Here is a 144,179-nt window from a genome sequence, read left to right as displayed (position 1 = left end):
TAGAGGCCTAAACGCCCCTAGCAATAAATGCTTATTAAAGCATAATCTAACATTTTTTAATACAGAGATTCTATTAATCCAAGAAACAAAACTAAGTAAAGAAGAAGGCATCAGACTAGGGCAAAAACTAGGAATATGGAAATCAGAATTTAGACCATCGCAAGGAGCCTCGGGAGGACTGGGCATTATTTGGAATAACCAAAAAGTTAATGTGGAAAACACCATTTCTTACTCAAATTGGATGGGTAGTAGAGTTTTTAGAAATAATACAAACCTACAAATGATAGTAATCAATGTCTATGGACCTATAAAAATAGTAGAAAAATTAATAGTCTGGAGTACGATAACCAACTACATCAAAACATTATAGGAAGAGAACATCATTATTGGAGGCGACTTTAATGCAATTTTAAAGAAAGATGAAAAATATGGTGGAGTCAGAATGGTGTCTAGAGCTACAGAAAATTTCAAAGAATGGACAGAAAAGAATTCTCTCATTTACATTCCAACATCTAATGGAATATACACTTGGAATAATAAGAGAAAAGACTTTAACTATATTGTAGAAAGATTGGGCAGATTTTTCTTCAAAGGAGAATTAAATAAGCTAAACAAAGAAATCAAGGCAGGAATATTACCTATGGTAGGATCTAGTCATTTTTTGGTAAAAATTAAAATCAAAGAACAAATTAAACCAAGCAAAAACCCATTCAAATGTGAAAAGATGTGGTTTATGGACAATTTTTTTATGAATAATATAAAAAACTAGTGGCAAGAAGAACAATTTCAAGAATCTAAAATGTTTTGCTTCGTGTCCAAACTTAAGAGCATAAAGGAAAAGATTCTAAAATGCAATAATACACAATTCAAAAATATTTTCAAAGAAAAGATAGATATAAAAGATAGATATAGAAGAGAAATTGGAAAAATTAAATAAAGAAGTTGTTAAAAATGGAATGAATAATGAAACCTACCAACTTGAAAAAGAATACCTAATAAAACAAGAAAAAATATTGACCAAAGAAGAAATATTCTAGAAGCAAAATTCTAGAGAAAAATGGCTGGTAGAAGGAGACCGTAACACGAAATACTTTCATAATAGTGCATTACATCATAGGAACCATAATAACATATCAAAAATCAAAGACAAGCAAGGAGAATCTACTGATAATCTAGATAGCATAGCAGCTATCTTCGTAGAACACTTCAAAGATATCCTCAATAATTATGAAGCATCCAATAGAACCAAGCAAGAAGAAATGCTGAAATCTATTCCCAAGCTCATCACACCTGACGATAACGAAATTCTTAACAAACCATTTACACTACAAGAAATCAAAACAACCTTCTTTAATATCAATCCAAATAAAATCTCTTGGACCTGACAGATTTCAAGCATTATTCTTTCAACAATGTTGGGAGATAATAGGATAAGATTTATGGAAAGCACCGGAAGCAACTAGGAATGGAGGGAAACTTCTAGCAGAAATTAACAACCTTTTTAACTCTCATACCCAAGAAAAACAAAAGCATAGAACCAAGAGACTTTAGACCAATAGCTCTCTGTAACACTACTTACAAGGTATTCTCCAAAACCTTAGCTAATCATCTTAAAAACCTTCTCCCTAAGCTAACATCAAAAGAAAAAACATGCTTTGTATCAAGGAGATCTATCCTAGATGGCATCTCAATCATCCAAGAAACAATCCATTCAGCAATCAAAAATAATGAAGCATGCATGCTACTAAAATTAGATATCCAAAAAGCTTACAATAAAGTGGATTTGAGATTCTTATGTAGATCTCTTGAAGCTTTTAGGTTTTCAAAACTATGGATAAACATCATCTTTCAATGTATTTCTACCCTGAAAATTTCAATCCTCATCAACGGGACACCAAAAGGATTCTTCAATATTTCAAGGGGGATTAGACAAGGTGACCCTATCTCCCCTTTTTTGTTTATCATTATGGTTGAATCCTTTGGTAGAGCAATCAAATCAAAACAACTTCAAAATAAAATCATAGGAGTAAAAGTCACCAAAAATGTAGAAAATACCACCAACCATCAATTTGTTGATGGTACAATTCTCGTTGGAGTAAGCACTAAAATAGAAAAGGAGCACTTCAAAAATATCCTCAGCAATTACTCAAAAGCTTCAGGCCAAAAAATCAATGCAAAAAAATAAAATAAAAAATTCTTAAATACTACAGGGGAAAAAGAAGATTATATATGCAATAGATTTGGATTCAAAAAGGGTATATTCCCCTTCAAATACCTGAGAATACACCTAGAAAAAGGAAATCTAAGTAACCAAGGTTGGAAACAAATGCTAGAAAAGATAGACAAACAAACTGAAGCTTGGAAGGGAAAATGGCTAACCAAGGCAAGAAAAGCGACAAAAATCAAAGTTATGTTATCAGCCTTACCTACTTATCATCTTTCCTATTTGCAACTCCCAAAGAATATGAATCAAAAAATTGAAAAGAAGTTTAAAGATTTCTTTTGGAATGGTTTAGAAGACAAAAAAAAAGTGACATTAATCATATGGGAAAAAAAATGTAGACCTAAAGAAGTAGGAGGTCTAGGAATCAAAAACCTAGAATGGCAGAATGAAGCCCTAGGAGCCAAACAAGTTTGGAGAATGTATCAAGAAAGAGACAACAAATGGGCAAGAATTCTTTACAAAAAATATTTAGAAACAGAGGAAAGCACCTCAATATTTAGAACTAGGAATCCCCCCAAAGGCTCAACAGCCTGGAACTTCCTCGTGAAGTGTCGCCCCCTCATAACCAAATACGTAACATGGGATGTTGGGAAAGGAGATAAAGTGATATTTTGGGAAGACTCCTAGAATGGACATCCTCCCCTTGAAAAATCAGGTTTGAATCATAACATCATTAGTCATGTAAAGAACAAATGGGGATGCAAAGTTAAAGATTACATCACAGTAATCCAAACCCCTACAGAAACTTTCTAGGAATGGAAATCCTTAACAGATTGCGGCTTGAATCAGATTGATCAAGAGTTCCTAGAAAAACTTTTGAAAGATAGGCCGATCAAAGTTAAAAATAAGGAAGATAAGCTAATCTGGGCAGCATCCAAAGACGAAACTTATAAAGTCAAAGAAGGATATAAACAAATAACTAACTCACAAAAATGGGAAGCATTAAACATCCCAATGAACCTGTGTTGGGACCTAGCAGGTCTTCCCAAAGCTGGTATCTTTCTATGGGCAGCCATCCAAGAAAGAATCCTCACAGCACACAGAATTAGAAAGATGGGATTAGAAGGACCATCAAGATGTATTCTATGCAAAGAAGAATTAAAAAAATTTGAGCACCTCCTTTATCAATGCAAGTTTGTGAAGGAATGTTAGACCTATCTCAAATCAAAGCTTAACTAGATAGCCCCCCTACCAGAAAGATGGCAAAACCACATAACTGGATGGCCAAAATACACAAACAAGAATGTATATGGAAAACTGTGGAATATCACCCCAGCAATCTTAGTATGGGAAATATGGAAAGAAAGAAACAAATGCATCTTTCAAGACAACAAACTTAATTCACTAACACTCTGCAACAAAATTGAAGCAAGTATAGTGGAAGTTATGAATAGTGACTTCAGAAAAAAGATGATAGAAGAAGGCTCATTTACTGAATGGGATGCTGAAATTTTTTTAAAATGGAATCTTCTAATAAATCCACCCCTAATATACAAGAAGAAGAATAAAATGGCTAGGAAAGAATGTAAATGGGAATCGCCCTCGAAAGGTTGGAAGAAACTAAACTTCAACAGGGCCTCTAGAGGTAATCCTAGCAAAGCAAGAATAGGATGTATAGTTAGGGAAGAAACAAGCAAATGGATTGTGAAAAGAGCAAAGCCATTGGGAGTGACATCAAATAACATGGTGGAACTGGAAGCAGTAGAAGAAGGTCTAAAGATATGCATAAAGCTAAGAATTAAAAAAAAAAAAAATTGAAAGAGATTCACAGATAGTCCTAAACACTCTTAGAAAAGGAAAAACCCCAAATTAATTATGAATTCTTGATTGGAAGCTACCTTAAAATTATTGGAAGGATTCGAAGAAATAATATTCTCCCATATTTTTAGAGAAGGTAATAATGAAGTAGATCAACTAGTGAATGCAGGTGCAGATGGAGAACGCGTCTTAACTTTTAATCATAGTTAGATCACAAAGTATCAATCATTAAATACTAGGTTTCATGATTTCCCAAATCAACACATATTTTAGCACTTGCATCTATGATTACATAAATTTGGCTTCTTGAAGTTAAATCACCAAAGTGACACTTCAATGATGACCTAGAGGGGAAATCATCATAAGATGATCTTAGGTATGGCATACTTATACGAAGTTCTAGATTCTTCACTATGGGGGTATATTATACCATTCTTGAAACTAGCCTCCTCGTTTCTACTCTCCCCTTTTAGCAATTAGGCCAGTATAGCCTCTACATCATGGATACTAACATATGCCTAGATAATGCCTTTGAAAGTGAAACAATGGCATTTTGTGGTTCGGTCAAGCCAGAAAGATGGAACCGACTGTTTCAACCAATTGACGACATGAGCAGAGTGGTTGTTAGTAGGTTCCTGGGAGAAGGGGTATTCAACTATGAACATTCGTGGTGAACAAATAGTGATATATTAGGGCTTTGGATAGGATGTTTAGCGAGGGCAGGAGTAGCCAAATGGGACATTGTTAGATTAAGCCTCAATATATTCGACCCAAGTTAGCTAATAGGATTGGAGGAAGTTGTTTTCAATATTGATGACAAGCTTAAAATCCCCTTGCCATAGGCCTATATGGAATATGAATTAGGTAGTCCTGAACTCATGAGAAGCCCAAAATGCCTTTTCTTAGTGATTCGAGACAACATTATCTTTTACAGAGAATGGCCAAAAATGGAGGCAATTGTACAATTTCTATTGCGGTAGAGAGCAATCATTGAGGACCCAACAAGAGATTGGCTTCTGAACTACCTTCAAGTTTTTGACAATTACATCCACCCGAAGGCGAATTTTGCCAACTTGGACGCTATTGAATTCTGCCTTCCCAACTATGACAAGTCACGTAGGGCGAGGAACACTTATGAATTTCCTTCGGGTTCAAGGGAAAAAAATTTGTAAGTAGCCACGAAGATAATTATGGCCTTCAACAAATGGAGCGAGGCAAATTAATTAAGCCAGTGGGTGTTTTGACGTCTCTGCTATGGTTCACTTTTCCCTCTTTCGATAATATAGCTTCGAACATGATATTATTGTAGTTTATCTAAGTTTTTGAGAATTGCCTAATGTTAGTGTCAACGTATAATGTATTAATCTTAGATATGACATGGCTACATTTTATCTCGGCAACTCATACATTGTATAAAATCGAAAAAAATGTCAAGTTGTGTTGTAACTATGCAGCTAGGATAGCTTTTTGGGGTTTTTTGGATTGTAAGCTTGTATTACAATACTTAAGACTATATTAATATGAAAACCATATTTAGCATATATTGTCTCAAAACTGTTTAGATTTGGCTTGAATTTCGGCCAAAAAATCTTCAATAGGGATAAAGTTTATCATTTTTTGAATTGAAACATGTTTAACTTTGCCCAAGTTTAAAGGCAATAATTCGGCACGGGCGAACAAGATTTTATGACAAATAAAGATTTCAAGAATTAAAATTAGAAAATGGGTACATTAATCAAGTTATCATTAATACATTTGTTTAATACTTCCCAATGCATACAAGTTAGCACTTACACTTAAATTAAACTGTAAATTTAATTAATCCAGTAAGATGTATATAAACTCCCTATTCATAAGAAACCTAGGAAAGCGTGGATATCCAGGCACTCATTTTTATATTACAAATACAAATTAGACCAATCTAGTTCCTTTGTGATTTAACCCTACTTTGGTTGTAATAATACAGTCTTTGATCACATTTTAATTCAGAATTAATGATTAACATTGTATGGTGGTTAGTTTGTGGTGTTTCCTATGTACGTAGGGATTATACTCAAATTAGGCAACAATCCTTAGAGTGCAAGAGAAACGTTAACATGAAAATCCATCAAGTATTAATACAAGTATAATTTTCGATGCTCATTTGATTGTATTATTATGGGGGTATACCCCTTTGATTCATGTATAATAAAGGACTGCAGTCCTGGGCTAGACTAGAGGTTTTCTTTCTCCGTTCTTTCCTTCCAGTGCCTATTAGAACGGAGACTTTTGTAAAACTTATTAATTTTTAATATAATTTAAGGCTTCGGTCATTTACCGATCAAAGAAATAATAATACTTGATATATTTATTTATTTCATATACTGATTACTATTTAGTATTGTATAGTATAGTAAAATAATGTTAGTCTTAGTAGTTGACATATACATTTAATAGTAATATTATTTCAATATGTATATGATATGATAATATTTATATTATTGTGATATATAATAATTTATATTTTCATCTTAGTATAATTGATCATTTTAATATTATACACATTATAACTAATAGTTGTTTACTATTAAATCATATTTTAAGGTAGAGATATCACAATGAAACAATACAAGGCTATGTTATGCTATAAATTTTATGTCAAAAAGTTGAATAATAGAAAGGAAACTTGTGATCCTGCAATCTTTTAGGTGACTAATATTTCATCTAGAAATAACTTACATCCTCGAGAGTCATAAAATTGATACTATGAAATTTTGGATGATATACTTGAGTGATTTTAATTCCTTCAAATTAGTTCTCTTTGTCATCAAATGGTACTGACTACGACTTAGTCAAAATGATCCTAATAGAACTATTATTTAACATGACAATGGATTTCCAATGTTTAATACAAGGTTGTTTAAGCCAATTGGGGATGGGCCCTATGTTCTTCCAAGCCAATGTGAGTAGGTATTTTACTTAGAGGTTTCACATAAATTGGGTCGGTCATTTGTTGTTAGACATGATCCAAAAGGAAGGCTAACAAATTATAATGCAATAGAAGAAGAAGATACCAAGGAAGAAGAAGAAGTAGAAGATGTTGTAGATGATGATCACGATCGAGAGTTAGTCAATGATGTTCCTAATGCAAATTTTCTTGAAGAAGAATATGAAGAAGATGATGATGATGATAATGTTATTGTTGTTGATGATGATGACGATGAAGATGACGGTGGTGGTGGTGATGATGTCAATGACAATGAAGATCATTATGATGAGATGGATGGAGAAAAAGATCAATGACATGAATGAAATATATAATTATGTGATCAATGCTTATGCTATTTAATATTGATTTCTTGGTAGAAATATACACTTATGTGATCGATGCTTAATCCAATTAATTCATGATGTACCTTTTAATGTTTTTGATTCATATGTGATGCTTATGGTGGATGTGATATATTCAAACTTATTGTTGGTGTTGATTTCTTGTTTATGCTTTATGATGCCACCCTCAATGGAAATAGGTAATGAACTATAGATATCTCCAACCCAACTTCTATTGAGAGTCCTTTACAGATAACATAAATTAAGGGTAATGAATAAACACTATATATATACATATATATATATATATATATATATATATATATATATATATGTATATATACATATATATATATGTATACATATATATATATATATATATATGTATACATATATATATGTATATATACATATATATATGTATACATATACATATGTATATATATACATATGTATATATGTATATATGTATATATATGTATATATGTATATATATGTATATATGTATATATGTACATATATATATGTATGTATATATGTATATGTATATATATACATATGTATATGTATACATATATATATTTATATATATAAATATATATATGTATACATATACATATGTATATATATACATATACATATATACATACATATATATATGTACATATATACATATATATATATATATACATATATACATATATACATATGTATATATGTATATATGTACATATATATATATGTACATATATATGTATATATGTATATATTTATATATGTGTATATATACATATGTATATATACACATATATAAATATATACATATATATACATATATATATATATATACATATGTATATATATATATATATATATATGTATATAGGTAATGATTTCAAACTTATTGTTGGTGTTGATTTCTTGTTTATGCTTTATGATGCCACCCTCAATGGAAATAGGTAATGAACTATAGATATCTCCAACCCAACTTCTATTGAGAGTCCTTTACAGATAACATAAATTAAGGGTAATGAATAAACACTATATATATATATATATATATATATATATATATATATATATATATATATATATATATATATATATATATATATATATATATATATATATATATATATATATATATATATATATATATATATATATATATATATATATATATATATATATATGTATGTATATGTATATATATATGTATGTATATGTATATGTATATATCTATGTATATATATATATATATGTATGTATATGTATATATATATATATATGTATGTATATGTATATATATATATATGTATGTATATGTATATATATATATATATATATGTATGTATATGTATATATATATATATATGTATGTATATGTATATATATATATATGTATGTATATGTATATATATATATATGTATATGTATATATATATATATATATATATGTATATATATATATATATGTGTGTGTGTGTGTGTGTGTGTGTGTGTGTGTGTATATATGTGTATGTATATGTATATATATATGTGTGTATATATATATATATATATATCATGACTTTGTATTGTTTATGTTGTCTACTATGTAATTTTGAGTATATGTATCATGAATGGTTTAGCTAGTTCGTAAGATAATATAATTACATATGTAGGAATGGAAACCTCTTTCACGAGCATCTGACAGTGTCATGGATCGTAAGGTATAACTCAATACACCCTATAGAGATTAAAGTCTTTTACCATTTGTAAAATATCTCTCTCATTTCTAGTTATCTCTCTCATTTCATTAGTGTAGGTACTAGCAAATAGGTATATATCATATGTGTCTTTCTCGAGCGAGGAAATATAGGAATGGAAGAAGAAAGTGAGACATTTAGTAGGTCTAAATTAGAGAGATTCATTAGAGGTCAAAGGATCTTTAAGAAATTCAATAAATGCATGAAATATTTCCTTTCTCAAGGGGGGTCATATTACTATGACAATGAGAGAAAGTGTGACTCCAAGGTGCCCTTTAGGTACCAACATCTACATAAACAATGGGTCCCCAAGGAACTACCTCGAATAAACATTGATTTTTGTGTTAGAGAGGGGATATATCACATAGCACCATTATCATTACATGGTTTGGGTCTATTTTCCATGGATGGCATAAAGGTCTCTTACAAAAATGTTCTTGAATTGATGGAGTGTGCTAGACCTTGTTACGATTATAGTAGTTGGATGCAAATTGTTTGATGTAAAAAATTATGTGTAGGTATGCACTCTCAAAAATTATATACAGTAGAAAAATAATAAGCAAAATAAAAGAGTAGCTATATACATTGATGGAAGACCAAAAGAAACAAAGAGTATTATAGGTTTTATAAATTGTATGTGACCTACATCAAGTATTAAGAAACCCAATTGCATATTTAAGGTGCACAAGGGAAATCACGTATTTATATGTGCAATAAAATCAATAGATGTAGGAACGAGCTTCTGGTTTAGGTGAGGTGCTAGGTTCACCTTCATAGATCTAGAGAAAAATTCTATATTGTTCAGGTTCTTTCTTGCATTCTTCTTCATTTTTCTCTACAAATTCATCAACTCTAACATTTTCAGTTTCCATAATCTTGTTAGTGTTAGAATTCAAACACTTATAAGTTTTGATCTTAGTGGAATAACCAAGGAATATACCTTCATCACTTTTTGCATCAAGTTTACTTTTTCTTGTATCTTTCAATATGTAACACTTGCTTCCAAAAACTTTAAAATAATTAACATTTGGTGAATATCCATACCAAATTTCAAAAGGTGTTTTTTGGAATGACCCAAAATCTAGGCTCCTAATCTAATATGCCAGCTTCAGGACTTTTGTAAAGACTAGCTAAGTATCTATGCTATTAATAATCATTTGTTCTATTTTCACTATAAAAATAAATACATTTGGAAAGATTTTTTTTTCAGCTTCATATTGGTTTTATAAAGGGCATAGCGTTAAATTTCTAAAATGGCAACCTAACTTCAATGAAAATATGGTTAAGAAACAAAAGCACCTAGTTGTTGGAATTCTTTAGAATAACTGAGAGGGAGATTGAATAAGTTATCCAAGGTCTACTAAGCATTAAAAAAAATTATTTATAATATGTATAACTAATATTTTTTAATGCTTAGTAGACCCATATCCATAAAACCTTAACATGCATGCATCAATTAGATCATACAATCTCTTAACTTTGTAGATTATTATCCTAGGTCAAAATAACTTTGCATAAATGTAAACATGAAATACCATAAGAACATCCACATAGTTTGACACAAGGATTTTACATGGAAACCCAATTTGGAAAAAACCACCAGTAACATGACACTAAATTTCACTCTTCTGAAGTGATGCCCTATGAAAAGCCAACCCTGTTAAAGGTTGCAATACACACTATTAAGTGTGACCTGGTTAGAGGATTTAATCACCCTGTTAGGAGTGAGCCTTGCTAGAGGACTTTAGAACATTCTGTTAGAATGTCACCTTGTTAGAGGATTTACAAATGACTATTAGTCAACCTTAGTCCAAAGTATTTATCCACACTAGTATAGTTGTTAGAAAGCAACAACAAGATTTGATCTGATAAAAACTTACAACTCACTTGTAGATTATAGACTCTGTTTCAATCCTCCATTTTGCTTGCATTCATACTCTTTAGCTCTGATAGCTTGTTCAGCCTTCAAGCATTCATCCCCTTTAGCCTTCTTGATTTGTATGCCAACTTTAGTCTCTTCTATTTGGCCACTACATGAAGCAATACCCTAAACTTTGTGTCTTCCTTCGGTTCTCACACATGACAACCATTGTTTCTAGCTAGCTATCTCTATAAATAGATAATTTATATATTTTGTCGCTTAACCATAATCGTCCATTTTAGGGTTAGGTAGGATTAAAAGAATCTACCCACTTTTCTATTTGGTTCCTCTATAAACTTCCTCTACAATCTTCCTTATACTCACCTCAAAAATGGTTTACCTTGAATTCTATGCCACTAGCTCATCGTAGTTATCTTCCACACACTCCACATAATTGAAGAAAACAAATTAGTCGGCTCAGATTTGTAAATAAATTCTTTGATCAAACTCTTTTTACTATCATTCAACATCAACATGTTTTCACTCGACACTCATAGTGTTCAGTCACTCGACCAACACTAGTTCACTCAGCAAACACTAAAGTTTATTGCTGCTTGACACCAACTAAACTTTACTTGGCATATACTAACATTCACTCAGCTTGTACCATTTTCCTCCTTTGCTTGGCACCTATTGATTTTCACTTGGCTTCTACTATTTTTTGCTTGGCTTGCACTAACTGCTCAGCAAGGCTTAGCAGACACTTTTCTTACTTGATCTTCTTCTAGTCTTTGCTTGAGTAATCTTTCATTCCATACTTAATTATATAAACAATACACTATAGTATCAAAGTCTTACTTGGTCTTAGTGCTCCTTTTATACACCAAATAACTCAACCTTTCTGTAGGTGCTCTTGTTATCTTCTCTTTTCAAATCCTCTTCATCAATAAGCTAAATGATATCATTTAGACCAAAAATCAATTGTCTCACCAACAAGTAACAGGTTTGACATCATTAACAAAATGATGATTGTTCCATTACAGAGTGCATACTTCAAACAATCTCTTTTCAACACTATTTGGGTGGTATGTAAAACTCTTCTACTAAAGCTAAACCACATTCAAAGTTTAAAACACTTAGAAGATGATCTAGGTGAACTTATACGAATTGAATTTGATTACAACAAATCAAATGATATTAAATTTCTATTAAATAGGGATATAAGACAAAGAGAATGTAAAAACCCAAAAAAATTATAACAAATAGATCATTATACAATTTATAATTTATTAAATATGAAGGAAAAATCAAAGAAATCGTAAAAACAAACCCTCTCAAAATCATAAATATGCATTATTTGAAGAGGACTTCAGATCTCAAGGAAAACCTCTATATGATATATCTAAGTAATAAGAACAAAACTTTGATAGCATGGATTACAATAGGGAAAACAACAGATCAAGGCAGAGGAAAGACAAAGAAGAAGAGTTAGAAGAAGGGGAGATTAAAGAAGAAGTACAAGAGAATAGAACAACAAAGTCATATCTTCAAAAAAACAGAGGCTAAGAAAATACCTGAATAAATTTATTAGAAGAGGAAAATATAATAATATTTGAGCAAAACATCTCCAACATGCTACAATGTGAACAATGCTTAAAGGAAGACTAGTACATAGAGGAGGTTTGTTGGAAATGATTGAAAAAGATCATGAGGGAGATTGTTGGAAATGATCATATATAAAAAGTAATGGAACTCGTAAAGAATGTTCTCAATCATTGTTTTGTCATTGATGTCAAACCTGCTACTTGCAGGAATGACAATTGCTTTAGTGATCCAAACACTGTCAAATGGTTGATTGACAAGGAGGAGGCAATCAATAAGATGTAACCAGAACACCTAGAGAAAGGTTGAAGTTATGATGTTGTAATGAAGTACAAGGATTAGCTAAGCCATTAATGAAAAAGTGTATTGATGACATACTCTAAGACACAAGAAAATGGGCACACTGAAACATATCAAAGATGTAAGGTTTTAGCTAAATCATTTGTAAAGCCAAACTAAGTTCATTAGAGAGAGAGAGAGTCGAGCAAGCTAATAAGTGCTAAGCAGAAACAAGTGCCGAGCATAAATAAGTGTCGAGCAAATACAAGTGCCGAGCAGAAACAAGTGATGAGCAAATACAAGTGCCGAGAAGAAACAAGTGTCAAGCAAATACAAGTGCCGAGCAGAAACAAGTACCGAGCAAATACAAGTGCCGAGTAACACAGAGATGTCGAGCATCAGTAAACCAATAGTGCCGAGTTGCCACATTATTTCAAAAATCAAAGATTCATCAAATCTAAGCCGACAAGGTTGTTATCTTGAATTCTATGAATTAAATAGAAGATAAGAGTGATGAGCTGGTGGCACAGAACACCATGTAGAATGTTTTTGGAGAATACAACTGGACTCTAGATGAAGTTTCTAGAAAAGAGCAAGATATGGGGTAGATACATTGTATCCTACCTAATCCATTTGAAACCCTAAAGTTGGAGAGGGAGAATTGAGCGGCAAAGGCAATCCAGATTTCTATTTAAGGAATAACAAGGTCACGAAGCAAAGAGAGAGGAGAGGTCAAGCATGAAAGTATAAAGTGCTGAAGGAGGTGCTAAGGAGTAAGAAAGCACAGTTACTCTGCTTCAACAAATGACCACAGATATGATTGCATTGGTATGATGAGTAAGAAGACTCAAGGAGATGAAGCTTGAGATGACAAGTTGTCAGAGCTAAAGTGATTAAAGCCAAGCAAAGGATTGAGCTGAAGTGTGATCTGAAATATGCAAGATATGTTGTAAGTTGTATCAGATCAAAAATCCATTATTGTTACTTTCTAGAAATTGTAACAGTTAGTTTAAATCCTATGGACTTAGGTTGGTTTAATAGCCATGTTGTAAATCCTTTAATAGGGTGACATTCCAAGTGAATGTTCTAAAGTCCTTTAATCAAGCCCATTCCTAACAGTATGGTGAAATCCTCTAACAAGGTCACATTTAACAGTGTGTTGTAAGCCTTTAATAGGGTAGGACTTTAACAGGGCATCACTTTAGAAGAGTGAATATCAAGTAGCATGTTACTGGTGGTTTTTCCCAAATTGGATTTCCACGTAAATCATTGTGTCATGTGTTGATCTTGCATGTTTTATCTCTGCATGTTGATTTACTGTAATTTGCTAAGGATGATTGATTTAAGATTGGATGGATGAAAAGTTTATGGATTCACTATAATTTGTGAAAAAGTATTATTAGGGCATTTAGACCTTGAATAACTGATTCACCCCCCCCACCCGCCCCTCTTAGTTATTCTAAAGAATTCTAACAAGGTCAACAAGAATATGAATAGTTATAAAAAGTTGGCCCATAACCTTCTATTGACTCAGAATGACATCATAGATCAGATGATTTTGTGGGAACAAGTACATAACAATCACCGTAATAACATTAATCATACCATGACAATAGAAAAAAGAGAGGAGTAGATAAATAGAAAGGAAAGTGAGAAAAGGAGAGGACGTATAGAACAAGAAACCTCTTTGAGGAATAAGGACTATGAGAGGATAATAAGGACTTGGGACACTATGAAGTCACCTAAGAATAAACTATGGGTAATAGAGAAACACATAGAAATAGAGGGCCATTATGCCTTAAATGAATCAAGCAAAGAAGAAAATAAGGATCGAGAAGATAATGACACAAGCATGGAACAAATAGTTATAGAAATGGAGGATTTTGTACATAATTTAAGGAAGGGGTAAACTGTCACATTAAGGAAACAACATGAAGTAATAGAGGATAATATCCAAACAAAAAGACAACAAAGAGATCTAGAGACTCAGCTAAAAAATAAAAGCTAAAAGAAAAATAGTAATGGAACATTTATAGAAGAAGAATTTGAATGTAAATACTAAATCAAGCAAAGGTAGAACAAGAAGGACTAGAACTTAAGGACTACCAAATCAATAATGTAACAATAGAAACAACAAAGAGAGAAGAAAGGAAAAATATGTGATAACCCAATCCCTCCTGCTACCTGGAATAGTGAGGGGACATCACAATCAGAAAAAGATCTAAGGAAATCAAAAGCAAATCATACAAATTCTGGCAAACTCCACTAAATAGGAATGATCTATTTGAGAAGAACAATAATTTGGAGATTAACAAAGACAGGGATAACATAGAAATTAGTAAAGGAGACTGCATACCAATTGAAGTAGAAACATTCATGAATAAATTGATGGTAGTAAGCTTAGAGGATACTAAGGAATCACAAAGAAATGAAAGTATTGGAATAGATAAGGGTCAACCATGGGAGGATTTCAAAATAATTGATGTATTGGAACACCGTATGGAGAACAAAAAGACAACTAGGAAGGAAAATCAAGAGGAAGAAGCAAAGGTTGTTGAAAATGAAAAATTAGACATATGTGAACGAATCCTACAAGAACTCGGGGAAGAAGAAGGAAAAAATAGAGGACACAACAACAATTAATATCAATAACACAAACAAGAATATCGATAAATTAGGATTGGCAATCAACCAAGAAGGAATAGAGGCACCAAGATGTGGAAAACAAAAGAAGAGAAGAGGTTGAAAGTCAGTTGCAAAATTTAGATCTACAATAGGAAAGACAAAAAATGAGAAGAAAAAAATCATGATGTTCTTAAATTTGGGAAGGGGAAGTTCCTTCCCACTGAACAATGAAGATTATGGCATTTAATGTTAGGGGAGTCAATGCCCCTAACAAGAAGTTCTTGCTCAAGCTCAACTTAACGTTGATTGAATTAGAAATAATATTATTACAAGAGACTGAATTAAATAGAGAAGAAAGAGATAAATTAAACAAGAAACTTGGATTCTAGAAATTAGAATTAGTAGAATCTAATGGGGCCTTAGGAGGTATAGGAATAATTTGGGATCCCTGTAAGATAGACTTTAGCAAGATAGTATAAAATAATAGTTGGATGGGAGGTAAAATCAAAAGTTTTAGAAGCAACATTTAGATTACACTCCTTAATGTATATACACCAACTCCTACTGTAATGTCCCCTCTTTAGTTCGACATGGCATTGATCATGGATTTGCCTATTCCAGACTCTCGTAGGCAAATGGTGTGGAAAGAGAGTCAATTCTGCGGATCAGATAGTCATATCTTGCTCTTGAAGAAGTGTTAAGAGGTTATATTTTATCATTATGTGATATTGGGGCCCACATGTTATAATTTTAATTTGAGTTGCACTTTTTATTTTATAAAATTACTTTATTATAAAAAGTGCATTATAATGAGAAATTATAAAGGATGTTTCTAGAAGTTATAGCAACTTCTTAGAAAAGTGAATAAATAGAGGGCTGGGCCTCTCATTTGGACATGCTTGGATTGGAGAACTCTTCTACTTCTTCATTGTGAAGACATTTGTGGACTTCGGATCTGCAAATTATTCGATCTTTGGGAACGAATCACTCCCTTGGATTGGCGACTTTGAGGGTGTGAAATATCACCTAAATTGTTGCATAATTGGAGTTGGTATTCAACCATCTCATTGGAGCTTATTGAGAATTCGTTGTTAGGATTTGTTTTTGGTTGGAATAATGATTTCAGATTTGCCCTATCATTGGAAAAGCATTTGACAAGAGTTTGAAGACAGAATAAGTGCATTTTCAGAATTGGCAAAGCAGGGTTCGGAACCACATAATTGCTCATATCTCCTCAACCCCTTGGAGTTATTTTTTATGGTTTTACAGGGTTACTACCTAACCCTAGGCGCCCATTTTCCTTGCATTTGGGGGTCCCAAAACCCTAATATTATTTTATTTCAGCAGTCGTACAAGTACGGCCTGGTACGGCCCTGCTAGTTTGGGCAGCAGCAGCAAATTAAGGATAGTTTGGGGGTGCGATTGGGGGTCTTCATCAACGATCTGCAGCAAAACGTGGTGTTCTTCCATAGTTCTTCAAACCAGGTTCTTGCATTCTGAAATATATGTCAATTTTTGGGTAAATTTGCTGTCATACAGTCATTGTAATAATCAGTCCAGAATTGGTAATAAAACAATTTCAGAATTTATTGCATTGTAATTGAAATATCGTTCAAAGGCTTTATATATATTGTAATTCTGCGATTCTATTCTGAAAGTATCAAATCTGAAATAGCCATATTCAGAATATTGTTACTGTTATTATTCATTACATGCCAAGTGTTTGACAAAATTCCTAAGTTCAGTTTGAGGGTTTCAGTGGCCTTTATAGAGAGGGTCATTACAGTGGTATCAGAGCTATAAGTCTTGCCATCCTGTGGAGGTCTTATAGGGAATTTGGAATAGCTGGATAGGAGGGAAAGTGTTTGACGAAATGTCAAAACACTAAAATCAGAGCATGCGACAAAGGCCTTATAATTTCCGCAATACCAAAGCAAGACAAGATAGGAATTCTGACCTGCAGAGTGAACAGTCTAGCTCATCTATCCAGGTGGACATAGAATCCAGTCATAGAGACACAGGGGAGGTATTTTTTGATCAAGACTACGACTACAATATGGATAGAGGCGGGAATGCCGGTCCAGATCCACAAGAGGAAAGATTTTTACAGTTATTAGACACCCTGGCACAGGGACAGCGATTAGCCGAACAAAGAGCACAAGAACAGAATCAGAGAATGGAGCTTATGATGCAGATGATGGCTCGACAAATGGGGTTGAACGCTAACATAGGAAATAATCAGAATGGTCACAATCAGAATGGGAATAATCAGGATGAGAGACATAATGGAGGCAAACAAATTGGGAACAATTTCGGTCATGCCCCCCAGCAAGCTCGGACAGTAAGTTCGAGGCCTATGATTCCTACGTTCCTTCCTAGAGCTCCAAAGTAGCCGGTACCAGAACCCCAGATCACTGACATACAGGATCAGCTGAGGAGAGATTGGGAAGCAGGAGGACCAGATTTTACAGCTGCAATCACCTTTAGAGAGTATATGGATGTGCGGATGAAGCATATGCCCCGTGGACAAGACAGGACTCAGAACTATGAGCTACGAAAGAAAGTAGGAAAACTACAGTTACCATATTATGATGGCTTGGGGAAGTCTACAGCAAGAGCTTGGGTTCAAAAGCTTGACACATACTTTCAATTGAATCCTATGTCTGAGGAAGAAGCTATTAAGTATGCAGCAATTCACCTGGATGGGTTAGCACACGAATGGTGGCATCATGGTATGATCACTATGGGTCATGCACACATTACCTCATATGTGGAGTTTACGGAGAGACTGATTGAACGTTTTGATAAGAAAGATCCAGAACTCCATTTCAAGGAATTAGCCTAGCTTAAACAGTGGGGCTCATTGGAAACATACATTTCAGAGTTTCAGAAACTTGCAGTGTTAGTAACAGATGTATCTGAACGAAGGCTATTGGTTTTATTTATGGATGGGTTAGTTGATCCGTTGAGAGGGTGGATTAAAGCTCTCAACCCTCCCACTTTGCAGGAAGCCATTAAGAAAGCTCGTGACATGGATTCCTCTTCAGCTTCTAAAAATAAATTTCAGGCAAAGAGTTTCCCTTTAGGAAAAGATAAGGACAGGAAACCCTTTCATAGAGAGGCACAGCTACCTAAGGAAGAAAGTAAGAGGCTGGACAAGGAGACACTTAATGACTTGTGTAGGAAGAAGCCATGCTTCTATTGCAAAGGCCCCTATGAGTACGACCATGACTGTCCTATGAGGCCAAAAGGGAAGGCCAACCGGGCAATGTGGGCTTATTACGAAGGCTCAGATTCAGATGGTTCAGAACATCATGATGAGGATCCTGATGAAGCAGAGGGAGAGCAGGAGATAGACAGTGCAGGGCAAAGACAGGAAACAGAGCTACATTTACAGGAAGCACGACTGTCTAGTATCCAGAGAGAGGGATCTTTCAGACTTCGGGGAGTCTTAGCTGGACAGAAGGTTATTACATTGTTGGACACAGGTGCCACGCATAATTTCATTGATGCATGATTTGTAGAGAAGCGTGGACTCATTACTGAGGAGTTCGAAGGACTAAGAGTCAAGGTAGCTGATGGATACACTCTTCGTTGTGACAGGATGGTACGAGACTTACCTTTGCGCTTGAACAACTATGAGTTTAAGGCAGATTATCATGTGGTCAACATGGGTGACATGGACATAGTACTTGGGATGCAGTGGCTACATTCATTGAAGGTGGTTACCCTGAGATTAGAGGATATGGAGATACAATTCAAAATAAATGGTAGGATTCATGTGCTAAAGGCTATCCGTAATGGAGACATCAGGACTATCTCATTTAGGTGGCTGGAGAGATTAACCAGGCATAATGATATAGAGTGGGCAGCAGTTTGTACTTTGATACCTACACAAGAGGAGCAACATAAGGTGGAATTTCATCCTGATATTCAGAAGTTGAGGATTAAGTACGAAAAGGTATTCAGTGAGATTCCACCAGGCAGGCCACCGGACAGAGGTATTGAGCATATTATTGAACTGGAGGAAGGTGCTAAACCTATCATGATCACACCATATCGACATCCAAAGTGACTCAAGGATGAGATCGAAAGGACCATTGAGGAGTTGCTAGCTATGGGGCACATCCGACCTAGTAAGTCACCTTTTGCATCTTCTGTTGTTTTGGTAAAAAAGAAGGATGGAACGCTTCAGATGTGTATTGATTACAGGGCATTAAATAAGAGAACCATTAAGAACAGGTATCCTATTCCTCGCATTGATGAGTTGATAGATGAATTGCATGGGGCCTGTTATTTCACGAAAATTGATTTGAGATCAGGATATCACCAGATCAGAGTCCGTGAACAGGATATTGAGAAAACTGCTTTCAGATGTCATTGTGGGCACTTTGAGTTTGTAGTCATGCCTTTCGGCCTGACCAATGCACCTGCCACTTTCTAGTCCACTATGAACAGAGTTTTCCACCATCAATTGAGGAAATTCGTGCTGGTGTTTTTTGATGACATTTTGATCTATAGCCGATCATGGCAGGAGCATCTAGAGCATTTGGAGACGGTGTTGAGCATTCTACAGAAGGAGTCCTTGTATGCAAGGGAGTCCAAATGTGACTTAGGGATGACCGAGCTGTTATATTTAGGACACATCATTAGTGCAGAGGGAGTGCAAATGGATCCTGAAAAGATTCGCGCTATTGTCGATTGGCCTCCACCAGAGAACCTTACACAGTTAAGGGGGTTCCTTGGTTTATGTGGTTTTTATCGCGGGTTTGTCAGTGGCTACTCACGACATGCAGCTCCCATGACAGATTTACTAAAAAAAGGGGAATTTGTGTGGACTCAGAAGGCACAGGACTATTTTATGAGATTTAAGGAGATAATGACTACGTGCCCAGTTCTAGCATTACCTGATTTCACGAAGCCATTTGAGCTTCAATGTGATGCATCTGGAGAGGGAGTAGGTGCTGTGCTTATGCAGAATAAGCACCCCATAGCTTATGAGAGCAGGAAGCTCAGAGGCCCTGAGCGTTCATTCAGTATATATGATAAGGAGATGTTGGCCATCATGCATGCTTTGGCCAAATTCAGACAATATCTAGTGGGTAGCAAGTTTTGTATTAAAACTGATCATAACAGTCTGAGGCATTTCTTGGGACAGCAGGACCTGAATGATCGCCAACAAAAGTGGGTAAGTAAGTTGCAGGCATATGATTTTGACATCTCATATGTCAAGGGAACTCAGAATGTTGTTGCAAATGCTCTATCTCGAAGGCCACACCTCACTCTTATGGTTCAGATATCAGAGGATTGGCGACACTTGATTATAGCAGAGTATGCCAGGGATACATGGACCTCCGATATAGTAGAGGGAACAGTGATTGATACCAGATACACACTTGTGGATGATTTGATCATTTACAAGAACAGGATTTACCTAGTCCCAGGATCGAAGGTTAAGCAACTGATTATGAGAGCACTTCACGACTCACCGACAGCAGGCCATCCCAAGTACTTCAAGACTTACAAGTCAGTTCGAGAGCGGTTCACTTGGAAAGGGCTGAAAGCTGATGTTTTGCAGTATGTTCGAGAGTGTCTTGTTTGCCAGCAAAACAAACAAGAACACAGCTATCCGGCAGGGCTCCTACAGCCACTTCCGATTCCCGACAGGAAGTGGGAATGCATCTCCATGGACTTTATCACAGGTTTGCCCAAGGTACAAGGACGAGATTGTATTTATGTGGTGGTAGATAGATTAACGAAATATGCTCATTTCTTTCCTATTACCACTACACATTCAGCAGCTCAGGTGGTAGAGGTTTTCTTTCGGGAGGTTTTCAGATTGCACGGCTTGCCTCAGAACATTGTGAGTGATAGGGATAGCCGTTTCATGAGTCACTTTTGGCAGGAGGTATTCCGGTTATGTGGCACGGAGCTTACACCCAGCACTAGCTATCACCCACAAACCGATGGTCAGACAGAAATTGTGAACAAATGGGTGGAAGGGTATTTAAGGAATTATGTGGCAGCTCAGCAGCGAGCTTGGGTCAGATGGATATATCTCTGCGAGTATTGTTACAATACTACATATCATATGACTATACAGATGACGCCCTTCATGGCACTTTACGGTTATGAAGCACCTAGTTTCTTGGATTTGTTGTTGAGCGAAAGCCGGGTACCCAGTGCAGGTGAATTATTACAGGAGAGTAAGGATATAGTTGCTACCCTCAAAGACAATATTGCAAGAGCTTAGAACCAGCAGAAGCAGTATGCAGACCAGAAGAGAACTGAGCGTAGTTTTGAGGTAGATGATATGGTTTACCTCATGTTGCAGCCATACAGGCAATCTACTCTTAAGAAGAGTGGGGCAGAGAAACTTAAGCCACGCTATTATGGACCATTCAGGATTATCAGGCGAGTTGGTGAAGTGGCTTATGAGTTGGAGCTTCCCGCAGACAGCAGAGTGCACAATGTGTTTCATGTGTCACGCCTCAAGAAGGCGTTGGGTCAGAATGTGGTGCCTTCTACAGTATTACCTCCTTTAGACGATGAGGGAAAATTGATTTTAGTACCAGAATCCATCCTGGAGAGCAGAGAAAAGCAACTTCGTAGAAGGGTGATAAGAGAATACTTGGTTAAGTGGAAAGATTTACCTGTTGAGGATGCTACTTGGGAGGGGGAGGCTATTTTGCAGCACCCGGCGTTGAGATTGCTTGAGGCCAAGCAATTTCAGGAGGGGCGGACTGTAATGTCCCCTCTTTAGTTCGACATGGCATTGATCATGGATTTGCCTATTCCAGACTCTCGTAGGCAAATGGTGTGGAAAGAGAGTCAATTCTGCGGATCAGATAGTCATATCTTGCTCTTGAAGAAGTGTTAAGAGGTTATATTTTATCATTATGTGATATTGGGGCCCACATGTTATAATTTTAATTTGAGTTGCACTTTTTATTTTATAAAATTACTTTATTATAAAAAGTGCATTATAATGAGAAATTATAAAGGATGTTTCTAGAAGTTCTAGCAACTTCTTAGAAAAGTGAATAAATAGAGGGTTGGGCCTCTCATTTGGACATGCTTGGATTGGAGAACTCTTCTACTTCTTCATTGTGAAGACATTTGTGGACTTCGAATCTGCAAATTATTCGATCTTTGGGAACGAATCACTCCCTTGGATTGGCGACTTTGAGGGTGTGAAATATCACCTGAATTGTTGCATAATTGGAGTTGGTATTCAACCATCTCATTGGAGCTTATTGAGAATTCGTTGTTAGGATTTGTTTTTGGTTGGAATAAGGATTTCAGATTTGCCCTATCATTGGAAAAGCATTTGACAAGAGTTTGAAGACAGAATAAGTGCATTTTCAGAATTGGCAAAGCAGGGTTCGGAACCACATAATTGCTCATATCTCCTCAACCCCTTGGAGTTATTTTTTATGGTTTTACAGGGTTACTACCTAACCCTAGGCGCCCATTTTCCTTGCATTTGGGGGTCCCAAAACCCTAATATTATTTTATTTCAGCAACCGTACAAGTACGACCTGGTACGGCCCTGCTAGTTTGGGCAGCAGCAGCAAATTAAGGACAGTTTGGGGGTGCGGTTGGGGGTCTTCATCAACGATCTGCAGCAAAACGTGGTGTTCTTCCATAGTTCTTCAAACCAGGTTCTTGCATTCTGAAATATATGTCAATTTTTGGGTAAATTTGCTGTCATACAGTCATTGTAATAATCAGTCCAGAATTGGTAATAAAACAATTTCAGAATTTATTGCATTGTAATTGAAATATCGTTCAAAGGCTTTATATATATTGTAATTCTGCGATTCTATTCTGAAAGTATCAAATCTGAAATAGCCATATTCAGAATATTGTTACTGTTATTATTCATTACATGCCAAGTGTTTGACAAAATTCCTAAGTTCAGTTTGAGGGTTTCAGTGGCCTTTATAGAGAGGGTCATTACACCTACAACTGGAAAAAATAATTATGGGATCAACTAAGTTCTTTTGAAGAAAATAATCAAATAGATATACTATGTATTGGAGGAAATTTCAATGCCATCTTTAGCTTGGAAGAGAACTATTGAGGAACTCAAACAAAATCATAGGTCATGTTAGATTCCACAGGATGGATTGAAAGTAATAGTCTGATGGATATCCCAACAAGCAACAATATTTATACCAAGAATAACAGAAGATTAGGGTTCTACCACATAACGAAAAGACTAGATAGGTTTATGGTTAAAGGTGATCTAAGAAACTTCAACTATGCATATCAAACAACAATCCCAACAAGTGTCTATTCAGATCACTATCCAGTCATCATAAAATTTAAGGAATTGCAAAAACCTACAAGAAACCCATATAAATATGAAAATTGTGGTTTCTAGATGAAAGCTTCATGATTAACATCAATCAATGGTGGTGACAGGATAACTTTGAAGGATCTAAGATGTTTTTCTTTATATCCATACTAAAATTGCTTAAATAAAAAAATATTAGATTGGAACAAAACCCATTTTAATATCATATTTTAAGAAAAGATAGAAACAAAGGAAGAACTAAAAAAACTAAATAATGAAGTAATTAAAAATGGGATGAACAATGAAAAATACGTCAAAGAAAAAATATTACTCATTAAACAAGAAAATCTTTTAGTAAAAGAGGAATTATTTTGGAAACACAAATCACGAGAAACATGGTTGCCAGAAGGGGATCCAAAATTCTTCCACAACAATATTGTAAATAATAGAAATATAAAAATAATAACAAAAATTAAGAACAATGAAAGAAATACAATAAAAGACCCATCTCAAGTAGATGAGGTGTTTGTAAACTATTACACAGATATCCTAAATAACTTTGATAGCTCCAATCTCATAGCCCAAAACATAATGAAATGATCAATACCTAAACTCATCATAGATAAAGACAACAAAAAATTAAATAAACCCTTCTCATTAGAAGAAATAAAAGAAGCCTTGTTTGGGCCAAATCCAGATAAATCACCTGATCCTAAAGGTTTCCAAGCCTTATTTTTTCAAAAGTGTGAGGGAATAATAGGTCATTACCTATGGAAAAATATTGAAGCAACTAGAAACTCGAGATCACTCCTCACTGAGAGCAATAACACCTTCTTAGCCTTAATTCCTAAGAAACCAAATCATGAGATACCAAGGGATTTTTGACCAATCGCACTATGCAATACCATATATAAAGTATTATCCAAAGCTTTAGCTAATAGACTTAAAAATTTGTAATCAAAGCTAATATCAAAAGAAAAAATAGGATTTGTGTCAGGAAGATCCATCTTGGAAGAAATCATTATCATATAATAAATTATTCATTCTACCCAAAGCAATAAAGAAGCTTGCCCATTGATGAAACTAGACATATAAAGGCAATTGATAAGGTAGATTAGAGATTTTTGTGTAAAACCTTAGAAGCATTTGGATTCTTGAAATGGTGGATAAACTTAATATTCAACTGCATTACTACTCCCAAAATCTCCCTTCTTATCAATGGTACCCTAGAAGGATTCTTTAGTATATCAAGAGGAATCAGACAAGGAGACTCGATATCATTGTTTTTATTTATAATCATGGCAGAAGCATTTGGTAGAGCTAAAAGAAATGCACAAACAAATAAGCAAATAAAAGGAGTAATATTAGCAGATTGAATTCCAAACATAACACACCAACAATTCATAAATGACACAATGCTTCCTGGAGAAAGCATAATAGAAGAAGCACAAAACTTTTAAAAAATAATACAAACCTATATAGATGCATCAGGGTAAATGGTTAATGCTGAAACATTAGAAATATTTTTTATTGAACACTCACTCGAACATGGAAAGAAGGATATGCAATATAATGGGGTACAAAAAAGGGATGTTTCCATGCAAATACTTAAGTATTTGGTTAGAAAAAATGTCAAAAACAATAAAATATGGAACCCCATTATAAACAAGATGGAAAAACACATAGAGAGTTGGAAAGGGAAATGACTATCAAAGGTTGGTTGGGCAACAAAAATCAAATCAATGTTATCGTCATACCCATATATCAAATGTCTTGTCTACCTTTACTTAAAAGAGTGAAAAAAGAAATTAGGCAACACATCAGGAAATTTTTTCTGGAAGGAAATAGAGGATAAGAAAAAATTAGCCATGATCAAATGGGAAAACATTTGTAGACCTAAAGAATCGGGTGGACTATGAATCAAAAATGTCAGCTAGCAAAATGAATCTCTAGGAACAAAACTAGTATGGGGAATGTACCATGAAAAATAAAATAATTGGGCAAAGATTCTCTATCAAAAATGTCTTAGTAGTTCATACCCACTATCACTTTTTAGATCCGAAAACCTGCCAAAAGGCTCACAAACATGGAACTTTATGATGCAATGTCGACCCCTCATAAATAATAACCTAACTTGGGAATAGGACAAGGAAGGAAAGCTTTATTTTGGGAAGATTTATGGGATGAGCTACCTCCACCAGAAAGTAGCAACCTCCCTATAAATATAAAAAACACACTAATAAACTAATGGGGGAAACATGTAAGTGATTACAAGCAAATGATTAATGAAGATGGTAGAGAAAAATGGAAATGGGGAGACATTTAAGAAACTAACTTAAATAGACAAGAAAAATAGGCATATGAAAATTTCCTAAGTCAAAGTCAACTCAATCACAAAGAGAGCATGGACAACATTATACGGGGAGCTTCCAAAAATGGGAAATACAATGTCAAAGGAGGATACAAATTAATCACCAATTTAAAAAGATGGGAGAGAGTAGATATCCCTCTTAAACTATGTTGGGATCTAGTATGTATCCCCGAGGTAGACATATTCCTATGGGCAACAATACAAAAATGCATACTAATAGTAGACAGATTCACTAAAATGGGCTTTGAAGGGCCTTAAAGATACCCCCAATGTAAAAATGAATCATAAAAAATATAACACTTTCTATAATTAATGATCCTTTACTAATAAAAGTTGGTATTAGCTATGTCAAAAACTTAACTGGAGCACAATAAAATATGAAAACCTTTGGAACCAATTGAATAGCTGGCCAAAATAAGGGACCACTAAGGTATATAGTGACTTATGAAAAATAGCTCCATCTATTTTATTATGGGAGATATGGAAGGAAAGAAATAGAAGAATATTTAATAATGAGGAATTAGTGACATCCTCATTTTTAACAAAGTGGAAGCCAACATAATAGAAGTGCTTAACAACCACCTAAGGAACTCATCTAAGGAAGAGGGATCATTTATGGACTAGGATGCTGACATGAAGAAGAACTGGATCAATGTCATCAACCCGCCATGACTTACTCAAAAGGAAACAAACAAACAAGAGAAAATTGTAGAAGGAAACCACCCTCAATGGGATGGGTAAAATAGAATTTTGGTAGAGTGTCAAGAGGTAACCCATGCAAGGCAGGACTGGGGTGAATTATCTACTTAGATAAAGGACAATGGCTATCTAAACAAGACAAGTTGCTAGGAATACTCTCGGACAACATAACAAAACTAGAAGGACTAATGGAAGGTCTTAACATATGCCTAGAGTTAGGTAGTAATAAAGTAATAATTGAAGGAGATTCACAACTAATCTTATATGCACTCAGAAAGAGAAGTACCCCTAATTGGAGAATTAATTCCAAACTTGAATATGCACTAATATTTATAAACAAATTTGAAGAAGTTAGATTTCAACATATATTTTATGAGGAGAATAAAAAGGAGAATATGTTAGAAAAATTGGGAGCAGACGGAGAAGATTTCTATAATATGGAAGGTCAAAGTATCCCAAACTTAAACACTAGGTTATTAGAGTAGATCTTATCTCCTTCAACACTCATATATTTAGATAACCATTCTTATTATCCTTAGGATTAACATACCCTATATGTTATACCTCATACTTAAGGGCCTAGAATTTCCTCTCCAAGAGTTTTTAATTTCCATCCTCTGTCTAGGTGCAAGTCTTCCTTCATCCTCTTTCACCCCTCTCCTTGGTAGCAATAAATCTCTGACAAACCTCAAGTGAGAATTTAAAATATAAACCATTTCTAATCACATACAATTTTTAAAAAGCCTAAAATAAGTAAAGCAAAACCAAGCAAGATCTTACTTATGTGAGGAAACCCAATATCTTAGTAATAAATAAGCCTTTCATAAGCCTTAGTACTATCAGGAAGATCCCAAGTATACCAATCCAATAGAGGACTACACTCTAAGGGTCCATTATCCCAATCGAACCATCCCCTATTTTCTTCCTCTCTTAGAATAATTTTTTCCTATTGGATTTTTAGGCTTAAGGCTACTTAAGAATTTCTTCTACTTAACTAATACACCAATCAATATTTATAGGTAAGTTTCTAGTTTTTCAAGATTCTTTTTAAGGATGAACTTAGTAATTTATGAGCTTAAAGATATTTATAATATCTCAAACATAGACACGATGGGCAATAGAATAGATTCATCAAATGCATAATACAATAGTGGTAACTTTCCTAAGCGAGATCAAAATCCAAAAGAAACTCATAAGCTAATCGGTATAAGGAATGACAACAAACAATCTTTCCAGTAATCTTGTGAAGAGGCAATAGGCTTCTAGAACTCTCCTAGAACTCTACAAGTAACAATTGAACTACCTAGTTCATTCCATACGATTTATGTTTTTACCTAGTCCTTAGAACCCAAATCCATCATCAACCTAGCCACTACGGAGTCTGTTGTTGTTCTCTACCATTCCTATGAAGATAGAACAATGGCTTTTCAAGGAAGTATCAAGCCAGAGAGATGGAAAAGAATGTTAAAACCAATACATGATATGTCTAGGCTAGTTATTATAAGGGCCTTAGGTGAGAAATCATTTGACTATGAATTTAGTTGGAGAACTAGCATCAAGGTTATTAGCTCCCTCATAGCTTGCATGACTATGGCTAATATAGGTCATTGATATATCATTCGACTCTGCAATAACTTGTTCAATGAAACCTAGTTAGAAGGGTTGGACCATGTGGTGTTAAATATCACTAGAGACTTGCAAATACCATACCCAAAATACTATATGATGAATCCTCCTGGGAGCTTGTTGGAAGCTAGAATTAATAGGCAACCAATGTTACAAATTAGAAACCTTTTCCATTTTAATATTGTATGGTCCAAGATAAGAGTGGGCATTCAGGTTTTGCTTTGATGGAGGGGTACAATATAGGATCAAAACCAAAACTAGTTCTTCAGATATTTACAATTTTTTGGTTATAATCCTTCTCCAATGATTGATTATATTGATCTAGGAAAACTGGAGTTCGTGCTTCCAAATCTCAATAAATCGAGCAAACTAAGGGGAGCAATAGTGCATATGCCAGGGCAAATGAAAGTTGACAAAAATGAAGCTGAGGAATACATGTTAGTGTTTACATAGGGATAACTCTGAAAGATCAAAGGTGTTAAGTAAAATTTTTGAATTGTAAGGCTAAAAATGCAAATAATATGTATACTTCACATCTATATATTCAGGTCTCTACAATATAGAATAGATGTCCAAACATAAAAATTTAGGAAGGAATCCTTTTTGGATTTTGTTCAACAAAAAGAGAGAACGTAATAAATTATACTCCACTCTTGGAATAGGTTTGAAATAGTAATGGTGGAAGTTGTATAGGAAGTGTCTATTATAGTCTTTTTTATCCTAACCAAGAAAACAATATTGTATAGTTTATTACTATAATGAAATGGAAGAAATTTATATCGATTGGTTATGGTGCTATAGCAAAAAGTGTATTGTTTAGAAATGGCTATTTGGTATAAATTGCAAATAAGTAAGCAGATAATGTTAACTAAAATAGGAGATTCTACTAAATAGTACCAAAAATAACAAGTGTGTTAAGATTATGCAAATATGCTATTGGACATGATCAACACCCATAGTGGTATCAACTACAATAAATATTTTTATTCAAATTAGATCATGATTGATTCAAAATCTATATTGAATTAATTAATTAATGATATATGAGAATTGAAAGGAGTAAAATTTGATGTCGTTATCAAATAGAAACATCGTAAAAATAAAAAAGATAAATGACTTCCCCTTCTTCTATAGAGAGATGAGAATGAAATCGATAATGTAACTCTTAATTCATAGAGGAGGACAATTTAGAAGTATTTATTAACCCGTGAAAAGTAAATCTTAAACCCCAAAAGATTAAAAATGGCTAAGCAAATAAAGGAGTGAATCATTGATAAGCATAATCAAATAAAAAATAAAATGGATATCTTCACTGAAAATGGACTAGCAAGAGCCCAAAATCATAATAACAGTAGCCAAACTAAATAAGGGGAAGGATATGATTAAAATTAATAGTTATAATTAATAATAGAAGTAAAAATAAAAAATAAACAAGCAAATTTGACAACTCTAGAAACTTAAAGTACCACTCTTAACACATATCGAGATATGTCATTAAAGTGAGGTATAACATATGCAATGCATGCATTTCAAATGCACATTAAATGGCATGCATCACTTGAACTAACGAAATTCAAATAAAACTTGCTCAAACGCTTGGAATTTCCTGACCATTCAAATCACATTTTGTCTCTTCACCTTCCCTTCAAACTTGAGATTCAGGATCGAGATCTCCATATAAATTAACCTATCATTAATCATCAGCCAAGGTTCATAGAAATGGATTCAATGATAAAATTGAGGGGTCCAACACATCAATTAGCTTTTGATAAACCAATATCAGAAATACACCTATCAATTGTCCTACAGAACACACATTCCTCGTAAAGAGAGAAGTTTTTAAGATACTAGGGAAATATTTTGTAAATAACATAGACCAACACATACTAATCAATTATATCCCAACCATGTTTGAAGCCATGTCATGCTTAGTGGAACACAACAAAGCAAATATTTCAGCACTATGTAAGTGGTTATTCAAATAGGAATATCTTGGGAACTTAGATAAGGTGATAGCCAATATTTAGAATGATATGTATATATGTAGACCTTACCATTACAATATTTTAGTGGACCAAAGATAACTCATTGCATTCAATCTTTGATACCAATTGCCTCATTCAGTGGCTCCTGGTGGTAAACAAAAAATTTATATTCCTATAGACTCAACTAATATCAACAACTGGATGAATGCTTGCCTAGAAGAAGAAAAATATGGGAGTCTAGGATAGTAATTCGCTATTGGATTCCAACTTTCTAGAGCTACCTGTATCAAGGAGTTAAGAGGAACAAGAAGAAAGTGAATCACTTTCTCCTTTAAATTTTCCCATTGATTAAATCTATAAAAATTATAGTATTGCTATGTATTCCTATATTGCCTTGGTGCAAGAATGATGTGAGGAAAAGAAGGAAATGAAAATATATATTTACCTCATTCTAAATTTGGATAAAATATCTCTTTGGTAAAGAGTTGTGTATAGTTGATTACAACTCATCATAAGAAGCATTAATTTAAGATAGTTAATATGGGACTATAAAACTAAAAATCAAAACAAAAATGATATACTGAGGATATTTAATGAGAGCTTAAACCCGTTAAAGAGAAGGGACAGGTCTGGGATGTAACATTATGATCTAATATTCAAACTCATACATAATCTCTTAGAATACATAATAAGAGCTTCTAACAAAAATGATAGTAATAATAAAGTTAATAATTAGTAAATTGTAAGGAGGAAATAGACAAAAGAGAATTCCAATCTATATACAATCTTAGGACAATAAGATGCATTTACATATATGGTGGAATAAACCAAAAACCAAACTACATATAAAAAATCAAGATAGATTTTTAATTTATGACAAAAAAATTCCAATAAAAAGTATAATAAAAAAGTCACAATTAATCCCAAAGACAAATAACGATTTAAATAAATAAACATCTCAAGAAGATTCCTAAGATAACAAACTTTTAAGCCTTTATGAGTCACAATAGCTGTTGAGCATTACAGATTTGGAAAGATAATATTGATTAAGGACTAACTACTAACATTGAGATGCAAGTGTTTTGAAGATGTAGAATGCAAGTACCAAAGAGTAACAGACCAACAGACAAAGGTTTTATTTTTTTAAAAGAAGTTAAATCAAAAGAAAGAAGCAAACAAAAAGCGATAAAAAATACAAGTCTATAATGTCCATATTTTGATATAATCAATAAAGTATGTAAATGAAGGAATAACTTCCAAGAAATAAATATAAAATATATACTGAAAGAATAAAATATAAAATAATATAAAGGCTTTTAAGTTGTTTACCGATTAAAAATATATATCAAAATTGAGATAAACCATAACAAGATACTTAATTCTCCAGAATTAAAAATAAAATAGATTTGTATTAAATAAAATAAGATATGTTCTAATTGGAAATTTTTTAAAAATTTGATAGTAAAATAATTTGTTTTAATCTATTTGTTAATAATTAAAATAATCAATAAAAATACCAAAATTAAAATAAATAATAATAAGATAAAACTTTAGAATGATAAATAAAATAATTTTGTATTAAAACGATAGATTTTTATTAATGGAAAAAATATATATGGTCATACAAGGAACAATAGGAACTAAGAAATCATATCTTATCAACTACATAAGAAACACACTACAAAGACAAGGATATAAAGAAGTAAACCCACTCCTTGTTCTTCCTCCAACAAGAATAGTTGTACTTGATTTAAAAGCCTCAATAATACATGCAACCCTAGAGATTCCAATCAAATACATGCAATCTCTCTAAGTAAAACCATTAACATCTCTCCAAGAAGAGATGAAAAAAAGAGAGAAGTTCTCATCGATGAGATGAGCTTCATTGGGCCAAAGATGCTTCTCAAAATTGATAGCAAACCCCATGAATCAATACCCCAAAACTAATATATTTGCTTCAAGGGCATTAGTATCATACTCGTAGGCAACATCACACAACTACCACCTATAATTGACAAACAAATCTACACATATCATATGACTGTAAAAAATCTGTGGCACAAATTTAATATAGTTGTAACATTGCAAAAAATATACAAACAAGAAGGTGGTAATCAAATGCAAGTACAATTTTGAGAAACCGTACAAAATATGTGCAATAAAGAACCAAAATAACTAGATTTGGAATTCTTAATGATAAGCAAAAAACAAGAACCTAACGAAAATTGAACAAAAATATTTTGCCCAATCCATTTATTTATTCCCAACAGATGAACTTGTGACAATGCACACTAGAAAAAGGTTACAATAACTAAATGTACCTGTTGCACTTAGCCTTGCAATAAACACACAATGTAAATTAGGTAATATTGATAATGCTAAGAAATTACCCCAAGAAGTATTACTAAGTATACTGCAACAAGTAATGCTAATGACAAACATATGAATTCAAGCTAGCCTTGTAAATGGGTCACTTGGAGAAGTCAAAGATATTGTCTACTACGTAATATCAAAATTACCTGAATTAACAACATAACTATAATGGTCCACTATGGGATGAAAAACACCTTTAAACAATATCGATACAACTTATAACATGATAGAATCTTAGGAAAATTCTTTTATTAATGACATGGGCTATTACTATACACAAATCACAAGGCTTGACAGTCAAGAAGGCAATGATTGATATTGGTAAAGTTGAATGCCAGGGCCTCACCTTTATTGTAGTATTTCACATAAAAACCATACAAGGTCCACTGATACAACCACCATTCTTTTTTGATTGCTATACCAAAATGAAAAGGAATTCACACAACATTATAAGAAAAAAGAAGAGGCTCATCTACAAATTCTCTCAAAATAGAAAGGAAACTTATGACCAACAATTTCTACATTATCCACACTAGTAAAATAATAATCAATACTTAATTAATATCTATTACGAGCACTACACTTTGACAAATACTATATTTTACTATATATAGATCTACTCTCAAACAAAAAGAATTGGGGATGATGAAGATTTAAATAGCTCCTCCACCATAAAAAAGTTTGTTTTCTTTATATGTTATTCTTTGCTTAATGCTTCTATAAAATGAACAACTCAATTTTCAATTCCAAATTCAATGTGGGAAATAATTTACAAAATTTATTGTCTTTAGAAATAAATACTTACTAACTTGTTACATTGATTTTCACTACAATAAAAAATGGAAATGGCTTACATTTCAAAGGGAATATAACAAAGTTAAAGAACTTTGATTTCTAACAATTGTATGTCTTCTAGAATGGTCACTATAATGTCTCTCACACATTCTACAGGTGATTGGATCATAAAAAATATGGGTAATGTCAAATGACAAGGAACCACTGTATCATTCATCTATGAAGAATCATAAACTTCAGAGAGAACCATCATACTATTTTCAATGAGAATTCAAACTAGTAATTAGCCAAAACAACACATCTACAGAGAAACAATTTCTCCTACAGTTACCATACAAAAAAAGGTAAGTCATTTATGCAAAAGTCATATTGAGAAGATTATATTGTATAGTTTTTTATTACCTAATATTGACTACTATAAATAAAATGCTAAGTACAAGTTCTTCCATATTAGTTAACCACACACTCTCGTTTAGCCAAAATATTCATTTTACAAGAAAAGAAACATTATTGAGGTGCCTAACGAAATTAAGGCAATAACAAACAACACAAAAAGGCATGCCTAAGAATAATGAGATACCAAATGAAATGATCTCGTGTTTAAAACAATCTACTCGAACCAAATACAACATATTGAGGGAGACAAAGGTAACATACAAATGGTTGCCTAGGAAAGGAAAAACATTGTCATAGTATTCATATTGACAAGCTTGAATATTTTTGGCATCTTTATTGCCTAATAGTTATTACTGCTAATCAACTACTAATTTTAATCTCCTATAGATCAAATAAAAAATTGGGAAATACTAGAGATCCACTCTCTACCTACAAAAAAGAGAGGTTTGTATCCATTACACATAAATGTCTACTACAAAATTTTAAAAATAAAAATTATAATGGAATTTGTTTGTTTCCAATCTATGTGCAGTTCGACACAACTACAAAAAAGGAAACAACAAAAATTGAAAGAATTGAGCTCTCCCACATTTCAACATCAATTGGCATGGTCGTACAAGCTCAAAAATTGATGGATTTGAGCAATACAAATCCACAAAGCCCAAAGAATACTTGCATGTAAAAACCTGTCACATAGAAGAAAAAGACAAGAAGAGACAAGGGTTTGCTCTGAAAATATGCAAATTTTATTCTCAGAAATGAAAAAGATGACAGATAATTACAAAAGATCTATCCTTATAGAGGGAGATCAAAACCTGAAAAAGGGTAACCTAAAAGGTAAAAGTCATTTAACAATTACTAATTAATTAATAAATGTGAATGCATAAGTGCATAAATTGAAATCTTAAGAAGGGAGAAAAGGTAATTTAATAAATTAAATTAAATTAACCTTTTTCTCTAACACCCCCATTAAGACGAGCAACAATGCAAAAAGAGCAAGGAAATTGCAATGCAATGTGGAAAGGAAACTTGGGTCCCAACAACAAGGTTTGACGAGATGCCCAATCACAATCAAATCTCTTTGAAACAGAGAAATAGAGAAAACTTAGTGGGAAAAACCCTACTCCAAAAAGAGATAGAAAAGGATGGACAAATGAAACATCTCAAGAGAATCTCTCAAGACCATAAGTACAATGAAAGACTCCATGATAGAAGCTTGCGACTCCATAGCTCCCCTAGAACGGTAGAACTCCTATGTTGATGAACATACCAATGTGGCTCCAATATGAAGGAAACAAAGGCAGTGGACAAGAATGATATAAACCATGTATGTAAGGTGTGGCTAGAAGTCCTAAGTGATGCTAAAAGGGAAAAGTATGAGAATCCTGAAATGCAATCTCCAATGGCGGTGGGATAACAGGTGTGTTGAATCTGTTATCTGAGAGGAGATGTGTATTCTTTGATATATCCTCAATAACTACAGTAGTTGGCTCGATGACTAGAGCTGTAATAGTAGGAAATGTTGAATGGTAATCTTGTGTAAGAGATGGAATCTAAACAGGAGGTGGAGGTGTTGAAGTCAGAACACCGGTCTTAGGAACAACACATAAGTTCAAGCGACTTGACTTCATCTCAGTAGACTCTCATGAAAAAAGAGAGCAAGTCTCCAATAGTGGAGATGGTGGACCAAAATGTGAGAAGGAATATAGGTGAGAAGTATGATCAATAGTCCTTGTAGCAATAATATTGTCTATCTCACTATCTTTGATGTGTGGTGAATCTCGTGCAAACTCAACTGTCTATAATCAGATAAATAGGAAGAAGGTTAGAGGAAAAAGATGGAACACAAAGTACATCATGAAATATATCATCATCAATATCAATAGAACCTTTCCCGCATACAATCATAACAATGTCATTCCCCATCAAAATGTGTGGAGTAGGAGAAGCCTCAAAAGAAGAGAACAAATCTTGAAAAGATGCCATATGGTGTGAAGGACCTAAATCCAGTAACCATCTAGAAGAACGAGGAATAGTAGTTGCACATAGTGCATGAACCTTTCCTAAATTTTTACCATCTGACTAAAATGATGATGTTGACGAAGATCTGTGCAAAGTAGAAGGAATATCAATGTTGCTCTTATGAAGGAGAGTTGTCAAAGCTAAAACCTATTTAGCATAACCATCTAACTTCTTCTCATAGCAACGTGACTCATTATGATTAGGCTTATTACAATAAGTATACTTTGATCTTTTTGGCTTTGATTTACCCCCATAAGGAGGAGGTGGCCTTGATGAGCTATGAGTGCTAGAATCAATTTGAGACTCCGTAGAATGAGATTTACGTGTCTTCTCCTTCGTCCCTAAAGATGGTGCTCCTTCGTCCCTAGAGATGGTTGAGCTACCAATGAATAAGTTTGCAAGCCTATGAGAGAATCTAATTGAGAGAACTTAGCTTTCTCTTGAGTCAAATGATCGCAACAAATCTCAAAGGATAACATGGTAACTCTATTACCCAAAGCATCTTTGGTGGAATAGAAGGTAGAAGAAAAAATCTAAAAGTTTCCATGAAGCTTAGAAAGAATTAGGTAGATGCACTTAGTATTTTTCTTGGTCTTCCCACAACCTTGTAATAAAGATCTCTATTGATTGAACTTCATCAAGAAGTTCTCAATGGAAGGAAAATAATTTAGTACAAGAGACGTAAGTTTTGCCTCAATCTGAAGTGCCATGAACTCATTCACTATACCAAACAAACCTTCAAGCTTGGTCCACATAGCTAGAGGGGTATTGTACCCATCAAGATAAAACTGTAGACTGTCAGATACCTATAAAGAAATCAATCCTATTGCCTCATCAATCTTGTTCATGTGTTGCATGACCTCAAAGGCCTCTAGAAAACTATCTGCACTGCATCTAAACAAGACCACGACCCTTTTTATTGGAGAAGTCATGTCATCAAGGTCTTCCAAGTGTGATAGTTATGATGGGTCAGAAGTTCTAGACAAGAAGAGGTCTCAACCATTGTTTTAGAAGGTGTTGGATTGTTTTTTGCAGGCAAAAAAATGACCAAATTCTTAAAGTACTATGTCCACTCAATATTACTCCAAATTGCTACCAGATCTGGAAAGTAGATAAAAAACTATGCACTTAAAAAAATAGCACCTGAATATGTGTCCATATGAGCCCGAACAAAGCCTTAAGTTGCAAAAATCAGGATTTGCAATTTTCATAAAAAATCAGGAAAATAGATTACAAATAACCTGCAACAATGTGTACATCATGAAATTCTACCCCAAAACCAAAAAAAAAACCTTGAAAAAAGGAGCCTGTACAAGTGAGATATTGTTGTTTGAAAATCACCTATGTAATTAATTTTTTTCCTGAATTGTCATCATCAGACCTCCAAAAAGCAAAGAAAATGTCTGAAAAATATCAGATCTATTTTGTCGAACCCTCACTCTCCTTTTTCTGCAAATATCGAACAAGCTACAACAGATCTGACTCTAATACCATGAAGGATTTGAGCATTATAAATCCACAAAGCCCAAAGAATACCTACATGCAAAAAGCTCTCATAGAGAAGAAAAAGACAAGAAGAGACAAGGGTTTGCTCTGAAACTATGCAAATTGTATTCTTAGAAATGGAAATGATGAGAGATAATTACAAAAGATCTATCTGTATAGAAAGAGATCGAAACTCGAAAAAGGGTAACCTAAAAGGCATAAGTCATTTAATAAGTACTAATTAATTATTAACTATGAATGCATAAGTGCATAAAGTGAAATCTTAAGAAGAGAGAAAAGGTAATTTAATAAAAGATATTAAACTAACCTTTTTCTCTAACAAAAATATCCCAAAATGAAAAGCATAGAAGGTATAGTTTGCTTCTTAAACAAAAAATATTATATTCTAGAACCACATTAATGTTTGTTTAATATGTGTATATGCAATGTTTCTAATTATTTACATTCATTTTAAAAAGAAAAGATAATTTGAACAAGTCTAACAAAGGGAAGACAACACTAAACATGAGAAAAAATCTTTCTTGTCATTGGTGGAATAAATGGATATGAGTTGGAAAAGTTGACTCTATTACAAATAACCCATCAAAGTTATTCACAAATAAGAGTGCAAAACTAATAATTGACAACTGCAATATTCTCTACAATTATAGTTCACCAAGTCATCCAACATGCACAAATTCTTTTCTTGTTGCAAATCAATCGATGGAGTAATCCTCATGCACTAGAGAAATGTACACAAGGACACAAATCTCTTCTTCATACCCAAATTGGACATTGGATTATCTTTAAAATCTACACAATCAATCTTTCCTCCAAGGTATGCACACCAAAGAAGTGTCCTTTCTCATATTGTTTATGACATGATTTTGTTTGACATTATTAGCTTGCAAACTCATGCATCATTTTAGTGAACTTATTATTGTAGAATTTGATGAAGAAAAAATTCATAGATCCCTGGATATTCTGCATGCAAATAACCTATTACAAGGAAGGAAGAAAGGCAAAGAGAGAGAAGAGTTTTCTCAATAAACAAGTAGATAGATTAAATTTTCTTGTACAAAACATAATGAATGAATTTACAACCGATCAATCCTTTTGAAGGAGATTAAAAACCTAAAGGGGAAACCCTAAGAGGTAAGTGACATTTAATAATCAGTAATTAATTATTGAATGGAAATGCAAGTGCATAAAGAGAAATCTTAAGAAGGGAGTAAAGGTAATTGATAAATTAAATTAAATTGACCTTTTACTCTAACACCCCCCTTAAGATTAGCAACATTGCATCTATAAGAAATGCAGAAAAAACAAGGAAACTACAATGCAATGCTGAAAGCAAACTTGGGTCCTGACAACAAGGCCTAATGAGGTACCCAATCACAAATAAACCTCTATGAAATAGGGAAATAGAGAACACCCAATGGGAAAAAACCTACTCCAAAAAGAGATAGGAGAGGATGCACAAATGAAATATCTCAAAAGACTCTCTCAAGACCGTAAGTACAATAAAAGCCCCCATGATAGAAGCTTGAGACTCCACAGCCCCCCTAGAATGACAAAACTCATGTGTCGATGAACATACCAATGTGGCTCTAATATAAAGGAAACAAAGGCAGTGAGAGAGGATGATAAAACCCCTGAATGTAAGGTAAAGTTGGAAGTCCTAGCTGATGCTCAAAGGAGAATGCATGCGAATCTTAAAGTGGAATCTCCAATGAAGGTGGGATAATAGGTGTGCTAAAATTATCATCTGAGAGGAGATGTGTGTCCTCTAATATATCTTCGATAGCTATAGTAGGTGGCTCGATGATTGGAGCTGCAATAGTAGGCAATGTTGAAGAGTAATCCTATGGAAGAGATGAAATTTGAACATGAGGTGGAGGTGTAGAAGTCACAACACTGGGCTTAGGAAGAACACATAAGTTCAAGTGACTTGACTTCAACTCAGTAGTCTCTCATAAAGAAGGAGAGTGTGTCTTCAGTAGTGGAGATGGTGGACCAAAATGAGAGAAGGAGTATAGTTGGGAAGAATGATTAATAGTCCTTGTAGCAATAATATTGCATGTCTCACTATCTTTGATGTGCATTGAATATTGTGCAAACTCAATTGTCTTCCCTATCCCATTATGTGTAATCTGATAAATAGAGAGAAGGTTAGAGGACAAAGATGGAAGACAAAGTACATCCTGAAATGTATCATCATCAATGTCAATAGAACCTTTCCCACATATAATCATAACAATGTTATTCCCCATCAAAATGTGTGGAGTAGGAGAAGCCTCAAAAGAAGAGAACAAATCTTGAGAAGATGCCATATGGTGTGAAGGACCTAAATCCAATAACCATCTAGAAGAGGGTGGAGTAGTAATTGCATAGAGTGCATGACCCTTTCCTATATCTTTACTATCTAACTGAAATGATGACAATGAAGAAGATCTATGAGAAGAAGGAATATCGATGTTGCTCTTCTAAAGGAGAGCTGTCAAATCTAAAACCTGTTTGGCATAGCCAACTAATTTCTTCTCATAGCAATTTGACTCATCATGATTGGGCTTATTACAACAATTACACTTCAATCTTTTTGGCTTTGGCTTACTCCACTTAGGAGGAGGTGGCCCTGATGGACTATGAGGGCTAGAATCAATCTGAGACTCTATGAAATGAGATTTATGTGTCTTCTTCTTCATCCTAGAAGATGGTGGAGATACCAATGCATAAGTTTGTGAGGTTGCGAGAGAATTGAACCGAGATAGCTAAGCTTGCTCTTGAGTTAAACGATCACAAAAAACTTCAAAGGATGGCATGGTAAATCTATTACCCAAAGCATCTCTGGTGGAATAGAAGGTAGAAGCAAAAATTTGAAAGTTTTCATGAATCTTAGAAAGAATCAGGTAGATGCACTCAGTATCTATCTTGGTTTTCCCACAACCCTAAAATAAAGATCTTTGTTATTTGAACTTCATCAAGATGTTCTCAATGTATGGAAATTTAATCTGGTAAAAGAGAGGTAAGCTATGCTTCAATCTGAAGTGCCCTGAACTCATTCACAATACCAAACAAGCCATCGAGCTTGGTCCACATAGCTAGAGGGGTATTGCACCCATCAAGATGAAACTATAGACTGTTGGATACTTGTAAAGAAATCAACTCCATTATCTCATCCATCTTGTTCCTGTGCTACATGACTTCAAAAGGCCTCTGTACAATTCTAAACAAGACCACAACCCTTTTGACTGAAGAAGCCATGTCATCAAGGTCTTCCATGTGTGATAGTTATGAGTGCTTGGAAGTTCTAGACAAGAATAGGTCTCAACCATTATTTTATAAGGTGTTGAATTGTTTTTTAGTAAAGTTTTGGTTTATTGACGTAAATAACATAAACAATAATACAAAACACCCCCACAATACAAAAAACAGAATCCCAATTGCTAGAAGAAATACATAACAAGAAGAGAGAAAAAAGGCTTCAATTTAAGAATCATATGTACCTTTGAGAAATACTAATGAAAATAGTAGAGAATTTGGATAGGGCTTGAGAAGAGCTTTTGAACGCTTTTATAGATCGAAAAATGGAGCTATAACGAGCAAGTTACACCCCCCGAAAGATTGAAGACATTATTAGACTTCGAGCACAAAAATAGGTACCAAACTAGAAAAAATCAACAAAAATAAATAAATAAATATCTATATATATCACTGTCTTTGTCTCTAAATCAACTTTCCAACACTTCTTTTGGATTGAAAAAAGACCCCCGTATGCTCAAGTTATAACCAAAAAACTAACAAGGCCTCTAGAATGGTTAAAAAAATTAAAACCCCAAACAATTTGCTAAAGGGCTAAAATCTTGGCCCTCAGGCCCCCACATGACCGTGGGTTGGACAGAGTGGCCCAATGGTGGCGCTTAGGTAGAGACACTGGCAAAAGTGGCGTGTGCTAGTGGAGACATGGACGAAGGCAGGGTTGCAATTGTGGCCGAGCAGAGGCAACAAATAGGAGGCATAGCGAGCGGAGGCCGGGCGCGGGCGTGAGGACAATGGTGTGTAGGCTGCATTTTTGTGGCGAAGTGGTGACCGCTCCACCTTCTGTAGTGGTGTGGTATTTTAAAAATTGCATGCATTAAAAAAAACATTTTAAGTTTTTTTGCAAAAAATTGCATTGAAATGTGTGCGAGAGGCTGTATGACCCTAGTATGTAATTTTTTTCCTCCCTAGTTGACGTTGTCCAAGATTGACAAATTTTATATGAAAATGAAGGTTTTGACGCCTTCTGAATCCAGCTGTGAGGTCTATTTTTCCTCAAAGTGCTCCAAAAAATAGAGACCACCCTATTTTCACAAAAAATACTCGAAAAATGCCAGATCTATTATGTCAAACCCTCATTCTTGTTTTTCTTCAAACAAGAACATGTAGCCATAGGCAAGGCTCTGATACCATACAGAATTTGATGATGAACAAATTCATAGATCCTTGGATATCTTGCATGCAAATAACCTGTTACAAGGAAGTAAGAAAGGTAGAGAGAGAAGGGTTTGCTCAATAAACAAGTAGATTACATTTTCTTATGCAAAACAGAATGAATGAATTTACAATCGATCAATCCTTATGAAGGAGATCAAAAACATAAAAGGGAAACCCTAAGAGGTAAATGATATTTAGTAATTACTAATTAATTATTAAATGGAAATGCAATTGCATAAAGGGAAATCTTAAGAAGAGAGTAAAGGTAATTTAATAAATTAAATTAATAATCTTTTACTTTAACAATTATGTGTTACATTAAATTGAATGGGCATCATTCATTACATCTCCAGAGAAATGTACAAGAAATTCTTATGAGTTAGTGTGTCGCTGATCTACAAAATCATACTAAGTGAAAAATAAAAAGATCATTCCTTGACAAAATAATAGTTTCCAACCTATAAATGACTTCAATGTCTACATTTCTACAAGACAACTAACTTAAAAAGAAAAGGTTGAGAAAATTAGCTAATGCAGGTGATTCTATTGGGTTTATGGACACTTGACTAGTAATAGAGAAATACCATGTGGAAACTGAGAAAATATTATCCTCGAGCCTATGGATGCCTTTCTAGAAATGATGCACTATTTTATTTGATATTAGGAATGGTCAAACTATGTAGCTTACTATGACAATGGATTTCAGACCGTGCTCTCTCCAAAAATGAATTCTTAATTCACATTCACATACAACAATGAATTCTCAATTCAACTCCTTCGATGGAATGACATGTAATCTACCTCCTGATATATAAAATTTTGGCTTGATAATGCTGTTACTAATCTTATATATTGGAATTGCCAAATATTATGCATTTTAGTTACCACCACACTCTTCCTCTTATTTCTACAATCATTTAGCTTTTATTCTATGCAACAATTCTTGAACTTTCTTGATTTTCCATCAATGTAGGTACTTCTCTCTTCTCACGCTTTCACATACCTCTCCCACCTCATATTTCTTCATCCAAGTCCTGGGTGCTGCACAAATATGTAAGAAAAAAGAAATTATGTGAATTAGAAAAATGTAGTCTTAATTGATACATTCTACAAATGTGACTATTCTTGTTGAAGTAAGAATAAGGAGTTGCTTTACTTCTTATCGTCCTTGTCTTTGTACTGTGTTTCTCCATTGGGGTACAACAATCCATTGGGATACAATAGTCCCCAAACTTCTTATTGCATAATGACAAATATTATGTGTATTCAATTAAAAAAAACACACTATTACTTTAAGATTTAGGATTATTGCATAATTTAGTCACTAACGATAAATAATTTTAGATTTATTGCATAATCATACCATTTAATTTCGTTTATTATTATTTTAAATAAAAATAAATTACAACTCCTAAAGAGTATACCATGCATGATGGAAACCCTTTCATTTCTTAATTATAGATATAAAAAAGCCAGTTGCCGTGTTCGCATGGAGTTTGTAGGCGGTGAATTTAATATTAAGCTTTCCCACGCTCGCCATTTAAGGTTTTTCCCTAAAAAAACAATTTGATAAAAGTGCCCCACTTTAATACGCAAAAACAAATCCTCGACGAAGCACAATTTCCTTCGTGCCGGAGGACAAACATTTGGCTTTAATTTTTTTCCCTCTTCTTTTTCATTCCGTTCGTCGGTCCGCACTACGAGGATCACTGCTTAAACGTCGGATCTTTTCTCAGAGCTTCTGGGTCGTCGATTCTTCTCTGTGACAGTCCCAGGCTCGATCCCCACAAAACCAAAAAGAAAAAAATACAAACCCCGAAGCTACGATTGAACACAGCAGCCGTAGCGGCAGCAGTTGGGACAGTGCAAAGCTTAAACCTTGAAACGGCCAGTGTTCTGCAATGAAAAATTCTTTTGATGGTGGATAATTTGGAATAAATATGAAACCCTAGTAAATATTTTTCTTTTTAGGGTATACAGAAATGGAGATCAGAAACCCCATGTTAACCATTGATCTCAACACTGAGCCGAGGGAAGGTGCCGGCGGCGGTACGCATTACGTTGCTATGGACCCGACGAACTTGGTAAAGAGATACCATGGTGTTTTACCGTCGATTTCCGGGAATGCGGCGGAGGAACCGGGGACTGGAGGTCAGGTGCTTTGTTGTGGTCTCTGCCGTAAGATTATTCAGAGCAATAATGGCATTGTGTGCGATGGGTGTGAGCAGTGGTTTCATGTGGCATGTGTGAAGTTAAGACCGAAGCAGGCTTCGGCTCTGGAGGATTGGATGTGTTATAATTGCACCGCAGGGAGCTGTGGCAGCCAGAGGTGGCCCTTGGGAGTTTTGGCTAATGAATTTAGGTCTAGATTAGGGTTTAAAGTCAGTGGTGCTGGTGGAAGCGTCCCGGCCGAGAATGTTGCTTCGGATGCGGCAGTCGCTTTGGCCAATGCTTTGGCTGACGCTGCAGCCTCCGTCAAAAACCGTGGCGGGGATGCGGTCAATTGCGATCCCAGGTAAGTGAAAGCAAAGCTCATACGCTGTGATTGGGATTTCGTTTGCTATTTTGGATGGAATTTAGTGATATTTGTGTAGAATTGGAGTCATCTTGACAATAGGCTACACATGATATAATCATGATGAGGTCAATTGTGACAATACATTATAAACGCAGAGATTTTCGTAGTTTTAAAATCCTGGACACCTGTTTGAATTGTGGTTGACACCCATGAAAATCAGCAGCTAAGTAAGCACATAACAGCTTCGAGACATAACATGACCATCTCCGAACAGTTTCCCTTTCACGAGTGTGCTAATTATTAACATTACCCAACCAAGTGGGCAGATAAGAGTTTAGGCGTCACCACTCTGCGTGCCGTATTTGCCCGGTTTTGTTATGCTAGAAACCAATTATTATTGTAGAAACAGGCAGATAGAGTCTGTAGGTCCGTTAGAATCATCATTAAAACAAGTAGATAGAGTTTTGACGTAGGACTAATTTGACATTGAGATGGACATGAAGAGATTGCCAACATCGTACATGTTGTAAGAGCGTTTGCATTATGCTGGAAATTCATCAGTGTCATCATAAAAAATCTAAACAAATTTTGAAACCTGTTATAACCATCATTCAAACAAGAGGATGTATTTTTTCTGTTAGTGGAATTATGATAATGCGACCAAACACACAGATTGACACAACTACAGTTCTGTTCACCCATTCTATTATGCTGGATCTCCTTATAATCATTGCCTATATCACAAGAATTGGGTTTGTGTTGGTGTTCACCAAAGAAAAATTTGAAACAAGTTTGTGAACTGATAACATTTGAGAAAGACAATTTATAAATATGTCTGGCTATTATTTGTATTTTATTTCAAGAACAACTTATATTGAAATATAATGAAAACCTGATAATTAAAATTAAATAAGATGTTATCAAAATTAATTGTGAATTGGGTTTGTGTTGGTGTTCACCAAAGAAAAATTTGAAACAAGTTTGTGAACTGATAACATTTGAGAAAGACAATTTATAAATATGTCTGGCTATTATTTGTATTTTATTTCAAGAACAACTTATATTGAAATATAATGAAAACCTGATAATTAAAATTAAATAAGATGTTATCAAAATTAATTGTCATACTTCAATGCAGTAAAACCTATTGAAAATATTAACAATAATTAATAATATTAAAGCGAACTTTATACAAATCTTAATCATTTCAAAAAATATAAATTTTGATCTTCATACATGGGTTTGTACCCATGGAAAAGACTACAGATACATGAGTTCTGTTTCAGCAGCCATGACAGACTACTGAGTTGTGGATAGTCTGATAGACAACACAAATGGCTTGGTTGGCTGTGTGAGAGTAATCAATTATTAAATGCAGGTTCTGATTGACTCCACTGCCACTGAAGTCTGATGCAAAAACAAGATCACTGAAATCTGCCCTTGCTGTTATGGATAAGTAGACTAGTGTTAATATACCGCTCTCCTATGTTGCATGGGTACGTGTACCCACACCCCTGGGATGCGTACCCATGTACCCAAGTACTGGGTACTCAGTGGAGAGCATCATAGCTAAGGATTTTTATTTCTGTTTTTTGATTGGTGTATCAGCTTGTTGTTTACCAAGCTTAATCCAATACGTAACTAGTTTGAAACTTTGATACACCACACCCTTGGGATGTGCACCCACGTACTGGGTACACTTTACCCAAGTACTATTACATATATTAGAACATGCATACCTTATAAATATTTTCTTCTAATTAGTCATAGTTTTAGGACAACTCTAATTTCACCCATCCAATGAAATTATATTACATTTGATATACAAGAATCTTTCGATATCGAACTATTATCTAATTTATTTCTAAATAATCATGTCATAACTCATCTGCCCCTAATATTTTTGTTTGTGTATCAGCTTCTTCCTAATCAAATTTAGAACTTTGATACAATACTGATTAACAATAAACTCTATCAATTGCAATATGTCATTGTCATATGATTTATGATCTTCTTGTTAATTTTTAAAGTCTGCATGCTCTGTTATGCATCTAAACATTTAGCATATATTATAATTACAAACATCTCGCAAATCCGAAACTGAAACAATACATTACATATGCAAACTTTATCTTTGTTCTTGTTTTGAAATGCCATTGTCTTGACTCATATTTTCTTTTCTATAAATATTAAATTATATTAAAAAAAATTGACGTAGTCAAGTATACCATTCCCTATTTTGAAAAATAGATGTACCCATAGCCTAAGTACCCAAGTACCCCCGTCCCCATGCAACCTTGCTTCTCTCCATTCCATTCACAACATCGACCAATTAAAGTGGCCTCACAATTGAATAGTTTAGAAGGAGATTTAGTGTGCATAGAGAAAAACAAAGTCCTTAAAAGGAAAAGGAATTATGCTTATTCACATAGCTGCTTTGAAGGTTAAATTTAAATGTTATTTTGTGCTTTACGTATACCAGATTTCTAATTTTATGGATGAAAATTGGAAAACATTGTGATGCAGTTCATTGTCTATATAAGCAAACAAAGCTTGCACTAGGAGAATTGCGATGATGAAATGAACACAAAGAGATCATGGAAACTATATACAATTTATGCCAATCTGTGTCATTTTGGAGGTCAATGTGAAACACATTTTAAACAAGTAAAATATACTTTGAGTAGTAGCATTTTCTAAGTTCTAAATTTGCGATTTCTTCAAGAGGTCAAAAATATGTGGAAATTAGGAAATTTTGTAAAAGGTTTAGAAGAACCTGTTTTGAATTATATATAGAACATATAATACTGTAAAGGAAATTAAACTTTTGTTAGATTTAACCTAGGCTAATAATATAAGTAAAGGTAATCAATTAAACACATATTAGCCTAGATTAGTAACGATAGCTTGAAATAAAAAATCTTATAATTATAAGTGCGTAAATGTGAAGAAGATTGGTGCAATTTAGCTTAATGACAAAGTAATGAAGGTTGCCCAATGAAGATATTGAAACTTGATTGTCTCTGGCTTGAGTGCAAACTGACTTTCAGTTAAGTGCCTTGGATGTTGTATTGAATATGTGCTCTATCCGAGATCAAATATGTAGGTTTGGGTCAGGTATGCAATGCATGGTGTGTACCTGTAATCTCTTGTTCAATTGTTTGACCTTCATCTCCTATGCTCTTATTTGATGTTGGCGAATTACTGATATTCATAAATACCTAGGAAGAGATGTTTCTATGTTGCAAGTGAATGTGTTTTCATATGTCAACCCCTAGAAATATTTTAAAAGACTAAAGACAATAGGTAAGGGCCCTTGAATGATGTATGCCTATTTGTTCTCCTTCCAATGCACCAAATCTAAATGTTTCACTATTGATTTCTCCTTTGATGCTCTAGGGGAAGGACTTGTGGACTCCAGATTATTTAAAATGAATTTTAATGAATGTCTATAAAACGTGTATGGGAAATATTAGGGATTAATTAGCAAAAGCTTGAAAACGAATTTTAGAAAGGCAGGGGCCAAGTTCATGACAATGGTGTCAACCATGGGAGTATGAAAATGACCCTAAGTGGTAACAACCATAAGTAGGTGTATAATGTGTGTATTTGGCTACCTAGGTGTACAAATAAGTGTGTGGATAAGATGTATGTCATTGTGTGTCGAAATATTCAAGAGTTCATGTTTGTTGATGTTTGGTAGCTTCAATAGGATAAACTTATGAGACAATACTATTGTGTGTGTGTGTGTGTGTGTGTGTGTGTGTGTGTGTGTGTGTGTATATATATATATATATATATATATATTATATGAGATATAATATAATTATATATACACATATTTATTATATATAAGATATAAATTTATATACAAGTATGATTATGTGAGAGAAATTAATATAATAATGATTCATGGAAATCATATATCTATATAATACATATATAGCTATAATTAAAATTTATTATATATTAAACATCTAGGAACGAATAGACATGTGCCTTCACTCTTTTTGGCTTATTCTTAATAGAAATACAAGAGGTTCTTGCCTTGGGGAAACTTATACTCTATAGGTAGTGCTAATACATTTGCAACAATTGTAAAATTGACATGGTATCAAATTAGGCCCTTCTAAGAGACCTGTAAGGTTTCAAAACTATTCTTCATTAGACTATCTGAGAGCTGCGATCAATAAGTGAAAGAGAATCTACTTTGTCACATCTCTTTCCCTTGTAGATTGTCTTTTACGTTGGATAGCTTAAACACATGATTTGTTGGAAGAGACCATGTTGGGAAGAGTCCATGTAGAATCTAATTTGATTGGATTGATATGCAAAATCTGCAATACAATTGTCCATATTAATGTGGAAATAACACTGTGTCTTCAACAAAGATATCTCATCTTAACTAGCTTTCACATCATTGCAGAACTTGAAGAAAACTTGATTATGTTAAATGTGGTGGATCATGGGCTATCGAGAAAGACTTCATGTGCGATTCATAAAGCAAACATAAACGGTGGATCATTGAACAAAAGAATTGCAAATTTCATAAGGAGCAAGAATTGGCTATGAAGAAGTTGTACAAGTCAAAGCATAGTAAATATTCAGATCTTGATTGCTCAAAGAAGTCTGGGGGAGTCATTTACATAGGTCCAAGCAACAAAGATTTGTTGAAGTAGATTTAGGGTTAAGTGTGAATTCAAGATGAATGTATGTTGCTCCAAATCGTCGCTATTCATCCCTCCTTGGTTAATTAGGATTCAAAAGTGATCAACCTGAGTATTGTTTTCGTCTTGCAATATCTAGTCCAAATAAGTAGACTAATATACAAAGGACATTGCCTAAACCCACTTACATGATGACGCAGCAAAGACCCACCACTCCATTAATGCAGAGAAGGAAAATAGAGGTAGAAGCTTAAAATATTAAAGAGTGAAGGAAACTTTAGAAGCAAGTTTAATAAAATGCAAAAGGAGATGTGGAATCGAATGCCTTGATAATTATAAGAGAAAGGCAAGACTAACACACACATGGATCCATTTCGACCACCGAATAAAGTAAAGGGAGTATTAATACAAAAAGGTATGATCATAATGAGTTAAATATATATTAAATAAAAAGGGTATGAAATGGAAGAATAGAAGAATGAAAATATGATTTTTGTGAAGATAATTATATTCAAATAAAGTAGTTGAAATAAAAGTCTCTATGAGAAGCTAAAGTATGAGTAATCCAAGTGCCTTATGAAAAGGAGCGTAGTATCTAAAGGATTTTAAGTGAGATAAGTAGCTTCCGATTAGTATATCTTGAGAACTATCTTTTACTTCTTGTAGTTAATCTCTTATGTCATTCCTACCTATACTATAATAAACTATTTGCCTTGATGTTTTTCGAGGACGTTCTTGCTGGAAAAGAAGGATTGATATTAGAGTCAGAGGGAGTTTGACACTCCATCATAAGCATCATTGGATGATGAGCTCAGAAGATTGATATTTAGGAGGAGTCTGAAAATCCATTTGTGTGATTGCATGATTTTGATGGGCCTACCTCCTATTTATATCATGAGGAAGTGACAACTTTTGAATGATTATCAAGATATTGGAAGGTGTTGATCTTTCAATAACATAATTATCTATTATGATGGACATCTTAGGATGTCTAAGTAGAGCATGATAGATGATAACTTGCATGGTGGATAATGTTCCTTAAATAAACCATGGCCTTCTATTGTGATGGACATCTTATTATGTCTAAGTAGACCACGATGGATGATAACTTGTATGCTGGATTAAGTTCCTTAAACAAGCCATGGCCTTCTATTGTGGATTAATTTAGTTAAATAGACCATGACCTTCTATTATGATGGGCATCTTATGGTTTCTTGTTATGTGTAGGCAGATCATGATAGATGATAACATGCATGGTGGCTTAAGTTAATTAAATAGACCATGACTTTCTATTATGATGGACATGTTATGGTGTCTAAGTAGATCATGATAGATGATAATTGGCATGGCGGATTAAGTTCCTTAAACAAACCACGAGCTTCTATTGTGATGGGCACCTTATGGTGTTTAAGCATATCACAGTAAATGATTACTTGCATGGTGGATTAAGTTCCTTACATAGACCATGGCTGTTCCAATGGTAAGTATCATTGAGGTTATGTGTGTACATGTCTTATGAACATTTTCGAGCACTTGGTGAATGTCACGTGACTTGACATTCAAGAGACCATTATTCTTGATATCATGAGATGATGTTTAAATGGTGGATATCTTTTGATCAAAGATATCCTTAAAACTTGCTGTTTCTGCTTTTACATTGAGGTAATATTATATCTTGTGTTTATCCTCCTTAGCTAAGAGGGACTGTCGATGTTTGGTAGCTTCAGTCAAATAAACCTATGAGACATTATACACACACACACACACTTATAGGCATCTCTCTCTCTCTCTCTCTCTCTCTCTCTATATATATATATATATATATATATCTATATATATATATATTGTTATATATGGGATACAAATTTATATATGTCTAAGCATTATTATTTGAGAGAATTAACATATTAATGATTCATGAAAATTATATATATGTATATATAATTATAATTGAAATTTATTATTATATTATTTATCTAAAAACAAATAGACATGTCCCATAAAGGAACATATTTCTTCTTGGCTTATTCTAAATATAAATACAAGGGCTTGTCGGCTTTGGAAAACACATACCGTAAGTGCTAATACATTTGTAGCGATCGTATGACTAACAATGTTTATACGGATGGTTGATAGTTGAGGTAATGAGCCCAAATTCACACAAAATTTTCCCTTTGTTGATATGTACATGTAACAAGATATTTTCTCAATTTGGCCTAAAATTAAATGGGAAATGGCATGGAATAGTAAATTTCACCAATAAAAATATGTTTAAAACTAGCACTTGCGCCTAATAGAGGGGTAATGGTTACGTCGATTGAAGGTATACCTTGTTCTTTGAGATCTAATTCATCTTCTTTTACTTTTTCTTTTGCTCCTACTTTATTTTTGTCTTTTCCTTTCTACTTCTCCTTAATGTTTTCTTCTCAATGTTTCTTTATCTCCTCATCTATTGGTTGTCCTCTTCCTCCTCCTCACCCTCCTTTTTCCTCTGCTCCTGCTCTTTTGCTCCTCCTCCTCCTCCTTCTACTTCTCCTTCTCCTTCTACTTCTTCCTCATCTCGCACTCCTCCTCCTCTTTTTTTTTTTTCTCCTCCTTCTTGAGCTTCCTCATCAACTCCTCCTCGTCCTTTGCTTTTCCTTCTCCTTCTCGCCCCTCCTCCTCGTCTTATGTTTCTTCTTCTTCTTCTCCTCTTGTTTCTCCTTCTTCTTTGTATCCTCCTCCTCCTCCCACTCCTGCTTCAGCTCCTTCTCCTTCTCCTGCTTCTTCCTCCCCTTCTCCTCCCGCCTCTCTCTCTCTCTCTCTCTCTCTCTCTCTCTCTCTCTCTCTGTATTTCAATACAATAGTATGCTAATATTCTGGTTCCTAGGGCAAGTTTGTTTATTATTTATAAAAAATTTAGAAACATGAAGACAGTTCAGATATTGCATTTTTTTGATAGCTAATGGGCCGAACCTAGATTATTTATTATTTGTTGTGATAAATAATTATTATGATGTATTAAGCTTGAGTAAACTTGAACCCAAGACCTCGAAGATGAGAGGCTCACAAATTGCTGTTGTGTTATAGGCTGTTGCCTCAAATATTGCAAGTATTAACATAAAATAAATATTTGTAGAATTATTAGCACATATATTAATATTTTGAGAATGTTTTTTTCCACTTGAAAACTTTAATTAGTATGAATTAATAATTTCTAATATATTTTTTTTATGTTTAAATATTTTGTGATATCTATATACTAATTTTATACTAACTTTGTTGACACTTTCCAACCGGTATACTTTGCATTATCACATATGTTTTTATCATTGCACTTACTCAACTCATATATATGCATCATTAACATTAATACAATTTTATATATATATAAAATTTCTTTCCAAAATAAGGATAAGAGTCATACTAAACTTTGAAAATACTACTACTATATTGTAAAATAAATATTTCAAATATCCTTTTTTTCTTTTTCTTTTTGATAGGTAATGGGCTGAAGCCTAGATTATTTGTTATTATTATTTGTTGAGATTGATTATTATCATGTGTTAAGCTCTAGTAGACTTGAACCCATGACCTCCCACGTAAGAGGCTTGCAATTTACCATTGTGCTATAGGCTCTTGCTTTTCAAAAATCCATTTTAATTAATTAGAAGACTTGAAAAAAAATCTAAAACCATGGTACAATTAGAGTTATTTTTTGTAGTAGTTGAAAGATAAATTTATTAGTTCAATAAATGTTTCAAACTCTAAATTTGAAAATAATATAATTGAAATTTCAGTGAATACATTTCAGTAGTAAGCACTCAATTCTAAGCTATAGTCAAAGTGAATACCTGCTTTCCTATAGCTACATAATTAAAATACTCATTTTTGATATTTAAAATAAATTATAGTATAACAATTTGTTTTATCTCTTCACATCTTTGTGTGTACTCGTTTCTGCACAGCTCACACTTAAGTTCAAATATAGCAATAAAAATGACATATTAAAAAGACTCACATCCTAATCTATTGTCGTGAATATAAAATTTCAAAATGTTCCTTTAACCTGGTAAAAGGAAATGAATATTAAAGTAGTTGGTCTTGCAGAATTTTAAACACCGATGTAGCAATATTTTGGATTATTCTGTTAGGTCTGAAAAAGGCATATGCAGAAAACATCACATCTTTTTGTGGTGACAGCAAGTAGACTCGCAGACATTATAAATTACAGTTTGTAGAAATGTTTACATCCAAACAAAAATTGACATTAGTCGTTGTCATCACATGGAAGACCATATCCAATATAGTGGCAAACCTTATGTTATACAGTTTCTTTGGTTTGGGTTCTCTTTCACAGACAAAACTTTTCTGATCTGAACATTTCTGATATGGACCATTATGCTGTGTGGACATGATGGTTTCCCAGGCAGCATCTGCCCAAGTAATAGCCTTATTGGCTAAACAAAAGATTAAAAAAGTGTGTGGGCAGAATTTTGAAATCAAGAAAATCTAAATGTGAAGAAATGATGAAGAGACATTTAAAAAAAAATAACATCAAAATATCAAGTAATATCATTATCTTGTTCCTATTTCACTTGTTCTTCTAATGGTGGTGGTGATGCATGAAAAAGTTGACTTGTTCTATTGTTTTATAATATATATTAGTAAATATTTTTAATTTCAATGAAAACTCTACTGAAAGATATCAGGCAAAACTTCTTGAAATAGAAAATCTGGACCAAACTGGATTTTGTAATATTGGTTATTAGAACAGTTCTGATGATGAGATGAATGAAAACACATTTCTGCAAGTGTTTTTGCTGTTCTCACGCTTGGATATATGTAATACTTAGGAAGCTTGGGGTACGATGGAAACTTCTAAGATGCAAAAAGATTTAAAAGAGTTGTTTTAGAAAACAGTAATGTAATCTAGCAAAGATGGGAGAGTTCTGGTCAAAAGGCTTAACAATTGAAGAGTCAATCTTTTTATCTAGATAATAACCTTTTGATAGGTGCTGCAAATCAGTTTGGCTTGATTGGTTCATCATAATCATTGTTTTGTTGGTCTGTAATTTTTTAACTGCATATTTGTGGAAATTAAGAATCAGAAGTTGAAGCTTTGAACTATCCAAATTTAAATTAAATGATGGTCAGAAGGAGAGAAAGCTATACAAAAAAAATACAGCAAGTTGCTAAGAATCTGGATGCAATCTGTTCCTTGCTTCATTTGGTTACATGCACAACTCTCAAATCTCTAACTTTAAATACCATTTTGAATCTATTCCCTGTAAATTTTCCTTCCAATCTTGTACATAATTTTGAGCATCCTCATCCTGGCCTAGAAGGATTCTCCCAGAATGGGAAGTGAAAAGGTTGCCTTGACAATATAAATTTTATATGTGCATTAGTCAGGTCAAAATTGTGGGTGCTGGTTGAATCTTGCAATTGCATACCTTTTTTTGACTGTCTCTGTTGCTGAAGTGTTTCTTTTTTGTGCTTTACGCTTGAGATATAGTATGGATCACGCCTCTTTTGTGAGAGGAGCTTTTGGTCTTGCAGAAGCTCACACTTCAAAGGGAAAAGTTTTGTCCTCTATTTAGGGAATTTGTATGCCACACTTTGTGTTTCATTATTTTGACGATTTCTTTTGTGCTCAACTCCACTGGCTTCAATAGTTTAGCATCCCAAGACATAAAATAATGGCTGCCATTGTTCTTCTTATATGGTAGATGCAACATCTGTACAATTCAATGTAATAATGAAAACATTGACATGAAAAGACAGCACGCGATAATAAAGCCATACTATGGTAATGCTCCTGCAAATCCTTAAGACCTGTAACTGTTCTATCCTATTGGATTTGTAATGTCTCGATTGTGTGCTTGGAGAAATTAGGATCTATAAGCTCATGAGTGTGCCACGTTTTTGTTTTTTGATCAATATCTTGAGAATTGTTTGCTTGGCCCAAGCTAGGCGAAGCCACAAATGGGGGAAATCATCCCTGACATGAATGTACTGCATTAACATGATTATTTTATACCTGTGAGCTTATTAGACTTAGTCGGGCAACAAAGCCTGGAAGCACATCTGTCCAGGATGGGTTTGGAGTGCAAAGTCCCTTTCAATGTGAAAATTTTGACTTGTGCGAATGATGAATTAGCCTATGATCTTATTGGCCAATCAAAGGTTTGAACCCTGTTGGCTAGATCAACGTTGCTACTATTTAACCATTACACCTATGTTGCTGCTTTGGAATCACAGAAATGGTACACCAGTATGACATATTGTAATGGTGTCAGGTATGTTTGGGTGTCTATATATTCATAGAATCAGGATCTTATGATGCTAATCATTATAATTTGTTATAAAACTTGATAAATTGATGTTTTGATATTTAACAATGGAGTCAAAGTTATTTGAAATAGTTATTAGATTATAATTATTTCAACTGATTTGCTTAATAAAGCATATAATATATAATGTTTTATAACCTTATATTAGAACAATATTTAAATGTTATTAAGGGTATGACCCCTGATGACATTATATTCTTACACCAACTTAATAGAGGGCAACACATGTCAGTTTTCATAAAAGAAAAGATGAAGTACCCCAGTAAGATAGGTCTTCTTTGACAGTGATAACTAGGGATACAAATATATGGCAACATAAAGAACATACATCCTGAGGTACGTGAAAGTCATCTTGTCATTATTTTTTATCCTCGTGTTTTAAATATGATGCGACGAAGTATTATGAAAAATTATATTTGAGCTGTAGTCTCTTCAAATCAGCCTCTCCCCAGATTCAATAGTAAGTACATATTGCCCATAGGTCTTAATAGAATGTGCAAGACCTTATACAATGCCTGTACATGTGGAAGATTAATAAAGAGCCATAGGTCTTAATAGAATGTGCAAGACCTTATACAATGCTTGTACAAGTGGAAGATTAACAAATAGAAGAACTTCACAATTTTTTTTGTATGTCTTGATGCCTAAAGGTCTTACATTTGCTGCTTAGGATTTAGGCTCTAGGTATTGTCATTGTCATGCATACTCCCCCTAAATGGCTTCACCTAAGGCCAAGCATTAACCTGAATTTGGAGCATATAATGCCTTAAAGATCTTATGCCTATTAGGTCTTATCTCTTGGATTTACGCCTACTAGGTGGTATTGTGTACATTCCCCATGAATGGCAACACCTTAGAGTCAATAACTGCACAGAGGTTTTGAAATGTGATGGCTTGATATTATAATCTATTTTTATTATACGTCATCTTTCGCTTGACTATATTTGGAGAGATCTTTTATGATGGAATACTTTCACTTTAGTTTGGTGATGATCATCTTCATTGCACTTTACTCTCTTTAGAAATGAGATTCTATGGAAAGAGTTTAATATCTTCAATTATCATATTGTAATATGGTAAGCTTACAAGAACTTAGTTGACATTATTCAATAAATCTTCAAGATCATATTGATTCTTCAAGAGCTACAATCATATTCCAACCTTTTGACTTGAAGAAACAATCGAAGATAGGCTTTTTGTTGAAGTATTGCACGATTTACACAATAGCACCTGCACTATATATTTTGAAGGCATAATCTAAAATAGAATGACCAATATGGTTAGTAACATAGCAATCAATTAAATTTGATTCTTGGTGCAATGGAAAAAAAATTATATTGAATTTTTTCATTTGCCAAAATCATATAATGTTCAGCTAAGTTACAAGGTTCAAGTTCGAACTCGACAATCATGAAGTTCAGATGAAGTTTGGCGAGGTCCAAAAAATTCAAATAAGTTTGACAGAAAATTCACCTTATATATATATATATATATATATATATACAAGTAATTATAATAAATTAATTAATAATAATAGCTAAACATACAAAATATTAATATTTTACTAATAAAATACATAATCAAAATATATGATAAACATATGTTATTCTAATAAAAATATATTTTAGTATCGATAAAGAAATAAAAATTACATACATAATAATAACAATATAAACCACATTATTATAAACCACCAAAACATGAAGTGAAATGAAATTTTTGGAAATGTCGGCCGGGGCAATGAGCGCTTGTTCATTGCTGCTGAAGATTGTCGAGAACCTGCAAAAAATATACATAGAAGTCCAATGAAGATGACAAAAAATTAGACGGAACTTAAGAATGAGTAATCATTGTCAATGGCGCATTGGGGAGGAAAACCATTTAGCAAGTAGATTGCCGTGAAAACCACCCTCTTTCTTGTTCACGCTTTGGCATAAACCCTCTTCCCCGTTCATGTGCCAGACAAAGCAGCCAGCTGAGAGAAAAATTTAAGCAAGCCAAACACATTTGTTTAATACAAATTTGTCAGCTGATTTGATCGAACTATTTTGAACCCCTGAATATTCGACGATTGTTTCAAAGAAACATCGTCTTTGTAAATCTATGTAAGGAGCTTTCATCTCCTTTGTTTAATACAACTACAACAACATTGATTTACCATAACAATAGTTTGCATCCAACAAGGACCACGCCAAGTATGAGACACCTCAGCACACCTTTGATGCCACATCGTGCTTACTTGGTAATATGAAGTATGCAAATAAATATAAAGAAATGTCTCTGGCACCAGACATAGAGGAAAGCTTGATTATAAACAGAACAGCTGAATAGAGGCATTGCACAAACACAAGATTAAGAAGTGACATACAAAGACAACCAGAACTGAAGAATGGAGAACCTCTTCTCAGAGAGAACCATTAAAAGAACCAGAACATCTTTGCAACTCCATATCAAAACATAGAACAAGAATTGACACCATCCATATTCACAAATATAGATTTCTGAGAAACTTGAAGCAGATAATCGTAGGAATGAAGGAACTCTGTTGCAGCTATCTTATCTTTAACAGAAGATGAAGTTTGTCCTGAAATTCCACAAATTTGTGGCAGAGTATAAATAGATGAACACTTTACATCAAATGCAAGATCCTAAGACGTGCAAATGGTGGTCATGCATTGGCTGCCTTCCAACATGATGTTGTGTAATGAGACTGTACCTATCACTATCCAAAGACATGAAAAGCAAGACAAATATAAGGATTTCAAATATCCTTGATTTTATTGATAAAAGTATTGGAAATAACGCTAAAACTTTGTTGGCAAATATTGTGAAAAACTTTGAATATCCACGATTTTGTTAAATTTTTGATAAAAGACCATGTCAAAAACCCTCCACTGCTTTCAATAAAAATAAGCAGTAGAAACTTAGAAAACCCTTGCAAGACGAACTGAAAGCATTATTTTTTAGATGAAACCGTCAAAAACAAACAGCGCCTGAAACCTTTTTCACAATCTTCAAGAACAGCCACAATTCTAAAGAAAATCTGTGACTTGCACAAATAACTTTCACCACTTTTGTCAAAAAATCATGCAAAAATTTTTCTGCTAAAAAACTCTCAATCTCCATCAGGAAAACCCACAATTTTTGTTAAAAAATTCACACTTAAAAAACTTATGAGATTTTTGCATGAAATTTTCAGGGAAAAACCAGAAATTTTATTATATAAATATCTACCAAAAGTCCCCACTATTTTTGCTTTGAAAAAGTTGATAAAAAAAGTCTTAGAGATTCTAGGAAAAAGACGATGAATTTTATTATTATTTTTTTTGCCAAAAAAAAAGCTTTGCTTTGATACCATGAAATGATTGAGATAATACATTTAATCAAAGGCATGGGATACTCCTTAAATAAGAGATTATACGAGATCTTTTTGTAACGGAAACGATTGAGAATTGAAGATAGAATAGAAAGATACTGAAAACTAAGTAAAGAAATTAAAAGACAATTATAAGCAAAATATAACAAAATTACCTTAATATTATTCCTCATAAAATTAGCAAGGAGATCGACTTCTAAAAGCAGTGGGGAGAAGAACATATATTTTCATGAGCATAAGTATGAATAATTAGTTATCTCCTTTCAAAGAAAACTAGACACGCTACTACATACAATAATGATGCTTAAGCAAATTAAGCAATGGGTGAGCTACCCGTCCTAGATTCACTCCTTGGATAGAGCATTAGGGTGATAGTTACCCATTTTTGGCAAGTGCTTTATGCCCAATAGTCTAGAGGATACGAAGCCTCATTTCAAAATGTAGGTCAAAGTTGAAATGATAATTGGTTGATCACGAAGGAAAGGAATACTCCTGAAATAAGAGGTTACAAAAGATTTCTCCATAGCAGAAATGATCAAGAACTAAACTCACAAAAATCTTAACCAAATGACTTACATGATCAATAGAAGCTAAATATAACAACAGTACTTAAATACTCTCCCTAAATGGTCATTCTATCAGCTATAACAAGCCCATACAACCCATGATCTTTGATGCTAATCATGATGTCTTTTTTGAACTCCATGTCTATAGTACGACACTTAGTGCACTGAAGATGACGTCTAACTTGGTGACAATTTCACCTAAACTGACTCATTGAGAGCAAATTGAGCTCCATGCCTAGAACAAAAGCATATATTGAGAAAAACAAAATTTATTCTTGCAGATGTTATCTCAAATTAGCCCTTGCTGACAATTGTATACGTATCACCATAGTTTGCTCCCAAGTTGCTTAGTACTTTATTTATTTTTGCTGGGTGAGTACTCACAAGTTTAAGTCTCGTATTTTTATAGACACCAAAAACCATGGGTAAATTTTTTCATGCAGATAAAACACTTGTTAGAATGTGTTTTTCACATGCTGTTTTTGCTATAAAAAGACGCATTTTCATTTTCAGGATGCCAATTTTTAATTTAATACATTTTGTAAGGGGGTTTTACAAAAATAAAGTTTCTTTGAGAGATTTTAATTTTTAGTTCTTTCTAAGTTACCGCATTTTCATTGAGTTTTCCCTGGGTTGGGAATTTTGGGCTTGGTGACAATTCTCTGAGTCTGAGACTGCAAACTATGCTCTTTCACCACCACTGAAGATTACTGAATTGGAGCAAGCCTTATACTTTGTGAACTGACCTCTCTTCTTCAGAAGAAGCTGAGTTGCATTGGAATCAATATACCATCCTTGCATTGGAAGCCGACTTGAGATGATCTGCTGGTTGTTTGGCCATGAATGCATAATGAAGTCATTCTGCCTGCTATCCAGAAGCACAAAAAATACGCTAAGAAACACCTTCTCAAATCTGCAACTTTCAAACTCTAGGTCTGAAACCCTTGGCAATCTTGGGGAACCTGCAGTCATACTCACACAAAACCTTTTAAAAAAAAAATTCAGAACTTGACACCCAAATTTTTTTAAGGAAGACTTACTGATGTAAACCCAGGTCTGATAAAAAAACAAATAAATTTCAAAAATTGCATCTTTGAAAAGCTGTCCTAGGTATGATTGAGAAATGCAGCCCAAAAACCTATGCATGACTTTAAAGCATAAAATGTATTGCAGCTTGGCTTGCAGCAAATTTGAAATCCATGATATTATGGTAAATGAAGAGAAAGCACAGAAAAATGCTTACGCTTGAATTGTGTAGGCTCCTGATGCTCAGAATCAGCAAAAATTGCATGTACGTTCAGTCATGGAAAATTGCACAGCATGACAAAAAAAAACCTCTTTTGCAGTAAATAATCTCAAAAGTAAGGCAGACTGAAAATTTTTCACACGGCTTGAGAACATTTGATGCAGGCAGCAAATCACACAAAACCATAGGCATGAAAAACAGGTCGCACAGCCCTTGCGACTATTAGAATAATTTTGCATTATTTACCTCATAATGGTCATTTAAGTCATTGTATCTTGTTATTCTATGTATCACGGCATGTATCTGGTCACTTAATGTATCTAGTCAGTTTAGTATATTTGTATGCCTCAGTTAATGATTGTTTCTTCTAGAAACATCAGCTTTGTACTTCCTTATTTAAGGAGCCTCCGTCTCCTTTGTGATTACTCTTTGAATATCAAGTGATCATCATGTCGTGGGCAGGTCGAGAAAACCAATGTTGCAGTCACAATGTGATGATCAGGAGATGAAGACATGATTTTCAGAAATATCTTTTATGATTTTTATTAAAAGCCATTCAAAAAATTTTGCTGGTAAAAAATCTCTGATCCCAACCAAAAACCTTGATTCTTGATCAGAAACCCACAATTTAAAATTACGGTAATTGATAAACCGTGTTGCGTAGATAAAACCCATGATCTGTCAAGAAAACTTCTTAAATTTTCTAGCTAAGTAATCCGTGAATTTTATTATAAAAAAGTTTGCCAAAAATATCCGTCTTGGTACCATGAAAAGTGTTAGTGAACAGTTTTTACCATGAATGTTCATATATCAAAACAGAGAAAAGAATGTAAACTAACAAATGAATTCCTATTCGAAGAACTTAGGAATTCTCTGCTTAAAATTTCTTCAATTGAAACAGTTGCAGCTACCTTTATTGCATTGAAAGTTTTAACCAAATAAATTCAACAGAATAACTTTCCAAGAATGTAATCTGCTGGAGGTGTTGAAACAACTTATTTTATCTCATCAATATGAAACAAACTTTAATGCAAAAGAACCACTCGATTTTAATTATCAAAATGATCAACATAGCTGAAAATTAAATTATCGAGCAGGCAAGTTTCATGAACCAATTTCCCACAGAATTTCCAAATTCAGAGTTCACGATTTCAAAATCAATAACAGGTGCAGCTAAAAGCTTAAATAGTATCTATAGAAATACCAAAAAAATAAGCAGATAATAGTATCCACTTACAAAGCTTTCAACCCAAAATCAAACTATAGAGTTTCATGTGTCTGCCGAAGTTCTGAAATGTTACTTCTAAACTAGAAATAAAACCATAAACAAAAGTAGTTTTGTCTACCGGTCTACTGGAGAAATTCGAACCCCCTAAACAATACTATTTATTACATTTATAGTCATGGGGCTGGACTCAAGCCAAAATTACCCCGCCAGGAGTTAATTGTCTTTTGAAAATAACTGATAACTGAAATTGCAAGAAAACAAAACGGCAAAGAAACTGTAGCTAAGCGTTTTTTGATCAGGTTGCACTGTCTCCACCAACCGCACCTCTCGCCATCTTCCACGTTTCGTAGGTAGTTGAAAAGGCAAAAATAACGGATTGATGTGGAAGACCAATGTAGGCAAGCTGTTGCTTCCAAATTTCCTTTATCTTCTTCAATTCAGCAGCCTTTTCCTCGTGCATCTCCAAGTGCTTCAGATTGATAATCAACATAGCTTCAGTGTGCGCCACGTTGGAGAAATCCTGCTTGGTTGGTGTCCTCTTGTCCTGCCATTCTTGAAATTTCTTTTGGACCTCTTTGATTATCTCGTCTGATTGGGCAACGGAGTCATCTTCTTTTTCCATGAACTGTTTTACAAACCACTGAAGGTCATTTTGAATAATCTGATGTATAACCTTAAGTTCTTGTAATGCTTCTTTGATTTCAGATACTCGTTGTGCCAGTGCTTCATTCCGCCATTCAATGCAATCTTTTATGACATACAGGGTTTTTTCATCAAGACCGGCTACAGGGCATTCGGCTTGAAATTTCTGCAAGCCAAATTCTTACACATCTTCTAGCGATATTACCACTTTTGCCTAGTTATTCTTCTCTTTTTCATATCCTTCATTAGTTACTTCCACTTTTTTGGTAATGTTTGATATCTCCTTTGAGGCATGATCTAAATGTCCAATGTGTTTTACGGTGTTAAGCAGAACATCTTGGACCCATTCACCTGCTACTTTGGCTACTGCTTTGCACTTATGCAGGTTCTCCAATGATTGCTGATTGGTTGTAGAGGATACGTCAATAATGGTTGACATCTCACGGATTGGCTTTGCTTTAGGATGCAGGATAGCGTTAATGTATTGCGCCATGTTCTTTATTGTCTCCTTCATTTCTTGCTTATCTTGCCCGTCTTTCCACACTCTTTCCGCAATCTTCTTATTGGATACCTCAAAGAATCTCATATCTACTTCACGGTTTCCTTTTCCCAAATCAACCTTTGTTATTTGGAAATCTTGAGGCACTACAGAATCACGAGAGCTCCCATCAAGTGGTGTAGCTATCTTTGCTGCCCATCGACCTGAACTTTTGTCAAAATTAATTCTTGCTTCAGTCCTTGCTTTTTTTACTTTGGGTGCCTTACCAAGGCACTTGCTGACCAGGTCGTCAATAGGCATAGATATTGGGACCATACTTCTCTTCTTCTCCATTGATTTCTCCAGCCATTTAGGAGTTGTTTGATCCTTTACGGCAACAGGGGAACATTTAACTAAGGGGAGATTACTTTCCTGATTTCCGGTATCCATTGGAGAATTCTGGGATTCAGGTACATTATCCGCCATAGATAGGTCTTCTGCTGTCTCCAAGTCCACTGTTATGGTGCTTTTGCTTTTGACGGCTAATGCCTTCTTCGTGCTTGAGCGGGTTACTCTCCTTTTTGGAGTTTCTTCTTGAAGTGTTTCCAGAATTGCTTCAAGTTCAACTTCAAGTGGACCTGCAACAAAATCAGGGACACTTCGATTAGTTTGCTTATGAGCAGTCCTTTTACCCTTGCTTCTTGAAGACTTCTCAGAAAAGCTTGGAGTAGCCGCTGCTTTTGATTTTATCCATTTGGTAGTTCTTACTATTACATCCTTGGTACGGGCATATACATCATTTTCTTCCCTTTTCTCCCAATTGATTTCAAGGATAGGCATGCATTCAATCTGATCCATGTAAAATTGATCAAGAACACCTTCAGAATCATCATCTTTCAGCCCACAGGTATCTAACTCCACATTGAACATGATGACTTGTTTAATGGTCAAGCGTGACCATAGCCTCTTCCTCACTTCAAATTCATTATGACAGTTCGCCCAGAAATCCTCTAATTGCGGGGAATGAAAGAGAGAAGCTGCATTTTTGACATTGTTTCTAATAAAGCCGGTGTAGTCAAAATCTAACTGAGAGGTGAAAGATTTAAGACATAAGCGGGTTAAAGATTTGGCTGATAATATGGCTTCTTTCAAACTGGGGCATCTATAATGTCCAATTTCAATCGGGAAGAATACTGAAGAGGATTTTTTGGAAATTTGAAAGTACTCAACAAGAGAAGCAAACTGCCTACACATTTCTGACAACACTATAGAATCTGAACAATAGCGTGGTAATTTCAAAGGTTCACCAGGAAAACCACCCACTCTGATATATGTAAATCTGGGAAATTGAATGAAATAACAACCATAAATTTGCACAACCTGCATGGCTTCTTCTGACATCTTATCGTTTTCTCGACCTTGTAGTTCAAAAACCAGTTTCCCTAAAAAAACATCATTGACCTTCTTAAACTCTTTGCATGCTATATCTTCCTGGAGATCTCTGTAATATTGGTAGATAGGCATGTCATCTACCCAAGGTATATGTGGAAGATAGTCCCAATCTTTGGATGCGGCTAGGGTGTAAATGAGATAAGAGGACAATAAAAGTGGACCGCAATTGGTAACATCTATCAAGCCCTTATGCAGGTTTTCTGCCATTAGGTTTGACCAATCAATGAATTTGACACCTTCAACTATCTTCTGTATGAAGAAGTACATCCAAGACTCTCAATGGAAAGCATGTTCATTTCCCTTAATTCTATTCAACAGGAATACAATATCTGCAATCTCCTTGATGAAGTGTTCGATGGTCAATGGTTTAGGCAACCTAGAACCTCCCTCTGTAGGCTTCAAGAGCCAGGACTGAGCAATCTTGGTGTCGTAGCTGGTTTTGTTTGCGGCATATAGGTGTTCAGCTTCTTCGAACTTCCATGGCTCATAGGGTTCTTTATGAGGAATCCTGAGGGCGGAATTGACACTGGTCCTGTTAATTTTGACAACTACTTCCCCCGAGGTTTTCTTAATGCATCTTGAAACAGGGTCATAATGGTTTGCACATTCGAGGATGAGCTCTAGGCATGGGATTGTAGCGGTAAAAGCGGCGGCTTCTAGTAAACCACTATCAACTAGCCTCTGGTAAATGGGACTTGACTGAGTAGTTTTGGTTCTTTCAACAACTTCAGACAAATTTCTATTTACCAAAAATGTATCACGAATTTCAGGCAAGGAACTGAGTAATGACGACTTCTCTAATTTGGGCATTTTTGGCCGAAAAAGCGTCATGATTATGACAACAAGTCTACAGGACCAGGTTTTAAATACTTTCAAAATGAAGCAAAGCACAACCAAAATGCAAGGGGAATGGAGATGCACTTACAGTTTGACAAAGACATAGCCCGAAATCTGCCTTTCTTACCCAGAAGCGCCGAGATTTTTTTGGAGAAAATGAGATGGGTGGGAAAGGGTAACTGCATGCATTTAAGGAATGACTTGGACAGAGAATCCCGGGATAGATTTAGCAAGTAAAAACCATCATTACTCATTCGTGTGACATTCATTGGAAAAGGCGCCACGGGTGTTCTTGTTTTAAATACCCTGTCAAATCCGCACGTATCTTTCCATAACAGGTAATCATGAAATGACATTTGTAATACTCCATTAAGTATTGCCCAACCGAACACGTGTTGCCTTAAATTTCTTTGCATATGACTTTAGATGCTTTGGGAAAATATTATGCTGGGACCCACCTTGGAATGGCTCGGCAATCTTTACTCTGCATACAAAAATCGTTAGCGGACAAGAACAACACTGAAATTGAAGTTGAAGTTTTGAGAGATCGGGCTTCAACATCAACTTGGACTTCAAGTTTACAAAGGTTGACTCGATAAAACTAGTGCACTTATCACATGGCAGACCAACAAGACTTTGAACCTGAAGTTGAAGTAAATTACTACTTCAAGTTCAACTTCAATGGGAAGACTTGGGATCGAAACTTGTTAGGGTGAGGCCAAGATTACAAGCTCTAACACTCGGCTCCTGTTGGGGAATGGGACTAAAAGGATCATGAATGAACCCAGTGACTAAGGACCGCAGACTGACTCAAAAGATGACGACGCAACAAACAGAACGAAACAAGGAAGGAAAGAAAAGCCAAAAAGGGTGGTATTTACAATGAGACGAGGAAAAGGCTCAAAAATGGTACAGCTTGAGATCCTGTCCATTGAAGGACAGGGGAAGTTCATCTTCATTAAGATATTGTAGCTTGAAGGCATTGGAACCTAGTTCTTCAGATATTACAAACGAACCCTTCCATAAACTTTCAAATTTAGAATGAGTTCCTTTGGGTTCCCTCCTCTTATCCCATAACAGTACTTGATCTCCTTTCATGAATTTCCGAGGCCTTGCCTTTTGATCGAAGATCCTTTTAACTCTTGCCTGATGGTGGGTGATGTGCTCCACTAACTCCCTTCTTTCTTCCTCAATTCTTTGAAGATACAATATTCTCTTTTCGATGGAAGATTGAAACACTTCATCTTCAATTGCCTTTTGCAAATTCAATGTCGCCAATTCTAAGGGTAAAGACAATTGTGCCTCAACTCCATATACCAACTCGAAAGGTGTCATACCTATGGCTCTTTTGGGAGAGGTTCTGTTGGCCCACACAGCTTCATACAATCTCTTGTGCAAATCCCTTCCTTTTTCATCCACCAATTTTTTCATAATATTAACCAAGTTTTTATTCGTGGATTCTGCCTGCCCATTGCCTTGAGGGAAATAATTTGAAGAGTGAGACAAATGTACACCATGATCATAACAATACAATTGAATTTCCTTGGATGAAAAATTCTGTGCATTATCTGTCACTATTTTACTTGGAGTACCAAAACGGGTCAAAATGTTTTCTGTCAAGAATCTGCACACTTCTTGTGAGGTTGTTACGTTAACAAGAACTGCTTCTACCCATTTAGTAAAATAATCTGTAGCAGTGAGTATGTGTGTATGTCTCGCACTTGAAACTGGATTAATGGGTCCTATAAAATCCAACCCCCACTGTTGAAATGGTTCTTCTATGATTACTGGTTTCAAAGGCAGGGCAGCTAACTGTGGTTTCCCATAAAACAATTGACACTTTTCACAATTTCTAACCCAATGGTAAGCAGCCTTAAACATACCTGGCCAATAGTAACCACTTCTCAGGATTTTAAATGCTGTCACTGTTGATGAAAAGTGACCCCCGCAAGCTCCATCATGGAAGGTTCTCAATAACTTATCCTGCTGATCGGTATCAACGCATCTCAAAAACATACCATCTAGGCCTCTTTTGTACAAGATATCATCAATTATAACAAACTTAGTTGCTCTGAGTTGGAGCGTTCACCGGTCCTTTCCTTTCAGGTGATCAGGACATCTTCCGTAAGTTAGGAAATAAGCAATATCTGAATACCATTCATCTTGGAGACCTACAAACAAGCAAGAGGGATTTGACTCTTCTTTTTCGCCTTCTGCAATAAGCTTACACAGGCCTTGCCCTCGAATCAATTTAGTCGGTCGGATGTCTAAGTCAATTCTTGAACTTTTGCCACCCACGTTGCTCGATTGTTGACTGCCACATCTTGTTGCGTGAGAATACTCTTGACAACAGTGGATGGTACATACACTATAGAATGAGAGTGCAAAATATAGTACCTGAAGTATTTTACTGCTTTTACAACAGGGAAAGCTTGTTTTTCAGATAGAGAATAGTTGAGCTCATGCTTCTTCATAGGTACACTCATAAAAGAGATAGGCATTTGTTCCCCTTGGTCATTCTTTTGAAGCAATATGCCTGACATGGTATGCTCAGATGCATAGCAATACATTATGAAGTCTTTTTTGAAATCAGGATGGAATAAGGATGGAGCTTTAGCAATAGCTTCTTTTACCTCTTTGAATGCTTTTGATGCTGGTTCATCCCATTTGAAATTTTGCTTCTCACTGAGTAACTTAGCCATAGGTTTGACAACTTCTGCAAAATCCGGCACGAATTTTCTCAGAAAATTGATCTGTCCGAAGAAGGATTTTACACCATTTCTATTGACAGGGAGGCATAATTGCTGAATGGCTTTCACTCTCTCTGGGTCGATTTTGATTCCTTCTTTTGAGACCATATGTCCAAGTAACTTCCCTTCAGTCACAACAAAAATTGATTTCTTGGGATTTAATGAGATTCCATGATCTCTGCATTTTTGGAGCACTTTCCTCAAGTCTTTCAGGTGTTTCTTCCGTCACCTAGAAAACACTGTCATATCATCAAGATATATTGTGATTCATCTGTCCAATAAATTACTAAAGGTTGAACTCATAGCTCGTTGGAAAGTGGCACTAGCATTTATTAAGCAAAGGTTCCCCATGGTGTTGTAAACGCTGTTTTGTGTTGATCTTCTTTTGCAACTTCTATCTGATTATAACCTGAGAAGCCATTTAGGAAAGACATCATTTTTGAACCAGCAACTGTTTGAAGGATTTGATCCATTATTGGTAAAGTGAAGTTATCTTTCAAATTGGCTTGATTAAGGTTTCTGAAATCAATACAAATCCTTATTTCTCCGTTTTTCTTTCTGACTGGCACTATGTTTGCCACCCATGTGGAATGGTGGATTGGAAAAATAATTCGAGCTTTAAGCATCTTGTCTATTTCTCTGAATATTGCATCAGAAACCTTTGGATTATACGTTCTCAATTTTTGCCTAAAAGGGGAAGTTCCTAGTTTCAGAGTAATATGGTGCTTGTATTTACCATTTCTAAAAGTTTTCAAATCATCATAAGACCAAGCAAAGATATCTATATATTCTGATAGGAGCTTTATGAATCTAGCTTTTTCACTTTCATCACAACAGGTTCCTAGATTAATGATTTTGGGGTTATGCTTATCACCTAGATTCACCTTTTCATAATCAGCATTTGGATCTTCTCTAGGTGTTAAATCCTGAGCTAGGAAGGTATCTTTCCTATCGAAAAGCTTTTCAAGTTCGACTAAGCCTTTAGGTATAACATTCCCTTTTAATTGTAACACATCACCTTCATCAAGTGGATCAGGACAAAACTCTCTGCATTCCACATCTGAACCTTCAAAATAGTTCATAGAGAACTTCTCAACATTCTGCAAGAAAGCATTAATATGAGCATCATCTTTAAATACTTGCCAAGAATTATTATTATCAAGGACACTTGGTCTGTGAATGATTTCCACTGAATACTTCTTGTTCATGAAATCAGGGTCTGGTTTGTGCTTAGAAATGACATTTTACTTAGTTTCATAGTGTTCCCTACTGTATTACATACATTAATTAATGATTCATAATACATTTAACTTTCCTCCAAACTCAATCCTACGGAGGAGAAGGATTATTCATCATAGAACGTTCGAAGACCAATCCACAAGTGGATTCCCTCAAAGTTTTGGGAACACATATTCATACCCATCTTGGGACTATGCCCGCAAGGTTTCTCAAATATATACCTTAGTTTTTTTTGAGATTAGCCCCACCTTGTGAGGAATTACTCCAGCTATTCCCTACAACTTGTTTGTCTTCAAAATGAGCTAGAGAAAGAGACTAAAGAATTGGCTATGAATATGCTTACATAAAATGGATTACGAATGATTTATGAAAATATAACATAACTGATATACAACTTTGGATTTATTATCATTATCTCCCATATATATATATATATTGCAAGTTTAGGTCATCCCGCTCCTTAGGACCCTACAAGAATAGGCTACCCCCCTCTACCCCTATAGGACTCCCTATCTTATAAGGGGCATGGAAAGGGGAAAGGGGAAGGCCCCCCTATAATTCCATGGGTTGGGGGAGAACTAAAATATCGAGGTGCAAAATCCCAATTTGGGAAGTCAAAGTTTGGGTCTGGTTGATTTGAGTCAATCAACAATAAATCTACTAAGAACTACTTGTTTATAGGTGCTCGCAAATGAGGTAAAAAAATTATATGTTTCCAATGATACCGTTATTTGTTCCAATTACTTAGAAACTCATATTTCTATCATCCCATAGAATCTTAGGGCCTGTGAAGGAGGAGGAAGCAAGTGCATTTCAAAATGAACATCCCTTTCGACCAAATGCCCTACCTAACCATACTGGTTGTACTTTTTCTTTATTGTGCTTGTTTTACCCCTTGTGTGTGGGCAATGCCATTGAATAGTAGGGGGAAGCCTCCTTGTGCATGCACAAGGGGCCTCGGTGCAAAGGGTTATGTCTATTGTCGGTGTTGCATGCATGCAGAGGTAGATAAATTGTGGGGGGCTAAGGGGCCCCTCATCTATGGGTTGAGGATCAAACAATTAGAATCCCCAACCCACCCTGTTGTTGTTGGGTGGCTATTGATGGGTAGTGGACTACTCTATTTCGGGTTTAGGCTTTTTCCTTCCTTTGATGTGGTTGATTCATTAATTTTGTGTTTCATAATGGTTTTTGTGATGGTAGATCATGTTGACTACATGGAGTTGTGACCTTGGGTTAGTGCCTACTATTTTAAGGGGTGAAGGGGTCTCTTGCTTCACTAGTTTTATTTATGCACCTGTCTATAATTCTGCGTAAATGGGCTGCCTGCTTGGCCTGTTATTAAAAGGGAAAGGGTGTTACTGTGTAGCAGTTGCTTTGATTGACCCAACCAACATATTCGTATGGTTCAAGGTTGTTTACAAATGCTCCAAATACAATCTAGTTGTCCACCTACCTCATAGTTCAGTAAGGTTCTAGGTTGGCATGCATGGTAGTTGCTTGTTGGTGCTTCGCCTCTAGAAACTGTTTATGTGAGAGGACCTAGTACGTTTGCGACCAATGTAGAAAGGTTCGTCTTTTGATCAAACACGATTGAACGAATGTACACGTCACCTTCAACTGATTAGCTTTGTTCCTTGGTACCTAGGCACAAACTTTTCCTACTCGTTCCCGTAAGACAATACTTTAGGTGCAAGTGCCCTCCCCTATATTTCAAGGGGAAGGATCGACTCAGTCCTCAAAAATCAAGTTCACTTTGGAGGAATCAAGGTGCTTGGGGAAGAGTTCACCTTAGAGATCTAGGGGGTGTAGTCAAGGTTGAGTGCCTTATTCATAGCTTGGGATTTATCTAGTCTAGTTGGGATCAAGGCTCAATGCTCATGAAGACCAACTCCCTGGGGGTTGGGGTACAGAGATTGTTTCAATGAGGAGTTGGTGATGGATAATCTCCCGAGAGGCTGAAGGCTACTAGAGATTGTCGGGGCAGTCTCATGTGGATTGTCTCGCCTCCCTGTTTGTAGGCTACTATAGATTGTCGGGGTAGTGTCAGTGGAGTGCCCCCTCCCCTCCATTTGGAGTAGAGGTGAGCATAGGCATTGGAGGGTGGCTAATGGTGGGGTGATATAATATATTGGCAAGGTAGTGCTTTCCTTCCTTCGTCATGGTGGGTCCAACTATAGCCTCCTACCTGCTAAACCAACTACCATCTATTAGTAGTTGGCAGTTAGCGGTCAATTATGTTTTGGTTGCGAAAGGGGCAGTCAGTTCATGTACTTGTCAGCTTCTTACTATTTTAAGAGCCGGGTCAATCCAATGGTTTGTACTGCCTTGTACAAGATCTTGTCATTTTGGAATCCAATACAGTCGTTGGGATGAAGGAATCACCAACCTTCTATCTATAGTTGTCCTTGACCTGTTGAGCTCAGGACTTCCGTAGATAGGGGTCCTCTGCATGTAGGTAGATGCACCTGTGCTTATATTACATAGATAGAGGGGGTTGAGCTCCATTAGTCGGTATATATCTATATAGTATCTAACTCATGGGATGAGAGTTTAGCATTACAACCTCTATAGTTGCCATATTGGGTGCCGACTAGATCTAAAATAGCTCATCTGGAAGGCCTTCTTCTCCTTCACGCAAGGGGCACCTCCATTCATTGAGTATCGGTGGTTCATACAATTCATCACTTCATTGTTCAATTCACCATTAGATATAGATGGGGGGAATTGGTCGATGCTTCATCCAACACAACTATGGATTAGGGTAGGGTTCATTGGGGTAGAACCTGACTATATCTACAACCATAGATATCCTTGCCCTCGACCCTTATATATCTAGATGTAGAGGGGATCTTCATAGCACTACATCATCCATCTATTTATTGAGGGTAGAGTGACAATATCTAGTCGATAGTCCCCTCGAAGGCCTACTATCTATATCTACAACAGGAGGAGCGTTTGTTGCATCATCACGTCCTTTGCTTGAAAATAGGGTTGGTTTATCGTGACGTACATGGCACCAAATACGACTTTGTACACAATGTGCACAACTTGTTGCGGTTTGTTGATGCGAAAATAATGCACACACATAGCCAAATATATCTTCTTGCCAAAAAACTAAAACAACTAGTGTGGGAGGCATGTTGGGCACACGGTTCTGTGAAGATGTGTTTGGGTCGAGTATTGAGGGCCTTTGTCCAGATGTACAAGGCGGAAAGGCGTTGGGGCACTGGTTTGAGAGATCAAGATGTCGAGGCAAATTAAAGTCCCCTCACCCCACTTTACCCCCCCTTAAAATATGCCCTATAGTAGAATGGGGGGGCTCTTACCCTGGGAACTGTCCAACCCAAGGCCCAACTATTCTAATCTGGCTCTGCAATAATGTAGGTTGGGTGGGCCCCTCTCTATCTATTCGGAGATTCTATACATAAAATGGGTGGGGGCTAAAGCTTGAATAAACCCCTTCAAGGCCCTTTTGCGGGAGGGGGCCCCCTTCCAATATAGGGAGTCAAACTAGTTATGGAGGCTCGAAAGATTTGGTTATTAGAAATAGTCATCTTATTCAATCCTTTAGTTTACCTACCCCTATGAAGACACTGCTCCTAGCAATTTCCCTAGGATAAAACCCTTATTCTACCAAATCGCTCCATAGAATTGTAGGCAAACACAAACTGCCTAAATTGGGCATCATTAGTTGCCCTTACAACTTATTGTAAGGAGCTAAAGGGTGGCCCCCTACACCCTTCTACCTGTCCTTTGTTGGGGTGGGAGATAGCGGGTAGCTTCATTTGTTGGGTGGGCATGTGATGTATAGACATTTCGACCTCCTAGTTGACTCCTTTTGAAGACTTGTACTTTTTAGACTGTCCCTTTAGAATATTAGGGTCCCTACCAACAATAGAATAGAGGGCCACCCACTCACCTATGGGGCCTCCTGCGCAACCAACGCCACGATTTTGTTGCTGAGGCCAACAATTCACACCAGGACTGCATAAACAGATTATTCAGTCTCTTAATCTGTCTCTTATTTCATACGCAACCTCACATGGAATGTGGGAATAACCACTTTATACATTATTATCCTGTTATTTACGCAACCACCTTCTCCCTTTAAATAGTAGGGGGTATTTGGGGGGTTGGTTCAAATCTTCAAATTGGTTCATGTTGGTCTTCACCGATGGAAAAATGGCCCTACTATTTCTCTTAATAGGATGAGAACTAGGGAACTTAATTGACCTGTGGCCATATATATATTAAACTATATAAGGGTTCCTTGTCCCTGATAGAAATATATTATTCTGTAAATTAATATTTAAGTGATTGATATGTACAACATAATTTGCTGTCATACAATGCTTGTGAGCATTATATGGTTATTTCCTATGGTGAATAGAGGCTACATACATACATACATATATATGTGTGTGTGTTTGTGTGTGTGTGTATATATATATATATATATATATATGTATGTATGTATGTATGTATGTATGTATGTATATTCATTTCTGATCTCTTCCTCAGATATATTACTTATGCATATATATATATATATATATATATATATATATATATATATATATATATATATATATATATATATATATATATAATGTATGTATGTATATTCATTTCTGATCTCTTCCTCAGATATATTACTTATATATATATGTATGTATATATTCATATATACACACTATATATATATGTGTGTGTGTGTGTGTGTGTGTGTACATATTCATATATATATATATATATATGTATGTATGTATGTATATGTATATGTATGTATTTATATTCATTACTGATCTCTTCCTCAGCTATGTTACTTATGATCCTTTCCATACAATTGGTACCAATCAATTGTATTTTATAATTTCTGTTTCTTTCCCTCTGATTTTTTTTTTTAATGCGGAGTGTTCAATATATTACCTAAACTCTAAACCTTTAACAGCCTTGAGGGAATGAGTTTGTCCTCATTTGTTGCAAAGCCAAGGGATTGGACCTTTTTCTATATGATTGGAAACCCTCATCATAACAAATTGGGCCTTTTGGGTTTACTTGTGAAACTGCTTCCCTAACTTTTGTTTAATCACTCTCCTCGTGCCATTTTGATTTAGTCAAATTGATAGTAATGCAAATCAATACTGTTGTCTTGGTACATGGTAATTGATAACTAATGATTGGGTGATAGTCATTGTTCCTCTATTCAGATCGCTCTACATACCTTCCCTTGACTCAATCCTAACACTATACATGATATTAATTACTATTAAGACCTCTCTAGTTGCTGATTAGATCCACTTGTAGATTGTTGTTGTTAATGTAAATCGTTACTTATTGATCTTCATAACTAATCACAGGTTCAGTCTTTGGTTCAAGGAGGAATACAGATTAGTTTGCATTGATTGACTATTGCTGTTATCCTCTCCGTTCTGGGTTTCTCTCTCTTTGTTATCATTCCCTGCTCCATCTCACCGTATGTATTGTAGTTTCAACTTACTTCTATTTTCTTCATTATATTTGAAGATTTTCTTCTTCTTTGATTAACCTTAGTAATTATACTATATTATCATTCATTATTATTATTGTTTATCTATTTATTTTTTAAAATTTTTAAATTTTATTGTTATTTAATATGGTTTCTTGTTTCAGTTTGGGGACATTACAAATAGTGAATATTATAGTTGAGGCTAAGTAGGATATGTTTTAAGGATTCTCGATCTACATTCCCCATGAACCATAAGCAGACACATTCTTATCACTCATAAACAAATTTAGATACCTCGAAAGGGATATGCTATTTTATTTGTATAAGAGTGAATATTATAATTGAGACTATTCATTCTCATGAGATGCGTTCAGCCAGTGCTTATAAAATATGGGTCAATGAGTTTGACACAAAACTACACAATTGAATAAAGATGAGATGCCTTAGGAATTGTCACAACATTCCTTCATGACTTTTAACCTGTTCTCATCATCATCCATTCAAGGGGTGAATCACGTGTTAATATTACATGTCCTGTTTTTCATCATTTTATTGGGGTGCACCTCTTACCATTGAGCACATCACAGCATTCCACTTACCTTACCAGGCAGCCAGGTCAATGCCATATAAATGGACACTGCAATGTTGTTAGTAGTAGTAAATATAAAAGTTTTGATTCATTCTCTCTGGTACCAGATCAATTTAAATTTTGGATCTTGATGTTCTTTCAACTCTGTTTGGATGCAAAGACCCTTTTTATGAGTTTGAATTTTAGAACACGGTGGTCCATTTTGTTAGTTGTACCATGTATAAGTGAAGATGCTCATCTTTGACTGGTTTAATAAATGATTAATTTTAGTTTGTGACTTATGAATAGTGCAGTAATTTTCCAGCATATATAGAAGTTACAGGAATTAAAATTGATACTTTTGAAAGAAGCAAAACTTCATCTTGTTTCTTTTGTTATTGTCATTGAAATGTTAGATTTGCTCATCTAAATTGAATTTCAGATATATAATTGTGCTTCTATGATGACAAAAATGTTCCAAAAATTAAAATTATTAATACTGTGTACTAAGAAGATTTATTGGTTTGTAGGGTTGGCATTGCAGGTCAGCTGCAGGGACAAGACAGAGAAACAACAAGAGCTACAACCCCTCCCAGTGTAACTGTAAATAATGTGGTGAATGGCTTCATCTCAGAAAGTCCATCTGAGATTACTGCTGGTATGTCTAAAATTGATACAGATAAACAGTCAAACATCAGATTGCAAGACACGGGTAATTCAAATAATGCCAGTTCAAGTTTGTCTGATGAAGCACAATTTGACTGTGGAGATTCAGAAGCAAGGGGAATGAAAGCATTAGGTGATGATTACCTGCAAAAGCTGAAAGATTTTATTTCACAAAAGAAAGGAGAATTAGGTGATGGATGGGGAGTAGAAATTAAGAAACGATCCAACAGCCATGATTATGTTGTAGCATACTGTTCCCCAGATGGGCAGAGATGTCGTTCACGACAAGAGGTTGCTCGTTATATGGGACTAATAGGAAGCAATTGTGTTACTGCATCTATGGACGGAGTTGAAGGCATTATTTTTCCAGAGAAAGATTTACCAACTTCCAACCAGAAATCCTTTCCATCTTCAACATTACCAAGAAAGAGGAAAGACTTAGCTAGACGAAAATGCATTGATACTACTTTAGCAAAGGTTCAAAGCTGCATAGTGAATGATGAGATCAAAGGCAATAGTGAGAATGGGGATCATTCCTCTGATCTTGATATGGATTCTAATTTGCGGAAGGTAAAGAGAAGGAAAATAGATTGCACATCAACTGCCACTGAGAGTGATTTACAAGCAGCAGACTCTAAGGTAATGCAAATTTCTAATGCTTTCTCATGTTGTAGAGTAGTGCATTTTGTTCCTTTTGGAGGTTGTGAATGATATCAATGGACCTAAGCATATATTCAATACCTTCAGTCTTCCTAATTTGACAACAACGTTTGATTAAGCAGGCATTTTATGAGAATTGGTTAAATTTTATTATGTTATTATTTTATGGTTTCATGATTCATCCAATGTAAATATGCTTTTGAGAAAACAAATGCTATTGAGAATTTTGACTGAACCAGTAAGTGGAAATATAAATAATTGTTCCACGATTGAAGCACTGAGTTACTGAGTTTGTATATTCAGGTGGATTTGCCTGTACAGTATGAAGATTTTTCAATTGAATCTCTTGGAACCATTGATCCCCGGCCTGCATATCATGATAATCTTCATATTTGGCCTGTAGGATTCAGATCCTCTTGGCATGATACGTTTACTGGGTCATTGTTTATGTCTGATGTGCACGATGGAGGCATTGCTGGACCTGTTTTCAGGGTGACAAGGCGTCCTTGCACAGCATTGCTAAATACAAGTACATCAACTGTCCTTTTGCATTCAAGTTGCAGAAGCTCTGAAATTGATGATTCAATTGAAGAGTGTAATATTCATTCTGAGACAACTAACAGTGGGAACAGTGAAAGTGAGAGGCTACTTGTAGATCCCGAGGACTCACTTTCTGCATATTTGTCTGCATTCCAGGAGGAGTTCTCTATTGAGAATGTCAATGATTTGTTTAGACCAAGTAACAGTATGCTAGTTACTGAAAATGTCCAGTTGCAAGGAAGAAGTGACCAAATAAATCCAGATGTGAAATCTCTTGAGAATGATATTGGAGAGTTTTGGGTTGAAGGTAGATCTTCTTCTGAAGCTTGGAGATTAATTTCTAGAAGGTTTGTTGAGGCATGTCTACTAGTTTACAAACAGGCGAAGAGGCTACAACTTGTTTGTGAGCATCCTATAGTGCAAAACTGCTCCTCAGAAAGTGTTCCATATGGTGCAAAAGCTAAGAAAAAATTAGGAATTTTGAGTAAATTTTGTAGTGCAGCTGGCCCTGGAAATATGTTAAATGCCATAAACAATGAAAGTGGCCTAGAAAATTCATGCACGGCATTGATCGATTGGTTGGAATTGGACAGATTTGGATTTGATATGCCTTTTGTACAGGAATTTATTGAAAGTCTTCCTGGAGCAGATAAATGTTCAAAGTACGAGAGCTTGAAAAGGAGGAAGTATTATGCAACTTCCCTGACAGTTGGAACTGGCAATCTTATCTTGCAAAAGAAGAGGCCATATGAGGGTATTGAGCAAAATGAAGAGACTATACATGATCTTTTGCGACAAACCAAAAAGGCTAGAAAAGAACTATTATCAGAATCCAGGAAAATTGAGGAGCGGGCTGCTCCACCACCTGGCCGGCCCTTTGTGACAAGTCTTTGCCCAGAGATGGTAGGAGATGTAATACAGGTAATAGCTTTTGATTTCCTGTGTCATGTTCTAAGAGTATGCTTTTTTGGTTGAGCTAATTTATTTATTTCTTGTATTCTCTCCTGTTTACTTATATATAGGTTTGGGAGCTACTATGGCGCTTCTATGAATTTCTTGGGCAGAAGGAGCCACCTTCTTTAGAGGAACTGGAAGAGGAACTTTCAGATCCTTGGCCTGACGACTTAAAGATTGCTGAGAAGTTTGATAAGCAAACTATGGAATTTAGAGAGTTGACCAATGCAAGTAAAGGTGATAAGGGGAATTTTGCTTCTACTTTTCACAGTTTATCAGATACTCCTGTTCTTGTGGAGAGTGGAAATGAAGATAGTTCATTTGAAACAGGATCTTTAAAAGATACTGGACAGGGCAGGGTTGGTGCTAATTCTTATGCCAGGTGCAATGGGGTAGCTTTGGCTAGGTCTCATATTCCATTGTTAAAAGTTCTTCTTACTGAACTACAAAGTAAAGTCTCTGCAGTTTTAGAACCGAATGTTGACATTGGAGAAGTGAAAAAGCGTGGAAGAAAAAAGGAGTCTGAAAGTATTGCATCTTTAAAAAAGTCAAAACACGAGATACCTCCTGTCAATGAAGTAACTTGGCCAGAGTTAGCACGACGGTATATCTTAGCTGTCTCTGCATTAGATATGTGTGGTGACATAGGAGAAATGTCAAGCCGTGATGCAGCAAAGATTTTGCGGTGCATTCAAGGAGATGGTGGAGTGTTGTGTGGTGCATTACATGGTGTGGTGGGCATGGAAGTAGATGCCCAGGTAAGATTTGAAAACCCAACTTATGGGGTTATATGATCTAAAGAAGAATTTTAACTTTCTGAACGTTATTTAAATTGTAGATTGGACATGTATGCAGAAAGTGGGCTTTCTTTTGTGTTCCAATGGTTTTTAGTATATTTATTTAGTTTATGTGCAAGATTGTTTTTTCACAAGGTATCATAAATTTTCTGGGATGAAAGAAACCAATGGCTTGAATATGCTAGCCCTCAGTTGCTTTAGTTAATATGGCTGTGTGGTTGCAATGAAATAAATTGTAGTAGTTTTCACCCATGCTCATTTCTTGTCTTTGATGTGCCGTGCTTAATTGTTGTTCGCTAGATTATTGACTAGCTATGTTCTTTGTGCATTCTCGTGTAGCAATTGAGTTTATAATTTATTTAACCAATATTTACTTCTATTCACTTCTTTCTGGGATGGCATACGGGTTGGAAGGTGGGATCATACAAGCAAGGTCCAAAATGTTGATGTGAGTGGTATTGCAAGTGGTTTTGGAGTTTAGGTGTTCTTTTGAACTAAAACATGGTCAAGCTCTGGTTTGTATCATTTTGCATCTTGTGCAAATGAGTGCTGTGTTTGTACCAAAGTAACCAGAATCGGAATCGGCAAGGCCGAATTGAATTGCGAATTGGCCATGAATCGGAAAATTAAAACCCTTGAAGTTTAGTAACTTATTTCATAAACCCTTTATCGCTGATTCAATTCACGGATTCACAAAAATTTGATTGGCTTGAATCGAACTGCGTGAATCGCCACGATTCTCGTTACTATGGTTTGTACATATGTATCAACCTCTTTTTACTATGGTTTCATTATTATTTTTTTGTGCCATCAGGGTGTACATGTGCTATGGTTCTAGCTGCATTTGTTCCAAATCACAGGTCTGAATTACTTTTTAGAAAACCTGTTAGCATTTGATGCAATCATTGCCTGTCATAGTGCCATCTGGTTTTATATGTATAATATTTTTCTGTTTTTCTCTTCTTTCTGCTGGCTTTGTAATGCCTTCTTGTACTGTTGTCATTATATGTGAAATTTTCTCACATGTATATTACCTTTCCTGTTCTTACCTATTAGAATTTTATATTGTTTGTCTATATTGAATCCTCTATCAGTATATCTAAGAGACACATGCTGATTAGTGTGCCACTGACCTTGATATTTGCAGATTTGAGTTTTGTGTGTGTGTGTGTATTTATACATAAATTGAATTAACTGAAAGAGTTCATTCTATTCAGTTTGGTGCAAGTCTGAAGCTGGAACTATCTGGTAATTTGCTACTATTTTTCAAAAATCAATAATTAAGGAAGACATTGGAAAGCGTTTTGGGTCCTTTATTTCTTATGTTTGAATTTCATGTCCCTATGACTGAAAATGAAATTCAGAACTTGACACATTTTTAATACCTACTTTATTTTGTAATAAATATCCAATGCTTTTTGAAATGGGTATTTCATACTTAATATCGTCTCCTTTCTGTATCAGATATATGTTTTTTGATATCCATGCTTGAACAGTTGTGGTCTGTGATTGCATAGATGACGTGTAAGAACAAGGGCATTGTGTGTATAATGCAACCCGTTAACAAGGGCGTTACATGACAAGGCCTAAACCTATCAGCTTTTGAACTATTTTTCTTTGCAGGACATTGTTTAATTTCTTCTTGACAGTAGAGTTAGATTGGAGTTAACCCTTTTTAATGTCTCTTTGTATTCAGCTGCTTGCAGAGGCAGACAAGAATGTTTTGCGCAGACCAGTAGCAGAAAAAGATGACAAGTTGCACACTGGAGGTGCTAATGATGAGCACAAGATTAGCGAGGGGAAACCAGATTGGGTGGAGGTTTTGGAGCCTGTAAGAAAACTACCAACAAATGTGGGAACAAGAATCAGAAAATGTGTATATGATGCACTCGAGAGGGATCCACCTGAATGGGCAAGAGAAATTCTGGAATGGTCTATTAGTAAACCAGTTTATAAAGGGAATGCATCTGGTCCAACAAAGGTGACTCCAGTCTGTATTTTTGTATTTTTTTAAAGACTGTTGACCTATTTTAAGATGATGTTTGATTCTTTTTTCAAGAATAATAAATGTTTAAAAAGAGGCAGCTTATGTTGAGCCTATCTGGTAAAAGACATGTTTTCAATTGCCAAATCACACTGCTTAGATATTTTACTGTTTGTCAAGATACAGTTGCTTTATTTTATTTGCAAGAGTTCTTAATGCATCCCCCTTTCAAGATCTGGTAAAATTTCACTTTCAGATAGAGCAAATGTAACTTCTTAAGTTCTTTGTATACTGCTTTGACAAATGAGACATGAAAAGTTTCAGAAATAATGGAATACGTTTTTTGACGTTACTGTGGAAACTCTTGTGAATGTTGTTTAAAGATATTAATGAATTTCTATTCCTTGTTCTCTATCATAAGCTGTTGGTACAGCTTCTTGTTTGGATCGCAAGATTACATCATTGCAGGCTTAGCCAATTGATTTTTAACTTCAAGATTTATCTATTTGTATGCAATTTTTTGTAGTTCCTAAATTCATCAGAATATTGTTGCTTCCCTTTTAGTGTTCCAGGGGTCCATCATCAGAAAAAGCCGTGGAATATATTGGACCCCAAAATACACAGACTCAGAAGAGAGAAGTAACTGGTGTTTTTAACATTTAAAGACATGATGAACATTGAAATGTGAACAATGGATTTTCCTCAGCAATTTTGAGATTGCTGTTTACCGTGCACACCGAAGGCTGTGTAGTGTAATACTACGCAGTTTGAACCTTCAAAATATACTATACTATACAATCTACACATCTCAAGGTACAAAGTACCACAAGGCAGGCAGAGCTGATGCGGCTAGTGTGGGTGAAAGCTTCATGTTAAGTTGATCCAGCAGCATCAGCAGTTTATCCAGTAGATCCAGTTGAAGAAGCAGCATGAGCACGAGAAGTTCCACACTGAGAAATAGTGACAGGTTTAGATTAAGTAGTCGATCCAGTTCCAGCATCGGTAGTCTCAATCCAGTGGCAGTATATGAAAGCAGTTAGTTTATGTGTACAGTGAGTGAGCTGATATAGAGCAAGATCCAGGTAGCTCGGAGTGGGATTGTTGTACCTTGAGCAAAATGCAGTTCGTGATTATTGTTAGTGAGATTATTGTTCTAATGCAACGTATTTTGAAAAAGTCAAAAGTATAAGTGACTGGAATAATAGAGATTTTGAAACAAGTGAATAAAAGGTAATTTAAAAGGAAGGAAAAGGATGGGGAAATTCTCCTATAAGGCATTCATCTTAGATGGCCAACCAACTGTCCAACCATTTGTACTGGCTAGTAAGACAAAAGAAAGGTTTTATCAGATTCCATGTCTGATTTTTGTTTGGTCCCTTGCGCACCTTGTCTCAACCGAGGTGTCAGCTATTTGTTTGTTCTACCAGGGCCACAATTTTTGTAGGAACCATGACAACTAGAATGCTGTCCTCTCCCACAGGATGAAATCCATCAGTAACCCTTGGTGTGATCTGGTGTAAGCAAGAAGTGTCCTTGCATTTTGCCAACTCCGGAGGAATCCCGTGTAGCAAGAGCAGGAGTTTAGTCATCTTGGCATGAATCTTCTTTCTACACTGAGTAGTAGTGTGGCGAAACATTCCTCCACCAAGTAGCTTGGCTGTCAACTTTAGATTTTGAACACTAAAACAATATGGCCAATTTTGAAGCATATGGGTCAACGGAAGGCTAATCTAAGAGCTAATTCCAACACCCATCTATAGTTTTCAGAGATATATCCATCTCAACTGAAATTTGGGTAGAGAATTCAAAGAGCCTTCTTCCACCCCTAGAAACTTTCTCAGCAAATTACCCTTGGCCTTGAAGCAAGAGTCAAACCAGAATTGAAAGGCCAGACTGGAGCAGTACCAAAGGATTCTGTGATAGAGTTGAAAGCAGGTTACCATGGTTTAAGTATCAACTAATAGTAAATACCTATAACAACTCCACTAATAATCACATAAAACCACTGATAGAAATCCTTGTGCAAAGGAGCAGATCTGGACATTGCCATCTGAAAAGGGTCACCATGAAGAGCACACGATTATACTGGGAGGGGGGTGAATCAGTAGAATAACAGCTTTACCAATTTTAAAACTTTTTAACCAAACAATTACTTCAATAACTTTAAATGCTGAAATCAATAATTATGCTCATGAACACAATGACACAAGATTTGCATGGAAACCCAATGTGCGAGAAAACCATGGCAAATAAATGCTTTTTAATATAAACTGTTCTTTTACAATGATTTGTAGGCTATGACCTACTAGAGGCTCCAACCCCAATGTTTATCAGCACCAACTCACTGGAAGCTCCATTTCCACACTTCGCAGGCTCCGACCTACTGGAAGAACCTACTTCCACAGCTGTCTTCATGAGCACCAACCCACCAAACCCCAAAACTATTTTTCCAACTTGATAATGTTGCTTATTCCAACTGATAAAAGACTCTTTAGCACAACTCTTTCTCTTCTGGTCTATATGAATCTGTTCATTTATCTCTTCCTGAAGTCAGTCAATGAAACTTTACCTTAATTTTGAATTTGTTCATTTATCTCTTCCTGAAGTCAGTCAATTATATAATATCCTCCTTTTACACTTTTTCTCTGATATACATATCAGATTAAAATCTGAATATATACTCTGTTCTTTCTTATTTCTTTCTTATTTTTCTTCTCAACTCCCTAACTTATATTTTTCTTTTAGCCGAGTCTCTATTTATATTTTATTATTTCAAATACGAGTTATGTCTCTTGAAAGGAGACGTCTCTTATAAACAACATATCTTTTCATTTTAATTAATTTATTTTCATTACAATTACATGAGATCTTAATGGCACCTTTCCCTTTAAACACAAACTCCTTGATTTAACAAATGTATTATTCAGAATTTTATTACTTCTTCATTAATTATGAAATTTGATTCATCCTTATTTATCAATGATGTGGCTTTTTCATTTTTTTCAGAACTATAGTATGGTTTGACCCATTTCTTTCTTTCTTCATATAGAAATAATTTTATTATAATATGTCCCTTTTTTATAGTGCCAATGCCCTTCTTCATACATAGCCAAAAATATTGATTGCTGCTTTTTTATGGCTGCCGCATATCATCTTGTCTTTATTTTCAATGTTGCTGTATATACTATCATCGCTGCTGTGTATGTTATAAGTTTCTTAATAGCTGACAACTTTGATACTTTGGCAAAGTTGACAGGCAGAATTTGTAATCGCTCACCTGAGTGTAAATTTATTTATTTGTTCTCCAAGCTGCTTCCGACAATGTCAATTCAAACTTGTATTATTTCTATTGCTGCCTTGTGTATCCTTTTGACTGCGTATTATATTTGACTGTCACTGCTTAAGATTAATTGATAAACTTTATATCTCCACTGACGACACATGTTATAGTTTATTGGTTTTTGGTGGACCATTATATGCTTATTTCGATATTGATCTTTCATTGCTTCAGTCCTGTAGATGCACGCAGTCGGCAATATACTTTATCCAGACTTATTGCATATCCTCCATCGGTGTTTGATAATTTACTGTGTTTATTTCTTTTTTTCATTTTATCTGGCCTCCATATGTTTAATTGACAATGCCGCATCTTTGTATTTTTCTAAATATGTAATTGCCATCTACACTATGTGATTCCGTACTTTTCAATCGTATCTTAAAAACATAGTATTCCATCTGTAGGTTCGTTAAACTTCTAATGGGCTTTTTGTCTTGCAAGTATAATCTCTCTCTCTCTCTCTCTCAGGAGCTCATCTCACTTTCTTCATTATTCCTTATATGCTCTTGGCTGCCCTCAAAATTATCATATGTCTTAGCTTAGCTTGCTTGTAATTTCATGTTCATGCCTTTGACATTGATGATAGTTGTACAAATAGTCTTATCCTTGCTAGTGAAGCCCTTTGACATCGATGACAATTCTTCCATCACACCAAATGTCGGTAATCCATTGATGCTGCAATAATAGACCCCACCAAAATCCTTTTAATCTTCAAATAAAATCCATCTCTGTAAAATATACTTAATTATCTACGACTTTCTTAATTCCTTTCCGAGGTACACAATAGGAAAGATCCCTACTGAACCTGAACTGAAGATGCTGAACCTGAATCATGTTGTTATGCCCGATTTGCAAAAAGCTACCATGCCTCAGTCTCACACATGACCCATGGTCCACAGTTGTCTCCAGAGGTTTACATCCTAAGCCCATTAGGTTACCACCTCCCCTAAACAATGCATGTAGAGATAGACATTGACAACAACTTCAAAGTTGTCCAATAGTGGCTTGAAATAATATAGAATACATTTACTATATTTATATAAATATTTATTATCAAAGTATAGGCTTTTTAATGTATTATATATTACAAAATATATTATATTTATTTAGAAAATGCATTATGCTTTCATATTTTCAAAATTTTGATATAATATTATAAAATTGTATCTATCTAGTGTTCACCCAGCAGTGGTTAGTTTTGGCATTGTTGATATTACCACCTAGGTTTGACCTGCTGGGCTATCACAGTCTTGGTGATTTTCTGAGGTGTTGCCCATGATTTAGTGTGCTCAGGAGTTGTAAAGTGCTGAGGGGTTGATGCCAGGCCCTTTCTGCGCTGATGTGCTCTGTGCCCTTACTGGACTTGCATGCTCACATATTTGGGTTGTTATGTGGTCATGTCAGGGATGGTGCATCCTGATTGTGGACTTACTGGTTTATAGATCCAGTTCAAAAGCATGTAATGATAAACAAAAAATAAAGTGTCAATGTATCTAGATATATATGATTAATTATATTAGTATATATACTGCATTATAAAATTATAGATATTGAATATTAGAAAGTATGTTAATATCTTTTTAATATAATAATATATAACAAAAACTTATATACGCCAACCTTCTATCTACAGCCAAGGGAATTTTTTTGCTACCAGCATACATGTACCCTGTACTCCTGAGCAATATTCATATATTTCAGTCCAAGCCAAAATGTATGGAGCTGGTAAATAGTTCTTTTCAGCTAAAATTTGTGAGCTACTACTTTGTGTCAGGGATAGCTGGAGACTAGATATCCTTTAATTTTGAACTTTTGAAAACTTTCATTGTGACAGTTTATGAGAGTCATCAATCTCAAAGAGGCCTATTTGGATCACCACACCAGAGGGCTATTACTACAGGCACACAAATAACCTGGTTTGTATAATGTGTGAAAATCCATGCATTCACTTCTATTTGTATCTCAGTAGTTGTCTATGTTGCAAATAAGTAAAAAATTATAATTACAGTTGGTCATTAAAATATCTTGCAGATACCATGCTCAAAAATATCCTTCTGTGGTGGAACTTTATGATGTGTACAATAGCTCTTTAGTCGTCTTTACATATATTTAATCCCAAAATATTCTAAGTAATCCTAAGAAAGTTGTGACATTCCACTCAAACATACAACAAACACATCTCTTCTGACATTTACAGTATAATACTATTTGGTGATTTATATTATTAGTCACCTTTAAGTATCAGTGATATTCAATGTAATGAACTGAGTATTTTGGCAACTCAAGTATTACTGACAAGTACAGCAGTATTAATACTTTATTTTTAACATAAAGCTTGTCAAAAGATCAGGACATCTCCCACTGTAAATGGCCAGATGAATATAGATTGGAAAAAGTCAATCTGTTTGCGGTTTGGTTGTGCTTTGTTTTTTCAGCACCTTCCTGTAAATATTTCAAGCATTTATTTAATTTGTTCTGGAAATGTAAATGGATAATGTATTTTGTTAAACAATATATGGGTAATTCTTAATTTTACATAAGCTCTCTTTCTAATAAATGACTTATCATTGATAAATTTTCTTGGAGATTTTCTGACGAAAGAAATCTTCCTATTTTGACACAGAAAGCTGTGCTTTCCATTTTAGAAAAATTCTCCACTGAAGAGCAGGTCCCAAAACCTAGGAAAATGAAAAAGCCGAAGCCATCACCTCCAAATCCTGATTTAATTATGAAACGATGCAGAGTTGTATTGCGTCTTGCTGCAGCAGCGGATGAAGCAAAGGTATTTTGCAACTTGTTAGGAGTAACACTTCTAAATCCAAATGATAATGATGAGGAAGGAATACTTGGCCCTCCTGCTATGGTTTCTCGTCCACTGGATTTTCGTACAATCGATTTAAGATTGGCTGCTGGTGCTTATGGAGATTCATATGAAGCTTTTCTAGCAGATGTTCGAGAGGTATGCAACTCTCTCTATGAAGTTCAGCTTTTCTGACAGTGGAATCATTAGCTAATATGCATGTATTTTTGCTTCTTTTTCATTTAAAAAAAAAATTCCTGTACAACTGCAAAGCATTTTCTCATTATGGCTTCTACAGAGGATTCTATGCTTAATTGTACGATGCTCTTTGACCTATTTTTCATCTGCTCCCATGGTATGGGAATGCTCAAAATGAATGTAAATACTAAATATGGAAAATAACTATTATTTTTGTCCCTTTTATGAATTGATCTACAGATTTAAAAAATAATTATAATGACTGGTACGATTGTCATGGCATCATGCACAAGTTGCATAGGGATAAGACAAGGGTGTTTTCTGGTTCTGGCACAGTAATAATAAAAATTGCAACAGTGGAGAAAAATTATATCTTGTTTTTCTGGCTTTTTGTAGTATTTGAATGCTCCAGTGCAAGATGCTGAGATGTAATTTAATGCAAATACGTTGTTAGAAAACCCCCGAGTATATAAGTGGAAGCATTATAGGCTTTGGGCAATGCAGTTCAAATATTCATGACATAATGTAGAATGCTTCTCTATTGTTTAAAACCACTAAGGGTGGTTTTGAGAAAGTGAATTGGCTGGCATTTGACAAGTATTTGCATCTCTTATTATTAGCTAGTGAGAAGCTCAGAAAAGTGTGTGAGCAGTTTTATTGTTGATAGAAATAAAAATAAGTTTAATATATAATTTTGATTTGGTATATTAGTAGTGCATTCAATATTATTTCTCAGTATCTATAGCATCTATATTCCTCAGTTTATCAACTAGTGAAAAAAGTGTAATTTTCAAATCTAAGCTGTGCATTTTTTGAATTCTATGTATGCTCATTTTTGTAATATTTGGACATTCATGTGTTTACAAGCAGGTTTGGAATAACATCCTCACAGCCTGTGGTAGTCGGTCTAATCTGATACAACTTGCTGAATCACTTTCAAAAACATTCGAATCACTTTATGAAAAAGAGGTAATGATATCAGTTGCTTAAAGAATTAATGTGTGATAGTGCAGTTGTTCATTGTAGTCTCAAGGGCAATGCCTGAGCAAGTTGAGATATTGGTTTGTTTATTGCATGAAGGGAATGGAAAGAATCCATTTTGATCCTGGATATAGCAGCTTGTCTTTTTTTCTTTGCTTTTTAATTTTTTTTGTTTGTGATGAAATTTTTATAGATCTGATAAACAAAGTGTATAGATCCTAAGACATCATTCCTTGAATGTTTCAAATTTACTAAATGTAATTTTTGTGAAAGGCTCAAATCACTTGGTCTGTAGAACAATGGTGTCTCTTGGAGGAGTGCTTACAAAATCAACAACTGTGTCAATAGATGTCGAAAGCTAGGAACAGGATGATAATGACTAATAACGTATAGAAGATGCAATTTGAAGGACTCACTCGAGGATGGTCTCCATAAAAGGAATTATTGATTTTCTGTTTGATTGAAATGTCCCTAATATGTCTCACCTGTATCTGAAAACAGGGATGTTTGGGTAGGGATGAAATTGAAATGCCCACATTTAAGAAAGTTGCAGGGATCCCTGGGCATCCTTACTGTTTGTCAACTGTCCCTGAGACATTAAGACATCTCTGATAGTTTGAAGCTGTTTTGAATAACAAAAGCAAAATAAAATCACTTCATGAAAACAAAAATCTGTTTTTAGGGTCATCTGGATGTTTTCACTTCATTAATCCACACCTGCAGTACTTAACTTTTTACAATTGTTTGAAAACCTTTTGTATAATACTATATTGTAGCATTAATTTAAGATAATTTTCAAATATTTTTTGTCCCTAGGTATTCTCAGTAACCAAAGAAAATTGCTAGAAACATGAATGTTGATTATGGTTACTTGCACCATATTCTTGTTCTTAAGCAAATTGAAATCATGAAGGCAGTCTTATCATGCCTGCATTGCTGTAGATGTTTTTGCAAATTTGCAACTTTGTATTATGTTTCAACCCATGTGACATAGGTAAGCAAATATTCCTTGCAATGCTGGGGGATGGATAACATAGGATGGTAGTGAGAAAATACTGATTAATCATAGGATATGCATCAGATTTATTAGCAAAATATTGATTGCAGACAAAAATAAGCCCTCACCCCTTGTCTTAAATATGTTTTGAAAATAATCACTGTATAAAATCATAATTTTTAAACATTCAGTAATTGAAATTGAAAGCCACTGTTTGCATAATTGAAGTATTAAGAAGTGTTACCCAGGGACATGCTTCTCATGGAAAAGCATCGAGTTTCTGAATTGGAGATGGCCCTGAAACATGGAGATGCCAGTGCAGGACGTCCCTATGCTGACTTGCCACCTCCATCACACATCCTTATTTGTACCAAAGACATCTCCCTCTGAGTGGGGTGTTGAAGATCTAGCTTCGGGAGATATCTTTCTTGTATCTGAGATTGTTGTCTCTGAGTTGCATTGCTGTTCCATCTTCCTCGTGATGTGTTCATTCTCTGCTGATGCTGTTTATCAATATTCTCTGCTTTCGTTTCATCTAGACAGCCGGTAGACTCTCATTTAAGGCAGCTGTTATCATTTCATTTACTGGGTCTGTTCAAGTCAAGGATATGCTATTTGTTTCATGTGTAACACAAATGTTTGAAGTCTATGAATAATCATGTACCTCAGTGTCACTTGAATAGTGACTAAATACGTCTGCCTCTTCATGAGCTCTTTGTTGTTCCTTCATCTATTTTTAATTTTTTTGTTATTTCAACATTATGGTCTGGTGTTGGTTTTTTTCTCTTTTAGTAGAGACAATAGTATCATGAGCTCTTTTACTTTTATTGTATCAGAGAGCGATAGAGAAATGTATATAATGACTTGTCATTATTTTTCATCCGTAGAGTGAGTTTTGTGAACATTTTAAAGATGCAAACTTACATTATTATTCAATAAAGTCATATTTGTAGTGTGCTGTGGTCTTCCCCTCAAGTAGGAGAGTTTCCCAGGGTAACATCTGTGTTTTGTGTTTATCCATTCTTTATACTGTGCTATATCTGCTATAAAATTGAACATGGTATTAGAGCAAGTTCAAGCAAAGCCAGGATCAGAATCATTCAAAGTCAGCAAAGCCTTCTTATTTTTTTTTCTCATCCAAATAATCCTTTCTAAGAATCCAAGATGGTCAACAGTCTAAAGCATAGTCTATATCGGGTCATGGAATATGATATATAGTTTCGTATGTATAATTATAAAATTATATAATTAAAGGTTTTTTGTTTATTTTGCTGAGTCATAGGTGAGTCACAAATCGAGTCGGCCTTGCCGAGTTTGACTTCAGGAACTCTGGTCTAAAGGTTGAAGACAGGCTTGATGACGCGTCAAATTTCACCTCTTGGAAATTCTGAATTAATATCCCATTGGAATAAAATGATCTTCTGGACTTCATGGAGAATGGGATGTGCTCGAGGCTTCCAATGAACCTGAGAAAATGGAAGAAGAATGACATTAAGGCTAGAAAGTTTTTGATAGATTCTGTTAAGGATCATCTTGTGCCTATCATATCCAAGATGAAGACAGCTAGAGTCATGTTCAAGACTCTTCATGACTTGTTTGAGATCAACAATACCAACAAAGCTCTTGCCTTAAGACAACAACTTGATCATATTAAAATGATTAAAGGAGAGTCATCAATTTCCTACTACGTGAAGATTTTTGATTTAAAAGATCAGCTATGATATATGCCATTGGAGATATAGTTGTAGGTAGACACCTAGTTAAGTTGGCAATGAGTGGTCTTCCCGAATCTTGGGATTCTTTTATCCAAGGCATGTGGAAGATCTGAAATTCCCAAGTTTGATTGTCTTTGAGCTGATTTCATTCAAGAAGAATCCAGGTTGGTATCAAGAGGAAATGGAAGAAGTTCTCACGATGAAGGAAACCACATTCTTGCTGCTTAAACATTCAAAAGGATAGGAAGTGAAGGGAGAAAAGGCAATTTCAAAAGGAATAGAGATAGAAATTCTGATTCAACTTTTAAACCAAAGCAAAAGGAGGATTTCACTCATACTCAATGCTTCAGATGTGACTAGTATGGTCACTTTACTCAAGATTGTGTAAAAAAATCAACATATCTTGCTGCTGCTGCAAATGATGATGAGATGTCACCTAAAAAGGAATCCACTGATTATTCAGAAGGATTTTTCTTCATCTCTGCTTTGTCTAGTAACCTACTGTTTTGGGAGAAAATGGAAGCACTCAATACCCAGCCTTGACTACATATTTTTCATCCAGTAGTGACCTAGGTAGCTTCCATTTTTTCCTTATGAATATTAATCTTGGAATAGTTCTTATCCAAGATTGTTGTCCTATTTTGTCTCCTGTGCGGGTACATATGATGGCCCCACTGTTTGTATCTTTGCCTTAACTATTTTACAATAGTTTTACAATAGTTTGAGTGAGCCCCACATGGAAAGAAATGTCAGTGACAAAGAAGAATTTAGTACATTGGGTAACTTTTTCTATTGTGATTGTGGCATCAATACTTCTAGTCATTCAGCATTACCCTTTAATTGTATGTTCTCAAACTCAATGGAAAAGAAGGAAGTTGTGTGATGCAGGAGCATCTTGCATGGGAAAATTATTGAAAAAAAAAAAAAAAAAAAAAAAAATCTGGAGGAGAGAGAAAGTGACGAAAATTAGAGGAGAATTTTTTTTTAAAATAAAAAAGGGGAAAAAAGGAGAAAAGAAAGAAAAAGGGGATTTTTATTTTCGAGGTGCATAGGTGGCATAATAGAAAAAATAAAAAATAATTGGTTGTCATTCCATTTATCGAGGTGTGTGGGAAGAATTCTAGAAAGTTATGAATATTGTAGAAAGTTGTGGATATTGTAGAAGGTTGTGGAGGAATTCTAGGAAGGTTGTGGATAAGTCATGTATTGGGTGGTAAGTGCCTATTTAAGCAAGGCATATGAGCATTTCTAATCAAGCTTGAGAAGTGAAAGCTCAAGGAGGAGCTTGAGAAGGAGAAGCTCGGGAAGTAGAAGCTTTGGAAGGAAAAGCTTGGAAAGGTGAAAGTTGTGGAAGGTGTGAAGGCTTCAAGGTGTAAAAGAGGAGGAAGTGAAGAGTGAGTTTTCCTGAGTCTGTGGACAGAGTGCCGAATGTGAGGCAGTTTACAGCAGGATTGTGATGGTGTTGTGAGTGTGTAGACAGAGCGTCGAATGTGAGGTAGTTTACACTTGGATCTTGGATAAAGTTGGAGAAGAGCTAGTGGCTGTGGTTTAGAAACAAGGAGCTTGCTTGGTGGCTTGCGAGCACAAGTTGAGATCTCAGAGGTTTCTACCAGAGTGTAGATTTGAGCTAGCTTGGGTTTGGATTGGATCTTGAGAGATCTTGCAGAAATGTTATTGTAATTGCTATTGGATTTTCAAGTATAATAAAATTGCTTGGGAAGTATTTTGTCATCTCTTTGTCTCCTTATTGTGGCATTTTCGGTTATGAGTTGGTAGGGTGGTGTGGCCCTTCATCAAGTGGTATCAGAGCGTACCTTCATTAGTGGTATCAGTTTGTACCTTCATTATTGTGGTTCTTAGAAAGTTGAGTACTGGTAGTTACACAAGTCTTCCCAGTGACCAATCTTTCTCCACCACAACCCCACAATCTATTAATTTAGCTTTTTGTTTGGGTGAGAAATTGTTACAGGCCTCCACACCTTTGCCTTAAAGCTGAAGGAACTGTGCATTAATAGTTGTAATGGCTGCTGTGAAATTCAAGTCAATTAAAACGACATCACCTCAAATTAGTGCCCTCTTGCGATACAAAGTTTTGCTTGATATCTGCTAGCAAACTGTTTTAAATGAGACTTATTATCGAGTGGACCCCTAGCAAATTCTTCAAATAGTTTGGAAGGGCTGCACTTCAAAAAGAATTAGTTGGCTCACCTTTCCATCTTCAAAATCTCACCTTCAATCCCCATGCACTTTTGTTGAACTTCGTCATTACTCATGCTTTGAGGACTCACAATGAACCTGCAAGAAGTGAAACTTTTCAATTCTAAATCGTACATGTCAATATGAATGGCAAAAGGATTTTTTTCCTTTGTTAAACTCTAAGGAATCAAGTACTGCCTACATAAATTTCATCACGCTGTGAAAACTTTAGAATGTGACAAGGTCACCGGGAGACGGGGAGGCTTTGAGGTCTTCGATATTGGTACTGGTACTGGTACGACAATTTTTCAAATAGGAGACGGGGGTATTTGGAGACGGCAATTTTTTTTTTTTTTTAAAATTTTTTTTAATAGTTTAAACTTAAAGAGTCTAATACTAAAAGTAAATACAAAATTTCAAAATTTCAAAATAGTAATACCGTAAGACTAAAAGACTAAAGTAAATAATAAATTAATAATACTAGTGTTGTCACATTAAAAATTAAAATAGATTCATAGAGTCAAACTGTCAAAGATTATAATAATAATAAGCGGTCAGATACAGAAGTATATTACTGAAATAGATTTTAAAACCTGACAAATTGGCATTGCTACAAAAAATTTGTGAAAATTATTGCAACATTGATGCATGCATAGAGACACACTTAGGATTTCTATTTTCTAACTAAGAGTTAGGATTGCTTAGTTTAAAAGGGAGTAAATCATTTTGTAATAGTGTTTTTTTTCCAGTTGCACAGATTCAACTAACAAAGATTCCTATATTGGTACTAGGATACTGCCAACGGCAGATAAACAGGTACGAATAACAAATACGACTTATACATCAAACTGAAACATGATATCCTCTTGAAAAAACAGAAATATGGGACCAAATACATTCATGTTAACATACATAAAACCTCTAGTCTATCACTGTTATCGCTGAGTCTTTATCAGCAAATAGATGCTTGGTTTTCATGAGGAATAATACTATTATCAAGCATTTGCATATCAGATTTCTGTAACATACGTAATACTATCTTCTAATGCACTAATAACAGTTTTTGCACCCTAATTCCTTAGCCGCATAAACTTATGTGATTTGGGATCTTTACTACAATCCTGTACAGCTTCCAATATGTTGTCTTAGACTTGTATCGTGTTCCTGTAAGTGACGTACATCACCAAGCAGTTGTTACGGAATTCATATAGTACCTTAGATTTTTGCATTAAAAACATTTAAATGAGGGCTAAAATATATAAAATTATTTAATATTATATTTTACATTTATATTTTATCAGGAGACTTCGGGGAGACTTCACTTTTTGGATTAGGAGATGGGGAGACTTCAGGAGACTTCGTCATGAAGTCTCCAACCTTTTTTGAGGTCTTTGGAGACGCGAAAAGTCTCCGAGACGCCACTTTTAGGGGGGAGACGGGTCTCCTGGTAACCATGGAATGTGATCAATGGCATTGGTATGACATGCCTCCCAATGTGACATGGGTTAGGGGGATATTGGATCTTATGAACTCATGCCTACCGCAGGAACCTCTCACTAATTGAGCTCGACCACCACCTTAAATGAAATTTTATAAGTTATAATTAATATGGGATAGAGTGGAGACATCTCCTACTTGTACCTGCATCCCCAAAATATCACCAATAGGGGATGGAGCCATAGCTAGCAGGAGTTGCTTCCTTGGGGTGTATAGTTTGTAGGTAATTTTGAGCACAATGAGATTTTCTGGTAGTCATGTATTACTCTGGAGGAACATAGATTTTTTATGGTAACTTCTTGACACTAAATATTGGATGCTTATATTTGGAATATACATCAGTTACATTCATGATACTATTTATACTAAGTTACCGATTCGGATGCGGAACCGGAAGCGAATGCTGGAAACGGATGCGTGTTGCGGGATTTCTTTTTGGGTGGGGATGTGGATGCGTGTGTATATATATAGGTATATATATACATACCAGTGACTTCGAATAAGAAATCTGGGTTATGTCAATGCCCAAAAATGGCTGATTGCTAACAAATCTGTTTATTAGCGGCAATGACACCTTGAACCAAGATGTCCAAATACAGGTCAAACAACTGTAATGGGCACCTTGGAATGCCCAAAAACTAAACCAACTGCTGAAATAGAATTTTTATGCAAACTGGAAATTGAATTGATGCTGGAATTATATTATTTCTCAAAATGATGAAATCAAATACAAGCAATGTATTCCAAAGGCCAAACCCCAAGGGAATGACGTCTAGAATGTTACAAGAGAGAATGAACGCCCCCTATTTCCAAGAAAGATATGTGATTCACACATCCAAGCTCTTATCAAATGTCATTCACAAAAATCCGATGCTGAACAATGAGACTTTCACCCCTATTTATCCTTTTCCTTCACCCTTCTAAAAGGAACTAAAACATTAATTAATTGCAAGTGCTAGAAGCTTCCCCCTTCCAATAATTAATGCACTCTCTAGAAACTCCTCCCTTGCAATACAATAATTAAATGTGCTTCTAGAAAATTAAATTACTAGAGGCTTCTGCCTTTCCAATAATTAATACACACTCTAGAAGCTTCTCCCTTGTAATACAATAATTAACTAAATTAATTAAATATAAAGTCACCTTTTAATTTAATTTATTTAATGACTTTATAAGAAATTAATTTAATTTCCTCTTATGCTCCACTTAGACTTTGGAGAATGTGAAGGTTAAAAGATGGGGTCATTACAACAACAAATATAACCAAGATGTATATAAATATGCAACTAATGTCCATCTGGGCTGTAAGTATAATTGGATAACATATTAACATGTAAATAACTGCCCAGAACTTCAACTGCCGTAGACATCTAGACACCCAACCAATGAAGGAAAGTTACAGAAGTATTAGTAGTTTTGCCAGCCGCAATACTACAGAAAAATTAATTCACAGTCTGCCTGGACATATTAGGACAGTATGCCATACTAGAACTTCAATCCCATACTTCTCTTAAGACACCAACATCATCAAGTAGAAAGCACAGAAATCCCTGACTGGACTCTGGGTGGCATCCTGGTGGCATCCACAGGGCTTCCAGACATACAAGGCATCCACATGCACCAGCTTCCACATCCAGGGTTGTTGAGGAAGAATTGGTAACTTAGAATTTATTATAATGTTGCTACCATATCAATTGTATGATGCTTTTCCAAAATCAAGTGATAGAAGTATATTTATATAGTGTATTAAGAAGTTGATTATATTATATATTACAGAAAGTTTCCTAACCTGCTCTCAAAATTAATATAAACTGCATTCTTTTTTGCATTAATGAAATAAAATTTGAACTTGGGGGATTTTCTCCCTTGTTTTTAAAATGGTTGCATCTTACAAATAGTTTTTAATAAGTTAATATTTTACAAAAACTGTGTGACTATGAATTATAATAAGTAATCGTCAAAGTGGGCTTCAATTAGCTAAAGATAGCAGAAAGTAACATCTATAGATTTGATGCAGTAGATTATTATATTTCTATTCTGGTTTTGACCTATACAAGAATTTATTGAAGAGTATAGCTACTTCATATTCAATGTTTTCTAGGTTAACATTTTCGTTTTGTGTACTAATTTGATGCTTGAACTTAATTACATTATCAGATTGAGTATCAATCTTTGATCATTAATCATGAACATTTGGTCTCTTTTGCTTTTGAGCTTATCATTTCTATCATGCTGCAGGTGCTTGGTCTACTTGAATTGAACAAAGAAGACTGCGATCGCATTATTTCAGAAGAATCTAGACAAACTGTAGTAGGTAGTACTGGTCAAATGGAAGAACTTCCTAAAGCTCCCTGGGAAGAGGGTGTGTGTAAAGTATGTGGTATTGACAAAGATGATGATAGCGTACTCTTGTGTGATACGTGCGATTCAGAATACCATACATATTGTTTAAACCCTCCACTGGCCAAAATTCCAGAAGGAAACTGGTATTGCCCCTCTTGTCTAGCAGGCCAAGATGATTTACAGGAAGGGTCTGTACCTGCTTCTGATATGCTACCAGAAACTCTGTACAAAAAGAAATACAAAAATCATGAAACACGTGCATATTTTGAGTCCCGATGGAAACTGGCTACATCACTGGCAGAAAAGGAGTACTGGCAACTTAATGTGGAGGAGGTTTGTTTTTAAAATCTTTTACTATTGGTTCTATTGGATATTGAGAGTCTAGTGTGCTGTGGATAGTCTTGAAATTTCACATTATACTTAAGCTCTTATGTCATTCATCATAGAACTGTACCCATGGTTATGAGAACCTGGGTCAGCAGTACTATATTCATTTTGATGTGGCTGTTGTGGTGGCAGACACTAGGGGTGGTGATTTATTTTATGAGCTCAGGAAGATTTGCTTGTGGCCAGGTTTAAACCTGAATTAATGTAACAAGAGTGTGCGAGTGTTTGAACCCAGACTACGTTTTCAAAATAAATAGCTCATAGGGCAGGGGGAGAGATGCAATTCTCACCCGCTGTTGTCATCTTCTACATTCTTTGACAGTTTTTAGTTGACTTGTGAATGCCGTACTTTATATTGTACTTTAATAGCTCAGATACTCTCTATGCATTCATTATTTTTTGCATACATCATAAAAGAAATCATCATTGCTATGACAAAGTTAAAATCATTAATGCAGCAGTGTTTTGATATGTATCAAGTTTATGAGAAATATTTGCAAGGCAACAATTAAATTTTTTTCATTAATATTAGATTGTGATCAAATAAACCTTGCTGTTATGTTGGGCTCTTTCTCTTCCACTTTAATATGTCTCTAATTTTGAAGGCTTTGTTTTTTGTAATAGTAATTGTTTCCTTAAAGTTGCTCTGATACTGTATTTTTCTTTTATTTCCCTAATATATTGGATTTTTAATTGCATGCCTTGACTTTATAGGTGGTCAAAATCTTAACCATTTAAATGATGGCTATCGCAGTTCCCAGTAGGTGCTTGTGTCATTGCTAAAATGGAGGACTTGTTTATTGGTGAATGTAAAATATTATTGTCTGTCTGCAATTCCAACAGAGAGCTACACAAGGCATCTTCTATTCCACGAGTACAACATGTTTGCAATTTTATGTTATTGTGAAGAGTATGATTGGTGGATGATCTTATTCCTAGCAAGTCTCTTGTGTCTCACTTTCAAAATTTCTTATCTCATATGTCTCCTTGTTCAGGCTACTCTAAATTTCTCTCTTCACGTGGCTCCTTAGATTTCTTTTCCCTTTGAAGTGTGTTTAAATGCTATCCAAGCTTGACGCATATTGTATGCTTTCTAACTTTTTAATCGCGTAAATGCTTACCATTCTATATTTTTACAATAACAAATCATATTTTAGCTCATGTGCTTTATGAGTTAGTACTGGACACATCTCCATGCAGTTATCATGAGAGGAAGTTTTGGCTTCGGGTAGTGTCTGTGGTTCTGCTGGTGTGGCTTGCTTGATTAGAGACGACATTGCCAGTGCCGGGACAGTGGTTCACTCTCTAGATTCATGTGGATCGAGATCAGCCACATTGGTCACAGTCTCAAAGACATCTTTATAGCAGTATGTTATTTCCCACCGACCACTTCTCCTTAGCTATACATAGTCCAAGATGGAGATCCCTTCTCCAATTTGTACAAGCGCATCTCCAAGTTATCGAGCTTGGGTGACATCATCATTTGGGGGTGACTTTAATGCACAAACTAGAGATCTTTAGCTCCTCACCATGACTGCATTCCAGACTCGATTTGTACTCAGGAGACAGATCCAACCAATATGGGTTTTTATTTTCAACACCACTCTCAGGACTGCCTTGGGCCTCTTTCTTGTTATGGTCGTCATCTCCTCCAGCTCTGTGAATCTTTCGTCTCTTTGATCCTGAATGGCCTCTCTTGCTCACTCGACTTTGGGCTCTTCACTTGTTGACCCCACTGTAGGGTTGCGAGTGTGGTCAACTACGCTCTTGGGTTGACCTCTTTTATCTGCTTTGTTAGTTGCTTTACCATCACTTGTCCTCCTTTGGCAAACTGCTTCATCCTTAGCCTCGTTCGCTTTAGCCCCTTGGCACCACCCCTACCCTTACTCTTTGGCCCCGTACCACTTTCTGCTTCTCTGAGTGTGACTCCTACCTCTTTACCCTCCTTGGACGACTTCTCCCCCCTGATTGCTTTTCAGATTCCTCCTAGGCTTTGGCCTTGTTTAACCTTTTGGCCATTGGTATTTGGGAGTCTGCCCTCCTCTCCACCCCCAACTGCACATCTCCCTCTCCCCTTAGCCTTGTTTGCCAGAAATCCTGCCCCATGAACTAGTGGTATGATGATAAATGTAAGTCTTCCCTTTGCTCCCTCCGTGCTTCCTTTGTTGTTCGTTCCTCCTCCTATACTCAGTTGCATTCCTCATACCACTGCTTTCTTCGTCACAAGAAGTGATTCTTCGTGGCTTCGCAGTGTAGATCCCTCTCTGACACGCTCAGTCATAACTTGAAAGCCTTCTAGCATACCATGTTCCCCTGCCCTCTACCCTTGACTGGCACTCTTTGGTGTCCCATGCCTCAACTCTTTATGATATAGCTGGCCAGCTGCCTATTCACTCTACCCCCTTGACTACCTTCTTTTCACTCTCTCCACCGTTAGCGAGGCCGTCAGATTGATGAGATGTAGCATAGCCGTCGACGAAGAAGGATTTCAAGCCTAGCTTTTTAAGCTTGGTATTCTGATTCTTTGCTCCTTTGTTCTGATGCTCTTCAATAGAGTGGGTTGTATTGGGTTCCCTGGTTCATGGTTGAGACGTGTGATTTATCCGGTCTACAAGTCCGTGTTGGTTTCAGACCCTGGCAACTATAGGACCATCATGATTGGGCATTTGTTTGCCAAGATTTATGCCACAATCCTGAACACTATTTTTTCCAGACAACTTGACAACAGACATGTTTGTGCTAGAGGGCAGGCTTGGTTCTGTACAGACTTCCAAACTATGGATCACATATTGACACTACGGGCTACCATTGAGGAGGCTAGGCATCACGCTGGGAAAGTCTACTATTGTTTCATAGACTTTTGGAAAGCTTTTGACTCCGTTCCTTAGGGGTCCTTTTCTGGAGGCTTAGGGACATTACCATTTCAAATATTCTCTTGACAACAATTATGAGACTTTATGAGACAATGGTTGGTAGATTTAGGACTACTTACACCAAGTTCTAATCTCCATTCTCCTCTTTGTTGACAATGTGGCTCTTCTAGCCTCCTCTCTGGAGGGGCTCTAGAGGCTTATTGATGGGTTGGCCTCTTTTTGTGATCGACGTTGGCTTGTGGTGAACCTGAGGAAGACTTGGGTTATTGTCTTCAATTGTCTAAGAACTCGCATCTTCACTTTAGCTTCTAGGGTTAGCCTGTCGAGATTGTCTCATCGTACACTTATCTTGGGCTCGAGTTCTTTGATCTTTGCTTTAGCATGAGGCCTGCCCACCTTCCTAGGGTCGCCATGGGGATGGGTTCCCTCGTCCTTCTAGAAAGAGACTGCTTTTAACATCACTTTCAAGACATTGAGTCTAAATAATCTCTCTTGGACTCTTTGGTCAGATCGACAGTTTTATATGACTCTGTGTTTTGGGGGCCTTCTCTTCTTGATTTGGTTTGGGCCTCAATCGAGTGGGTCCAAACCCTTCTCTTTTGCCGGATTATCAGATGTCATTGGTACACTTAGCACAATATTGTTTTGGCTGAGTTCGAGGCTCATGCTTTCAGGCTTAGCACCATCTTTGATTTGCTCTGGTTCATTCATCGCTTTAGAGGTGTTGCTGATTCCTCGGATGGTCGCCATAGATACTCCTACCTCGGTTACTGCTCCTTAATTGATATTGCCAGCTTTGATGTGGTGACTAGGCTCGTTGCTGGTATACCTAGGCCACTACCTTATTGAGCTCGATTGGGATTGACATTGATGGTCTCCCACCTTACTTGTTTTCATTGGATGCTCCTGCCCAACTCCTTCCCTCACAATAGGAGTCGAATGGGCACGTCAGACTTGACATATATAGACAATACATCACCATGACTTGGATTAACCCTTTTGGGGCATGCACCTGTGCATGGCCTTCTATTTTGAGCACTTTTTGGAGACCCATGACGGGATTATTGTGCATCCCTTTTACTTGAGCCAATGTTGGAGTTACGTCCTCCACATCCCTTTGGGGTCTTTCAGAGTTGGTTCCCACTGGCTTCGGTGTTAGACAGATCACCATCCGATTAGATACGATTGGATTTGTCGCCTTTGCACTTTATCCGAGACATAGACTGAGATCCATTTCATCTTCAAATGCCTCATATATAATGAAATGAGAGGTAGGTTCCATTGTTTATTCAGAGATTGTAGATCCCTTTCGACCTTTTTCAGTTATTCCAACTAGTGGTGGTTAGCGCTATACCTTCGTGAGACTTCTCAGCTTTGTGACTACACTTTACAGCTCATGTTTTCCCAGAGCTAGGCCTCGGATCAGCTCATCACCGCCTTTTTCTTGCTCATGTCTCCCTTAGGGGTGTGGAGCGACCGCTTACTACACCTGTATACGGGCACACTAGATCTGATAGACCTTGTCATGGATTCATTAGGTAGTGGCGCCCTATCTCTAGTGTTACTCAGTGACGGGCCTGGATCCCTGATGTCTGGGGCCTTACCCTTCGATGTTGTATTTCTTCTTACCGAGAAAGAGTATTTAGTCCTTCTCTTGTCTTGTTTCATTCCCTTTCTTTGCTTTCTTGTATACTCTTTCCCTTGGACCCTTTGTTGGTTTCTTGTTGGACATTAATATCGTTATCTTATCTAATTGTCTCCACAAAGTTGCTCTTGTACTACATTTTTCTTTTTACCACTCTAATATATCACATTTTTAATTGCATGCCTTGACTTTATAGGTGGTCAAAATCTTAACCATCTAAATGATGGCAATTTCAGTTCCTAGTAGGTGCTCGAGTCATTTTGAATTTTCTACTAAAATTACAATGTAGCAATGCAATTTTCTTGAGGCACCTTCTTTTGGGAGTGATCGTTAGCTTTGTTGAACCTTGTGAGTGACGAAGAGCAATTTAATGTGACTCCCAGATATTGAGAACAATCAAACATGACTTTGCTAATCAAAGTTGCTACAGTTACTTATGTTGGGGAACGAACACAACATATAAATGTAAATTTGATGTTCTTAAAAACTTTAGGCAAGATAAGGGTGAGGATTGTAAGGAGGAAGTCAAAATATAGGGAAATAGCCTTTTGTAACTCATAAGAAATCCATTCATAAAATTGTGATGAGAATGTCGATAACCCAAAAAATATGAAATTGTGAACTTTCTTTGCCTGTAGCGAAAGCCTTTGATTAATCACAAAGAGAATTGCATCTCATTGTGTCTAAGAACATCTTAGAAGATTCAAACTCAAAATGTCAAGACATGATTGTGTAAGTTTAGTGATAAGTTGATGCCAAGCCTTGCAAGAGTTGTGGACAAGCAAGTCAAATATACTAGTCAATATATCATATAGCTCATTGATTGTGAAGAAGCTGCAAAACACCGTTCTATAAACTAGATTGTGGGGTTTAGTGTGCAAGTGGTTACACAATCATGTTGTTAAAATGAAGGACTTGTCGATTGGTGAATGTAAAATTCATAGTTACACTGCCTTGGGGGACAGGGGGATGACGGAACAAGGGGACAGGTTTCCAGGATGTGGGGACAGAGGGGCCTTAATTTGGGGAACGGGGATGGTGGCGCAAGGGATGGCAGGGGTTGTATAAACTAAACTATTATTCTTTGTTTGCAATTCCAATAGAGAGCTACACAAGGCATCTTCTATTCCATGAGTACAACATGTGTGCAATTTCATGTTATTGTGAAGGTTATGATTGGTGGATTATCTTATTCCTAGCAAGTCTCTTGTGTCTCACCCTCAAAATTTCTCATCTCCCATATCCCTCCTTGTTTAGACTACTTGAAATTTCTCTCTTCACATGGTTCCTTAGATTTCTTTCCCCTTTGAAGTGTGTTTCAATGCTATCCAATCTTGATGCATATTGTATGCTTTCTAACTTTTTGATTTCGTGAATGCTTATCATTCCTTATCATTACCATCAAAAAGTGTATTTTAGCTCATGTGCTTTTTGAGTTAGCAATGGACACATCTCCATACGCTTATCATTCTTATTGTCTTGACCTTATGCAACTTGTCCTCCATGTATTGTCTAACACTAACCCTACCTGTATTGATAAATAATAGAGCTTGACTTAATTTTTGACCATACTTCGTATACTTTCATAGTCAAGTATTTGTTTAATCTTTAGTACTTCTGAGGGTACCATTGATTCCTTACACTCATGGTTCTTGCCTCGCAAAATTCTAGACACAATGACAAGTGAAAACCATCCGTTCAAGGCTTCATTTGATCTGTTATTCCCCCCCTCACAAAGCTTTTCCCAATATATCTATTATAAATCATTTCTTTTAATCTTTTCTTTATTACTTCTTTGGTAAGCATTTGATTCGGAAGTAGATGCGGGATGCAGTAATTTTTTTTGGGCATGGATGCATTCAGAAACTTATAAATACAATAACTTAGATACTTAGAAATATACAAACATACATCATTTGATAGAATCATATGATACTTCACCATTGCTCAAGATTCAAGATATTTCATATGTCAATTAAATAGTTAAAACTTCAAATTAAAACTTCATAGGCACAAATATTCATATTGAAATTTACTCAAGTTCTAGACTTGAAACTACAAAATAAAAAACATAGTTCATGATTCAATGTTCACTAATCAGAATCATAAGGATTCTCAAGAAAATCTGGATCCTCCTCATCTCCAACCGCTGCAAGGTCAATATCATTTGAACCAAGAATGGTTCAACTTGTGCTAGATACACCATGTGTCATGGACCTATCATCACCATCATCTATCATCGTGGTTGTAATCATTCAATAAATGTAGTAAACTATAAGTCCCCGTTTCAGCATTTTTAATCTCTGTGTTAGACCACTCTGTGCTTGATCAATTTTGTATATTTATCAACCCATTATCTTTGATCAAATTATCAATTTCCTTTTTTATTGATTTATAATCTATTGTTTGACCATCTTATTCTAAATTTTTATTTAGTTATAAGAATTGTTCCCTTTTAATTAAATAAACCCCCTTTATTCCTATGTGTGCATGTAAAAAGGAATTTCCTAATTTAAAAAAAGAATAAGAAGTATTGTCTACACATTGAATGAACACATTTCAAGGTGTGTGGAATCTCTTTTGCCCCATAATCTTCTCCACTCATTCTTTTGTCTCTTAAACATAACCTTTGATTTTGTCTCTTGAGAATCTTGTGCACCAAAAGTCATAATGAGAACCCTTGATTTTGCCTCTTAATCTCCTACTATCCATTGCTCTTTAAAAGGAGGCTCTCTCCCCACTCTCTTCATCTTAGACTTTCATGCTATTGTTATGCTGTTGTATTTTCACTTGAGCACTTGAGCTCTCTTCTTTGCATTGTCATTTAGTTTAGTTGCACACTAGTTTAGTCTTTCTTTTATTGCATTCTAGATTAAATCACAGTCTAAATAGGGGACAATAATCTTGATCTTGTTAGATTAACTTTACTTTCCCTGTTCTTGCATTTGCGTCATAGATTAGTTCTTGCATTTCATCTTAGTTACTCTCATTTTCATTTTCATTTGAAGCTCTTTGGATACTAGCATCCTTGCTTCTAATCCATTGAATCTTCCATCTTGTAGTGCACCTTGCAAGGGTCACTCACTTGGTTCATTTGAGAGCCACAAGCTCCATATTTCACTCATTGTCCTTGCACGTTACAATTAGGAAGTTATAAGCCACCATTTAAAGTTCCTAATCAATGGGATCCCTTGGATAGAATGGTTTATAGCAGTGTGCTGCATTTTAAGTATACAGTAGTAAAATCATGAAGTGTTGCATCCAAGTTTGCACACTCAGGGGCTACATCTTGAAGTTTGGCTGCCCCATCCATGTATTTATCATCCTTACATGACAAAAGATGCAAGTTGGTATGAATGTAGACCAAGTCCTCAACTTTCTTTGAATTGGAGTATGTATTGCAATTCCTTTCAGCAATAGAAGAACTTGCAACTTGGATTTTGTTCACAAAATTAATTTTTTAACATAGAAATGAAAAGCAAATGACAATATGATAGATGCTAAACACTAGATTGTAGAATACAAGTTGTAAACTAAAAACAAAAATAAAATTTTGTGAGAGGATTTTGATTCCAAGAAGTTGTAGATGCTTATATGCCTGACCATAAATGTACCACCCTGTGATTGGTCCCATTTTATTTTTGTCCTTAATTGCATATGTAGCAAGCTTTGATCTGGAAGCAAATAAGCCAAACTCTAGCCTCACCTAAAAATGCATGTCATAGATGGTCTTGGAAGATTCTTGCAAAAGCTTTGGAGCACCCATGAGCAACCTCTTTATCAACATATGGTGCAATTCTATTTGGCATAGAGAGTACTACCCCGCTATAATACCTCAGAGATAAAGCATATACAAAGAGCTGCAATTGGGTAGTCATCCTCTTCCAACGATGAAGAATTATTGCTTCCACTTTATTGCATAAGGCTTGACACTTTGTAGGGTCACTTTCATGTTCTTGTATAGAATGTTTTACCTTCTCAACCATGGTGTCCATGCCATCATACACATCTCCCAAGCAAGGTGTATCGTTATCGAGAAAGAAAAGCATATTCATGATGGACTCGATGATATCCAATACAAATTGCACACGAGCCCACCACTTATCATCCAAGATCGAAGCCCTGACCTTTTGGACTCTTTCTGTATTTGAAGCCTTTCACATACCTCAGTGAGGAGAAATGACCATTATAACAATATGTTAACAATATGTCAATTGATAATAAAATTATAAATATTAACTAAATTACAAATCCATGAAATTTAGTAATTACAAAAAATTAATTTACCTTAAGCAACTCCAATTTTGATTATGTTCTAAAAATGGATTATGACATGTTGTGGTTAGTCACCAACATTTGTATGTCCCCTCCCTCTTGGTATATTTGCTTCACCCAATCTATTTGAGTGCCAATTTGTTGCATTGCCAACTACCAAGTTGAGGTTGCGGACTGTGTGTAGTGTCCAAAAAATATGGTCGTACCAACCCCTCAATTGCACCAACTCTCCAGTAATTTTTGGCATGGTCTTTAACAAGATTAATCACATTCTCACTACCCACCATATCTATGGCCTCAATGAGAATTCTAGAGATGAATTGTGAATCCTTCACCTCCCCTTCATAATTAACTGCCTTTAAAAATATTGCCCCTTTGGGGGACACTGCAATCGCATTAATTAATGGTCTATTTCTTGTAGCTTTCCAACCATTAGACACAATAGTCAAACCCAATTTTTTCCAAGAATTTCTAATTTTGTTGAAGTGCCTTCCCTATAGAAACTCTCTCCTTCTACAAGTGTGGTATGCACCTTTTCTTACCCAAGACTTGTGTAATCAGCTGGTGCTTCTTTGATGGCTGCTACCATTTACTCCCAATATGGTGATCTTACCATTGCATAGAGACAACATGCAATGACTTCATTAGCACGGTCTCTTGCCTATATTTCAAATGCTCAGTGTAATGGGCCTCCTTTTCAGCCTGATGCTATATTTTCTGTTTCTTCCTCCTCTCCATGTACAGGTACTTACATGAATTGATGTTTGGAAGATACAATTGGTTCCCTTATGTTCTTTGAGGAAAGAGGTTGATAATATTTTTTTTACAATATTCTAACCAAACTATCAACAACTTCTTGTTCTTTTACAAAGGAAGCTATCTATGCCTTTGCACATTCCAAAACATCTACTAACAGGGTCCATGAAATGAAGTTTTACCTGAAAATAAGAGCTTTTGAAAGGTTTTCCTTTATTACTTCGACAATAATTACAACTCCAAATATAAGAGCCACCTCCTGAAACCTATGATAATCTTGTCGTATGTCTCCATAGAGGAGACCCTAAATCAATTTTGAAATTATCCTCTCCTTGCCCTCCCATTGAACTTTGATTATGGTGGCGGCCATTCTTGCACAATACAATGTAGTTTCTTTCTATAATAAGAAATAAAATAAATTTAAATCAATAAAAAATGCTAGGAATATCAAGCATACAAGTTAAAAATAGTGATGCAAAACCGTTCAAATAGATACCTAAACTTGTTTCTTTATTTCTTAATTTTTTTTTTTGAAAAAACGTGAAAAATTTCTTCACAAACTTGAAAGAATTCATGAAAATCTCTACAACATTCATTTAAAACTCAAGAATGGGATCAAATGCTTACCTCTAAGATTAATTGTCCTATTTGGAAGCCAACTATTGCCCTACGATCGATCCTCTTCGAAAATAACCAAGTTGCCTTCAAAATGCCAAAACGGATGCCATAGGAGGAGTAAATCCAAGAAGAGTAAACCTAGTTGCAAGCAAAATGGAGATTGAATGGTTGAAAGGCCTCTAATAGGGCTGTTTTAGGTTCTGTCACAAAAATTATATTAAAATGTGCAAATAAGCACATGTCTTTAATGTTTTTAAAGTGAAAAAGGCATTTTTCCACTTTTTCTGGGCGTTTGATTGTGGTTGCGCCCGGAAGCGCCTAGATACCTTGTGGGTGCCACCCAGATGCCACCCATTGGCATCAGGTGGCACCCACAGTTCATACGTCTGCCTTCAAGTATCCGTCTTTATCAGCTTCTGCCTCCACTGTCTACCGGCAAGTATCAGTTACTTAGCTTCCTTGATATCATTCCCTTGGATACACCCAATGAAGTAAGACTGCCATCCGTACTGGCTTCTTGGACTTGCAACATCATTAATGTTTCAATCTCACTACAACTCGTATTAGATCTTTCAATCTAATGGCTCTCGAAGATCTCTTCTAATCTGAGTTTGGATGTATATATTAAACTGCAACTACTGTTCATCCATTATGATCATAGTTATAGTTGTCGTTCTTTCACTTCTCCTATATCATCCTTGATGTCTTTTAATATTTTTCAAACAAAACGTATATGTTCCTACAGAAGCGAATAGACTGTATGACTTCTCTGTCTCTGTTCCAATGTTCGTATGTTACTGTTAACTGATGAATTGCCAACTCGACTCTTCACCACCAATCTAGTAACTATTAGTTTCATGTGGGATTAAAAGAGCGATCACTATGAGTCGATGTCTCTATTCCCTCTATTTGAGCTGTTGTCGTTTTTGTGTCTGAGTTTTGTACTTCGCTGATGTCGATATATGGTTTTGGTTATAGCTGATATCCTACTGACTTATCTTTTGCCGAGGGTATTTGTTTTTATTTATTTTTACTGTTCTGGATGGCCATTATTTGTAAATTTTCCATTCAATGTTGATTGATCTTGAGAGAAAATGATCTTGGGAAAAATCTTTTTCATACATTTTTTCCTCTTAAACTTGATGTATCTTCCTATATTCCCTTCCCTCATCCTCATTCAACATTGGGACTTATTTATATGGTTTTGTAGCCCAGATTCACGGCACTTTCGATGCCCTTTCATTCCAGCTACTAAGGTATGTATTCAATTATATCACGTCATTTATTATTTAATTAATTAAATATTATATTTATTATTCATTTTATTATTGAAATGTTATTCTTCATTTATTTAATTTATATTATAATTTTATTTATAACATCATTAAACATTTATTCTTTTGATATATATTATATATTATATATTATATATTATGACATATATCAACTTTTTACAATTAATTCTATCAACATGATTATAACTATAATTATATTTTATTATTCATTTATCTATTTAATCTTATGTTTTAACTCTATTATCATAAAATTTCATCTTGTAAAAGGGTACAGCACACATGTGGATAAATATCAAGTTCTATGAGTAAATATAAGCTTTGGAAACATGGAATTGTTTTTAGGATTCAAACATCCAATGGCAGAAGTATTATAGTTGATGAAAACAACATGTAGGAACATAGTAAACACAATATAAGAGATGTCTTTTAGGTCAAGGTGACATAATATCGAATTTATGGAGAATTTGAAGAAACACTTAGGGTATGGGAAACATCATGTAGTACTCTTCATGCCATTTTATCAGTGAAACATGGGGACTCGCACCCCCTCCAAACGTTCAAGTACCTGTCCCCAAGATGTCCTTGTCCCCTCGGAAACAATGCCACCACTGGTATGGGTATTTGAATTTGATTTTGAATGTTACTATTAGCTATGTACTATGTTACTATGTTGAATGTTCAGTGGTTTGAGTTCATGTTGCAATTTTGCCATGTTCAAGTATTTTAATTTGGTATGTTGTGCTTCAACATCATTTCATAACCCTGCCCTCCCTCCTCCCCAGTCCCAAAATTGAGGCCCATTGTCCCCACGTCCTGGAAACTTGTCTCAGCATCCTGACGTACCCCAGTGCTGGTGTTACACTACATTTTATATGTATTTACTAATACCAACATGTGTCTTATCAGCTAATCTAATTACTTGACAATTCCATATAACCCAATATAACCCCTCTGTAAAATGATAATGAAATCTAATTAAAGTTTATTCTTTCTCCCATGTTTTGTATAAGACATTGGGATTTGGAATAGCAAAATGATGTAATTAAAATTCATGGCTCTGATTTTCCTTATTTGTTCTGTTTAAAATCCCCACATTCTTGAGGAATTTATAAATTTTAGATGCATTACTAAAAATCTTTTGGTTGACCTTTCATACTGTCTTGTCCTTATCTGTCCATTTTGCTTAGTGGGTTTCTAGTGGCCCAAAACTTTCTAGTGAGTTTTATTACCATTAAAATATCTGCTTCAGCTTTTCTTTGTAAATTTGTTATCTTTTTAATCTTCTTTTACAAACCCACAACATAATTTCAAAATCATTTAGAATATTAGTTAGCTAGCATGTTGATATTGTGAATCAATTCTTACAATATTCTGGATCTTTTAAGTCCAGGTTATTTCTATGAATAATTTTGTTGAGCTGATGGAAAAGTCTAAAAGTGTTTGTTATCTATATTCTTCTTTGATGGATGGACTCTTTTATGCAGCGACTTTTCTTGTTAAAATTTCTCTGCGACGAAGCCCTATCCTCTGTGACTATCCATGAACATCTTGACCAGTGTGCAGATCATTCAGCTGATTTGCAGCAGAAATTGCGCCTCCTCACTACAGAATGGAGGAACCTAAAAGCTAAGGAACTGCAGAACTCCCAAACTGTGAAGCAAAATGCCAATAGAGCTTCTATAACTGAGCAGAATCCCATGGAATTCAAAGATACAGCTATTTCTGGATCTTTGGAGGAAGTGACAAAATATGATGATATATACAAGAATGGACAAAATATCTCCAGAGCTCCATTGCTAACAAGTGGACAGGTTTCTAGCATGGAAGTGGCAAACAGAATGCAAGAAAATGGTTCCATACACCTGGATAAGGGTGTAAATGAAGTATCTTTGCAGTGTGAAAGTGGGCAGACATACTATTTAAATGAAAAAAACTGTGTCTCTTTGTGCTATAGACAAGTAAATGGACAGGACTGCTCTAATATGCCCATTGCAAAGGAGAATTGTGTTGCAGGAAAAGAGCAAATGACAGAAACTGCATTTTTAGGAAAGTTTTGGGAAAATATGGATCAAGATGGTAGGCAGAAATGTTCACAAACTGGTATACCAATGGGTTTGGTGAATGGTGTTGGTGATAAGATGGACAAAAAACAGCCTATGGCAAGTCCATTTAAAAGCAACAGCAACTTCATTGGCCAGAGCAATGCAATATTTCTTCATGAACCAACTGAGAATAAGAAAGAGGTAATACAACCTATGTTGAATATGCTGTCAACAACATCAACTGCAGAAATTCAGGAGGTTGAACAACCTAGGATTATGGACATTGACACCTTAAGAATGAACATAGCAATTCAGCCATCAGGGGAATTGAAATCTCAGGAGGTTCAGCTGGATGGAGGAATTATTCCTCATGTTGATTGTTCTCTTCCTATTACCTATAAGTATCCAGGAAGACAAGATGTTGAAATAATTGTGGAATCCCCAATACAGAGTGAAAGTCAGATTTTACAAGATGCTATTGCCAATATAGAAGTTCAACTTGGTAAAGTTAGTGTACGGAGAGAGTTTTTGGGAAGAGATGGTATAGGTCGTTTATACTGGGCATTAAGCAGGCATGGTAAACACCCTTGGCTGGTTGTTGAAGGACCTTCAGAAACACTGAAGGAAGATAGGCATGCAGAAGGTTTAAATTTTGGTTGTTCTGGGATGATCTCTATTCAGGGAGGAACTGTGGACCCCTCATTTCATAGTGATAATATTTTTCCGGGAGACGGCAGAACTACTTATGGGGTAAGGACGACACCAGGTGACTATAAGGGCAAGGAACAAGGGAAGAAGTCTGGATGGGTAGATGCTGTTCTTTCTTCCTGGGTTTCATATGAAACTGATGAAGAAATTGAGAAACTTCTCAGCTGGTTAAGTGATAGCCAGCCAAGAGAGAGAGAACTAAAGGCTACTATTTTTCAGTGGCAAAAACTAAGGTCTCAAAAATCAAGAAATATTCAATATAATGGTGGCCATATGCTCCAAGGAAAGCAATTCAACAATATCACAAAAGGTGTCATTTTTCCCAGCACTAATGCTGCGCTGTTTTTGGAGAAAAAGTTTGGTCCTTGCTTAGAATCAGAAAATTCTGATGTTCCTAAACGCCGTGGTAGAAAGCCAAAGTCTCTATCGGAAGAAAGAATGTACAGGTGTGAGTGCTTGGAACCTGTGTGGTCATCTCGAAGTCACTGTCTTTCCTGTCATGAAACATTTTTCTCAAATTCAGAGCTAAAGTCACATAATGAGGGCAGATGTGTAAATACTGCTTTAGTTCAAGAAGATAGCATGGATAATAGCTTAACTTTAAAGATAAAGAAGAGAAAAAGTGAAAGTAATCAGTCACAATTAAATTGTGTTTCGCCACTGGTGGATGATCCTGTTCAGACTCCACTAAAGAAAGGTAGCAAGTTAGAGCTCTCTTCAAAATCTGGTAAAATAAAAAAGAAAAATTCTACAGGTAGTTTGGCATTTGACTTTATTGAGATATCTAAGAAACTCATTATTCCACACTCAAATAAGGATCTAGTCCGAGAGATAGGCTTGATTGCTTCACACGGAGTACCAAACTTAATCTCTGCGCCCTGCTTTTCACCTTCGCTTGATCCTACTCTCTTGTTTTTTCCCCCACAAGGAGGTGTAAGTGGTGCAGACTTTTCAGATTTGAGGCCTCAGAACTCAGCTTCAGCAATGTCATTGAGTACAGAGCATCCTCATGATCATGTTGCTCTAGATGCTTGCCATATGGTTGCAATGTCAAACATTCCATCTCTCAATTTGGCTGTCATGGGTGGAAAAAATGTGGATGAAATACATAAGACTCATATCAACCCAGGATCAGATATGGACAGTGAAAGAAACACAGCTGTATTATTGAAGAACCCATCCCCAAGATACACAGGTTTTATAAAGCGCATGATACCTGAAGTTTCAGCAAAACCATTACCTGATAGGCTGTCTCCAATTTTAAGAAGGCTGAAGATAAACTTACTTGATATGGATGCTGCTTTACCTGAAGAAGTACTAGAGCCATCAAAATCTTCTTTGACCAAGAGGCGCGCATGGCGCGCATTTGTCAAGTCGGCAAAATCAATATTTGAGGTTGGATTCCTTCATTTTCATTCGCATAATTTTTGTATGTTTTCAATAGTTTCTACTTGTTTGGTTGTGTTGAATATAAATGTAAATTTCTAATGTATAAGTGTCGTGATTTTGGGTTTGTTGATGTTAGGCTCACTGCTTTGGTTCCCAATGACTTTCTTGAATGTATCCAATATTTATGTTCAGAGTGCTTTGTCTTTCCTTAAGCTATAGAAGAAATTTTGGGAGTATGGATTAGAGTTACTCTTTCTTCTTTTGTTATATTTTCTGAGTGAGCAGGTACTGTTACTGGGTCCTGATTAAGCTATGATGGAAATAAGATGAAGTCTCTCCTATTAATCCAATTTTTGAGGAAGTGACAATGAAATAGACTATCAACAGGCTATTTTATTGAAGATTATTCAGTGCGAAAGTATTTGGGTGTTCCTAGTTTTTTGAATTTTCCTATTAAGCTAACCAATTCATGATGACTTTTAGAAGGCAAAACTGTCTTAGGACATTAACTGAAAGCTATTTTTTATGGCCTGTTTGCATTTTTTGTTACTAGGAACTACAAAACAAAAGGGTGTAGTGTCACTCTGAAATTTCCGAAAGAATTTAAGAAACCAATGTGCTAGAAAGTCATGCAGGTAAGTAGACTGTTGTATTTCATTTGTGGATTGTCCACATTTAAGGCCTCTGGTTATTAGGGGATTTGAACCCTGCACTAGTGTAGTAAGGCATTCCCTTTCAGTCACCAATTGGAAAACTACAATAAGTGATGTTTAGTCAAAATTAAATGAATATTATGAATGTAGGCATTGATCACTTATGTTGAGCTGGGTATGAGAGAGATTAGAAAATGTAGTACTTGCTAAGGTATGTGAGTTTGAGGGAGTACTGACCAGTTAGAGGCAAAAACAATTCTCTTCCTTTTCTTCGCCTGCATTTCTAAACATTGTATTTCTAAGGGGGAGCCTATGATTATCATATCCGTAAGTTCTATGTGAAGAAGTTACAGCCTTATTCTCTCCATTGCCATTGATGTCAAAATGAGAAAATCAGAGACAAGGGTGTTGCATCTTCAGTTTGTAAGCATGAATTTGTCATCAGTGACAAGTGGGAAGATTGTATACATGTGGTCACTTATACATGTAAACAAGAAAATAATGTCTGAGGATATAATAGGATGACCCAAATCTGATTTGTCATAAGAAGACAGATTAGACATGTGATAAAAAGAGAGATTTAATGTGACAGAAACAAGAAAGATCTATTGCAGATTTAAAAGCAGGTTTGAAAATGTTACACGATTTGATTTAAGTGCCAAGATATTTTTGAATCTTCCATTTTGAGAATCCAAGCTACGCCAATTTTAGTTGGTTTTATTCTGGAAAGATTTTACAGATATGGATGGAATAAAAGAGGAAGTGTAGTTTATAAGATGATTTATTTTTCAACTGATTTAAAATTAGAAATGGAAGGTGATGGGAAAAAGATTAAGCAGAGTACACTGAAGGTTTTTAATGCAAAGTTTATTGGAGGTTGGTGCTTCTAGTGAGCTGGAGCTCACGTTTGTAAGATCGGTGACTTATGTAGGTTGTTGTCGACAGTTGTAAGAAGTAAATATTTTGCAGTGCTTTTTCTCCTTGGCATGTAAAATAAGACAGCAGTATGGTTAAAACAGCTAAAGAAAGTTAGCATTTCCAGAAAAGTAAACGAGAAAATAATGTTTCGAGGATATGATAGGATGAACCAAATCTGATTTGTCATAAAAAGAAAGATTAAACACGTGATAAAAAGAGAGATTTGATGTGACAGAAAGAAGAAAGATCTAATGCAGATTTAAAAGCATATTTGATAATGCTACATGATCTGATTTGGGTGGCAAAATATTTTAGTTATCTTCCATTTTGAGAATCCAAGGTACACCAATTTAAGAATCCAGAAAAGTAAACGAGATCGGTGACTTATGTAGGTTGTTGCCGACAGTTGTAAGAAGTAAATATTTTGCAGTGCTTTTTCTCGTTGGCATGTAAAATAAGACAGCAGTATGGTTAAAACAGCTAAAGAAAGTTAGCATTTCCAGAAAAGTAAACGAGAAAATAATGTTTCGAGGATATGATAGGATGAACCAAATCTGATTTGTCATAAAAAGAAAGATTAAACACGTGATAAAAAGAGAGATTTGATGTGACAGAAAGAAGAAAGATCTAATGCAGATTTAAAAGCATATTTGATAATGCTACATGATCTGATTTGGGTGCCAAAATATTTTAGTTATCTTCCATTTTGAGAATCCAAGGTACACCAATTTATTCTGGAAGAATTTTACAGATATTGATGAAATAAAAGAGCAAGTACAGTTTAAGAATATAGTTTTTTTTAGTGGATATTAATGATTTTTGTTAACTGATTTAGAATTAGGGATGGAGGGTGATGAGAAAATGATTTAGCAGTGTACAGTGAAGATTTTTTATGCAGAGTTCATTGGAGGTTGGTGCCTCATCGAGTTAGTTCTTTTTAATGAGTTGGAGCTCACGTTTGTAAGATTGGTATCTTATGTAGGTTGTTGCCGACAGTTTGTAAGAAGTTAATTAAAGCAATATTTTGCAGTGGTTTTTCCCGATAGGGTTTTTTCACATAATTTCTATGTTTTTGAATGTGTTGTGTGTTTGGTGTTGAAATTCGTCTTAATGTGATTCATTCCCCTTCTCTGCATTAGCATGTGCTCTTCAATTGGTATCAGAACATTATTCTCTCAAAAAAGTGTCTTACAAGCTTGAAGGTAAAACTTGCAAAGCACACGATGGATGGTAATGAAGGACATGATTTTTTCACTAATTTGGCTCTTTTAGGTGTTGGAACAAATAATGCTTTCTGGAGCATAAGGATGGAGACATATTCAAGTGCACTTGGATTTGAAAATTGGCAATCAATGACTGATGGTAACAAAACTCTGAGAACTACTCTAACTGATGCTGCTGGTAGAAAGGCTAGTGAATTTAATGCAGTGTAAATCTGCAAAAGAGGTGGGAAAAATTGAAAAATAGTCATTGAAGAGATGAAAAAACCAAAATAAAGATTTGAATGTACAGAGCACAATTTGAGAGCCTTAAGATGGAAGAAGAAACTATTGCTCAATATCTACTTTGTGCGGATGAGGTTTGCAACACTATTAAATGCCTAGGCGTAGAAAGTAAAAAATCAAAAGTTATTGAAAAAATTATAAGGTCACTTCGCTTGCGATTTCATGCAAAGTTTTCAGCAATAGGAGAGATGCAAGATCTTATCAATCTAACTAATGTTTCATGGTTTTTTAAACTGCATATGAGATGAGAATTGTTGAGGTTGCATTCAATGTTAAACGAAAGAAAAAATGAAGTAATAGGACTTGAGTGATAGTGATTCAGATGATGAAGAAGCTCACTTCATGAGAAGGATGAAGAAAGGTTTGGGAAAGTACAAAGTGAAGCTATATTTAAGTTGCTGAAAGGTGGGATTTTTGCATCCAAATGTCCTTAAGAAAGAGGGCTGCAGGAGTGGAGAAAAACCAAAGTACAATTAAAAAGAGTTTTCAGGAGATGAGGAATAGCGTCTTTAATGTTAAAAGCAGCTCACCAGAAGATAGCGATGGGGGTTCTTCTGGTGAAAGAGAAGAAATGCTATTAATGGGTATAGAAGAAAACAATGATCAAAAGGAACATTCTAGAAATAAGACCGACGAAGAAGATGTAGTAGTAGATATTGAAGAAGAGCTTTTCTTTATCCACAATGAGATTGAAAAGCCTAAGAAGAGAAATTATTAATTGGAGGTGCAGTTTCAAGCTAAGAAATCATCAGACAAAGTTTCATAAGCCTTTGATGAAGCTGAAAGGAAGATTGTAGATGTGAAAATTCAGATTGAAGAAGCGAGGAACTACTTGAAGAGAAAAGAGGCTGAAATTGTTTTTACTTTTATTCTCATTCCTAGGATTGTAGTAGATTGTTTGGTCAAATGTGCTTATGATAAAATCCAGGGTTGGAATATTGTGGTCAGAAGACATTTATCTTTGGAATTATCTCACATGTTGGAACACTTAGTGGATTAAGAAAGGGTTGAATAATGCTATTTCTCTGTTGGGTGATTGTCCATTCTTGCTTTCACACTCTTTGTGTTGTTTGTACAACTCTTTTAACGAGGCTCAAATTGTTTCTTCAAGGGAGCAATTAACTAAAGCTGTAGTACAAGCAAATGTAAACTCGAAGTGCACAAAGATCTCTAAAATATTGAGTGAGATCTTTGAAGCACAAAAGCCTACTTTTTGATTAAAGTGGTCTTGGATTTGTGGAAGGTCAAAATTCTAAAGCACTTAGAACAATCAAGAAATCAAATGAAGCAAAACAAACAAGCTATGCTGAATTTCTCATCGTGGAAATAAAGAAAAAAGACGGCCAAAAGACAAGTACCTATTTTGGAATCAGACATGAAGGCTTCAAAATAACTCTTCCATCCAGGCAAGCACAGATAACTAGATTTCAATAACACCAATTTCAGACATAGTGCTAGAATTACGGAGCATGTCCTAGAAATGGTCATGCATGGAATATGAACGAAGAATTGATGAGCAGGATTTTTCTCTTTAATGAATTTCAATGTCATGTGCTACAAGTGCAATAGTTTTGGTCTTACCGCAAAAGTTTGGATAAGTAATTTTGCAGAACTCTCTAGACAAATGAGAAAGAAGAGAAAAAAGTATGCAGAAAGAAGTAATCATTAGAAATTCTGTGATTGTTCAAGGGCAAGCAACTTTGCATGCACAGAACAAAGGCAGTAAATTGTATATTGACAGTGGCTGCTTGAGACATCTGACATGTTTCAAAGGTAAGTTTATTATTTGAAGGAAGCAAATGGTGGTACAATAAGATTTGGTGATAATGCTTCAGCCAAAATTATAGTGAAAGCTACACTTTTCTTGATGACAGAAGAACAAGATTAGACTATCGTTTATTTGTCGAAGGTTTGAAACACAATCTTCTGAGTGTGAGTCAGATATGTGACCAAGGTCACTTAAGTTTTCATTTTGAAGGGTGTGAAATAAGCAAAGAAGGAACATCTATTGCCAAAGCTAGTAGAGTAAGATTTGGGAATAAAGCTTCAACCAAAATTTTAGGAAAGGCACATGTTTTCTTGATGATGGAAGAACAAGAATAGATCATCTTTTATTTGTTGCAGGTTTGAAGGACAATCTTCTAAGTGTGACTCAGATGTGTGATCAAGGACACTTTTAATTTTCATTTTGAAGGGTGTGATATGATCAAAGAAGACAGATCTATTCCTGAGGCTAGTACAGTAAGCAATAATCTTTACATTCTTAATATCACAAAATTGAAAAAGTGCTGCATGTCACAAGAAGATGAAGTTGGTTGTGGCATAAAAGGTTGGTGGGACCAAAAGTTTGACAATATTGTAAAATCAGCTGCAAAGAAGTAGTGAGAGATATTCCAAAGCTCTCAAAACTTTCAAACATAATCTGTGAGGAATGTTAATTGAGAAAGAAAATTAGAGGCAACTTCAAATCTGTGGAGAATATTACTTGAAAGCTTATAGAGCTTATAGATCTATGTGGCCAACATGAACAAGGAGCATGCATGACAAAACATATTTTATGCTTTTAATTGACAGTATTACAAGAATGACTTTGGGTTTCTTTTTACAAAGAAAAGAAATAGAAGCATTTGACAAATTGAAGGCATTTAAAGTGTTAGTGGAGATTGAGACTGGAAAGAAGATTAAATGTCTTCATTTAGAACAAGGAGGATTCACTCAAGTGAATTCTAAGATTTCTGCAAAAAGCATGGAATAAAAAGATATTTTTTAGCTGCAAGAACATTACAACAAAATTGTGCTGTGGAAACGAAAAATAGGATGGTTCAAGGGATGACTCAGAGCATGCTGAATGATTCCAAAGTCCTTGATTCTTTCTAGAAAGAAGCAGCTCATACTGCTGTTTATACTAAGAATTGTGGATTAATCTTAGTCAATAGCAACAATACTCCTTATGAGTTATAAACATGTAGGCCAGCAACTGTAAAGTACATCAGAATGTTTGTGGTCTGTGTTATATTAGAAAAGATGAAGACAATCCGGGTATTAGTAAAGCATATAGATGTTAATCTTAGACTCTGCAACAAATTTCCAAAAACAGAGGGGTCAACAAAAAATTGGGGGAAAAATTGGCAATAACTTGGCAAATTTGTCAAATATTTGAAAATATACAAGGTTTTAAAAATATTTTAAAAAATACACACACGCTTTGAATTTGTAAATTATCTAGCAGATGCCTTATCATTTAGACACATGCTAATCACATGATAAAATATTTACAACCATTGTTGAATAATAATGTGTGTTTGTCATCTCGAATGCTCCCTTTTCATCGAAATAACACTATTTCAATGACAAAGGTTTTTGAATTAGCTGAAGACAAAATTTATAATTAATGTATGAAATCACTATAATATTGAAACAAAAGTTAATTCACACAATAACCACTAATAATAAGTGATTAAATTATTTCAAAATTAAATATAAACTATAATATCAGTGATGAAAATTCAACTCACACAATAATAATTCATAAAATGGATGAATGAATAATTTCAAAATTAATAAAAAAATTAAATATAAACTATAATATTGTGATGCCCCATCAATGAATCTGAGGGGACAACTCTACCGAGTAAGAAGATCTGTTTTCAACAAGAAAGCAGCTAGCATTACAAATACAGCTGCAAAATATGTGAACATAGCCAAGATATATTTCATCAAACACGAGTGCTATACATAAAACTGAATAACATAGTCCTCTTAAGTTCCATAACTTCTCTACTTGCAATATATAACATACATGACTAAGTCAATAAGATAATATGAGGCAATGAACAAGATAACATTTTAGCATATGATAACAATCAAAATCATCTATACACTTCCATCATTGCATTACATTTAATTGAACATGAGTGCTATTCATAAAACCAAATAACATAGTCCCTCTTAGGTTTCGTGACGTCTTTACTAGCAACATATAACATACATGACAAAGTTAATAAGTTAACAATGAGGCAACGAATAGGATAGCAGTATGAACTAATTCATTAAGTCTCACAATCAAGATAACGTTCTAGCATATGATAACGATCCAGATCATCATTTATACACACTTCCATCATTGCATTACATTGAATTATTGAAACATGTTCACGTATACTTGATACAATCAACTCCTCAAGAAGATTACAATAGTACATGAGTACAACAGATTGAACATACATATTATAGTACAATATACAATAATCATTGAGCCGCATGAAATAGGAAACTGCATACATGTCCATCTAGGAAGATCAAGAACAAAGCTCTGAAAATATGATGGAAAAAATGTTTTCCACCCAACCACGTGGAACCTTGAGCCCCCCTCGTTGTGACATAAGATATAGAAACAAGGCCCCAAATCGCACAAGCGAACATAAGAAAGACAACAAACAAAAGAGCAACAAAATTAATGAATAACATAGGGAATTCACAATGGTAAACATGTAGCTAGGCTCTCTGCACCCCATCCTTAGTCTATACGACCTGCCTAAGGTCGTGGGGGAGGTAAAACCCATCCTTAGTCAATAGGAGCGCTCAAGGTCATGGGGGAGGTAACATAATTATCATGTTTATTGTCTTATCCTAACCCAATTCATTTAGTTATGTTAGCACTTGATTATCTACGCACAATGGGTTACCTTTCCACTTAGGGCCCCTACCCCCACTGCGAGCCATTCTCTAATGATACACCTAGAAAACCATGCAAAGAAGATACATGTCCCTCTAGGAAGATCAAGAACAAAGCTTTGAAAACTCGATGGGAAAATATTTGGCACCCAATCATGTGGAACCTTGAGGCCCCCTTCTTTTGAGATAAGATATAGAAACAAAGCCCTATGCCACACAAGCAAACACAAGAAAGACAACAAACAATTGAACAACAAAATCAATAAATAACATAGGGAATGGGCGCAGACTAATGCGCTGGGTTGACAAGATTTATAAGGAAAACACAAAGTTTCCTAGATTCCACTATGAACTTAATGCATCGAAATGACTCAAAGAGGTCAAAATGCAAACAATGACTAACCCAATGTTCCAAATGACTTGGAGTGTTGTTTTATCAAATATGAAGTGATTTGACAAGTTTTAGCCCTCTAGTGCTGTTTGCTTGCAATTTTCTCTCAACTTCTTCAAAACAACTAACAAATAAAAGATAGATTTAGACACCCATTTGGCTCCTTTATAACATTGTAACATACTTTAAGCTTAGGTAGGCGTGTTTTGGAAAGTATATGCTAACCCTTGACTGTGCCCACTTTTTGGGCTTAAAAACCATCGCGTTTACAAAGGAAGTATAAGATATACTCAACTTGAACCTACCAAAACTTGGACAATATATTGTATTTTGGCCCCAATTAAAGGTTTCTGCAATCAATTTGTGCATATGACTCTTTTACTATAAAATCCTAAAAACCCTTGCTCTTAAGCCCTAAATGAGGGGTTTTTCAATTCACCTCACCACAGTCAGCTTCGGGATCAATAGATTGAGTCTACACCGTGTTCTTGATGTCCTCTAACTTCTCCAATAATAAAAGCATAGTCTTCTTAGATAGATCTCTTGCTTCTATAGGCTAGCCTCATGGTTCCTTCACTTTTTTCCATGAAACTCATAGGGTACCCCTGCAAGTCACAATTTCCTTACCCATTAATTGTTAGAATAGTGTAGTACATGTTGATAATGGTCCATTCCTTGAGAATCAAGGTGCCATTCAAGAAATGGACTCCAAAATCCAAATTTCTACCAAAATTGGCTAATGAAAACATTGAATTCCTTACACTAGTCAGTATAGAACAACAACATAGATACGAAATGATCAACAAGTCATTCAAACAGTTACAATCAATTTTTTAAAATGCTTACATGATTTTGACGGGCCTACCAATTGTGTACATCTTGGGAAGTGACGACTTTCAAATGATTATCACTTGTATCTGTAGAAGTAATTGAAAGGTGACGATCTTTCAATAACTTAACCTTATATTGTGATAGACATTTTTATGATGTCTCAATTAGATCATAATAGATTGGAAACTTGCATGGTGGATTAAGTTCCTTAAACAAACCATGGCCATCTATTATGATGGACATCTTATGATGTCTAAGCAGATCATGATAGATGATATCTTGCATGGTGGATTAAGTTCTTTAAACATACCACGACCTTCTATTGTGATGGACATCTTATGATGGCTAAGCAGATCATGATAGATGATATCTTGCATGGTGGATTAAGTTCCTTGAACAGACTGGCTATTCATATGGTAAGCGGTGGACTCAGTTCCTTGCATAGACCATGGCTATTCATATGGTAAGCAACTTTGAGAATGTGTATGTACATACCTTATGAAGATTTTAAGTATTTGGTGAATATCATATGTTTATATTCTGGAAGCCAATACTTATGATATCAAAAATGTTGAATATCTTATCATCATAGATATTCTTATATTACATTGAGGTAATTCCTAACCATGTGTTTATCCTCCCTAACTAAGAGGGAGTGTTGATGTTTTCTAGCTTTAGTCAGATAAATTCTAGTGAAGATATGTATATATATAATATATATGTGAGATGTATGTATATATATATACACACACACACACACACACAAAAATATTTCATTATTATTTATATGTTAGAAAAAGAGATTATATATATATAATTTGTGTATATATAATTATAATGATTATTATTATGAATGTAGATGTCCCTGAGGAGACATGTCTATTCATAACTTTTTCTCCATACAAATATAATTGATTGTTGCATAGTTGGCATAATTGCCGAATACTTGGCGATTTGCCACTAATGGCGGAGTTTTTCTCGGTTGTGAGTTATTGGCGGGTTTACTCGCTGAAAAAAATCACCGATTTTTTCAAAAAACTTGCCGTTTAATCTCCGAGTATTTGGAAATAACTCAACGAGTTTTACAAAACGACTCAGCTGCGGCAAGTTAAAGCCAAAAACGTTTTCTTTTGTAGAAAGTATTTACTATTTTGCTTCCCGCCATCAACATTCCACATGAGATGCGATTTTGTACCCACTATGCATTTGTATATAATATCTAAACTTTGCTTGTTTCTTTTGTGTTCTCCTTTATTAACTCATTAAATGCATCTTCTCATTGAAATTTGCAAAAAGGTGTATTTTAAACTAAATTTTAGCGGTTTATTTAGGTTCCTGAGTTTTCCTGAATTTTTAAAAAATATTGGCCAATTTTTTACTGAATAAACTTTTAGGGGCTTGGCGAGTTTTCCAACTATGGATTTCTGCAATTGAGGAACACATACCAAAAAGGCAGTGCTTAGTACATTTGCAGCAATCCAGAAAAATAACACTTATGCCACAGGTAGCTAGGCCCTCTCCAACCCATCCTTTTCTATAAGAGCTCTCAAGGTCATGGGGGAGGTAAAACCCATCCTTTGTCTATACGAGCGCTCAAGGTCATGGGGGAGGTAACATAATTATCATGTTTAGTGTCTTATCCCAACCCAGTTCATTTAATTATTTTAGCACTTGATTATCTACCCACAATGGGTTACCTTGCCACTTAGGGCCCCTACCCCCATTTCGAGCCATTCTCTAACCATGTTCCTAGAAAACCTCCCCTATGCTCCAAACGTAAAACAAAGAATAATCATCAAGAAAACTTCATGGATTCATCGAATCCGAAGATATCTCAAGAGTAGGCATCAAAACCAAAACCATCAATAGGATCCATTTATGGCATCATAACAAAAGGGACATCAGAACCAAATCATAAAAGTCTCATGCTGAGATTCTCTTAGGAACCTATCTGAATCCCAAAACATAGATCATAACCAAATTATAATATAATCAGGCATTTGCCCCCTTTTGGATCCATTCCATCAATAACACAGAATTATCAGCATCAAATTGACTTTTAACATATTCCAACCATTAAATAACCCAGATTAGAAAACAAAATTGCAGAGTTAGGCCTCAAAATTTCAAATCAACAAGTAACAGTAACACATTATAAACCTATAAAGTGAACACGAAAACAAGAAGAAGATGAAATTAAAGCACCAAAACAAATCCCAGCCTCTGGTAATTCAATTGAAAACCCCAACCAGCAACACCAAGGCTAAAACCCCATTCCATAGCAACTAAAATAACAGTAAAATCCTCATACACAAGTATAGTGATCATGTAGTTGTAACCACAAGGTGAATACTTTAACTCAAATCTCCTTTGCAATAACAAATACACCTAGCAATATTGCGTTATGCTTAACATATTTTATGATTTAGCAGATATCTTCTTTAATTGAAAACCTTACAATCTATTGTAATGGACCCTGTTTAGGTGCCTTGAAATATCAGGGAAATATCTTCAACTTCTCACACTTATTGTATCTAATTCTTGCACTTGAAGGAAGTAGTGGATATTAGACTCAATACTGATTGCTAATCAAGAGTTAATTAAATATTGTGCAATGCAACATTAGATATAATTTGTGTTGATTGATTACATGATGTTGTAATCTTTAGATAGTTGTATATGATAGACTGCTGTTCTCTCCCTCCTCTCCTATATTGCTATCACCCTTTATTTTAGTTATTGTGTATCTGATCACCATCTCCCTTTTTTCTCTCTTTTAATTGAATAAGGCAGGGTGCCGTCTTATACCTTATTTCTAGATTGTGAAGCCACATTGTCAAAGGGTGCATCATAAGTCTTATATATCTCTTTTATTACTAATCGTGCATCACTTCATTACCTGTGTTTATGTGCTAGTGATAATTGGTCATTATATCTACTAGTCCCTAATGTGGTTAAAACCTAGCGATGCTAATTATCATCGTACCTTCCATGAATGGAATCATTTACCTTCATATATTAACCTTTGTATTTGTCAATGCGATATATTTATTCACTGTTTTTTACTGCTTGCAACCATTCAAGGGTAACGCAGGCCCTATATCTCTTAGTCACATTGAATATTAAAGCTCTGAGTTTACCGTTACTCGTCTTTTCCCTTTCTAATTGATGACTGCAGGTTGGATTATTTCTCATTATGATTGCTGAATAACTATCGTTTGTTAATCTCTGGTAATATCGGGCCCTTCAGAAGTCTAATCATTTGTCTTACCCATTGATTCATTGAATATCACTGCTGATGAATCCGACAAAGTCTCTTATTTCCATGTAACGATCTTTGGCAGTTAATAGTTATGGAGGATTAATATTTTGGTTTTAATAACATCGATAGTTTGGTCTTCATATATGTTAATTCTGTAACTTGCAATCATGCTGATCTGATAATTGGTCTGATCTGATCTTGCATGATAAATAATAATCTAAAGTCATTGCATTATCCTCTTAAGGATATCGGCACCAATCCTTGTATGTTAGTCTAAATCTAACTAGAACTCCTTTGATTTAGTTTGTGTTTGAACTTGTTAATTACATGGAAAGTCACCAACTTCTAGAGATGAGGCAAAGTAGACTTTGGAAGGGGTGAAAGGACATGTCCCTTGATTTCTATATTTATTAAGGGTATGGTTGAAGTCTAAGAGCACACAAGAAAACAATAAAGTCTGCTCCTTAGTCAATACTGCCCAAATACAACTTGCAGCAGAAAAAAGACAGTTCCAAATTTATATTTCTAAATTCATTCAAGACAGTACTTTGAAGTTATCTACAACAAGTTCAAAGGAAGCATAGGAGGTATAATGTAAGTTTGATTTAGTTAAAGAATTTGCAGAAACTTTTCATGGTATCAGAACTTTGGTAGTTGAACCTAGGCTCTGCAAATTAAGTAATCAGACCTTATATATATCTAGCATCATTCTCCTATCTTTAGTGGCATAAACAATCAGACCCAAGGACAGGTTTGATGGGAAAGAACACTTTGATGCCTAGAAATTCAGAATCATGACGATTCTTGAAGAAAATGATGTAAAACAATTTGTTGAATCAGCATCTAGACAACCTACAGTTGAACCTCATAAATCCTTTTGGATTAAAGGAAATAGGAAAGCCATTTAGGTCATAATAGATGGAGTGAAAATTGATAGCGTACCCATTCTTACAAAACATCAAATAACATTTGCTATGATGAATGTACTACTAAATGCATATGAGGTTAACAATGCAACTAGAGTTCTCGCACTAAAAAGGCAACTAAACCACATTCAAATAAAGAAGGGAGAATCGATGAATTCATACTTCCTAAGGGTTGCCAGCCTAAGAGACGAGTTTTCAAGTATAGGAACCATCATTAGTGACATGGAACTAACACCGATGGCTATAGATGGATTACTAGATTCATGGGGAACTTTTGCGCAAGGAGTAATTGCCAGAGATAAACTTCTTGACTTCAACAGACTTAAGGGATATTGTCTTCAAGAAGAATCCAAAAAACTAAAGAAAGGAGGGAAATTGAAAACAGAAGATGAAGAACTTCATGTTCTTAATACAAACTCCTATAAGGGCAAGAGGAAGCATTTCAAGAAGAAAAAAGACAGTTCCAGATTTATATTTCTAAATTCATTCAAGATAGTACTTTGAAGTTATCTAAAACAAGTTCAAAGGAAGCATAGGAGTTATAATCTAAGTTTGATTTAGTTAAAGAATTTGCAGAAACTTTACAATATATACTGAATACTTTGAAAGTTGGTGGTTTATTATATTATTATTTATATATTTATTTAATTTTATAATGATATTATTGTTCATCTTATAAGATAGGGAATTTCGCTTTTTAAATAATTCTTAATTCATCTTATTTTATAATTTTTATTAATCAAATTAATATATTTTGGTATTGTTATTAGAATATTATTATTTATTATTTAGAAAGGGGACATCACATGTATTCTAAGCGAATGAAGTCAGTGAACACTATATAATTCTCTCCTAAATGATACACATACACAAATTTCTAATTTTACAAACAAGCATGATTTACACCTTAATTCTACAACAAATAATGACGTAATTTTCTCTTTCTAAACAAATTTAACACAACAAATATAATCCACATTTTTAGTACTTTTAAACTATGTTACAAGTGTCATCTAGTACATAATATCGCATTAAAAATACATCTGGAACTTGACAAATAAGAAAGATACAAACATATACAAGCAAGAGCCTACAACGCAACAGTAAATTGTGAACCTCTCACTGGGGAGGTCTTGGGTTGAAATCTACTCGAGATTAGCACATTATAATAATTAATTTAATAATAATGAATGAATAATAAATAATCTAGGCTTCGGCTGATTACCTATCAAAAAAGAAAAGAAAAAAGAAAGATACACACATATAGACACAGATGTGTGTGTAAGTCTTCGGTAGACTAAATGAAACCTGAGGCATCCCCAATTCTAACACTAAAAAACACATTATGCTCAATTTCCAAAAGACAAGTGAGATACTTGTAAGATTGAAACAATGTAGTTTGCAAATTGAAACTCATTTACATAATTTTAAATCTTGAACCATTAGAATTGATCAAATAATATTATAGTTTTAATAATAACGCTAGAGCCTGATATCTTTTCTGAAATGATGAATTGTGATTGGTTTAATTATCTTTGGAACAAAACCCCCACCCATACCAACCTTAATACAAAATTTCATAGTCAACTAAAGTCCATGGCTGTGTTGTAAATAAAATCACCAAAACATGTGGGTAGTAGAGAAATAGAGTTCTTATAACAATATCCAAATTTCCTAGCAACAATTAAGATAGGTTTATAGGAATAAATTTAAAGACATTGATTTACATAGTAATGTCTTGCAAAAGTATGGATAAGTAAAATATAGGCAGTGAGGACAAATGGATCTAAATGACAACTTAGACATTGACTAGTGAAGGTCCTTGATGACATATGGTGAAAATTGTGAAAGTTGAAGAGCCACCATACAAGAAACATGTAGGCTTGAGAAATTAAACTGAAATAAATACTAGAAAGCAATTTTAGTAGTGCAAGAAAATAAGGATTATAACTAGGGAATACTCTCGTCTTATTGAAAAGGACAGAAGCAATGAACCAAATATTGGTTGTGGTGTTCTTCTTGTGTTGGCAAGACATGTGTCTCAACCCCACACATGTTATGCTCTAAGCATGCTACTTGGAAAAATGCACAAGCTCTTTTACAAATAGTCCTCGTGACCCATGGTTTGCAATGAAGCACCGAAACAATCACTGCCAGATGGCGTGATATTAAGTTCAAAATCCATAGAACCATTCTTACAATTCAAGCTAAGTTGCCCATTCGGATATGGATGTGGATGCGAGAATCGGGTGTGCGCATGTGTTATCTTTTTTTGGGAGATGCAGATGCATTTGGAGACTCTAGATATTAAATATATATAAAGTATAGTTAATATCTAAGTATATTTCCATTGTGTAAATATTATATTTAATGAATAACCATACATTAGAAATACATTGTGACATTAATATAATGTATGTTATAAAATATGTAAAATAATTAAATATAAAATAATTAAAAAAATACAAAATATAATAATTCATACCAATAATAAATAAAATTAAATACTAAATGATAAAATTAAAAACCTTGGTGGTTGTCAATGAAAGGTCGATAGGAATGATGTAACCATTGTTCATCGAACAAACATATATGCTTTATGAAACTGAGGATAGATATATAGATAAGATAAATTTATTAATGTCCAACAAGAGACCAACAAAGGGGTCCAAGGGACTGAAAATATACAAACAGGGAAACCAACCCCTACATGAGCAGCAAATCATAAAAATTGGAAGGCTATATCATTTATGCTCCAGGATCACTAATACAAATAGCATAGTGTTTATTGGGACATATGTTCCATGAGAATGTATGTGTTGGTAGGAATGACACTTGGCATCTTATTTATTTGCCACTAAGCCTCCGAGCTTCTGGTGAATGTGATTTCTCATTTCCATCAGGCATCAAAGAAGATTCATCAAACCATGGAAACAAACATTACAGATGTGAAATAAGGGACATAGATAGGGATATTCAATGGAGATGGGAGGTCCATTCAACTCTAATAAAGGCAAGAAAATTATGATTCACAATAGAGGAACATTAGATATACCCAATCTGCATTTGAACAGTTTTTCATTGAGCAATGTACATAGGAAGTTCATCCCAAGGCATTCGAAAGCTTAGGATGCACTTCCGAGAGGCATCTATAGGGGCCTCCCCTGGCATCCGCGCTCGCTTATGCCTCCCCTAGCATCCACGCCCGCTTCTGCTTCTTCCAGCATCCGCTTTTAAATCTGCAGCAACCCACTGTGCATCGGTATCTTAGAATTCAAACGTTAGTTACATAACGTGCAGGCTATTATGATCTAGTATCAATCCCCTATAACGAGGATAAAACAAGTAACATGAGATCAATCATCAACCAGCGATAAAGAGTTTCACTTGAAGTTTATATGATATAGGCATGCCAACTTCATGGGATTGAATGTTTTCTTATAGTCGCAGATAATACAATCTCTTCGAGTAGGAATGCATGAAGAATGGAATCTTGGTTGCAGTGAAAGATTATAAAAAACAAAGTAGAGTTTATTGACAGTTTTGGAAACTTCAACTAAATCAACAAATTTCTCCTCCCCAATTTGGTTGCACTATCATTTTCTGTGGAATTTCTAATTCATTATGCTTTAGAGAGAGTGAAATGGTTTAACATTCATCTATGATAAATATAATGAAATAATAAAGACGTAATGATCTGGTTTCCATATTGATGATAGAGCTAGGTCTAACTTCTAAATATAAAATGCATGGAAGAATGAATTCCTTGTCCTTATACCATCTTTCACGAATATAATTGAAAGATAAGTTTTTGAGCACATACCAATTTCAAGCCCTTATGATTATACCAGAATACGATTTGTAATTCCTCTTATGTCCATTAGTTCCCAGGTTCAAATATATCTGACACAACCCATAAACTATATGCAGCTCCATTCTCAAGCCCGAATAGGCTTTGAGAAGACTACATTTCCTTGATCTACATGATGAAGAGAACATCACAAGGATTTAAAAGAGCAAATGCATAGCAGCTCCTCCATCCTTAGTTGATGCTCCCAAAATTTTGAGAACTTGCGGACAAGTAATTTTCTTTAATGAGAGTATACCTATGGTATCTTTATTATGCAGAGCATGTGCTCTGCTTTAGTATCTTAAAAGAAAAGCCCGCAAGTGGTAAACATTGTTTTTTTTAAATATTGAGACCAATACCTCTTTTCCATCTACATGGTAAATATGTCCACTTAAGTATCCCGATGTGTCTGGCACTAAAACCTTCTTCCAATACATAAGAAACAAACAATAGCGCAGACCCCCTCCTTTTCACTGCCCAACACCAGTTCACATATCTCCTCAAAGGTACACACATAGCCCTTGAAAGGCTACAAGAAATAATTTCTCAATAATAGCTAAACAGTTGAATAGTAGGTGACGCCTTTAGCTACAGCAGAAATATGTCTTTAAAAAAAGGAAAAATGCGGCAAGAAAGTAATGCCCAAAACCAAAGATTGGGCACGTTAAATGAGGGATGGTTTGAGGGTATTGGCCACGTTATGATTTATTAACCACCTAAGAGAAATGCCTCTAATAGGTTGTAAATGCAAGAGGTGGAAACATACGATGAAGAAGAGGGAATAAATGATGGCGTAATGAACAACCAATAGTAATGTGCTAAATTGAGGACATGTACCAGAATTTGGAAGGAAATCATTCAGGGCCTCCTTGGTTTTCTGGAATTAGACACGAATTGCCATTTATAATTCCTAAAAAAATTTAATTTGTTGTTTGGGTGCACAAAATTGGGATTGGAAAAACATAGAATTTGGTATCTGTATTTTCCCTCCAATCCAGGATTTGGTCTTCCATCGAAATAGATGGAATTGCTCCAATTCCCATTTTAATTCCAATTTGTGAAAAACTTAGATTAGATATTGTTGATGTTAGTTTTGTACCGCTACATAACATATAGCAGTTGAATACTTGATATGGAATATCAAACACTCAATCCCTCTCTTGAAAAGTAAATACTCATGAAGACATGAGAAAAACTCCAATGTTCTTTACACCTGTGGATACTAACTCAGTTATATTAATGTGATTTGCTGGTTTAATCATGTAGGCCGCTTTACGTTGTTCATTGAAGGATTGTCAAACTCTCATTGTGATGGTGATGATGTCTGGCTTGGTAAAGTATATGAGCACCAAATGATGTTGACGGTGATGATGGAGGGTGTGTGTTCAAATGACTTATGCTTTCTTAACTTTATTCTCGATTGAACTCCAACTAATATACTACTTGCTGCCTTACCTTTACTCCTATGGATGGAAAGATTAACAAATGGACGAGGATCAAATCTGATGAAAGTTTACTAGCGGCTCTACCTCCATAGATGCAATGATTCAAGGGAAAAAGACTAGATTACCACGCAAGGCTTCCTAACAAGCCACTAGGATGCTAGTGGCCTAGTTTATAGATCCCTATCAAATATCCACTAATATCACCATACAACTATCCATCAACTCTTACTTAACAACTTTCTTGAAATGAAATCTACTTTAACTACTTCAATGAAATTTAACTCTAACTATTGGAAGTAGAAACCGTGCAATAACACCAAGTGTTCTTAATCACCATGCAAGTCACAACAATGATAAAGAAGCAATTTTGGTATTATCTTAAGCAACAATTTTCTTCAACCTCTTACAAATGAGAGCAAATGGCCTTATATAGAGGCCAAAATTACAACCAAAGGTAGAGATTAAGAGGCAAAATCAACGATCTAGATCGAATCCTAGAAACCCTAATTAGGGCTGCCACCCCATTGGCCAATGAGAAGACGCCACCTCATCAATGGACCAATGAAAAAAAAAGAAAAGTGGCAACCAATGAGAAGGTCCCAAAATGGTAACCAATCAGAATTAGACACCTATCCTACCCAAGAAGAAGGAGAAATTGTCACTTGGGCTTACATCAAATGATTTTCTAATATAATTCTACCCTTTTCTTTCATTTTTTTAGCCAAGGCAATGAACTTGGCTAGCCTGTCATTAACTTCCTTCATGGTAGGGCAAAGCGTGTGCTTCATCTTGAGCTCAGTTGAATTCATCATGTTGCTCATTGCTTGCAGTGTCTTCTCATGATCCTTCTCATATTCTTTCGCATATCTGATAAAGGCATTGAGAGAGGCAAGGGTACCCAAATTTTTCTTCTTTATGGCAACCTTCCCCAACTCATCCAATCTTGATCCAAATTTTGTCTCATTGACATACTCCTCTTTGATATCTTCAAAATCAAGTGCAGCCCCAACATTGCTCATCATGGTTGAAATGGAAGTGTCAATGCCTGAGCTATGTTGTGCAATCTCATTTCGTATCTCTTCAAGTATCCCTAGTCTGATAGTCAAGGCAACAAACCAAGACTCCATTGTACTCATTCCTCTGTCCACCAACTTGGCTCTCTCCAAATATCTCTTTGGTAGCTTGATAAATGCATGTAGCCTGGGAATGGCTAAGTTCTTGACTGGAAGGAAATCTTTGCACTCCCCTTCAAATGTTTTGAATGTCTCTAATAGCCACCAATGACCCGAATGTCGAGATAAAGGAAGGCAAGAAATTTCGCCCATCTTGAATTCTATTATGGATCCAGTCTTTGACTTTGTGCAATTGAGCCGATATCTCTTCTATGTTGCTCCTACTGTCTTGAGGAAGGGCTGCTTGATGCAACTATTGGATACGTTGACAATCTTTCCAATACTTTTTTTCGGCCTCCAACTTTACAATCCTCTCGTTTGCCTTCCTCAACCTTTCTCTAATTGAAACCATGCCTTCCTGGATCTCCTCACATTCCATGTCATTTGTGATTCTTCCCAAGTTATGCTTTACTATCTCATACTCCTGAGCTACAATCTCATCCACTACCTTGCTAACCTTTGGTATAGCAATCTGAATTGTTTGGTGACCATTATCATCGCTCTTGATTACCTTTGCCACTGTTTTTACAATATGTTTTTGTTTCTCGCTGTCATCCCTTTCCACTAACCCTTGAATATCTTCAACTGTTCGGACAGTCACCACCACGCCTTTTGGCATAAGCATTTGCCTTAACCATAGCGGTGCAGTGCATCTCCCCAAATCTGGATTTGGTTCAACTAGCAAAGCATCACCATCAGCCTCAAGCACCTGGCTTATTTTCTCAATATCAATTGGCCTATCCTCTTCTTCGCTAGTGGCTGTCACATCATCTCCATGTTGGTTCTTTGAGAGAGGAGAGTACTCAGTATTGTCGCTGTAACCACTTGATTTCGAATCAGAGCTCACCTCTATTGCGACCCCTTGTCCACTTGTATTATCCTCTTGGCCTCTAGCATCAATTATGCTCTTCCTTGATTGTGCTGCATTTCATTTGTTTGCTGGAGGCTCCTGATGTTCTTTACTTTTCTCAACCTCCAAATTTCTCTACTTGTTCTTAACTGCTCTTTGTTGTTGGCTACTGCCTCTACCTTTCTGTCCGACTGACTCTATTGGACCTTCTTCCTCCGGTTTCATCTTCTCATAAGGCATACCGTCCGACTTTGTAATTGCCTTAACTTCTCGTTATACCATGACACCATGTGTAGATCAACTGTCCTTGTAACTGTCTCTAAGGAAGGATCTTGATGATCATCCCAATCCACTGGACCCAATTTCGTTCCATCCATTGTATCATAATCTTCTCTTAGTGCATTTTCATCATCTTCTAGCTGATCGAGAATATCAAGGTCTCTCCATCTGATTGTCCTCATCATGCCCATTGACAATCTTGAGAAAGGTAGCTTTCTCACATGAAAGTCATCCTGTGCATTGGCCCAAAAATCTTCTATAGTAGGAATATGTTTGAATGTGGTTTCGTTATATGCCTTGATAAGACCATTAGGATTGAATCCTTGTCTTGCTCTATACCATCCTTGATGATACCATTCTAATTCTTTCTCCACAGTTGCAAAGGCGACAGGATTGGGGCAAGTATCATTGCCTATTCCAAATGAGAAGGTAATCCCTGTCTCACCTATAAGTTTCATCATTTTGTCATAATGCTCAAGTTTCCTAGCCAACTCTTGTCGGGTGGGTACCTCGGAAGTCTCTTGGGATAAACTGTACTTCCTGCTACTCTAATATATGTGAATTGTGGAAATTGGATGAACCAACTCCCATACTTCTTAACTTTTACTTCCGCTTCTGTTGAGAGCATTCTAACAGGTGTCTCTTGTAATATCCTTACCGTCGTCATGGCAAAGGTGTCATAAAACATCTTATAATCTTTGGTGTTGTGCAAATGGAGCTGTGGATAGCACTTATGCACCAAACATTGCCCCGACCCATTGCTAATCACTCCTAAGGCCTTAATTCCAGGATTTCCATATAGTCTCGCAATCAGATAGAAAAGATAGGACCCAATGTAGAATTGCTTTTGATTTTGCACTTCCTTAAGTTGCAACTCTAAATTTTCACTTATGATTCTAGCCCAATCAAATTTTCTCTTTCCATTTTCAGTTTCATAAATAAAATAACATATCTAGTTCTCGAATTGCATACCTTGAGCGACACCCATGATTCCGCCGAGAAGCACAATTAGATCGACGTACTCCAGTTTGAAACTTGACTTGGTGACTCCCTTTCTACCCTCGTGTAACCAATTCTGCTTTAGATGAATGAGGTAAGCCTCCTGATTATCTTGAAATAACTTGGCTGCTTGATCCATCATTGCCACTGTCATGCCTTTATATTGGGGAATATTGAATACTTCTTCGACCACTTGTCCATTGATGTTAGCCAACACTCTATTCCCTTCATAAAAAATGATGGACTTGGTCACAATATCAAACCGGGATGTACACTCCATTACCAATTCCGGACAAGGCAAGGTGGGAGGGAAAGCCACTGCATGTACAATTATGCTCTTGTAGATCTTCTTCGCCATGGGGGATTGTCCTTCCTTCAATCTATCTTTCAACTGTACCATGTTCACCGAGCCATTATTGGTATCACTTATTCGCCTTACTTTCGAGAAGAAGATGGTTTTAGGCATCATGTTTTCCTTGTCTTTTTGGTATTCATTACCTTTGGGTTCTTGCTTGCACTAACATCTACCATACTAAACACTTATTTCTGCCCCTTCTTTCTAAATGATATGGAGTACACTTATCAATCTCCAACTTTCTTTCTATTGATGGAATCTAGCTTATTTCTGCCTCTCCATATCCTATCTCTACACTTATCAATTTCCAAACTTCAATCCTAGGGGTGGGACTACCACTTATTTTTGCCTCTTCGTTACCTTAGGATGGACTACACTTATATCTCCCAACTTCAATCCTGGGGTGGTCTAGCTTATTTTTGCCTCCCCAAATGTCCTATCATGTAATCTACACTTATATCTCCCAACTTCAACCTATCAATGGAATGATGAAGTGGTGGATGATGAGTGCAAGAAGAAAATAAGAGAAACGAACCAAACAAGAGCAAGGAATAGAATGCGCTTTTAAAATCAATCTTCACCTCTAAAAATGAATAGAATTTTATCTTAAATCTGCCTTTACCAATAACTGGGCCCTCTTCAAGTTCGGATCAAATCTCAAAAATTTCAATCTTCCTTGAGAATAATGATGCCCTAGCAAAGATTAGAATTTCAACTTCCTTGTAATTGCCCACACTTGCCAAAAAATCAGACCTTGAATCATATAGCCTCTTCACCAAATAAAATCGCCCAATTTTGGAAGGAGAAATTGCTGCCAAAGATGGAGAAATCAGACCCAACAAAAATTGCCGAAGTTGGAAAAAATCAGATCTGCTCCAAAATCGCCCTAGGACAGAAATTCGCCCACGCAAGGAGAAAAATGCTGCCAAGAAAATGGAGAAAATCTGCCTCAAAAATTAGCCCAAGCATGAAATTCACCTCTAGAGGAAAATTGCACATCCAAGGAGGAAGAGGATATAAGAGGGGGGGAAGCCCCTCTTATACCAAACTTTTTGCCTTTCCAAGTGGGCTGACTTGCCTAGAGGGAAAACAAAATTAAATTAGTCATTTAATTAATGGCCCAGATTTAAATGCAACATTAAAATTACTTAGCCCATAGCGAAATCAGCCCATTTAATTGCTAGTTTTGATCAAAAATTGCAAAATAGAAACAAGGTAAGCCTAGGAGATGTCAAAATTTTCATTTAATAATGTTTTGGCAATTAAAATATCATTAAAATCAAATCGAGCAAGGCAAAATCGATTTTCAATTCCAAATTACCAATTTGCTTTAATATTTCTAAAATCCCCTAGGCAAAATTTCAACCAATTTAATGCGATTTTGCAATTTAATCCAATTTCAATTTTGCAATACACTTAAAATTTTTTTTTTTAACAAAATAAATCCTTTAACTAGGAGTCAAAATTCACACTCCAATTCCAATTTCACTGTCAACATTTCTTTTCATTGAAAAATTTCAAGATTTTTCAAAACGGCTAAATCTAAAAATTCATTTTCATAATGCTCAAGCTTGTACAATTGTTTCAAATTTTCAAAAATCCATCCAAGTCCAAAAATTTGCAATTTTATCTTGCCAGGTATTCGTTTAACCATTGCCAAAATGTTGTTTTTGAAAACTGTTTGGTCTAAGGATAAAATTGCATGTTCTAAAAAATCAAGTTTCGCACTAGGTGAAAAATAAACCAAATCAAATCCCTCTTGGCCCGAAGGCATCCAAGGTGTAAAATTACCAATTCCAAACCTTTGGACAACTTCGAAAAATTTGTTAAGGCAACCGAAAAATTCCAAAAATCCGCAATAATTGCCAAGGCCTGCCCGTAAAAAGGGGGTCCCCAAAAATTTTGTGGTGATGGTGTGAAAACCTCACAACACATATGATTGAGATGAAAAACTTTTGAGGTCCCTTGACCTATGCCTTTGCTTGATCATCTCAAAAGCCTTGGATTGAGGATTTTCCTTGATGAAAAAAAATTGTGGGCGAGAAACGATACAAATAGAATTTATGGGGTTTGCGTTTTTTGCCCAGATTCAAGCCCATGTTGCAAACATGGTCCAGCCCAGGGCAAAGGATATATGGCTGTTTCTTCATCTTTACCATGAATTGCAAAGTCTCATCAGAATTTTTCTTCCACAAATCTTTTTGAATGCAAGCATTTACAGGAAAATAAATGTAGAAGACCAAGCTTTATTTATTTATGAGACAATAGCTTGCAATGGAAGGAAAAACACACAATCTGTACACTATAGAGTAAATCCTCAAACAAAAGATCATGAAGGATAAGGCAAATAACAAATATCATAACATAATACACATGGAGAAAGTAAAAATCAGATGAGATCAATTTCAATGCCTTCGAGCAGCGGTCTCTCTTTGGGCATTGAAGTAGACTGCAGCGACGGGCAGTCTGAGTTGGTTGTTAAATGCAAATTGCCTGGTGTTGAAATGGCAATGCCATGGAGGAAGATCCACTGTTCCCTTCCCATTCTTCTCGAACAATGCTAACATATAACGATGGATTCCAACCACCGGCCTTGGATTCCCATAGATTCAACTATTCTGGATATGAAATGTCAAATTTTTGGGTTGGAACCAAACACGTCTGGAATAACGAATTCGGAATATCAAATATTTTTGGGCCCGTTTGGTTGCTGGAATAGAGTGGAATAGGAAGAGAAAATTAGAATATGTTCTATATTCGCTGTTTGGTACGCTCAATCAGAATTGGGAATAGGAAGACATATTCCAATTTTGCCCCCAAAATGAGCATATGTCTATGCCAAAAAATAGATGGAATTAGAATAGCCATTCATATTCCCAATCTGTTTTTTTATTAAAAAAAGTAGAATTTAATTCCAGTCCTATTCCATTTTTCTCTTCTAATTTTCAATTCCTATGCCAGCAACCAAACGGGCCCTTTGGGTTTGAACCAAACTGTCCCAAATTAAATTCTGAAAACTGTAATCTGGATTTCAAGTTCCAGAACTCGAAATCCAGAGTTCCAAATTCCAATTCCCAAATCATATTCCAGCAACCAAACGGGCCCTCAAAGATAAATAAAAAATAAGACTTCTAATTTTGGTAACCACGGTGACCATGAAACAGAGAATATAAATGGGCCGTTGCAGATTATATGCAAGGTTACTTGAAAATAGATAAAATGACAAATCATAATTAAACCATCATTAATAATATTAATGAGTCAATGTTCAATATTTGAAAAAAAATTGTATCTTAACCTTGATCTTAATATTTTATTAAGACAATAGGGTTCATCACTTAGTGTGTTGGTTAAGAAGTGGTGGTGGTGTTGTCCCCACCCAGGTTCAGACCCTCGCTGGGTCATTGCTATCGCAGGCTTATTATGCCTTTGCTGATCTGATGTGCTCGAAGGTTTGGGACTCATGTTTGTGATAAGAGGATGTGGTCACTGGTTCATAGATCCAGCTCAGAATTGTTTCACATGGAGCAAAAGAATATCTTGCGCCAGTGTCATTGGTCACATTTAAAAAGTTTACCAGAGACTTGATTTTTCTAAATATATCATTAAGACAATTAAAATAATTAATTAATTCTAATTTAATTAAGCATCCCATCATGAAAACATGCACACGACACTGAGAACAAACTTTAGAAATATTAAAAACTTTTTTAAAATTCTAATAAGAACATCAGATACTATAAGCATTAAGTGCCAACAAATAGGGTTGAAGACATTTAAAAAAGATGGATCAAAACAGGATTTCAAAGACAGCAAACTGTCACACTGGAGAAATGAAAACCAATTTTTGCCTGGTATAAAAACCCTTCAAAAAATCACTGTTCAGAACAAAGCAATTTTATAATGCGTTGGGAGGTTTTTTAATGCAAATCCAGGGCAAAAGTTATTGATCACCGATTTTAATCCGTGAATACCGTGATATTGAAGTTATTTTGCTAAAAAAATGCCATACCATTTTGAAAAATTTGGTGTCAAGTCATTGGGACAAAAAATGGCTAACAAAAGTGACTTGTGATATTTGTGATTTGTGAGCAATTTTCACAATTTTTGAGCAATATTTCAACTATGTTGGATACTGCTGTATTATACATGCCTAGATATAGGAGAAAACCTGCCTGTGTTAGATAAAAGAAAAGTTAGCATGTAAAAGAAGACAGCAGAATTGCTAAAGCAGCTAAACAAGGTGAGCGTTGCCAAGAAAAGAAGGGAAAGCAAAGCTCAAAAAGCTGGTCATCACTTTTAGAAGTAAGCAAGCAAAGAATGTTCGAGGATATGATAGGATAAACCAAATCTGATTTGTCATAAAAAGAAAGGTTTAATGTGTCATTAGAAAAAACTAAAAAAGGTTTAATGCGACATAAAAATAAAGACTTATTGCGACATAAAAAGAAGGATATAATGCAGATAGGAGGGTGACGAGAAAGTTTTTGAGCAGATTACAGAAGTTTTTCTGAAGCAGAGTTTATTGGAGGTTGGTCCTCATATTGAGTGGGTGCTTCTAGTGACTAGGAGCTCACATTTGTAAGATTGGTGTCTTATGTGGGTTGCTATAGTTTGTAGGAAGCTAATAAGAACAATATTTTGTCGTGGTTTTTTCCTTTGGGCTTTACCTTGTAATTTTTGTGTTCTGTCTTGCTTAATGTTTATGAAGTTATATTTGCAGATTTGAAGTAAGTGCTAAAATCCATCCTAGTACTAATTCAACCCCCATACTAGTACATGCTCTTTAAATGCACAATCTAACATAATTCATTTTTACCAATCCAGTAAATTTCAAATATAAATATGAAACATCGTTAAATTATTCATCATATACATTGTAGAGTCTTACTAAATAACATTAGCTCAATTGTTTCACATATCCAGTTTGTTGGTGTAATTAAATATTCACTAATTACAGTTCACTTAAGTTTACTTGGGATAATGCATTTTCATATTAGTTGTCATGTAGACACGTAGGAGTTTGCATTTTGTTTTGGCACATGGTTTTGGAGAAATCGACTTGAACTGGAGTTAGTTATCATCTCATACTTCTATGTATGAGATCCACCTGTTTTTCCTATCACATTATCATCTTCTCATTGTTGCACATGCGTTGATGTACAATGGTTGATGTACAATGGAGGATGATCCACCTTTGGTAGACATGTTATTACACCTTGTTTAGTTGATAGATTATCTCATGCATATCCCCTAGTTATCATGCATTGCCTACATATTCAGACACATCTACTTTGTATTCATCTTAATATTTGAATATGCATCTTATTCATTGTATTTATGATTATTATTGAATTAATCAATTTATATCATTTTGCCTATCTCTTTTGTGCTGTCAATTGAACTTATAGATCTTCAAATTGTGCTATCAATTTATTTCTAGATCTTACGTGGTATTAGAGCCATAGGAGTGTCATAGTATAAGCCTATTTGGAGAGAATTTTGTTGCAGATCAAAATTAGAGTTTGTTGATGCAAATAAAATGTTAGCATCACATTAAGGTCTAAAAACCCCTAAATTGACTTTTTTTTCATCCAATGTGGACATCTGAATCCAAATCTAGAGTCCTTTGAATTTTGGAGGTGCGGAAATGACGATTCTGAAAAAATAATTACAGAGGCGATTTTTAAACAATGATAACTCAATCGACCCACCTCCTTTTTATGAGCAATTGTTTTTGTTTTGGGGTAGAATTTCGTGCTCTCCACATTTTGGTGGAGGTTATTTGTGTTCTCTATTCTTGTTTTTTCCCGAAAATCACAAATCTCTATTTTTGGAAGTTCAAAGGCTTTGTTTGGGCTTATAAGAACACATTTCATGTGCATTTTCAGTGTTGCACATACTTTGATGTACAATGGAGTATGATTGACCTTTGGGGGACATGTGATTACTCCTTGTCTAATTGGTAGATTATCTCTTACATATCTCCATTTATCATGCATTGCCTATATATTCAGGCATGTCTGCTTTGTATTCATTTGAATATTTGAAATTCTGAATGGACATCTTATTTATTGTATTCATGATTATTGTAGAATTGATCTTTTGATCATATCATTTTGCCTCTCTCTCTCTCGTGCAATCAATTGAGCTTCTAGATCTTGGAATTTTCAATCCTTGCCTTATGCCAATTCTTAGACAGTTCAATGTGCATTTATATTCTAAGTTGCTGGTTTTGATCCTAGTTTGGGTTTGGGGTTTCAGTTTGTCTGAGACAATGTATGTTGGGGTCAGGATTTGATCTGTACAATATATTTGTGGCCTAAAAGCTGGATTCAGTTTACATATACAATTTCATGAGTAAATCCGATTTCAGAATGCAATGCATCATTGTAAGTATTAACAAGCAGGAGGTGTTTTCTGTGGTGTCAGATAATGATATTTTTATCAGAATTCAACTGCATGGATTCCGAGTCGAACTCATTGATCCATATTGCAGTAGTAGTTCAAATGAATCCATTTCTCCTGAAAATGAGTGGTCCACTTGGTGCTCATGATGGTGCTGAATGAACCATTTATTCTCATGACAGATGGGTTTGTGTGAATTACTATACATCATGCCCAGATCAAGAACCATAAGAATCTGGATCCAGAATAGATTTTGGGTCAAAATCAGTAATCCAAAAGTTATAATAAAGTGCCCAAAGGATGGTCATCAATATATATATTCTTGTTTGTAAGGATGTTGTCTGGGGGCTGTAATAGGGTATGACCAAGTGAAAGGCTTGGTTTCAAATTTTGTTGGGTGTGGGGAGTTTGATTGTAATCTTTGAAGAAATAGAATACAACAACATTTATTGATTCCCTAGTAGAATGAAACAAATGAAAGCAGCGTTTGCAATATTAAGAACTCAAAGTCTCTGTTTGCTATCAATCTTTTGTTGACCTTCCTTGTGCTTCAACACATAGTACATACTACGTACATCCCATAGGCAGTTTGATGTCCAAATGTTATCTAAATAATGTTGAACAAACACAATTTTGTAATATGGTAAGACTTAGAATATACATGCCCGAGGGTACATATAACCTAGTTTTAAGGCTTTTGTCCATATGTTAGGGATTTCTATTTACGACATACATCCCATAGGCAGTTTGATGTCCAAATGTTATCTAAATAATGTTGAACAAACACAATTTTGTAATATGGTAAGACTTAGAATATACATGCCCCCAGGGTACATATTAGCTAGTTTTAAGGCTTTTGTCCATATGTTAGGGATTTCTATTTAGTAATTTCATAGCTAGAAATTATGTAATAATGTTTTTCCTTACATGCTAAATGAACATAAGAAATGAATTTGTATATGCTATGTTGAAGACCTTACTAGTTTAGAACTTGCATGCCAATCAATGTTTGGATCATATCGTAGTATCGAATACTTTGCACTACAAACTATAATTTGTTATTTGAATATGATTGCATTTTGGTGCTTGCGTATTATATGGTTAAGTCTATACTGGATTCTTTACTGACTAGAATTTTTGGTTTTAACTATATAGATGGTTGAAGCTACAATAACATTTGAGCAAATGATCAAGAGTGATTGCTTGAGGAATGTCTGGTGGTATTGGTCTTCATACTCAGTAGCAGCAAAAACATCAACGGTGTCTGCTCTAGCACTAAGGATTTATGCTCTTGATGCAGCTATTATTTACAAGAAGTCTAATGGTGATTCTGAGCCAGCTGACATACCAAAATTGAGTAAGCCTGGAAAGAGAAAAAAAGATGAAGATGGATAGCAATCATGATATTGTTTGCCGTGTACTATATTTGCTGGAGGGAAAGCCCCGCAGAAGAATGTTCCGGGGTGGTACTCATTTATTTTTTGATCTTCCAATTTTCTTGACTAGAGTCCAATTGCAGGTATTTGCTTGTCCATTATCACGGGCCCTATCACATTTTTGTAGGAAATCAATTTATTGGCTCAGGTCATGTACCATGAAAAGAAGTGTAGTTGAGGTTTGTAAATAATCAAGATTGACAGAAGTGATTCTGTACCGTCCAGGACATTCTGTTTATAACAAAGAAAGTTGGAGTCAATCCAACTCTTTTTCACTAACACTTTCTGCAGAAAAAGATTTATTCGTTGAAGGGGTTACAATCATGGTTTTCGTAAAGTTTTGTATACTTCTCTAATTGTTGATTTTTGTAACATGCAGACTTTCATTGTTTCGTTGGTCTGTTGGTATGTTGTTCTCTATGCTGCTGTAAGCTGTTCTTTCAGCCAGAGTGTTTGCATTTTCGGGTTTAGTATAAAAGTCACTGGCACGTTTTGTAATGTTTATGGATTATGCTCGGTAAAAAATCATTTGCGCGTTTAGTAGTGTGCCTATAGTTATAAGCCGTGAAGAGAATCATTGTTATTCTCTTGAGAGTATTACTTGTAAAGCTCTTGGTGACTGGTATATATTATGCAGCCATATTTTCTATCGATTTTGTATGTTGATAGATATTGCTGGTTGGCTGTCCAGCAGTGGAGAGGTATCAGCGTAAAGTCAAATTATTTGAATCGAGCATTTTGTTTGCAGCTGCACCTTTTTTCTGTTATTGTGATTCCAAGGAAAATCAATAGTTTAAATATCTTATGAAGTGAATCGTATGTAGTGATGACAGGCCAGGTGGGCGTGAATATAAGTTGCAGACAAATATAGCTATACCTTGTTAATTGGATCTTTATCACAGGAACAGGTATTATTTGGTATACAGATGGAAGTTTTACCAAATTCTTCAACACAAAGCTACCATAAAGTGAAATGCAAGCTTTCTAAATGACAGAAACGTTACTAATTAATCATCCCGGTGGAAACGTAACCCAAATTCACATAGTAAGTACTAAGCGGTGCACTGCTCTTTTCATTGGTGGAATAGAAATACACAAAATTTAAATGTAAACCTAGATCAGATTAGAAAGATTTGTATCTCACGGTAAAAAATAAACTTCCTTTCCTTTTATTGTGGCTCTGGGGGACCCACTATTCTGTGTATGTGGACGGGAATTATTAAAAATAAAGCTTTTGCGTCAA

The 144,179-nt window shown here is 35.2% G+C and overlaps 1 protein-coding gene across 1 annotated transcript; it reads left to right on the top strand.

Moving 5' to 3' along the window:
- Positions 1 to 43,536: 43,536 nt before the first annotated feature.
- MBD9 (methyl-CPG-binding domain 9) lies at positions 43,537 to 143,215 on the top strand. Its single transcript, XM_089833003.1, has 10 exons — positions 43,537 to 44,451; positions 75,860 to 76,634; positions 76,959 to 78,116; positions 78,218 to 78,907; positions 80,643 to 80,927; positions 86,891 to 87,226; positions 88,136 to 88,234; positions 96,890 to 97,327; positions 110,328 to 112,988; positions 142,656 to 143,215. Exons 1-10 carry the CDS (start codon positions 43,919 to 43,921, stop codon positions 142,893 to 142,895), a joined length of 7,215 nt encoding a protein of 2,404 aa, XP_089689129.1. The 5' UTR covers positions 43,537 to 43,918; the 3' UTR covers positions 142,896 to 143,215.
- The last annotated feature ends 964 nt before the right edge of the window (positions 143,216 to 144,179 follow it).

The sequence above is a fragment of the Cupressus sempervirens genome, chromosome 5, assembly GCF_028749045.1.
Source record: "Cupressus sempervirens isolate cs-2001-9-10 chromosome 5, ASM2874904v1, whole genome shotgun sequence".
NCBI classification, from domain to species: domain Eukaryota; kingdom Viridiplantae; phylum Streptophyta; class Pinopsida; order Cupressales; family Cupressaceae; genus Cupressus; species Cupressus sempervirens.
The sequence above is the reverse complement of the archived record's forward strand: the minus strand, read 5'-3'. Positions and strand labels throughout refer to the sequence as shown.

Excerpts from the sequence above, each read along its gene's own strand:
- MBD9 (XM_089833003.1), top strand. The coding sequence starts at position 43,919 with ATGGAGATCAGAAACCCCATGTTAACCATTGATCTCAACACTGAGCCG. Across the intron at positions 44,452-75,859 it reads GCGGTCAATTGCGATCCCAG|GGTTGGCATTGCAGGTCAGC; the intron begins GTAAGTGAAAGC and ends ATTGGTTTGTAG. Across the intron at positions 87,227-88,135 it reads TTCTAGCAGATGTTCGAGAG|GTTTGGAATAACATCCTCAC; the intron begins GTATGCAACTCT and ends GTTTACAAGCAG.